Raw genomic sequence first — 144179 nt, 5'->3', positions numbered from 1 at the left:
CCGACCACCAACCGGAATCTGCCCCAGCCAGGCCAATAAATTCCAAGGCGCACATACACATTCCTGCTCCAGCGTCTACAGTAGTCAAGCCATGCAGCTCCAGCAGCCAAACTTGTCGGCTTGCTCCTGTTGCTCTCCTCCCTTGAGAACTTCTGGCCTGGCGCTCACATCCACCCGGCACCTAGCGTTTGTCCCGTTCTTGCAAGCGATCAATCGAGAATTCGTCGTCCTTGCAGTAGCGTACTGTGCTAGCTGATCCATGCATCCATCAGAGAGACCAGAGAAGAACTACAGTTACACAACTGGACAAAACGATAGGGTACAGGCACTGTCCGTATGTGTACATGGTATCACTACCACTGTTCCAGATCGGGGAGAGAGAGAGAGAGAGAGAGAGAGAGAGAGAAGAGAGAGAGAGAGAGAGAGAGAGAGAGGTTGCATTGGACGTCTGTTTGCATTTGCACTTCTTTTGTGGGGAGCGTATGCAAGCAAGGTCCCTGCTTGACGAGAGTGTTGTTCCGTGTCTGATGGTGCTGCTAGTGCACCGGCTGGATGGCAGAAACCGGTCTGCACATACGATAACTCTTGCATCCTAAAGGTAGGTACGTACGTCAGTATGTGTAGAGGGTATGGAAAATGTAAGGGACCAGCAGTACGTGTTGTTTCGAAACATGTTTGTCCAAAAGACAAATGGTAGACGTTTAACAAATAAACATATTCACATATATCCAAAGGTTTTTAATATGTGAATATATACTACTGCAGCGCTAATTATTACTGTAGTATCATGTAAGTATGCGCAATATGTATTTGGGAAAGCTAAATTATATTCCAAGTGTTTTCTTCTAGCGTCTTAAGGAGAGTTGATAACATGTGAGACAAGTACCTTACATTCTTAAGACTTCTAGTGAATACAGTAGCAAAGTTAACCTTAAGTTCCTACTTTTTGTCTACACAGATCCAACGACATTATCTTCTATTGTGCTACGTCTTTGTTTGCCTTCCGCCTACCATAATAATGAATATAATGTAGACATGATGTTCCATCTTGGTATGGATAGTCGGCCCTATTGTAGGACTCATCTCTCCCCAGAATACCCGCGAGTATTAGTCCCTAGATGAGTTGCCGATATGACATCCAAGTAAGACATCCAACGGCCTTTATCATTGCAGCAGAGTACTGTATAGCACAGCTGCCTAGCCTATAGGCAACTCAACATTAGGTTTGATCCATACTTCGCCTTCACCTTTGGGATGCCTCTTTTGAAGCTTCATCAGTTTTAACCAAGGCAATGTTGAGTACTTTTGGGTACTCAACACTCCAAAGCATTAATTTTGTAAATAAGAAATTAAAATGGTGTAACTCACCTTTACTAAATAAGATGTTTATCACTAAAGCGGAGTGCAGTGCAGTTGCCTAGCCTATAGGCAACTTGAGATTAGGTTCGACCCATACTTAGTCTTCACCTTTTGGATGCCTATTGAAGCTTCATCTGTTTAACCAAGGCAAGGCAAGGTACTCAGCAATCCCAACCCGTTATAGGGTCAGTTGGGGGTAGGTAGCAAGAATTGGGGTTTAAGGTCTTAATCTACGCCCAATACATCTCACCGAGTTTCCGGTAGTTAGAGTTAGATCCTAACTAACCATTTCATATGCCATCATTTTGTTTTTATTCTCATTACAATTAGAGTTGAAACTACTTAGCAACACTTTATGTATTATTATTTCACCATGCTACATAGTCCATTAATTAAAATTTTAAAATAGATACTTTTAAACAACAACCACATATATATTTAGTTGAAATTTTTTAATTGAAATTATCAGTCTGAAAATGATTTTTTGATAAAAATTAATTATAATGTATTATCTCCTACTGTTCTTAAGATATTAGTTCTAAAGCACAGAAAATAACAGGTTACCCTACCCCCACATTTTTTTTCTTTTTTACCATGGGAAATAGTGCAGCTATGTCCCCTGGTGTCTTATTATCATGTCTTACAGATTTGACTCATGACCTAGTGGGGATATATAAGCCTTTATCTTCCACAGCTGCAAATAACAAGGCTCATCCTAGACCATTATTTTTTTTAAGTTGAGCGGTTAAAGATGGTTCTATAGAATCAGTGAGAGACGGGACGTGCAATCTGAACGTTCCCTTTTTTGAAGTGGTCCTTACATGGGATGTTCCATTTCATTTTGAACTTAATTAATATTTAGCAGATTAGGAACCGTTGAGCACACACGTGGAAGCAATATGGGTTGCTACATAAACATTATTACCACTGTCATGGGTTGCGCGACCCCTCTATACCACTACTTCACACACTCACATGTTACTAGAAAGGGATGTTGTCCTTTTATATTAACTTTTTGAATCTTATATTTAATATTTGAATGTCAAAACGACTGCAAATAAAAAAAAATGTCAACTGCAAAGTTATAAATCTTATAGCTCCGATGTTGACCTCGTTTCTAGCTAAGATTGTTTGATATATGTATGAGAACTTATATTGAATATTTGTGTATCTAAACAATCTCAAATAAAAATTGTACTACAAAGTTTTAGATCTCGTCGAAGTCTATAATTTTTATATAAAATTTGTTTTTATCAGACTTCAAATGAAAAAAATTATAATATTTTTTGTGCGATGGATGGGTTTTCACCATCGGTGAAATTACTGCCAGGTCATGGATAGACCCTGCGGTGAAAACACATAATCATCACCTGGTCCTCGGTTATCACACCGTCGGTTGTGTTTGATCCGGCAGTGATGAGCGGTTTTAAAAGGTGTTTTCTGCAGTAGTGTAATATAGCTCGCTAGATACGTGTGCACGTGTGCGGTCACTCTTGCACTAGAAAAGCAGAGCTATTAACCCCCATTGTGATCCTAAGAAAAGGCCACGCATGCATGTTACTCTTCCCACCTTGCAATCACCCAAACTTATAGCCGCATTTCAGATTCATGCTATGGTGGAAAATCCACATTTAGTGTCAGTTGGATAGAGCCATAGATCCTAAAAATCCAACTGGGACTAACTATTCGAGATAAAAGGGATCCTTTAGTCCCAGGTCATTCACCCGGGACTAAAGACCCCCTTTAGTCCCGATTCGTATTACCAGCCGGCCGGTGCGCCCGCCTGCGCGCCGCCCGCTTGCCCGACTGGCCACTCCCCCGCGCGCCTCTGCTTTGCCCTCGCCTCGCTGCCACTCCTCACTGCTAGTGAGGGGCGAGAAGAGGGGAAGGGGAGGGGCAACAGAGGGGGAGGGGGGCGGTGGCGGCGGGAGGGGAGGGGGCGGCGGCGTAGAGAGGAGGAGAGGGAGGAGAGGAGGCACCGGTGGAGGTGAAAGCAGGGAGAGGAGTGCCTGCGAGAGGATAAGGGAGGAAGGGTGAGGAGAAAATAAGGTGGAGAGAAGGGGGGGCGTGGAAGGGGCGTTTTATCTCGATTGGAGTCACCAACCAGACCCCCCTTTAGTCCCGGTTGGATTTAGTCCCGGTTGCTTATTCCAACCGGGACAAAACGCCCCCTTATCTCACTAGCCGTTACAACCGAGACTAGGGAGCTTTAGTCCTGGTTGATCTTTACAACTGGGATTAAAGCTCCCCCGGTTGGTAGTCTTCGGTGGCTCATTTCTTACCCGGGACTAAAGACACTTTAGTTCCAGGTCCAAAGTCAATTGGGATAAAAGCTTTTGGATCGAAAATCATGCACCATGGTAGAATAATGAGAGCCCTATCTAGGAGTAGGAGGAAGCTGGATTCAAAGAAAATGGGCGGCCGGCGCGCTGGAGCTGATGGGGACTAGACGGTAGTGGGCGAGGCCAAGGAGACGCCGGCGGCGTGTCAACTCCGACAGCAGCTCATTTCTCGCGTTGCAGCCGTCCGCCTTCCGACATGCATATGCAACTATGCAAAAGAAGCATGCATCTTGTCGCATGCACAAACAAAACTTTTGGTACATGCATGATCGATCTGTGGATCCAACTTCCCTCCCATGGAAATTAAAGAGCCAAAGGCCGCCGTACCATTTGAGGAAGACGATCGCAGAGGACGGAGGATGATGGTGGTATATATAGGTAGGATACGAGACATACTGCACCATCATCCATCGATCGATTTTCCTTTTATTGGGCTCCTTCATGGGCCGATCTAGCAGGCCAGGCCCATCAATGGTCCTTACCCTTTTTCACTGGAAAACCTTCTTCCCCTTAGAAAAGTTTTCATGATGTACTCCCTCCATTCTAAATTGTAGATTGTTTTAGCTTTTTTAGTTCATAGATATTATTATGCATTTAGATATAGTATATGTCTAGGTGCATAATAATATCTATGAATCTAGAAAAGTCAAAACGACCTATAATTTGGAATCGAGAGAGCACGAATCATAATTTGGAATCGAGAGAGTACGAATCAAATGTATTGTATGCATGCCTTTTCAAAAAAAACAAAAAGGTCATTATGCATGTAGTAATTAATAGTACCATATAACTTTGAGTTGGGGCATATGTAGGCACAGTAAGCTTTGTTTGCGTCGTTGTCAGCATGTTTCACCCGGCGCATACATTTGGAATAACAATCTTTTGCCCTGAAAGGGATGTGGCGCGCATACGCAATCATCCATGCCACACGCCGCCACCACTAGTCCTTTCACACACACATGAAGAGGATTTGCATGCATCAAGCTGCACGACGCATGCATGCATTCATCATTCTGACCCCTTAAAATCCATCACACCGTTGCTTCCCACCGTACATTTCGCTGCGTGCCTGCCTGCCCTAACGACACACGTACTGCAAGCGGGCATGCACGTCGATCAGGTGTGTCAAACCCGGCCCATCATGTGTACATTCTGCAGCCAGGAGCCCAGGAATCATTGTCTCCAGCTGCATGCATGCCGCATCGACAGCATGCATGCATGCGTCACCCTGTCCGTCAGGCAAATTGATGTAGGTTTCGTGTACATGACAGCTTTTGAACGTTATGGTGTGAGAAAAAGTTACATCGAAAAGCAGCGAGTGAGACGACTACATCGAAAAACAAACGAGACTACTAGCTCTTCATTCTACGCTAGTTTGGTGCATTTTGCACTATTCAGAAAGTATAAAGTTGATTTAGAGAATGCACTCATGGTCACCTCTTCAATCTCGATCGATCGATCCGGCGCCGGCGCGTGCCGTGGAGCCTGCATCATTCTGGCCGCGAACCGTGCATGCGTGGTCGTTCATCAGCTAGCTGTTTCAGATCCAAGGGCAAGTTTCGTCCATGAAAGTGACATGCATGTGTGCCCAATGTTCATGTAACATGCACGCACAATAGAGAGAACAAGAACAAGGCTCATCTATATCATGGCACTCTCTCTATATAGTCTATATGCAACCTTTTATTACTGCCATCAGACAGACAGACATACATGGCGCATGCATCGTGTCCGGATGACCCCTTTTGCATGGTTTCCTACCTACCTTTCAATGGATCCGTGAATGCAAAAGAAAAAAAAAGAGGAAGGAAAACAAAAGATAAAGAGGAGAAAAAGTTAAAGGGTCTGGCCGGGGAAATTTACATCGATCTATCAGCAACCACTTCTTCTATGTATATGCATGTGTCGGTTGGAACGTATTGTAGCAGGTTCATTATGCAGCGGCAAAAAATTACGTCATCTCGTGGTTGTAGGCCCATGCAGATGCAGGTGTGTATGCAGATGGACTACTACGACTTGATGGCCTTGGCTGCTGCTCCGTTGTAGCAAAAGTGGCGATGGAACTCTCCGCCGATGCAGCATTTCAGCTTTAGGAAGCTCGGCTCCTTTGGGACGGTCAGGGGCCTCCTAGACCTGCATGTGTACGTCGTTACAGGAATTCAATTATTACATTATCAATGGGAATTAATTCAACTAAGTTAATGAACTTTTTTTTCAGAAATCACTGATGAATAATTCAATTATTACATGCATGCTCGGAATGAATAATTCAACTAAGTTAACTTGTTTTCAGAAATCACCACGGTAAATATTATGTTACTGCTGGTAAGTTTTTGTGGTTCCAATGTTTATCAAAACCAATCCTTTTATATATATTTGCAGAACCAATTTGCTTTGGTAACTTTGGGTAAATAAAACTGTCTCTTTAATTTGATTTTTGGAAGAAAATTAAACCAACCCTTGTTACCATCTCCACCTTTTGCACTATCATGCTACCTCCACGACAGTTCTAAAGTTCATGTTTGTCAGACAATGCAATTGAATCGACCACTCTCTTTAAGTTGTGCCCACATATATAGAAGGCAAATCCTTCGTTCGGTGCAATCAACATATTGAATAACTACCATCCAAAAGGGGAAGTTATGTGTCTCTTCCCTGTTCGCAACTTTATACCTTGTCCTCCATAAATTTAATTATTCGGCACTGTGCCCTTTAGTTTTTTATTAATCATCATAGTACTCGTGTTGTATTCTCTTCTTTTATTCATTAATTTTCGCACCTTCCTGTTTCAGTCCAACTACTGATTAGTGAGGATTTGGTGAACTAATTATGGATCTCTATCTTCTAACAAGCTCAATAATATGTGAGTTCATGATATGTGCTCATATAATAATTGCCTTTGTGGGTGGAATGGCTTGTCGAACGCTGGCATGAGCTGGGCCTTTGGAACCATCTCCTTCCTCATCAGCTTTATCTCGCGTTCCTCCATCAACTGCATTCAAACAGCAATTTCGTGTTCACAAAATGCTACAGATATAGAAAGTAACTTGGGTAGCAGTCAAACAGATTTATTCAGAAAAAATATTGCATGTCTGCAGCTAGGAATGTCTAACTTAACTTACCTGTTCTAACTTCTCTTCAAATCTCCGAATGATTTCCTGTGTGTTTATCTTGCTTGCAACCTGGAAACAACACATGTACATGCACAAAAATTCCTCCTCAAATGTTAGTTTCTTTATCTTAATTCGGTGAGGTACATATATAACCAACTTTTATCAGCATAACCTGATAATTGTAACCGGCTCGCCTTATTGCTCTCTCCTCAGTGTGAAGCCTACAGTAGCTAAGGGGCTGTTCGTGTCTTGGTGATCTCTGACATTACAATCAGAAAAATCTTTAAATTGTCGTACCTTTTTTTATGATAAACACCAGTTATGTATACAGTAAAAATAACAACTTTGTGGTGAACCTTGGGTGAGGTTTGTGAAGTTGGAGATCGGCGCTTTCCCTCATCATGGGACACCAGGTCTTGACCTACTTTCCGAATGTTTTGCTGTTCATTTTTCCGTCCTCGTGGCTATATATGTATATTAATGCAAGGTTGTGTGAATATTAGTGCACAACAAATTCGATTGGAGAGCAACTATATATATGTATTAATTGAGGTTATGGTTATTAATGAAATTGCATCATGCAACCAGCTGTATGCATCTAGAAGCAGATACCTCTCTCATATTTTACAATTAATTAGTTTTTTCATGAGAAAGAATCATATCATAACGATGTTGATATTCCATAAAAAAATAATTATCCCTATATTCTGTGGACCATTGCATTGAAAAGGACCATAACTAAACTAAAAGCATGATATCCCACCATCAATATTATATTGGAATCCATTCCTACCCAGTTTGACTATATCTGTGTACAAAAGTAGTTAGGATACACTTGAAAAGAACAACTCCATGATCATGTGTGTATAATTGACCCATGGCCTCTCGGTTAGTCATTTTCACAGAGCACCTAATATAGATTTCTTTTAGAGAAATATTTCAAAAATTGTGGCGAGTGTATATGACGAGCTTACATTTTAATAATATAACCATTATAGGATTCCGTAGTATGAACTCTTTTCCGGAGAATCGAAAAGGTTTTTAGAATCAGCTGCATATACAAATAATTGGTGTTGGAAACAAAAACTGCGAGTGTACAATTGTTTTATATATATGTTTCTTAATTAGGAAATTATTGTTGGAAATATTTGAAACAAGAAGAAGATTTTTTATTTTTAAAACTAAAACACACATTATTGTATTGTAGAAACATAAAACTGCGAATACTGAACACTCTGTATACATCTATGTGTTAATTATTTCATACCTCATACCCGCAAAAAAAAAATTATTTCATACCTCAGTAACATTCTTCTTATGGGGTGGAGATCCTCCACCGTTCCTAACTGGGCTCTTGGGACCAGTATTAATCGTTGAGCTCTGAGTAAACAAGAGTCAAGTAAATAAATCCAAGCTCAGATGTACAATCCAAATGACGATAAAATAGAGAGCTATCCATTAAACCCTTTCCTTTTTTGTTACTTCTATTTAATGATAGCAAAGAGATAGACGTAGGCAAAGAGCTCAGTGCTTGCCTTGCACTGAGCACTAGATGGACAATGAAATTAAAGTCTAAGAAAATGACAGTTAAAGTGAAATACTACCTTTTAATGCTTGTTTAGGAAGCCTTTTAACTAACTTGAAAGTAACTGACTTATATGTAAGCAACACGGCAGACATGTCACCCTTCAACTCAACTTGATCAAGGTTTCGTTAAAAAGAGAAAACAATGCACTGAGGAGCATGTAACCTGAAGACGTGACTTAAAAATTCGGATAATACTTCTCTGTTTACTAAGTTGGCTTTCATATATGTAGCACAAAGGAGCTTGGCGCAATCCTTTCTTCGCCATAAGATCGCCACAGCCCACAAACATGGTAATAAGGGCAAACCTGGCTGAAACTCTATAGGAACTTTTGAAATTGTCCAGAGGCCAGTAGTAGTAGTGGAATCATCTTGGCAGAGTGGTTTGGTCAGGTTTACCGTGGAAGACATCAGGAACATGAAACCCTAAAGATGAACACTGACAAGCTAGCATGGCATGCACATATGCAACTCTATCTCTGAAGCAAGCATCATACAACAAGATGCATGTTGCTTTAATTTTGTTCCCTAACCTTAGGGGAAGAAGTGGCCTTCCTTGCCTTCTCCATTTCTCTGGCCATCTCTCTCTGTCAATGCGCAATGCAAGGTTGCAACTGCGAAATGATCACTCTTGGTGTGGTGTTGTGACCAATAGTTGCACCAATTTATAGAGTTCTAGATGGCACAACGACAATGCATGCGTGCAAGCCGTACTATATAGCACCCCCTATAGTAGCTTGCTAGATAAGAGCCAAGTGATCTAATGCACACTGGGATTGGTAGCTTTCATCCGTGCTGCGCCACTTCACCAGTCATGCTTCCTTCCTTTCAGTATAGGCCCCTAGACACATCCAAATCATGCATGTTCACTTTTAGCTCTCCGAATCGAGATTATCACCACCACCACGGTGTCACTGCTACCAACCGTCTGATGAGACGCATCCATCAAGGCCAGGGGAACAAGGCTAACAAACTTTGATTCCGACGCGAATGAGTATAATGCCGTGGTCTTGGAATTAGGAAATCTCTCACGATGTGGCGACAGCGTAGCTAACGGGCCGGAGCACACGCAGTCTCTCCTATAGCTCTCGATCAATCACTCTCTCGAGTTTGGTTTTGAAAGCTAGGCTTCTCGTCGTCGGGTGTCGACGGCGCATGAGTGGGCGTGAGGCATGCTAGTAGCCTGAAGCTTCCTCTAGCAGGGCCATGGCCTGGGGGAGCAAGCTCCTTCAGCTTGAGACCTGTAACAACCTCAACATTGCTAGCGCAACAGACCAGCCGGCGGTCCTGTTCGCATGATTGTTACGGCCCATCTTTTTGGCTTACTCTCTCATTCTGTGTTTTTGTTTGGCATCTGGGCACAGCATGCATTACTGGTTGATCAGAGAGTGTTTCTGTTTTCAGTTTTGTTACCATAGAAGGAATGAGTCAAGTCTGTGCTGATGTGTCAGTAGCAGCTTGGCCTTTTTCTTAAACCAGCCTATTAGGGGAAGAAACATGGTTGAGATTTGTAAGAAGTACATGTCCCTGAACTTTGCAGTATGAAACTCGAAACATGATAAAGTCAAATCTAGTAGGAAATTTGGGTCCAATTAGAGCTTCAGGTTTCAGATCTAAATAGAGAAAACCCTTTTCAGACTCATTTGAAATTTGGGTTCTCGATCTAGAAGTCTCCTTGATCTTGTTACTCTTGCATGACAAGCATAATATTCTAGATTTCAAGTTGCTTCATGCTTGGCATATATTGCATGAATGGAAAGGCTAACAGAATGCTATTGCCCATCAAATCACACTCTACTACTTTCATGTCATACTCATTTCTGTTATTTTCCTTGTGTTACAAGGTTTGAAAAAATAAGTCGTATGGAATGTGACCGATGTCCGATGAACCCACTAGATACAAATTATTTTTTCCCAACTATTTTTTTGTAACTATGCATCAATATATCCCCAGCAAGGATTGCCCATTTTTAGATGATTTTTATTAATTAATCACAAGCCACGATATTTTCATCTATTACATCAAGATCTAATCAAACAAGGCAAGTATAATGGTCACGAACTACAGTGGCCTAAATTTAGAAAGATAAAACACTACAAATAGAAGTAGTAGTAATATAACCTCACAAATAAAAAAAATACGTATCACTCAGTGAAATCCAAATCTTTTTCGACGAATAGAATACACAAGTTGCAAAATATTTACCAAAAAAATGAAACTCGACTAGAGTAGCTAGCGTCACTTTTCACTTTGTAAAGTTCGTTATGGTTAGGATTCTAGATGACGGCATGGTGACGTGTGTGAGCATTAGGCATGAATAAACATGATTCATGAATGAAGCTTCCTAGCTGCAGTGGCCAAGCAATCTCCGTAAGCTACTTCAGCTTGACACTTGTTGTAACAACCTCAACATTGTCAGGCCAACAGACTCGTTCTCTTTGCATGATTGTTATGGCTCATCTTTTTTATGGCATATTCACATTCTACATGTGCTCTTTCCGGGTAGTATTTAGGCACCAGGTTACTGGTAGTTAAGTGCATATATATAGGCTGCCTTTGCCTTATCTTTCAAATTAAACAGATCCTTAAAGATTGTGTGAACCTATTTTGAACTATAAGTTGGCTAAGTTTATAGAGTTACAGTTTATTCTTTCAATTCACTTGGTTCCATTTAAACCCTTTCAGACGAAGTGCGTAACGTACCAAGTTCATGTGCAGTATGTAGACCAGGATTTGTGGCAACAGGAAAGTAATGAGGCTTACTTGATTATTTTTATGGCTTCTCTACGTCTGTTCCCTAAGAGTATGTATTATGAAACACATCGATCTTCTCTTAATTAGCCTTGCTACATCAAATTTACATGTGGAGGGGGAGAAAAGGAATAGATTTCACATTGCACAAAAGAAGATTCGATTTCAGATTGCTTGGATTAGACTTGGAATGAATGGAAATGCTAACGGAATGGTCTTGTTGCACGTCAAGTTGACAACCTACCTGTACACGTTGTGCTCATTTTCGTTATGTTCCTTACATTTCAAGGTTTGCAGTGTCTCCATGCGTGCCTTACTGAAAAGAATGTTTACAGAGACAAGTGACATATATAAGCGTCACATTTTTAGTACTGGAACTCGTTTTCACTGGTACATTTTGAAATTTCTAAAGTGCCCCTTTTAGGTGTTGGTTCAATTTGTTCGTTAACCTAATCTGCACGACATGCATGGTCGTGGGTTGTGACACGCACACCACATTTGTTTTTTTTAATTCAGCTTCAAGATAAAAAGATGTAATCTTATCAGCAATTGAACTTAAGACAGTGCTTGATGGACTGTCGGTGCAGGCATCACAAATTATATGTTCAAGCTAAAAAGCTACTGAATGATCAAATCCTGCAAAGTTAGTACAAGCAGCAAATTTATTACAGCAACTAGAAGTACTACAGATTGCTGATTTCATATGCATAATGCGAGCCTATAGCTTAAACTAAGTCGAGTTTGAGCAAGCTAAGTTAAATTCAGCTCTACTTTTTCCTAAAAAAAAATTCAGGTCTACTTCATGTTGAAAAAAATCGAGCAACTGAAAAATCGAGTTGAGTTGGAGAGGGTGGGCTAGAGACTGCATTTGCACTGGTCGATCTTGTGGCGATCTTTGAGACAGTCCAAAATCAAACTCTAGGGAATGAGTAGTATTGAATCAAAGTGGACAAATAAAGTATTTTTGACACCCATCTAAACAGTGGAACTCTTGGGAGCATCATCAAATGTGTCAGACAATAACTAAAAAATCTCCACACATACTCGATATATAAGTCGATATTCTAGTCATGAATTGTCAGCAATTTTCCAAAAAAAAAAGTTGCACAGGAATTCCTTTCGAAATTGTCCAGTCCAAACCTGTTTGTTTTACCAAGTGTTATTATTCTCTAAGTAATATGCCACTTTAGCCATTACCAAACATTATCCAAAAGAAACTAGACAAGAAATTATTGTTCTGGGATAAACATAAAATAATTCGAGGCCCCATTGGACGACAATCATTCTTGAGCAGAAAGTTAGCTATAATGATGTCACTTTTCTCATGTCGTACGTGTGCAATGAATGGTTTGGTCAATAGATTCCCTTATTTTCTCCCTTATTGGATCAGATAATTAGATGATCGTAAGTGATAACCAAGAGGGAAATATATTGAAAAGTATTGGATTTTTTTTCATTTTTTTCTTAGAGAAAACTCTTATTGCAAATTAGAGATCCAGTTGTTGTCACATGTAAATTACGTGTGTACCTTTTGAAAAGAGAATCAATTGGGAAGGGTTATAGGTGCACAAAACCCAAACGACTGAAAAGGAAAAAAAAAGAAGGAAAACCAAAAGATTTTTAACGAAAAAAAGAGAAGGGCCGTGAGAAATTACAAGTTGCAACATGCATGCTAACAGTAAACTAATTTAAGAAGATTATAGAAGTGTGAGGATCGTAAGTGTTTAGCACACTCATTTGCAGGAATATTGTCTAATACCGACTGAACTTAAAAGCACTTAGAATTTAGTACACTTCATGGCGTGTGCAGCTATTGCAGTATTGGAGCTAGCTTACGCAGTGAGCATATCATGGGAAATGGACGTCGTCACAGCATGCATCAAATTAGGTGAGAGCCAATTATTTAAGGCCATGCACGCAAATATGATGCTAGCTTCAAGAGCTACCAAAACACACATACCAACCAAGCAACAACTAACTAATCGAGACAAGTTGCCATACCAGAGCCATTGACATCTCTAACAGTACTTAGGCACGCCTTCAAAACGTGAATCTTGCAAAATCCTAACACTAGAATACAAATACACGTACGAGAGACCCAGAGAAGTCGGGCAACGACCAAATAAGAGGGTAGATGTGTAAACCTGATGCTTGCAATCCAAGCAAGTTCGTGCCTGAGATAAGACGAGAGCATCGCACAAATCATTATCATCTTTTTTTTCTTCTTTCAATTCCTACTTTGCTGCGTCAGTAGGACAAGAATAGCATGACAAATGAATGGGACTCGTGTACCGAACTTGATGTGGTTGTGTGGAGCTAAAGTGGAATCAGCACAACCCAACCACCCTTGCACTAATAATCCTGCTGATGATGGGCACCTCACCTGCACTGCATGAGCTAGCAATGACAGACAACAGCAAGGAGCTGCACTTTGAAGCCTCATCTCGTCGTCTTGCCAAGAAGATCTTCAAATGCAGTGCGTCAGTAACTCAGTATAAATGAGTTTGCAATGGGCACAACTAATTCAAGAATATATGTTTATAATTAATCATCAGGCTGACATTATCAAGACAATATGTTGAGTTCAAGGACTTTTACGGACACCTTGAAAATTTGAAATCTAAGTGTCGGCAGCGCGTAGTTTAATTTGCAATTTTCTCAACAAGGGAAGGAAAGAATATCCATGTGTCGATGTCTAGCTGAACTTTCCCCAGAGAAAGATAGCGAAAAAAATTCTTTGGCTTCGATTGCAAGTACTGAACAGTACGCGCTGTCCGGAATCAATCACCTAACACATCAAGTGCATGCATGTTAACATCAATCCGTTAAATAACAAATATTGGACCTCAAGATCTCTAAAGCATGAAAACCAATAGTGACATTTCATTTGCCATATATACCATGTTTAATTCTGAGAGAGATAAAATAAATATAAAAAAATAGAAACTGAGTTACATTTTATAGAGAAAAATAAGAAAACAAGCTATGTTTGTTTTAACTCTCCATTCCAAGAACCAACTCCAATCCAGAATCTTGTAGCTGGCTGGGGAACTAAAGCTGTAAGAACACTGACATTGGCTTGCTATTTTAAGAAAGATGGGATGTCATTTCCCTTGGAGTAACGACTCACCAAACAAGCTGATAATTGCACCGAGCTGGCTTTGACTGGTTTGTTGGTTTCAACAAATATTTGTATTTCTTAATTTCCACCTGTTTGCGTGCTAAAAACAAGTATTTTTTACCAATATTATTACCTAATAAAAAGGTAATTCACCTATGTCATTGTGTTAAGAAAAATTCACCCATGTAGCCTTGCATCTTAAGGCCATCTATAGTGATCGATGCATAGACTCGACATGGCATGGGTAAAGTGAATCTTCACCACTAGAGAAGTCGAATCATTGTGGGGGAGAGAGAAGAGACAGCTCTAATTTAGGAGTTGAATCCTGGCCAGTAGATTTTTTTTTTTGAAATAGAGCGAGTAGAAAAATAGAGTGGCAGAGGTTATTTGGTGCAGAAACCCGAGCATGAGGGTGGGGAACGGATCGGAAGAGAATCATGTAATTTTTTCATTTGCATCCGGAACCAACAATAGTGTTTGGCCAATGGATCGACTCATACTTTTCATTATGCGGTCAAGATTTTTTAGCACGAGTTTTTCTCGATAAAGGAAGCTTTATTTGATCTCAGAAAATTACATCAAGATCGATGATACAATTTAACTAAGACCACTCCCTGCCTCTGCATAGGTCGGATGCACACAGCCTAAAACTATTGTAAGCAAAAAGTAAAGAACCATATGACACCAACACCATACCGCGGTGAGCTACAACATGCCATATATCTTCAACCTCCTGGTCAACCATATCCACCAATGTTGATGCTTTAAGCTGTATTCAACATTTGTATCAACTTTTCAACGCAAACAATATGTAAACTCTAAGAATCATGGGTAAAATGTAAGCTTTTGATGCAAAATAATATGTTTTCTGAGGGAGTAGTAACATGTGTGTTAGTTCATATTGAGTACACAAAAGAAGGAAAGAAAAAAAGGAGAAAAAGTGCCCTCTGCAATGTTATGTGTTGAGTTGCATGGGCTCTTTTCTAATATTTCAAAATGTTAGGATATAAGTGCGAAAGATTTTGGTGGGATGATTTGGAAGAGGCGTTATTTTCATCCATTAGGATTTACTAAGATCCAAAGGGATCTTAGTTTCATTAATAGATAAATAAAGTACCTAGGGAAAACAGAGTACAAAATGGCTTTCCCTTCAAATGAACAGTACTTGATGTTCTAAACCACCTAACATCAAGTGCGTGTCGGCATCAATCCGTTAAATAACAATCTTGAAATGGGAGATCAAAAAATCTTGTAAACTAATATATAGCATGGTATTCACTAGAAGCAGAGGATGCTAACTACACATAAATGAAACTTTGGTTCAAAATAGTCGGTACGGTCCCATTCTCAGAAGGCCGTCCTTCAGCAATGCAACTATCAATGATTGTATTAGTGTCACTCAGGCAGACTTTGCTTGAAGAGGTGCTTAATGGGAAAACTATCTACCGGTTCTTATATTTGCCACATAGTAAGCGTACTCAAGGCGTTCATCACATATTTATTAAAGCCTGTGCTTTATTAGGAATATAATTGAAGCTTGATTGTATCTGATTTTAAGCTTAGCAAGTCCTCTAGCTAATGAAGCACCTAAACCAGAAGCGCCTGTGTCTGAAGCTTGAGCTCTCTCAAAAAGATGGGTCACTGAGACTTTAGCACTTGAGGCATGTTTTGCATGTACTGAACAGTACTGCTGGCTTCTGTCCTGAATGAATCACCTAACTCAAGCTGATTCAACTGCCAAATCCAGATTGGTTTCTATAACATTGTGGGGGAGAAGTCGAATCATTGTGGGGGAGAGAGAGGAGACAACTCTAATCTAGGAGTTGAATCCTGGCGAGTAGATTGTTTTTTTGAAATAGAGTGAGTACAAAAATAGAGTGGAAGATGTTATTTGGTGCAGAAGCCCGAGCGCGAGGGTAGGGAACAGATCGGAAGAGAATCATGTATTTTTTTATTTGCATCTGGGACCTACAACAGTGTTTGGCCCATGGATCGACTCATACTTTTGATTGCGTGGCCTAGCTTTTTAAGCACGAGTTTTTTTTCCATAAAGGAAGCTTTATTGATCTCAGAAAATTACATCAAGATCGATGATACAATTAAACTGTATCGATTAGTCCTTTCGTGTTGACAGCTTAAACTTCATACTCAGATCTATTTCATATACATCTGCAATACCAGATTGCGTATCTTCACTTTCTTGCTTGTGTTCTTCGATTCGCTTGTTGAGGAAAACCTTTATGGTGAGGTCAATAGAATTATGCTTTATTGATAACCAACGGAGCAGCGATGTAGCGGTTGTAGGGGTTCGAATCATATCAAATTAGAAGCTTGGATCGTCAACGTCGAGTTCTCCACGAATCGAATTATCCCTACCTATCGGAAGATCGGGTCAGTGCTACATCAAGTGGTATCAGGATTCCAGGTTACCAGTGAGGTATATTGTCATGTGCCCTTTAGATTCATCTCATGTTCATTACCTAGAGTCCAAAAAGCCCCCCAAAAAATACAATTTTCCATTATCCTATAATCTATTCGTGCCTTGCAACTTTTCTTTTCATTTTGTTTTTCTGAATTTTAGTCCCGCGTTGTGTTTACCATGTCTAGATCTTTTTCATGGTCTAGTTTGAATCAGCTTGTGTTATTGTGGTTTTTTGAGAATATAATTGATTCTAGCTGCAGCTGCTGTTGGTTACGGAAAACAAAATGAAGTAGCAGATAGATTGGCAAGAATCTGAATAATTTTATTTGAGTCCAGACAAGTCTTTTTTTAGTCAATATTCTTTCTGGACAAGCGTCTCATGGTGTACTTTCCTTGCTGTAGCTGAGAGAAAAAATAAGTTAAATCAAGTTCCTCGACATCTAAGTTGTGCTCCATAAATAGGCACCCTTGAGCAATTTTTTTAGCTTTCAATATGTCTTGGTGAGAGATACTATTTTTCATGTGCGCGGAAGAAGATTTGTTGTACATATATTTAATTTGAGCTGTGAGGAGCTTTAGCTGCTGGATGATTTTCGCCTAGAGGTTGTGCCAGCTGTGCTCTACGATTTTTCCTGGTTGTAATTTTACTGCAGCTCTTTCTGGTATAAAAAAACAGTAAAGGCAAAGAGGTGCTAAAAAAAGAAAAGAGGCGCACCGAGGAATAAGAATATAAAGAAAGAAAAAGAGACAAAAAAATTCCGAAGTGCTGGTCCTTTACTTGCTTAAACTAGGTCCGAGATAAGCTTAGACCGAGTTGTACTTTACTTGCTTAAACTAGGTCCGAGATAAGTTTAGACCGGTGATAGACTTGGGACTCATTTTTAATTTTGCAATTTCTGAATTGAATTATTGCTAATCCTTGCTACGAAATATAGCCTCCCAAGCTCCACACAGGCACATACTTCTGATCGGTATATTACACTCAAGCTTGACAACCGATTGTGCTATCTTTTTTGGTAAAAACAGGTAAGACGCTTGCGAGTGTGTGACTTTACTCCTTGACCATATCCTAGTAGATGATAGGGAAATACATACTTGTGTATTTTCTTGTTTGCTGCTAACAATAACAGGTTACAACACTCAACGATTTGAGCCAACAAAAATGCATGAGACACGCACTACTACTGCCGCTGCTACAACTCCTGCGGGTCGTTCTATCCTTTCTTCCCTGCCTACTTACGATGGTACAGGTGCTGAAGAGTACATTGAGCGGGAAATCAGAAAAGATAATATTTTTGCAAAATGTTCTATGTGTGAATGGAGAAAAATTATAAATGCAACTAGTGTTTTGAGACATTCTACGTCAACTTGGTAGGAGTCTTTAAGCTATTCAGATAAACCTAAAACTTGGAAAGATATGAAAATTCTTATGAGAAATTTTTTTGTTAGTCCACCTTCTATTTTGAATTCATATGATGAGGTGCATCATATTTAGAGGGCTAGGGTCCTTTAGGTTGGGCTTCCAAAACTGCTTTTGCTTCTAAAAAACCAAAAGCCAACCAAAGGATGTATCCCATACCAGCTGCTACATGTAAAAGCTGTTTTTCTCTAGTTCAATTCTCACATTAGGTTCCCCCTCGCTTTGAGCAGCTGTGGAGGATAGATTTCCTCAAAATTACCCACCTGCCACTGGCTATGAGCATGCCGCTTCGTTTCTTTTTCTTCCCATCATCAACTCCTCCCTCACCTTCTCGTTGCGGCGGCCTCCGCACCCCCACTTCCACTGGCGCCCCTCCCCACCAACGTCGGCACCCCTCCCCAACGCCACCAGCGACCCTCCCCACCAACACCGGCGCCCCTCCCCCACTCCTCCTTCTCCTTCCCAGCCCCGTAATCCTCCCTGCTTGGATCTGCAGCCCGGCCACCTCCTCCCTGATGCTGTGGATCGCCGGCACAGGATGGACCCCTGCGGCCCCACTCCTCCTTCCCCCGGGACCTCGACCTCAGCCGCAACACGCTCGAGGGCCCGTCTCCACGGTCCTCGCCACCGTGTCCCCCGGAATCCGCAACGCCAACCTCTCCTCCAACCTACTCGACGGTGCACTGCAGGACCTCGCTGTGCTCCCGACTCATCGATCTGCTTAGCAATCCGAGGGTGCCACGGCTGGGTGAGACAAGACGGCCACCGGTGTGGGTGGAGCTCTATCCACCCGCTCCTCTCCTCTCGGGCGTCTGCAGGAACAGGTGCCTCCGGCCTTGCTTCTCTCATCCCGGCGCAAGCTTGGTGGCCGGTGGCGGCGCGCCTGGTGGTCGGTGGTGGCGCACCTGGTGGCCGGTGGCTCTTCCTTGCCGACGCAGGATGGCCCCTTCCGGCCCCGCTTGTCCCTCCCTCCCGCACCACCAACCCGCCATCCACCCCTCAGCCGGCTAGTGTCGTGACTTGTCCCTGGGCTTGTTAGGCTTAACGTGCACGACGGAGCTGCGACCAGACAACTGCAGTTGGGTGGCAAGAGCGGTGGAGCAGCAACAGTGGTGGACGGGTAGCGGCGCGACAAAGCAGAAATAGTAGGAGTGGATGGGTTGCAATTGCAAGAGCGGCTAGGAGATAAGATAAGGAATGAAAGGGAAATGGATAAGGAAGAAAATAAATGGAGAAAGAAAATTAAAAAACTATTAATTAATGGTTAATCTATAATTATATTCATTAATCATTTTCATTTCATATATAAAATGGTGTTATAAATTGAAGAAAACATAAAATCAGTGAACAACAAAGTGTTTAATAATCAATTTGCATATCAACGGTATCTCAAGCCTTCAGGGGCATTACATACATTTCTTACCAAATCTACAATTCCACAGCTGTTTCAACCAAACGGCTTTTAGCTTTTTCAAAGATCACAACTCACAGCAGCTTTTCCACAGCTCACAACCCACAATAGCTTTTCTACAGCTCAGCCCAACCAAACACACCCTCAGTCTTTTGTTGTATATCTTGCAATGCCTAACCGTTTGCAGGACAATGAACAAAAGCAAGAGGACAAAAGAAAATGAGGAGCTCACAACCTCATGTGCAAATTCAGAACCATCACTTCACAATGCACCTATTGTTCTAGTTGAAAATGAGACCACAGGTACTGCCCATGGTGCTACACTAGCTGAAGGTGAGAATTCTCTTGATGTGCTAATTTTTTCCACTAATCATGCTACCATAGAACAAATGTTAGTGGAACCTTCTTTTGATTCATCTTCACCACATGATGATTTGTGTCCTGTGCCTTGTGATAAAGATGAATTTTGTGACAATGCTTATGCTGTACCAATGAATAAGTATGCTATATGTGTTTTGGGACCAAACACTTGCTGAAAGTAGACATGTTATTCTTATTGCTAGTGATAAAGATGAGCCGCAATTATTATCTTCTTTAAATATTTTGGGTTACATTGAATTTGATATAGTGTGTAATCTAAGTTGTTTGGAGGAGAGACTTTTTGGATATGATAATTTGCCACGGTTTTCTAGACACACATATCATGTCATTGGCAAATATAACAATAATGGACAATACATGATACATCGCATTTACATTAGTATCAATCTGGTTTCTCCTTTTGTTGTGCAAGATTGTAATCAACTAAATGGATCCAATATAGCTAATATTCTTATGTCATCTATTTTTATGCTGCCTCTTGTTAGTACTAACCTTTTGTAGGATAGAATTGACAAGGATGTTATTTTCAATGATCATGTGCATTCTAATCAAGGAGCCTATATGTTTGCTGACATCTCTGTAGGAGAAGATATTCCGGAAGACTGGAGACATGGTCATATTCCTGCTCATGATGTTGTCAGTTCCATTATTCTTGCAACCCCATTTTTCTTAGCGTTGTGCAGGATCAGCTTTGAGCACAATCGGCGCCGAGGACGGCTTTTCTCTCAAGAAGGAGAGGATGATGAGGACATGACACGTATGCATATGAACATGCTTGGCGAATGGTATGGAGACAGAGGAGAACAACAAGGCTATCCAAGTGGCGAAGGAGGTCCAAAGCTCATCTGGTTTAAGTCTCCAAGGTGGAGGCCCAAAGCAAATCAAAGTTTGAGTCCACCTCGAAGGAGTACAGGAGTAGCCTGCACCAAAAACGACACCCAGGTCACATACGGGCTCTGTTTTGGGCGTTCTACATATGCATGAAAAGCTAAGAAGATAAGTTTTGCAATGGAATGAGACCTAGGTCCAAATTCACTCAAAGTCAATGGGAATTGTCGAAACAACTGGAGATCCAAAATCTGTCAGGGTGTTGCACCGTCGTCTTTTGTGCCGTTGATCCGTGTATCGTATTGGTGCTCATAGGGGCGCGTACAGGGAGGTCATGCATGACCTAACCCTCATATATGTAGTAGTCTCCACCACATTCGAGTTTGGGTTTTGTTTAGTTCGAGTTTTCTATTGAGAAACTGAGATCGATTCATTATATAACTATGGTGACAAGTCCTTTTACTATGGTCGGTTTCAAGAATCACGGGTTGAGACTACCGGCTTAGTAAATTTGTTTTCTCTACGCGTTAGGCTCGGACGGTTGTACGGGAGGACACGAGGATTAGACTGGTTCGGGCAGGAATAGCCCTACGTCCAGTGTGGGTGGCTGCTCGTGTTACTCGTACCAAGTTTGCAGTAGGGGCTACAAACGGGCGAGAGAGGGAAGCTGGTTCCCAGGTCTCTGTGGGTGTTTGCCGATGCTCAAAATGTCTTGAGTGCTAAGGTTCTACGTGAGCTGTTGTGTGCGTTCAGTCTTGTTCTCTTGTTCCATCGTCCGGCCCTTCCCTCGGGCCCCCTGGTCCCCTTTTATAGTGTAAGGAGGACACAGGGGTTACAAAATGAGCCGGGAGTAAGAAAGGTAAAAAGGTAAAACAAGAAAGCGGGAGGAGCTATTGGAGATGTCGTCTTCCTTTCTTATCTCTGCGTCTTGTTGATACTGCTACTAGGAAAGGGTGGCTGCCGTTGGGTCCCATCGATGATTCGGCAGTCGGCCACTGTAGCCGAGCACGCGAGTCGCATATGGAGAATAACCACTATAGCCACACAAGTTGGTGGCGACGACCGGGCACTGTAGACGTGTAAGTGGCAGGAGGCGGCCGACCACTGTAGCCACGTACTCTGACAGGGCGGTGCGGTTGATGCACACTTCTTGCCAGGCTGCGCAGGAAACCAGGCGGTTTGCCCTCCTTCGCTAGATGGTGTGGGCGATGAGTACCCTATGACAGGTGTCACAGAGGGATAAGACGGTTCAGCTGTAGCCCTGTATTGCCGTCGTAGCATGTCGAGGAAAGCGGGCGCCTCTCCACATGTTAGAACCATATCCTGGAGTGTGCGCGTCCCATCGGTTATGTTTTGGTGAGCTCGGGGGGACCCACAAGGCTCGTGCTTCCATGTGGTGGTTTGCATATTCCTTCGGGCGAGGTGGAGCCCTGTTTCGAGGGGTCGGGCACGTCCGACCCCTTGCGCTCAGGGTCGGGCGAGGTGGAACTCTGCTTTGAGGGGTCAGGCGCGTCCGACCCCTTGCGCTCGGGGTGTACTTTAGTCGGTGGGGATTTAAGGGTGCCGAGGGTAGGCCCTGGCCCTTACGACCATTGATTAGGGATCGTAAGGAGGTCATTAATATTCCTCCCCGACAACTATGATCCAAAGTCACTATTCTTGTTCTTCTCAACTGTGTCGATTAGTCCTTTTATGCTGAGAGCTTGAACATCGTACTCAGATCTATTTTATATACATTTGCAATTTCAGATTGGGTTTCTTCACTTTGTTGCTTGTGTTCTTCGATTTGCTTGCAGGGAAAGCCTTCATCGCGAGGTCAATCGAGTTGTGCTTGGTTGATAATTAATGGAGCAATGGTGTAGCGGCTGCAGGGGTTCGAATCATATCAGATTAGAAGCCTGAATCATCAATGTTGAGTTCTCCACCAATCGAATTATCCATATCTATCGGAAGATCGGGCCAGTGCTACATCAGCGTGGGCGCTATGCTCTGCTAGGAGTTGGTGAGTGAGCTGGAAGCCTGAGTTAGCTAGTTGGCTTGTGGAGCCTGGAAACCTGAGTTTCCGTAGGGCACTAGGAAACCACCTCTTCCTTGAATGTAAATTTACAAGGTGCATTTGGGCTGAATTGGCTAATTGGCTTGTGGCACCGTTGCTGTATCTAATGACTAGGAACACACGACCTCAGTTCTTAATTGGTGGTTGATCTTAGCTAGACACATAGAGTACCGCACAAGGGGTTGAGATCCTTTATCATGCTAACTTGTTGGGAGCTGTGGATGGAATGCAATGCCTATATCATCGATTGTTCAGAGGAACCTTCATCCGTGGTCATTACAGAAAATCAAGGATGAGATATCAGCATGGATTTTGGCCGGAGCTAAGCACCTAGGTTGCCTAGTAGTAGAATGTGAATTGGTTTTGTTCCACATCTCGAGCTTGTAAATTGCTTAGACTTGTCCTTTTATGGCCGTTTGGGCCATTTCCTCCTTTTTCGTATAATCGGCAGCTTGTTGATGGCAGTTAGCGCGCCAATTTGTGAACCGCAAGAGCACGGATCATCGTAGCTTTTCTCTTAGAGTATTCGTCCAAGGTTTATCAATCCGTGGATCAGCAGCGAACTGACTTGGGTCTTCCATCTAATCTAACAGAGCAATCCTAACATGAAGTATTGGTTGCATATGAAAGCAAACTTATTGTAAATATTGGTATCATGAATAAGGGTAGATCACATCCACAAATATATATGATATAACACCACTAAAGATAGCAAGATCCTATCATATTCTAGTTGTAGTTCTAGTCAACAAACAAGCACATCATGCATCTCATCCAAAGCAATCTTTAAACTACTACCTCCGGTCAACCTCCCAAAAACCCTCCGCATTACACGGAAGCAGACCCCGTCATGATCCCCCTATCGGCGCACGCAATTTAAGGGCACGAACACAGGTGAACATGTCTAGCTATCATGAAGGATCGACATACTAGATCTAATCACCTTGATCACATAAAGCATGCTATGTAGTCTAAACTTAGCATTAGACTAAGGAACAAACATGTTCATGATAGATAGAAAGCATAAAAGGAGGCATTGAGTCGCTAAAGGATTGTAAGACATGAAGAACATTGCTCACATAATAGATGTATTAGATCATCATCTCCGAGTACATACCATCGACAATCTACTATTGGCTCTCCTGAACTCCACCATGGCACAACTACACAGGGAGGCCATGGCGGCTAGGGCTTGGCCTAAGCCATCTCCTAGACAACTCCAAAGACTTGCGGTAGCTGTCAGCTCCCTCTGGTGAATGCCCTAGGTTTCGTTGAGTTCTGGTGGATGGATTGCGCGTGTCGGTGGAAAAAGGGGATATTTATAGTCCAGAGGTGCCGTGGGGCGAAGGACACCCTGAACCGACCTAGAAAAGGGCCAGACCAATTGGCATGGGCCTCTCTGGGCCGATCGGCTCAGCCCTTACATGCCTCTAATACCCGAGCATTTCATATGAAAGTTTTAGATCTTTTCAAGGCATGTAGTTTTCCCTGTAAATTTGCCCCAATCGGAGTTCGAATGAGGAAAATATGGCCCGTGCAAATTCAGCTCCTCCTGCGGACCCGTAGTTCAATGTTCATATTTGGGCCTTTGAATGTCCAAAGTCCGGACCCAAATCCAACTTATAGAAAAACCCTTCATTTATATCATATTTCCTATGGTTTTTCAATATGGTCCAAAACACAACACGTATGCGAATATAGGGGTTATTTTAGGTGCCAAGTGGTGGGTTAGTATAAGAATATGCATGAAAACACTATCCAAATGGCACTAAAAGTATGTTAATAACGAGCATCAACAATCCCCCCATGCTTAAACCTTGCTCGTCCTCGAGTAAGTCTAGCATAGTTGCTTAATCTGGAAATCAGCATTGCCCTTCGATGTCATCCCTGCACGCAGTTATACATAACAAGACACATTGCTCTCTCAAGTATTTAGCATTTAAAGTTTATGTTGTGACCGGCTATTTTTCATCATGGAATATAGACTAGCAATAAAGAACATGCCACAATAAAATAAAAATAATACTCTTGAACTTAAGTGAACTTCATACCTTTACCTTGTTCCATCGTGAAGAATTTTTCAAAAAGATGCAAATCTAACATAAGTGAGATTCTCTTGCAACAGTTCATGGAAACACTTATCTCATCAAGTCACTCAAGCCTATACTAGATTATTTTCAACCTATTCTACTCATATATGAAAGTGGAAGGCTTATGTGGAGCTTGGTAGGTAAAAACGATCCTAGCAAAACATCATATCTGAAATATTGTCAAACCAAGAGAGAGATCTATTGGGATTATTGAGACTTGTCAAAAAGGCTATGGAAAATAAATATTAGAGAGGGAGAGGAATGAAACACACACATTTAGATAGTGGACATGTGCAAGGGAAAAGGGTGATCGCAAGATACAAATGAAGTTCTCGTAATCAGATTGCACATGGTTGGAAAATGAGTATGGATCAATCCTTAATTTTAAGAGCACTGGGAACTTTATTGAGCCTCAAAGAACTGAGGAGCATTTTATTCTTTTTCTCCTTTATTTTTTCTTTTCATTCCTTTTTCTCTTCTTTCTTCTTTCTTTCTTTTTCCTTATTTTTTTCTTTTTGCTCATCAGAACTTGTTGCAACATAATACTTTACTCAGCAGTAGTCAGAGATAATGCGATGACTCTGTTGATGGCAGTTAGCATGCCAAATTGTGAACCGCAAGCACATGGATCAGTTGTAGCTTTTCCCTTAGAGATTCCCCCAAGGTTTATCAATCCAAGGAACAAGGGATTTGCATGCTTAACTAAGCACTAATCAATGTAACTGAAACCTCTTTGTATAGGATATGATTATGCTCATAAAAGAACTAAGCAGTTGATATCTAGCCGATAGAGAATAGAGGGTGCAAACAAGATAGATTAAACCACTACAAGAAATCTATTAATCTGTGATGAATTTTCTATGACGATTTCAGAGAACGTCACAAATTTACAAATGATCCATTCGGGCTCCAATTTGGGCCTAGTTTCTGTGACGATTTGTGAATTTTCATCACAGATATGCAAATGGCCCATTTAGGCTCAAATTCGGGCCCGGTTTCTGTGACGAACATCGGTAACCATCATAGATTGAAAATGAAAATCGTCACAGATTTGAAGCTATAATTTTGACAAAACAAATGTGTCACTTTAAAGAAAATAAGATGCCTTGATTTTTTACTTATAAAACGTGGGTCTTGTGCTAGGTAGGGAAAAAGGAAAAAATTGTAAATCGGTTTTAAAGTTTTTGAAACTTCTGAAAGACAATTTATTCAACTTGAATTTTAGTTTCCTTGAAATTTCTTTAATTTTTATTGCACATGCCTGCTTTGTTGATGCTTGCTGGCCTGCTTCGCGGCCCACTCGGCCTGCTGTTGGCGCGTGTGGCCCGGCCTGCTCCACCTGCCCCTGATAGCCCGCTAGCTCCCTGCTGCTCCACCTGGGCCGTGCGCAGGCTTGCTGGGCCGGCCTTTCGCAGCAGCGCCCCACCTGGGCCGCCTGCCGGCCTGTAGCTGGCTCCGCGTGTTGGGCAAAATAAAGGTGTTGGCCAAGGGAATCAAACTCGGGACCTCAGATAGAAGCCAAACGCACCATATCATTTGTGACTTGATTTGGCATACGTTGTTCTTAGCATATCGGAATTAAATATTTTTTTCACCTTGCTGGAACACAATAAGAATCTAGGGAGATGTGTTCAAGATAACAATGTGAATTTAAGTTTGTCTTGAAATGGCATCTAATTAGTTGTGATCTATTTTGCCATGCGAGAACTATATGGCAGGTGACTGCAATTAGTTACTCCCACAGTTCCAACAAATCTACATGACTATTTGACATGAATCAACGCAACAGATAAATCACAACAGTGGCAAGAAAAATGTAAGGCAATGCCATCAATAGTGGTACGGTGTTGCAATTAGTTACTCCCACAGTTCCAACAAATCAATACATGACTATTTGACATGAATCAATGCAATAGATAAATCACAACAGTGGCAAGAAAAATGTAAGGCGATGCCATCAATAGTGGTACGGTGTTGTGTATGCTATTCAAGAATAGCGTATGAACAGTTTGCATTTCTTTTTTTAATCCCAAATTAAAACATGTAAATGGTATTTCTCCCTCATAAGAACTCCAAATTTGATTATTTTTTTCTAAAGTTTTCTAAAACCAATATATGGCATTTGTTTGTATTTGGGTATGTAAGATAATTATTGATGTATTAGTTAGTTATTAAAAAAATAGAAAAATAAATTTTTCGCACAACAAGTGGTAATGTAAATCAAAAATGTTAAGATGAGGGTAAAGGTGAGGTTTTGTCCAAGTTTGAGGTGTGTATGAGCAATTCAAGACTTGAGTTGTATGAAGCTTCAAAGTTTGACTTAAGTTGTATGAAACAATGTGAGAGATCTATCCATTTTGTGAACAATGTGCACTCCAATTTTTGTAAAATCTTATGAAACATTTATTTCAATCTTATACGTTAATAAATTGATTCTAGGGCAATTTTCAGAATTTTTGGAGAAGTTTTAGTTATTATTACCATTATTTTATAATAAGGTTGCAAGTAGAAGTTTGAATTATCCCCAACAAAAATTTGAACAAATTATCTATTTTCAATATATGGGCTAGAATTGAATATGCAAGCCTAAATATAATTTTTGTGCATTTTTTAATCTTATTGAAGGTACACATAGTTCAACTTGGAATTAAAGTCGATAAGCATGTAGAAATTCATTTAAATGATAGAAAATACTAAATCTATTAAAAAATTCTTGAAACTCCTACATGACAAATTAGATGTTGTCTATTACACGTAAAAATATAATTAGGGGTATATAAATTAATCATTTTGCAAGTTACTTTACAAGGGTGTATTAATTAGTTAGTTAAAAAATAGAAAAATAATTTTTTTGCACAACAAGTGGCAATGTAAATCCACAAATGTCAACAACAAGGTAAAGGTAAGGTTGTATCCATTTTTGAGGTGCATACGAATTCGAACATGTAAAATGCTACTTAAATCTCAAAGTTTGACTTGAGTAAATTGAAACTATGTGAGAGATGTGTCTATTTGTAAAGAATATATAGTACATCTTGAATAAAATCTTGTAAAACTTTTATGACAAGCTTATAGACCGGAAAAATGTTTTATGTCAATTTGTAGAATTTTCTGACCAAATTTAGATATTATTGTAATTATTATGTGGTAATTTGGAGATAGAAGTTTGAATTATCCCTAGAAGGCAATTGAATTTTTCATCTATCTCCAAGACATGGGCTATAATGAAACATATGAGCCTAAATATATTTTTTTTGCAATTTTTCAAATCTTACTGGAGATACGCATAGTTCAACTTTGAGTTACTTTCAATGAGCACGTAGAAAATCATTTAAATGATAAAAAATATTTTCTATTCAAAAATTAATAAAACTCCTACATGACAACTTAGATGTTGTTTATTATATTTTAAAAATATATTGGTGTATTTAAGATAATTATTTTTGTGTGTTACTTCACAATGGTGCAATAAAATGAAAAAAGAAAAGAAAAACAATAAGCAGAAAAGGAATGAAAGATGGCTTGTTTCGACCCAAATGGCCCAACTATTTCTGACCATTCATCACAGATTCAACGGCTCTGATCACGTTCCCATCATATATAATGTGATCCTCAGACCAAACCCTAACTCACTCCTCCCTCTCCCTCCCCCGGTCGCGCCTGCCTCCCCCGACGCCTCCCTCTCCCTCCCTCAGATCCGCCGCCACTCCCATCTCTCCAATAGCTCCTCTCCCGCAGATCCACCCACCCTCCTGCTGCTTTCCTCCCGCGGCCAGCCTCCTCGCCACCCCCGCCCTCCTCCCGCGGCTGGCCTCGTCCTCCACCTCTGGCCACGCCTCCCCCATCCTCCTCCTCCCGCGGCTGGCCTCGTCCTCGACCTCCTCCCGCGGCTCGCCCGCCCTCCTCCTCCCATGGCTGGCCTCGTCCTCCACCTCCGACCACACCTCCCCCGCCCTCCTCCTCCCGCGGCCGGCCTTGTCCTCCACCTCCGGCCTCCCTCCCTCTTCCTCCCTCAGCTCTGGGCGCCTCCCTCCTTGTCCTTGTCCAAGTCGCCACCGCGCGCTCCGGAGTCCCCTTCGCTTCCTTCTCTACGTCAGCTGCTGCCCTCGGCTCCAGCCCACGGCGGCGGCGGCAAGCGTCGCGCGTGCGCGAGGTGCGGCAAGGGGGGACGCATCGCGGTGGCGATGGGGATCCTAGGGGATCAGCGCCATGGGCTCCATGTCGGAGGGCCGCAAGTGCGTCGCCTGCATCGGCGCGCCCGTGGCCAACCCACGTGGCTTGGCAAGGGGTCCTGGCTGCTCGTGCGGGTGTTGGCACCGACGGAGCTAAGACAGGTCATGCCTATCCTATTCTCCACAAATAGCAGCAGCAGCTGTCTCTTCACTCTCTCAGTTTCCTGCATCAGCGTATGCAGTTCTATTCTCTGTTCTTTGTTTTCCGTGTGCAGGTTTCAGACTGACAGTGGGAATAGGCGAGCAGCTCATCTTGGTGTTCGACAGAAAACCATCAGTAGGCTTGACCTCTATAAGGGTAATCATGGTGAGCTTGCAATATTAGAGTGATTCGTGTTTCGGTCAACTACTGGCAAGCAAGTTCATTGCGCTGCGCCGATCTTGTGCATTTTCATTGCGCTGTGCCGATCTTGTGCATGTGTTGACTGCCAGGAGCTCTCTAGCTTTATCTAGTCTTTGATGTGCAAGTCAAGTATTTACTTGTACTTATGTGCTTTTAGCAGTTCTAAACTCTAATTACTGGGTGTAAATGTGTAATGTGTAAATAGCCAATCAAGTCCAATTCACTAAAGAATCTTTTATTGCACTGGACTCACAGTAACTGAAAGTGTCTAAATGGTATACTGAACCTGAACATGGTATGGTATGTTGGGTCTGCATATTAACTCACTTGTTTTCTGTTCATTTTGTTATCCCCTTGCTCCACTCAGTTCTCAAAGTACACTGATGTATGCATTCTCATGTATGTGTTTGTCTCGACCATGAATCCATGATCACAACATCATCTATCTTCCATCATAGTCCGATATATTGTGATTCATTTCTACTTCTTCCGGCAACATTGAGAAGGACATCCTGAAAGGTAGTTAAATGTACCTATTTATATCAATAACATGCATGTACTATTGCTGCTGCTTTTGGGGGTCATTACATAACCAGTCCCTTATTTATTTGCTTTTTGCGGATTTCTATGATGATTGCTCCCTTATTTATTCAAGATCCACTCCTTGTGATATGATCATGTAGTTTTCTTTTGTAGAGATCTAGATTAGTGCAGTAGCTCATGCTGGTATATGTTGATTGGTGAGTTAGGATAGAATAGTTAGTGGACATATTTTCTGTAACATCTAACAAATGCAATCAGTTTTTGAGGTACAATCAACTGTTTCTGACTTGTGCAGATTAGATGAATATAATCGTGTGAAGAATACTTTCCTAAATTCATTTAGCTGCTTATATACATTTCAAATTTTATTTATGCTGAGTGTAGCATGGACCTTATGTATATAGCTTCCTTTTGTATGTGACCCATGAATTCAGTATATAGCTTACAGAGTTTAAGAGCCAGTGGTCCTGAACATGTGACCTAGATAACGCAATTATAAGAAAGCAACAATTATGGTTTCATTCTTTGATGTCTTGTTGGTTTTAGGCCTTGAATACTGTTGGGAGCACGAAGTGGAGGGTTAACAAAAGAGTTCTTAGTATCATTGACAGAATATGGTCAAGTGGTGGCTGGCTTGCTGACCTGGTTGATCGCACTAATGTGAGTTGCCATTTAATTTGTCATGAGATTGTGTTATGACTATTTGATAGCGGTGAATAGTTTTGAATCCAAGCTGACATGTTTCGTATACTCAGGTTCCATTACCTGAGAAGCTTGACACTGAAGATGAAACTATGTTAAAGAACTGGAGGTGGCACACGAGGTCAGTTAAGAAGGCAAACAATGAAAGGCATTCTTAGAGATGTGATGTTGAATTGAAACATGCTGTAAGAGACTATAAGGGGGTATTGCTATTGTTATTGGTACAGTTAATACCTGAGATTCTATTTGCTGTTGTATCTGATTTGAATGTAAACCTGAGGTTGTATCTATGATTTTGGTTGATGGATTGATATAATTTGGTTTGTATTCCACGCTGTAATGATCATTGTGATATCCGGGCTGAGAAATTAGATTGCATTTGGTGGGCTCAAGGCCTGTTTAGTGGGTTTTGATCTGATATAGTGGGCTGAAAAAATGGTCCAACTGAGTGGCCCAGTTCTAAAATGGGCTGTGAATGCCACGTCAGCGTCCACGTCACCGGCCATGTCACCAGCCATGTCATCAACCATATCCACATCACCAGCCACATTGGCCACCACGTGGCAACCATCTGTGAAGTTTATTTTCATCACAAAATATTAGGCCTGGGCTGGGTTGCACGGGCCTGAGGGTGGTTTGTGATAGTTTAAAAACATCATAGATTGTGCTGATCTGTGACGATAATGAAGGAAACGTCACCTGAGTTAATCTGTGACGCTCAATACATGATATTATCTGAAATCATCACAGACGCTGCTTTATGACAATTTTTCAGTGATCTATGATAGATTTGGCTCGTCACAGATTAACAGATTTCTTGTAGTGAACGCTTGTCCTAGAGATCTAGGATCACTTGTAGATGCAACCGCCATCCATGAAAGTACTAGATCTAGGTGTTATCGTGAGTGGATATGAACCATGCCCAACACTTTTCCTCCCGCAATACTGTCACTACACAGGGGTACTCAACTATCGGAACATAAGAACACGGCATGATGATCATTCTAGGTAAGCAATAAAGCAATCCAAAGTAGCGTTGTTCAGCCTTTACATGAAAGAGCACCATCAAGATATGAATGATAACAAAATAGATCTTAACCAAAGGTTCGGCAATTACAAATCAAGATCTCAGATCATATAAGACGAACCATCACAACATCACGTACATACTATTCCCTTTGCCTCACGATATTTGGTCTAGCTCCAAGCCGACCACTCTTTCTCGATGCTGTGTTTCAGAATCCCTTTTTGGGTTAACTCTTAACCTCACGTAGCATGGCCATGCATTTCCGCATGGCCATGCATTTCCGGATCCGATCACTCGATGGGCCCAGAGATATCTCTCTCAAATAGAGAGGGGCAAATTCCATCTTGACTGACCATGCCTCACAGCATGCTTTTTGACAAACCTGAAAGCTACCTTTATAACTACCCAGTTACTATGTAGCGTTTGATAGCCCCTAAGTAAGTCGATCCACATCTTGAGTACATGCGACAATCTCAGGTCTAAGGACAAAGCGTACACGTTGTGTAAAGAGAGAACTATGTAACTCACGTTGGGTCAGTCCTAGTACATGTCTCTACACGTGCCCACATTATTAGTTTGACATCTCCATGTCCATGACTTGTGAAACATAGTCATCAACTAATACATGTGCTAGTCTAATATTCATGTGTGTCCTCACATGAACTCTGACTAGGGACAACTTTTAGAATAACCATACAAGTAAAGAGTTTCACACACAATTCACATAATTGCAAATCAATTCAAGTAGCCTTTAATAGATACTCAAGGAACACAATATAAAACATGAATACAATGGAATATCATCGTCTCTATGATTGCCTCTAGGGCATACCTCCAACACTCACGAGTGTCCTTCCTAACGAAACAACAATAATGCAATTCCTCCCACTACTCAGAGTCAAGGAAAAAAACCCTATCATGAGAAATCCTAGAGACACTATTGTTGGCGCTAGAAATCGGCTGATCGGATTCCCAGCGTCGGACACACGACCCGGGAGAATCTGCTTAGCTCCTGTTTGGGTGATCGCCCTGGTGCGGTTCGCGCGGCGTGCCAGCCAATCTGACTTGTTGATTGGCAAGGAAATAGACGTGTCAGTTCACAGAGGTTGCGATCGGCTAAGGTTCCGATCTCGAGAAAGCTTATCAGTGATTCGGCCGATTTGCAGCAATAAAGAAATCGGCTATGATGCAACCGATTACCAGGCAACGTTTGTAAAGAAAACTACTAGAGTAATCTAAACAACGCTACAGTAACAACACTAGGAACAGATCTGATCGGCTAAAATAAATAGATTAAACAATGAAGTACAAGAAAAGCCGAATTCACCGATTCCTAGCTGGATAACTGGTGATAAAACTAGAACAACAGGTAAAACCTAGAATTCTAGTGAATATCGATAACTGGTGAATAAATCTAAACGAAACGACAGCGATGCGCCCAAAGTTAAAGCTTAGAATTTACTCAATAAACGGAACTTACAAGATCAGCCGGAGGTCAAGTTGATGCAGCCCCGCTAATCCGTACAAACTCGTGAAAAAGAAGAAAAAGTGTTGGCGAAGTCGCCTGCTTGAAAGTAAGTACGAGGAAGTAATAGTTTGTTGTATTGAGTTGATTATCATTACAGATCTACAAGGGTGGCTATTTATAGCCCCGTACAAACGACTTCTTATCCGACTAGAACTCTATCCCTAAATTTAAATAGAAAACGAATATTTACAAGTACGATTCATACTATTATTACGCGCTTCATGGGTTGACCTCCTCTTCATCTTCATAATCCTTTTTAAGCCCACATCGGTCCAACTATTCCAACCTCCTAATCGGCCGATCACTTATTTGGCAAAGGGGTAACCGATCAGGACCCACATGTCGAGGGCTTAGACCCATTCTGACCCTGGGAACTAAGGTCGGACGAGGCGGAGATCCTCCCCTGGAGGGTCGGGCGCGTCCGATCCCAAACCTCAGGGGTCGGGCGAGGCGGAGATCCTCCCTTGGAGGGTCGGGCGTGTCCGATCCTAAACCTCAGGGGTCGGGCGAGGCGGAGATCCTCCCTTGGAGGGTCGGGCGTGTCCGATCCCAAACCTCAGGGGTCGGGCGAGGCGAAACTCCAAGGATCAATCGGCCGATCCTCGACTGTAGCATCAATTGGCCGATCCTTGACTGTAGCACCAATCGGCCGATTTCCCAATCGTCGCCCTTGTATCTCGCCGCATCTCCTAATTTATTCCACCTCTAACGTTGATTTTACTCGTGTCAAAATCTGGCGTCAACAACTACTCAATGATTACTACTGGATAGCTCGAGTGCCCAAGTACTCAGCAAATCGCTTCCGAAGAGGCTCATAATAATAGCCTTGTGCGCAGACACTCAACTTGGTCAAACGAGCAGAATCAGGACCAAAGTTTGAGATGCACTAAATGATGCAGATAACTAAGTCGAAGAGCTCAACAAATCGCTCAAAGACTGAAAGTTATATACACAGGTATTCCATTACAGGACTTATGTTTTTCATGCCCAATAAAAAAGGGGAAAAGGATAAGTCTAGTAGAGATCCAAGAACTTGGCTACTTCTTCAGCGATGGGGTCCATCTCCTCTAGATAGCGCTGGAAAACCTCGTCAGTACAATCCCCAACGATCCCCTCTGAAACAGGAGATAAATCGGCCTTAGGGTAAAATGACTTGACAAAGCTTAACACCTGCTTGGACATAGACTTCACCATGCCTTGAACATAGCCGGTGATCTTTGATGGCGCATCCCGGATCCTATCTAGTAGTGGGCGAGGCTCCACACCTTCAACAGGGGGCTCCACCACATCCGCTACAGGCCGTGCCACCTCTGACCACCACTGGAGTTCATCTTGCTTCGCCTGGATAGTAGTCATAGCCTCAACAAGGCCAACTTCACCATCCCAACACATCTTGCGTTCCTTCTCCAGATCATTCTCCATCTTTTCCACTTGACGCGTAAGCTTGTCAAGTTGCTCTATCAACCGATAGAAGGTGTTCTTCCAATCGGTGATAGAGCTCTTCAACATAGTCTCCTGGCTCTTATACTCTGAGAAAAGGAAACAAGAAGTCAAAAGGAGAAGAGTACAGACAGATGGTGACTACAAATACAAGTACTCACCTTCAAGCTTATGATACAAGGACTTATTCCGAGCGACAAGGCGTCCTTTTTCATTCTGAAAATCTTGCCTCTTTGCCCGGAATGATGCCGTTGTACTATCAAACTTCATGATAAGCTAGGAAGATTGGTGTCGCTCTTCAGCCAGTTGTCTCTCTAACACTCGAATTCGGCGCACGGCTTCACCGTGTCCCCATAGGAATTGGGTATTCCGGCGGGATTGATTGATCAACTCCTGGTTACCAGAAATCAGTACCCCGAGAGACTAAAAAGATAATCTTAGATAGCAAGCAGAAGGATAAATCAAGAATTTACCTTTGTGTACAACGCTACACGCTGGTTCATATCCCGAATGTGAGACACCATCTGCGAATCCAGTAGCAGCTTTCAAAGTTTGGGATTTCCTCGAGTTGCATCATACTTCGGTGACCGACTCGCCCCTCAAGCCGAGCACCAAGACTAGTTCCCATCCAGAGGTCTCTGCTTCAAACGTTGTCCCAGCAGCAGCAGCCACGACTTCTAAAGTACAAGCAGCTTCAAGCTCCAGGACCCCGGGGTCAGCAGCGCGGAGAGGGGTCACATCGACGACTTCTGTGGAAGATGGATTCTCTAAAGGACTAGCCTCGGGAAGTACTCATGGCAAAACAGGCTCGGGGGCAGGCACTGTCATGTCCTTCAGAGAGCTTATCACATCTCGCATCAGCGCCACAACAAAGGACGTCGCGCCCGCCTCTTGCATCAAAGCTGGATCCTCCACTGCCAGGACCATGGTTAGATCGGGGGCCAGATCTACACCTGAGTGGCTTGCGCCATCAGTTGTTGATTCCGGATCTGAACTCCCAAGGTCCATATCCGAACACATTCTGCACAGAAAGGAGCATCAAAGAAATGAACAAAATCAGTACTCGCGAACAACAGAGTACTTACGTGGCAGATCCTCGCAGCTTCAGCAACAGATCTCCCACTAAACGCATCAATTGGGGAGTGGGAGCAGTCACCCTTGGCGTGGCACGCGGCGGCACATCCTAACCTAGGCCAGCCAGGGTAGTCTGCCCTCTACCTCCCATGGGTACATCAGTACTCGCGGGCATCACGGCAGCAGTAGGAGGCTCGCGATCATCCCCTGCGGTAGGTACTTTAGAAGGAGCGACATCAGTAGTCGTCTCCGTCACGTTATCAACAGCCTGCAGTACATAAGAAGACAAGATCAATAATCATGGTATATATACGCAATCGCGTCCACGCCTTATGGTTTTGTCCTTCTTCGGAGACCATTGCCGGTGGGGGTGCGTTCTTCATAGCAGAAAGACTACGCGAAGCACACCTCTTGCTCACCGTCCGTTTGTTCCTCGGCGGCGGAGCCAAGTTAGCATCGGGTTCATCTTCAGCCGGGCATTTTGACACACTCGAAGACGTTCCGGTCTGCTCAGTGGTGAAGGGTTGCAAAACAAAATCCTCAGTAGTGTCAGTATCAAAGCTGCTGAGGGACTCGGTCTCTTCGTCCTCCTCCTCCTCCTCTTCCTCCCAGGTGGCTCCAAGCATAATTCCCCCTAGTCTCAGGACTTGCCACGCGTTCTTACAATCATCGGCGCCGGGGGGAGGAGCAGGCAAAAAGAACACAAGTGTATCTTCTTGTGCAAAAGGAGAATAAGTTGGTGAAACATATCAATAAAGCATAGATACTTGGAAGCTATGGCTACGAGTACTTACTTCTCTCGGCTTGTTGAAGGCATCAAATTCTTTGACTACCTGGGGGATGGCCTCAACGTTCTTGAACATCCAGTTCAATTTCACCATCACCTCGTCGACGGAAATGTCCTCGTGTGACATCCTCCATGGGTCATTCAAGCTCGAGTACTCATAACCCCAAGTGTGATGAAGCTGCAGCGGTTGTATCCATCTCTTCAGGAAACTAGCAGCCACTACAACGCCTGTCAGTCCTTTTCTTTTCAGCTTGATGATCCTGGCCAAAAGTTCAGGCACCTGCATACTCTCCCCAGTTGTTGGCTGATCGATCCATTTGCTGTTCCACTCTGGGTGGTGGCCAGTAACTTTGGGAATTTGTGGCTCATCATTCTCAACATAAAACCATTTCTCCTTCCACCCGGAATGCGAATCAATGGTTTCGTAGTTCAGATACTAACTACTCTCCCGGATCTGGATACCGGCGCCCCCGACTACCTTGGTATGATCCTTGCTGGGCTATGGCTTGACACGAAAAATTTTCCAGAACAAGTTGAAGTGGGGCTGGATCCCCAAGAAAGCTTCGCATAGATGCACGAAGATGCAAATGTGAAGGATGCTATTGGGATTCAAATGGACATGTTGTAGATGGTAGTACTCCAGCAGACCTCGAAAAAAATCAGAAGTGGGGATAGCAAAACCACGCTCAACGAAAAGCCCGAAAATTACCGTCTCATTGGGATGAGATTCAAAAGGCCACGCATCACCATAGGCACTCCTCCAGCCCATGGTCACCTGATCTTTCAACAACTTCGCTGCCACCAGCTCGAGATCTCTGCCTCCTTCATGGTGTACCTCTTGCATGCCATGGCTTCGTTTGGGTCTGGTCGGTCTTTCCGTACTTCGGCGATGGAAGTTGGGGATCCTTCCATTTCCAAGATCCCTTCTTGGAACCCTCAGCACCCTTGGAACCAGCGGGTTTCTTCCCCATGATGATCCTCGTGAGTCTACTAACGCAAGTGCGCTCGGGGGCTTGGTTGAAGGGAAGGGCGGTGCTAGCACTCTAAGATTGGATTGTGGCAGCGCTTAGGTACTAGGGTTTTCTCGGAGGAAAATAGCAGATGCAAAATAACAGTGTGAATGGAAGGGTAATATTCCCTGTTCTTTTATAACAGCGGTAGAGTTAACGAGGGTAAGGGACCGGTGTTTTTGCATAACGACAATAATTTCGGACCTAACCATCTGTCACAAGATATTTTTAAACAAACAATATGGAAGCTGAAAGGTCATGGTGGCTGTTGAATGACCCGTATACCGCCTGAAACAAGTCATGTAACGGCTTGGGGGCTGCGTACACCGTGCCCGTTGGCTAAAAATTTCTTTTTCTTCAAGATCAAGATAAAGATAGAGCAAATGTTGATTGACCCTCATCTTGATTCTTTGATTCAACCTAAGGCTTGGGGGATACTCCATATGGAGTGCGATTTTCATCGCACTTCCATATAAAGATTTTAAGATAGATATTCCAAATACAAAGTCAGATGAGGCTTGAGCACATTCCAGCCGCATGGTAGTACCCGAGTACTTGAAGACTCAGTCGTGTCAGAAGTACTTAGAAGGGCACCAGAAACTAGTCGGACTAAGTCTGTGAAGGTACTCGAGATAGTTGCATTTGACTAAAATGTACTCGGGGGCTTGTCGTACATACATCTATGAGCCCACCCAGAAGGTTTGGACAGATCCACATATGGGGATGTACACCGAGACGTATCAAACATGAAGGCTACGGTGCAGGATGGCGTAGTCTACATGGAGTCCAACGGACTAGTCGAGGACAAGGAAATTACTCTTCCTAGTTGGAATAGAATTGTCTGGTCAAATCCGACTATTACTCTTGTAAAACAACCATCCTGTAACCCTGCTCCCCCGATATATAAGGGCGGGCAGGGACCACCTCAAAACAAGTTCAATCCAATACGAGCAAGCTACACATAGGACGTAGGGTATTACACGATCTAGCAGTCCGAACCTGTCTAAATCACGTGCCTACATACACCATCGAGTTTCTGATTTTGGCGACACCCACCAACCAAAACTCTACTTCGGGTACTCTCTTGATAGGTTACCGGGTTTAAACACCAACACCGAGTCCTAACAGTGATGCAGATTTGATCCATTACTATGGAACTCCCCCGCTGGATTTACTACCTTGTCCAGAAGAAATCCACTGAGTTGTTCTTGAATTGCCCTGATTTTTTCCGTCACGAGTAGTGCTTCCATCATGTCTCTCATTTGTGTCATTGGCAAAGGTTATTATATAGTAGATCAATGGGTCTGCACAATTAGAACTAATTTATTGTTAAGAAATTTGTATACGTACTCTGAATTTGTGGTCGGTTATACACTTGGGACCTACAAAGCCATGGATAAACTCACATACGTAGTATCATCATAAATTATTTCCCAAATTCTATTTCAAACCTTTATATATATGGCAAAAGAAGTTAGGAAATAAATGTTGTATTCAAGGAAGTGTCACGAGATGTGTAAATTCAACACATACCAGTAATTTAGGCTTGAAATCAAGTTCCTTGAATTCACCTGCATGATGTCGACAGAAGCGAGCCCATGCTTTGTTAAGAATGTCTATGAGGTTTTTGTATTGATCTCTTGATTTCCTGAAAGAGTCCATGATATAGACCACGCTTTGATCAACTGTGATAACAAGGAGTATCCAGTGGAAGTTGTACATATATGTATAGCCAAAGCTAGTTAGTCTTATGTTTAACTGCTAGTTCAAAAAAGAAAAGAGATAGGAAACACGCTCACTTGAAGTTGTAGGTAGAAGTATGTACTCCTTGTAATGTTGGTTGTCTAGGACTTATATATGTTCTTCAAGGTCCAATTTGATCTATCTCTTAGAGTTCACTCGTTTATAATACCCGGGTCTATGAAGCCGATGTCATAGTATCCTTTCCTCCGGCAAGTTTGAATCTCCATCCTACATGATACAAAATCGAATGGGAGTTAAGACATCGCACAATGACTAGAGCAAGAATTTTGAAGTTAGAGCAAATTAAAGACTTACAGAACCCAGGAACTGATGAGTAACTTGTCAAGTGCGTCTTGATTGTAAAGAAAATAGAGTTCCTCTAGTGGTATTTTTAAAATGTCTTCCCCACAGAAATAATGTTGATCTCCAATCCGAACTTCAAGCATGAGTAAACTGTTGGCTGAAGCCTCCATGTACCATTGGTGCAATTTATACATCTTCGTTGGAAGACGGTCCACCAACTGCGGCCACACAAGCGATTTTCCAAACTCAAATTTTGATTTAGCAACCCCAGGGTGCTTTGAGACGTGATCCTCCCCTCGAAGTTGAGCTGGGGTAAGATTTGTATCTTTGGCGAATAGAAGCAGGTTCTTATCAAACTCTGAAAGTACCTAGAGCGAGGCAATCAATTGGTTGGATTGGGTTCCGAGCTGTGGAATACTTGACCCACTTTTCTTTTTCTTCTGAAAAGCCTTTGTTATTGAGCTATCGTAGTCAGATAGCGGCGGTTTCTCTCGTTTTCTCCATGCTTCTAATGAAACACCATAATTTAACCTTATCAAGTGGTGGATCTTTATTCATGGGAGGCTTTGTTGTGAGGTGAGCTTTAACCTCAGCATCCACTACTGTGTGGAGTTCCACATTGGTCATATCATAAGGTTTCTTGGGCTCTGGTTGCTTCTCCTTCAGCTTATTCTGCTTCTTCTTCGTAGCCGCAGTAGGCAGAACTGAAGACGTCTTTCACCGTGTAGCCTTACTCATAATAGGGGGAGGTGGACTCATGCTAGCATCCCTATCAGCTAGTGGAGAGCGTGGACTCATGCTAGGATCCCTTTCAACTGGTGGACTTATGCTAGGATCCCTGTCTGGTAGTGGAGAGGGTGCCCAGGCAGATGGCATAGGTGATCTTGCCCTTGAGCCTTGAGGAGATGATCCCAAGGTTGGGGGACTCAGTTGCGTAATCCTTATGTAGCGCTTAGGCCATAGAATCCAACCATGGATGGATTCTTCTAGATTCTTTTCCCCGTCACCTCTAGGGATCTCCAGTTTCAGGTCATCCCAACCATCGACAACTCGGTCCACCCCAACCTTGGCGTAACCGAGAGCTGGAATCTCTACGCCATGAATTGTTTGGCCTTGTGTCGGTTGTTCAGCCACACCATAAGCCACCATGATGAGCTTGTTTTTCACGGGATTAACAAGCTCAAGCAGCTCTACCAGTGATGTTGTCCACAGGGTGGCGTTGGTTGTCCTCAAATATGTCAGAAGATCCTCCAGCTGGGGCTTCCGTGGAAGCGACGCTGCTTCGATGCTAAGAGGGGCTTATGTCGACATTATCCCCTAATAATGCAGCTAGTTGTTCAATGGCTTGTTTGCTAAGAGCTAGAGCCACACGCCGGTCGATTGCTTCCTTCATTCTTGCCTCTATCAAAGCAACGTGTTCTTGCAACTCTCGCAGCTGTCATGTGTGTTCGGCCTTACTTCTTTGGCAACTTCTGTAGGAATCAATGTGCTCACGAAAGGCAAACTTCCATGGAATTACTCCTTTGCCTCGGCAACATCCAGGGTGTTCTAGATTACCTAGTGCCATAGTCAGCTCGTCCTGTCGGGCATGCACCCCTGGCCCACAAGTAGACCTTGAACGGCCTACTAAGGGGTGTACTCGGATATGGTTAGGACAAGGGATAGGCGTATCCCACTCGGACTAGTCAAGTATGTATATGGAAAACTACTCGTGCCATACCGAGTAGGACTCTGTAATTGTACTCGACTAGGACTCAGACTTGTAACCCTGCCCTCCCGTGTATATAGGGCAGGCAGGGACCCCCCTCAAACAAGAACAACTCCAGTTCATCCAAGATCAATACAAGCCAACACACAGGACGTAGGGTATTACGCAATCTAGCGGCCCGAACCTGTCTAAATCGTGTTCCTTGCGTCATCATTGATTCCTTGATTCTCGATGATCCTTACCGCACAAAAGACCACCTAGGGTACCCCCTAGGCGGGTTGCCGGTCTAAAACACCGACACGTCCTTCTCTCGATCAGGCATGAAAGATCCATTGGTTGTTGCCTTTATTAACTCAACAAGCCTCGTAGCCGCTTCTCTTAATTCTTTGGCGAACACAAATGATCCATCTTTGGAATTGAGTGTGCCACCATGAGCATAATACCAATGCTTTACTCGCTTCAGCCATTCGAGAATTTGCGGTACTATTCCCCTAGCAATTATGTCATCTTCCTTCCTCTACTATTTCATGATCCCCTTCTTGTAACCTCCTTGCCCAAGACGATGAAAGTATTTCTTCTTCTGAGCATTGTTGGTGTTGATTTTAGTTGCCTTACCACTCTTTTGCGACTGCTTGAACTGCACAAATGAATCCTAGTGATCTCTTAACTTCAGGTGCTTCATGAAATCTGGTGTAAGCCCCTTCTTTATGTAGTCTTTGTTCAGGTTCTTCTTGTACGTCTGAAAAGCAATTGCACCCTTCTGGAAGCTCCAATCTTTCACTTTTGCTTCATCTACACCTTCGAACGTGAAGTTTTCTTTTATCTGTTCCCATATCATTTCCTTCTCTCGCTTAGGGACCATGCTTATAGGGACCATGCTTGTGGAAGCGATGCTCTCATCGATTTCAGGGCTTTTCAATTTTTGAAAGCTTATTGGGATGTTATCTTTAACAAGAAACCCAATTTGATTCACCAATTTGGTCTTAGCATTGTGTGGAGCAATCGGTTCACCATCTTCATCAATTTCCATGATGATGATACGGCCCTCTAACTTCTTCTTCTTGCCTCGTTTCCATTTAGGCCTACTGCTTGATCCAGATGGCTGAAAAACGAAAGAACTATTAATTCCCAATAATCTTGATAAGTAGAGAATTCAAATCATGTTTACATATAATAATTGCTATACCTCATCTTGTTGCCCATTATTGCCTTCATCAGCAATTGGTTCCTCCTTATTTCCATCACCAGACATGTTGAGTTAGATGTCAGTCTAGCTGTGATCGACCTCTTTGTTTGGTTGATCGTTCGTGCCACCTTGAGCAATCAAGTCCATTAGGTATTCCTCGTCCAATCGAGCCTACTCGTCCTCTAATCGTGCCATTGTAACTATACATGGCCAAACGGGTGGCCCGGCCCGTCCTGGCCCAGCCCGTATCGGCTCGGCCCATCCTGGACCAGCCCGTATCGGCTCGACTACAATATCGTGTTGGGCCAAGCCGTTCGCCATGCCATCTTACAGGCCCAGGCCCGACCTCTTTAAAACTTATGCGAGTCGGGCCGGCACGATAGCCCAACAGGCCAGGTAGGTCGGGCCGCCCATTGGCCCGCCAAACAATAAACCCTCCAACAGATGCCCAACTTAATAATGAATGCTAAGATCACAATGAAATATGGAATGCACAGCACATATACATACATATTATCAATATACATGGCACATATCATAACTCATAGAGACATAGACTCATAGAGATCAAGATCAAATTTTATTTGAGCTGTTTGGTGTGGCTGCCTCATTAAAAACCTTTCTAGGTAAAACTCACTTCTCGTGTGAAACCCTAGAAAGGAAAAAAGAGTACAGCCCAGCTCTAGAGAGTTCTTAATGTCTTAAGATTACATGTCCAAGTCCAAATGATCATTACACAAATAGTGCGATACTAAGTAGAAAAGGTACATGTCCATCAGGCATCAGCATCATCATCATCATCAAGGTACATGTTCTCGAAAGCCAACTCCAGATCTTCGGTCTCCTTCTCGACGTTGTGCTGCAATTGAGCATCAACCAGCTCCTAGTCCTTCAAGCAAGACAGCACCTCCACCATGTCACATGTCAGCCGTCGTTGCCGCTCCTCAAGCACCCTGCCAGCAAGACTAAAAGTGGATTCTGATGATATTGTGGAAGCAGGCACTGTTAGCACATCTTTATCAAGTATAGAAAGAATGGGATAAGTTTGCTTATGCTCATGCCACCGATTGAGAATGTTGAAGTCTTCATCGTATTGGGCGACACAGTCCCTGTCTAGATATGATGACAGCTCTGAAAGAGATGTAGTAGCTGGAAATAGTGCACCAATACTTGTCCTCCTTCCCAATTGAGAAGGAGAACAAACAGAACCAGAAGGTCCAGAACCACAAGTGCTACTCATGTCAGATTAAGAACCACCAAAATTTTACCCCAAGCCATTTTCTTCTTACCAATACTAGTACTTGCTGAATGTTGGGGTCGATGCAAGCGAATTTCACCAAACTTGGTTTCATACCTTGAAAAGATCTTAGTTAACTTACCACGCACATCAGTTGGGTATCTGGAGTAATCTGTACCAGTAAGGTTAGATAATAATCGAAGAACATTATGAAAGCCTTTCATCTTAGCTCTAGGATCCAATATAAAAGCAAAGGCATATAGCATAGGTATTTTCCTCCAGTATTTTAGAAACTTATCTCTCATAGGAACAACAACATGTCTAAGCAATTCATCATTCTCATATGCATTGAAATGTCCAGGAATATCAAGAATATGATGTAGCATTAGAGAAGATGTAGGATAATAAACACCGGATAGAGCAATTGTTAAATCATAGAAGAGTTCAAGGAATTCCAATACCTTTTCAGCCACATACCAGTGGTTATTAGTGAGTAGTGGCAAGCCATCACCACACAAAGGATACTGAGTTTTGATAAAGACAGAAAAAGTACTCCGATATGGCACAAGATACTTGAGCATGAGGTACATGGAGTTCCATCTAACATCCATGTCCAAATCAAACTTTCGTGGACGTACACCCATGCTCAGGCAATAGCTTTTGTATGTTGTCATGCGTTGGTTAGATGAATTCAAGAATGATATAGCAGTTCTGAAATCCTCAATGTAAGGCTTCAAACGTTTCATACCAAATTTAACAATAAGATTGATAATATGGCAAGCACCGTGTTGATGCATGAAAACAGAACACTCCTCTTCTATCTCCTCATCAGTTGCATTATCAGAATTAAGAGCAGACCGTATATAACTAGAAAAAATAGGAGTTAACTTATCCATGGCTGTCGAGTTAGAAGAAGCATTATCAAGAGTAACAGCAAAGATGTTATCAGTTAAACCATACTCATCAGCCACCATGGCTATACACTCTGCAATGTTAGCACCAGTATGTGACTCATTAATGAGTCTTAGACCTAGCAATCTTTTTTCTAATTCCCAATCAGCATTAACAAAGTGAGCAACCATACTAAGATAATCCTCCTTAGCATTTTCAAACCATATATCAGAAGTAAGAGCAACAGAGGAAACAGACAACACTAACATTTCCTTAAGTTTACCACGGCGTTCACTGAAGTGTTTAACCATATCTCTGGTGGTGGTTTGCCAAGAGCATTTAGAACATCTAGGGTTATGAGCACGGTTTATGTACTCTTCAAAGGCATTAGACTCTCCAAACCCTAAAGACAGATCCTCCCTAGCTATCAAGCGGCAAAGTTCAGTACGAGCAACAGCATCAGAGCACTCCCAGTGATGGATAGAACCATCAGGGTTGAACTTTAGCAAAATTTGAGCCATGTGATCATTTTTTTTTCTCTTCCTACAAGCAAGAATGTGCTGGCACAAATGTCCAGTACCACTAGAAGATTTGCCAGAGTACTCATGACTGCAATGAAGGCACCTAGCGCCATACCTGACCTTCTTGCCGTTCCTCATAGTGAAGAGTTCCTCAAAGTCATTCCACACCTTAGAGGTGGAGTTCCTGACCCTCTTCACGCCGGAGATCATTGGCAACGCCAGCACCTCGGGCGCGCCAGTAGGCCCGGCACCATCAAGGTCGATAGCAGCTACAGCGCTGCCACCGGCCAAGCCAACCCGGAGGACATCCTCTTTTGACGACCAAGGTGTATCGGAGGTCAATGTATCAGTCTCCATCTCTGAGACTTCGATGACCTCCCTCCTCCTCGCCTCCTCGGCGCCTCAGAGGCTCAGGCTCCTCAACAGTGCGCACCGCACCCGCGCGAGCACGATGGCATCGTGCTCAGCCAACGACATACAAGAAGTTAAGAACAAGAACAAGATCAAGATGTGAGAAGGGGAAGAAGGTCAGAAGAACAAGATCTAGATCGAGTAGGGGAAGAACTTACCTGCACTGCCGGAGCACACGAGCACGCCGAGATCTAGATCAAGAAGAGGAAGGAGGCACCGAGGCAGACAGGCCGAGGCGGCGGCGCGGTGCCGGTGACCGGTGGCGAACTGGCGAGATCTAGATCGAGAAAGGGAAGGAGGTGGATAGGTGGAGGACCGGAGGCAGGGCAGTGCGGCGGCGCCGATGACCGGTGGTGAGGGAGGGAGCCAGGAAGAGGGAGGGGAAGGACCGAAGGAGCCAGACAGGCGGAGCGAAGCTGAGTGGCATCGGCGAACTAGCGATTGCAGCGGACTGGCAAAGAGGGAGGGGGAGGGGATTAGGGTTCATGTGGTGTGTGGGGTGAGGTCGTGGGGAGGGTATATGCCGTTACACGGGCTGTTGTCGTGATGCCCGTTACATGGGCCGTGCCACGGGCCGTTCGACGTGCCTCATCTTAGGCCCAGCTCCGACTTGCTACGTTGGGCCGTGCCGACATGGGCTCGTGTAACGGCGGGCTAGCCCGTGCTGGTGCCGGGCCAATACAGGCCGGGCCTTGAGCCGCCCGTTTAGCCCAACCCATTTGGCCAACTATAATTGTAACTAATATAAAATAAAAAGAATTATTCTAAGAAATAGTAGGCATCAACAATAAAAAATGACTAAAAAAAGAAATAAACACTTTGTAACTAAAATTTTTGTAACTAATATAATATAAAAAGAATGACTACAAAAATGAATGACTAGTAGTTCTACATTTTGTAACAATAAATGACTAAACAAAGCATGAAATAATTATACAATATGTTACAATAAATGACTAAAAAATAATGAAACAATTATACAATTTGTTACAATAAATGGCTGAAAAATATTTACAGCGAATTGCTAGTCAATCACAACCATCATAAAATTTCTTGTAACTAATATAATATTAAAAGAATTATTCTAAAAATTAGTAGGCTTCAACAAGTTTCTAATATTTCATGCACATTTCTAGCACTACTTATAAATTGTGTAACAACAAATGAGTAAGGCAATTTGTAGCAATAAAAAACAAATGACAAAGGCAATTTGTAACAACAAATGACTAATGCTATTGTAACTAATATAATATAAAAGAATTATTCTAAGAAGTAACTAATATAATATATATATATATATATATATATATATATTCTAGCACTATTCCACTAATTTCTTGCGTTAATAAAACAATGCATGGCAATAATGTACATTTCCTAGCACTATTTATAAATTTTCTAATTTTTACAACGAATTGCTAGTCATTGACAACCATCATCAAATATCTAAGAAATAATATAAAAAGAATTATTCAGAAAATTTATAGTAGGCATCAACAAATTTCTAATATTCTAACATCTTTCATATTAGTTCTAGCTATTTTAAACTTTTTTTATAATTTCTATCTATTTTAACATATTCTAGAAATAAAAAAAGAAAATGCTGATGTCATCTGACCGCGGGCTTACGTCAGCACCGACGAGGCCCGCGACCGGCGTGGTGGGGGACGGGCAACGGCGCTGGGGTCAGGAGGGGGCGGTGTCGGTCTCGGGGAGCGCGACAGCGGCGATGAGGTGGAGGTTGGCGGCGGAGTGGGAGAGGCGCCGATGTCGGGTCGGGGGCGGTGGCTGTCGATGAGGGGCGACGGCGGTCGATGAGGGGCGATGGCGGCGATGAGGGCGACGAGGGGCGACGGGGGTGATGACGCGCGACGGCGGCGACAAGGGCGACGGGAAGCGCACGTCGTGGAGGAGGGGCGGCGGTGGAGGAGGGGGTGAGAAGGACGAAGATCATGGCTAAGTGTTGGGGAGGAAGGGGATGGGGTTTTTAAACTTCCCGAAGTACCGGGCCTCACCACCACCGAGTACTAATGCCCTTTAGTACCGGGTGGTGGTTACTACCTGGTGCTAAAGGAGTTGCAGTCCAATGTTTCTCTTCCAACCATTCTTTTAAAATTAGTATTATATTTATTTATTGCGTAGTAAATCAAATAACGTCATAAAATTGCAAAAAGAAGTTTGTTATCTTGATGTTGATTAGATCTACACAATAAAAGTATTAGATGCACTTAAATATCAAACATAGTAAAATTAGTAATATTAAGTGAGTAATATGTTATAAATTGTCATAATACTTATGTTAACTTCAAAATTAGAAAAAATAAATATTTTGACCATGCAAAAATCTAGAAAAATAGTGCTTATAGTGTTATTAACATGTTTACCATGACTTAGTCACGTACTTGTTTAATTGTATCTAAATTTATTATTTAATATTTAATTGTGCTAAAAGGATCAAAATAATTAATATTTTAACGATGCAAAAATTAGTTATTGTTTAATAACACCATAGAACATTATTACATTACTTTGTCTCTTGACCACAAACTTTGTCACTTGACCACAATGCATTACAAATCATTACAATACGTGATTACATTAATTTGTCACTTGACCACAAAACACAACATAATGGTTCTAATACATTACACAACATCATCTAATGGGATGTTAATAACCTTTCTCTTGACGAACATCCCTTGGTTGTGATCGCAGCATAAGTATGAAGCGTCCTCTTTGGCTAACAGGATGCTTGGGTCAACCTCGACTGAAAATGGAGGAATATCATAGAAGTGATCATAATCTTCGGAAATGTCAGTTTTATCCTCAACTCCAACAATTTTTTCTTTTCCCTAGAAGAACTATGTGACATTTTGGCTGGTCATCTGACTTATTACCACCCTTCTGTTTTGGTTTGCTTGACATGTCCTTCACATAGAAAACTTGAGTCACATCATTGGCTAGGACAAATGGTTGGTCTCAATATCCAATCTTGTTAAGGTCTGCTATTATCATCCCATAGTTGTTTGTCGTTATGCCTCCTCCAGTAAGTTTCACCCATTGGCATCGAAACAGAGAGATTTTCAAAGGTTCATAGTCGAGTTCTCATATCCCCTCAATGACACCTGACCTAGATCGTCGATAGGACCTTCTGCCTCACCCATCTCTTTTTCAACCTCGTCCATTGGAGCATTTGCAAAGGCACCTCCTTGAATCCAGTCAGGAATGTTGTCATCTTCTTCTTCATCATCATCTTCCATCATAACTCCTCTTTCCCCATTCTTGGTCCAAACAAAATAGTTAGGCATGAATACAGAACTATATAAGTGGGCGTGAATACTCTTTCCGGATGAGTAATCCTTCTCATTTTTGTAATTTCTGCATGGACAACAAATGAAACCGAACGATGGTTTGTTGGATTCTATCAGATCGAGAAAATCACGCAAGCCATTAATGTACTCCATGGAGCATTTGTCTGCGTTGTACATCCATTGCCGATTCATCCATAAAGTATTATCGAACCAAAGATATTCTGATCATCCATAAAATTATACATGAAACATAACAAACATGATACAAATACCATTAAACTCAAATGTTGCTAAAAGTTTAGATAGAAATACACGAATTTAAATTCCTGACCCAAACAACATGATACACTACAACAAACTCAAATCTTACTGAAAGTTTAGATAGAAATACACAAATTTAAATTTCAGACCCAAACAACATGATACACTACGACAAACCATCCACTGAGTACTATCTAGGAGTACTTTAAGCATCCTTGGACAGCGACGACGAAGGTTTCGCCAACCCAACCTCATCCTGTGATTTATTTGTGCCTCCTACAACAGTAGTACTAAGTGGACCTGAAACACCCGCAATTGGCGGTGGAGCATAACGACCACCAAAAGGAGATTCCTGACCCACCGCAACAGCATCTTCATGATATCTTTGCAAATAACAAAGCATTGTTGTCTCCTATGTGCTCATTTTCTTCGGCTTATCATGACGACCAACTATGGTTTTCTCCTTGCCGCGAGAGGAACGACGATCGCCCCCACCATCGCCACTACCTCCAGCAGCAGCAGCCATCTCTATGTACCACAATTTATTTATTAGCCCGTATTTGCAAATGACTAAACTATGAGCAAATTATATTTTTCCCATAATTTATTTAGCTCAAACATAACATATGAATAAAAAGTTTCTCCACTGTAGCTTATTCTAAAAATGACTAATTATGAACCTCTATTTCATCTTATTATCTCTATGTACCATAATTTATCTCGCTCATATTTACAAATGACTAAAATATGAACAAATTATATTTTTCCCCACAATTTATTTAGCTCATATTTGTAAAGGACTAAACTATGAAATTATTCCACTAACCTTATATCAATTTCTTTGACTAATACGAAACATAGCATCCAAAAATTTATAGCTTATTCTAAAAATCACAAATATGAGCTCTAAATAACACATGCATATAAATGAAATTTTTCTCCATTGTACCTTATTCTAAAAATCACAAATTACTCTAGCTCTAAAGCATAAAACTTAGTATACTAACCATATATTAAGGGAGGATGAAGTTTCTAACCTTTAGAATACTTGAATGAGTGAAATCTCCACGAAATGGTGTTCAATCTGGCAGCACCTCCCCTATGGCGCCATGGATTGGATGAAGCCCGAGCTGTAGTGAATGGCTCAACCAGAAGGAAGAAGACGGCGAATTTATAGGAAGGAAGTTAGTACCGGTTGGGGGCTCCAACTGGTACTAAAGGTTGCACATTAGTACACACCCGGTACTAATGTGCAACCTTTAGTACTGGTTGGAGCACCAAACCGGTGCTAAAAGGGGTCACGGGGGGCTCCTGGAGAGGTGCGTTTACCAGTTCCGTTGCGACGGTAACCAATCAATTCTGAGGTACAACTTTCTTGAAAATTACCAGCAACCATCTCTTTTACTAGTTTGTATATTATGCGCGTGCTAACTGTAATATTCCAAAATTTTGAAATATTCATTGGTGTGAAATTTTCAAAAATCTCAAACTTTGTTTAAATTGTGTGCTTATTTGAAAAATAGAAATGCTATTAATTAAATCCCAATTTTAAATTCAACTTGTGTGGATTGAGTTTGGATCTTGGATTTTATTTGGATCTCAAATTTGAGTGTATTTTGAATTTTGAATCAAATTCAAAATTCAAACTTAATACAAATAAAAATAGAAAAGCAAACAAACTAAGCTAACCACCAAGCTGGCCGCAGCCCACCGGCCTGACCCGCTAACGCCTTCCCCTCACCCGCCTGTGGCCCAGCAACCTGACCGGCCCAACCGCCTAGCCGGCCCGCTAGCCCACCACCGCTCCCTCACTTTTTCTCTTCTCTCTCTGCCAGCCGACCCCACACGTTAGCCAGCACTGTGCTGCTTTCTTCCTCCCCTGCGGCACGCACTCGGTGTGTGAGCGCTCACCAGCCACGCTGGAGCGCACTACCGTGCCCGCGCACGCTTCTAGAGGCTTCCGCCGTGGGGAAAGGACCATGCTGCCCTCAGTGCTGCGCCCCAAAACCCTAGCGTTGAGCTGTCCGATAGCCGCCACACCATGCCGGGCACGCCCGCTGAGAATCGACGGCGCATGGCAACAGCGCGTGCTGCACGAAACCCTAACCCCACCGCGGGCTATAAATAGACCCGCCCGGCGCCCTCGTCCGCTCATCCCAAGTTAGGGCTTCTCCCCATCACCGCCGCTAGAGAGGGAAGGAAGGAGAGCAAAGCGGAAGAGAAGGGGGAAGAAGAGAAGGGGGAAGATAAGAAGAGAAGGAGGAGAGGAGAGGAAGAGCAAGCCGTCACCGAGCAGCCGGAGTAGTCCGCGCCGGAGGAGCCGCCGCCGCCGCCGTCACCGAGGAGCTGAAGCGGAGGAGTCTGCCGCCGCACCGGAAGTTTACCGCACGCCGGCGACCATCTTCTCCTCCGCCCCTCAGTGAGCCATGCAAGCCTTGTCTAGTTGTGCCAGTCCTGCCTTCGTGCCACTTGACCTTGCCTGCTCGACCGTCAAGCCGCAGCCGTTGCTGCTGCCACCGCCTCTATCTGGTGTTGTCGTGCCGCGCCGTGGCTCTAGAATGCCAGAATGCAGCGTGCGTAGCCGTCCGTGCCACGACCGGGGTTAACCCTATGACCGCGCACGCAAGCGCCTGCGCTTGCCGCCTCGCCTGCTGCCTCGCGCTGCAGCCTCGCAGCTCGCCACTGTGCCGCGCCACCCGTTTCCCCGCAGCGCGCCAGACTGCGATGTGTCGTAACATCGCACCGTGTCGCAGCGTGGTGCACGGGATCCGACCCGAGCGGCCACGTGGCAGTGCCACGTAGGACAGAGCTGCCACGTGGCCCTGATGTGGCATGGGATGGGCCAACTCGTGGGGCCCACTAACTAACAATGGGGCCTACTAACCCATGGGGGCCACCGGCTATTGGATGGGACCCAGTTGACCGTTGATAGGTCAACGTTGATCGGGCCAACGCTGATGTCAGCAGACATGTGGCGCACTCCCGTGCTGCCACATGGCACAACCAGGGGCTGACATGTGTCAACTTAATAAAATATTTTTTGAAATTAAATAAATAATTAAATAAGTCCTTTAATCTTTAAAAATTCATAACTAATTCATTTTAATTCCAAAAAATATGAAACTAGTTGCATTAAATCCGTAAAATCGAGCCTGTGCTATTTGTACCTAGTTTAGTGTTATTTGGATCTATGCCTAGATATATTGTTGGTTAATTTACTTTACGCCGTATCTCGTTCTGTTCAGACCCGAGTTGCGACCCGGAAGATCCTCAAGACCCCGACTACACCGAGGAAGTTCCAAACGACTACGGACAAGGTGTCATGTCACTCCCAATCATATAGATCCTATGCATGCGTAGTTGTTAGTGCTTTATTTATGACGCTTGATGATGATGGATTGCATAGCCAATGTTTTTAGCCATGCCTTGATAATTGTTTATCCTGTTTTTCTTGTTACCTATTTTTGTGGACTAGCTATAGACCCCTAGCTAGTCCACCGCACTTATATTCATATACATGCTTTTGAGATATGGATGGGCATATGCCATGGTTTTGGTCATGGGATTCCTTGAACACTCTCGCGTGTGTTTTGGGTGAGTGACTCCTTGATGTGTTTTGGCGGGAGCGAGCCGTGGTTGGTACTGAGGAGTGCCTTACCAGGAGAGAGCATTCTGGACTCTCTCTATACCTGCACTTGTGGTGGCTACCTTGTTTGTTATTGAGGAGCAGGTGGCGCGTTGCAGGTGCTTCGGCACATACTTGTGGAGTAGAGTGCTTACTCTCAACCGCTTAAGAACCGAGTCAGTTTACCACCAGTCACAACATCTATTTATGTACATACCGCTCGCTTACATTATGGGCGGGGTTCGGTCCGAGACTAGTGGTGGATAGTAATTAGCCTATAGGCGGATTGGAGGATCAGTGTAAGAAGTTCGAGGCGTTGGCCTGCTATGACCAGACTGCACCCTAGCATGGGTAGGTTTCACAGCTTTGAGGTCCTCACTGGTGACTGCGTGCCCTGCAGCTGAGGACGGTTCCAGACTCGAGGAAATAGGAGAGAGCTATCCACCTACTAGGGCTCCGGCTGTTAGGTGGGGTTTGTACGGATCGCTACCGTTAAGGCTCCATCTGTGTGGGTACAATTGTACAACCTCTACAGAGTGTATAAAACTATAGCTATAGTCTGTGTCCACTGGTTATGGACAATGTTGTTGACTACCGCTACTTTTGACTAGATTTTGCTTATTCTTCTACCTCCTATTTTTGAGATAGGTCGGTGTTTGCCATTGAGATGTGAGGAGAGGGAGCTCTCACATCGCCTAGTGTGTTTGGGTGCTGGACCCTTGGGTGAAGGATCCGGTGATTTGTGCCGACTTCCTTGTTTGAGGTGTTGACCTCGAAAATGGTATTGCTTTGCTGCTTCCTTGATTGCTACTGCTGCATAAACCTCTACAACCATATATATGTTTACTCATACATATAGTATAATTCCCCATGTCCTTGGCTTGCTGCTTTTGGGAGTTGATATGGCCTACCCGCTTCTTGGGTAGATGGTGGCTTTTTAGGATTGGAGCCCGACTACAACTTCGACAACGACGGATGGGAAGACTAGGGATGGTCCTTCGCTCGAGTCGCCTCTGGAGATGGAGTTTGCCATAGCTTACGTTTCCACTGCGTAGATGTTTTACCTTTCTTGATTCAGTCCTGATGGGCTTCTACCGACATGTGCCAAAGAGATGTACTCGATACTTATGATATTTATACTTTGTTGCTACTCTATATTTCTGTGTTGGTATGTATTTGTACTATCTGAGATAGGTATTCGCATGTGATAGCTTTCCTGGAATTATCACCGAGGTGCGTAAGCTTGAATTCTAGTGTGGATTTTGTGCCCACCTGCACTGCCAGGCGTCAATTATTTGCTACCGATCGAGGTCCCCACCGGCACCAAGCTCACTGCTTCTTCGAGCATTATATTATATTGATTCTCATCAGCATATATATAACAAGGTTCTGGTACTCGGGTGGCCTAAGTGCAGTATGAGGAGGTTGAGGAGGACCATGGATCGTTTTTCATGGGACGTCGGCTGGTGCACTAATCAGTTCAAACACAAAAGAGTTCGCCAATACAAATATAATACAGGTTGCTTCCTCTCTTATTCTGAATTCAATCTTGTAAAGTATATGTAATTTATGGATGAGTGGCTCTGTTGGTTCCATATATTCCATCGTGTGCAGTTTGACACCTCACCTTCCTCCTTTTTCCTCTCTGTGAGGGATGGAAAACTACCAACCCAGCCAAGTTCCGTGCTCTTTAAGACGTGTTCAAACATTGAGCCATATGACTTCCACACACACGAAAGCATTATTGGATAAGCATGGCTTCCTAAATACACCTTCTTTGGACATTGCACAAATTTGCATGAAGCAAATAAAGAGATTGGTCATGTTCCCCATTTTTGGAGGCTTTTGCACCATATGACACATCAAGGACTATGCAGTAAACCTCGCACGTGGCAGCAACAGCTTGTTGGAGGCTCGGATGATGCATCAATAGACAGTTGCTGAAGTATCAATCGCAGCACTCACGTACTGGTGAAAGGGGCGTGCATTAGAGACAAGTAGTCATTTGTGTTTACTTTGTAAACATTATTATTCTCCTAGCCTTAAACATCTCACGTTATTAAAATATGATGTAATAACTCCTAACATCTCAATTAGGAATCTAATGTTGACTTAGTTTCCTCAATTATATCTTGATCCTTACGTATCAACTTTAGCGTAGCCTTCATGTCACACGGTAGGGATTTAGCATATTCAATCGTAGCAAACCTCAAAAGTGGATGGTAATGACACACGATGTCCCCAGGCCACCTCGATCAGTGGGTGCAACCATCCAGACACGGATGAAATTGCTCCTCTCAGCCAACAAACAGCCCACACATACATTCAAACAACACCCAAACGACCAAGCCGTGCTCACTAGCCCAACAAAAAACACGGCATTAAAGTACTCTCACAACTCCTCTACCTGATACGTGGCGTGGCCTGCATCCACCTAAGCCACGTCAACCAACTCAACAAAAACACGACGTACCTCTACGTGAGACGGGGCGGAGTGGACGGTCTCCTCTATTTGCATCGCGCACCTTACCAATCACGCGGTACGAGAAGGAAAAAAAAAACTTCCTTCACTGCAACGGGAAAACCGCAGTGCAGCAGTCCTCCTTTCCCCTCTGCGATTTTGCCTAATCCCTCTCCGCCCCTCCAGTCCTGTGGCCACCGCTCTAGGCCGCCGTCGCCGATCCCGCCCACACTCCCGCGCCTCGCCGCCCGCTCCTGCCCCCGCCCCTGCTCGCGCTGCTGATGACGTGATCCGTCCGTAGGGTGGGTTCCTGCGTGCGGACAGAGTTCGTCGGGGGTCCCGGTCCGCAAGACCCTAGGGGTTCGTCGGCGGCGAGGATGCCCGGCCTGCCTCTACCTCAACCTCCAGCACAGTAAGTGGATGATGCCTCGGGAGAGATTATGCGTGCATCGCCGGAAGTAGTAGTGCACTGGGTGCGTCTTTGGTTCGGGAAAAAATTAGTTAATGTCCGTCCGTTGGAAATATTTGTAGTACCTAGATTTGTTTGGTTCAGGAATCCTTCGAAGTTTGTTTTGCATACTACTGGAATCAGTCCCTGCAATTTTCTTTTGTTAAAAATACTATCTTATCCTGGTAGACATTGAGCAATTGTTGCTAAGCTTGGATTTGCAATTTCAAAGCAGAAATAGATAGTCAAGCTGCGTTGTTGATGCGAAATAGATAGTCGAGCTGCATTGTTGATGTGAACTTACGGTTATGTTGTGGTTCTTGTTCTTCAAGTGAGATGGAATGTGTTCTGTCTTCTAGCAAGTTGTGCTTGTTTGCAGGACTACTGAATGCGAATATGCTCATCCTGGGCCTGCGGGCCACATCTTCCGTCAGCGATCAAGAGCTGGATTGTCTCCAGATGAGAAACTTGCTGCTGAAAAAGATCTGGCGCTGTACTGCAAACCAGTTGAGCTCTACAATATTATTCAGCGGCGAGCCATTAAAAATGTAAAGTCCATGCTGCAATTGCGATCCCTTCTTTTAACATTGTTGACATGTCCGTGCTTATTCTCCAGTAACCATTATGTGTAATTAATTTGAGATACCAATAATGGTTCTCTGAATTTTGCAGCCCCCTTTTATGCAAAGATGCCTTCTTTACAATATACTAGCGAAGAGGAAAAAGAGGTTTGATCCTTGAACAAACATATTTAAATATTTTCACCTAGGCATATACTGTTCATTTTCAGCTGAGCACCTTCACAAATAATCTGTTATATCCTCTCTATTTAGATCCTGTTTGTTTCAGATTATAATCCATATAGATTATATATCTAGATTATGGGTCATGAGTACTATGGTAAAAGAACACTTGAGGACCACCATAGGACCACAAATAATCTCAAATAAGCTTCCCTAACCTAAAATAAGCTGCCCAAGAGTAGCTTATTTGAGATTATTTGTGGTCCCCAAGTTGTCCCAAGATAGTTATTTACCCTATTACCCTTGGACTATAATCCAGCTTACATAATCTAGGGGGCAAACAAACAGGGCCTTAGTGTGATGGTGCGGCTGGTCAGCCCAGCCATGCATGCACAACAGACAAATTTAAGGATTAGGGTGATTAATTTCTTTTGCTATTTCTTTCTTGCTATGACTAAAATCTCCCTTGTCTGTTTCTTTCTAAGTGTCGTATCACCAAATTTTTATGCATTAGTGGTTGCTCTGTTCTATAGTCTCTCTTGTAGCTAGGGGTGGCTGACGAGCCAGCTCGGCTTGTTATGGCTCGTTTGATAACAAGCTAGCTCGGCTCATTAAGGTTAACGAGCTAAAAATTGAGTTTGGCTCGGTTTGTTAGCAAAGCTCGAGTCAGCTCGTTTGGCTCACAAGCTGAGTATTGTTTAACATTAATGTTAAGATCAAATGATATGTTAACTAATATATAATAATTTAATCATGTTTATAATATAGAAAAGTGTTGATCACAAAAATAAGCAACACAAGTCAACAAATTAGAATGATATAGATGTTTAGAGACTAAAAATAGACTTAATTACCACTGTATTTGACTTAAAAGTTGAATAACAAGTTTACTTTAGCCAAATAATAATAATAATAATAATAATAATAATAATAATAATAATAATAATACCATTGTATTAATAAATAAAATTTTGGTATTATAATAATTATCGAGCCTAATGAGTCAATCGAACACCTCACGAGTGGCTTATTAAGAAAACGAGCTAAAATCAAGGTTTGGCTCAGTTCGTTTAGGAGGTTGAGCTGAGCCGAGCCGAGCCAAGCTAAACCTATCAACGAGCTGAATCGGCTCACGAGCCTCGAGCTTTTCTGCCAGCCTTACTTGTAGCCCCTTGAGCCATTCTGCTTAATGCCATGCAATTCACTTTCTTTGTTCCGCATTCAATTTATCCCCAATGAATTAGTTCATGACATTCAATGTATTGTTTCTATCCAAACAATTCATTTGGAACAGTATCCCTATATCCCCACTCCCCAGGTGGGGAGCAGTGTCCCTATCCAAACTTGCTCCCTCTTTATCTTCTACTCCAGTGACTTACCTAAACAGGCCCTCCAATATTTCAATCACCAAAATTTTACAATATCATGTAACTAACAAATGTTTTCTATCCGTCATGAGAACGACTAATAGGCATTTGGAACACAGGAATTTTAAGAGTAAATCACATGGTTTATTGATAAATATATTCAATGTATAATAAAAATTAATTTTAGAGTCCATGACTATATTGGCCCACATAACAAATTACCCCACCATTCAGTGGATGCAATGGTATTACTTGGTCTCATCCACATCCTTTTTCCTATCCTATCCTCACCTATCTCATCTTCTTTGCACTCCACTTTTTTTTTCCTTTTTTTTGTTCTCAAATGCGCTGGGGAGCTGTGTATCAATGCATAAGAAGAGATAAATGAGTGCCTTTGCACTTCACCAAGAACAGTGATAGTAGCTGCTGTGCTCCCACTTGAGCATAGATCGAGAAAGAAGAGGCGATGAGCAGTACTCTTGCTCCCCCGCACACAGTGGTAGGAAGGAAATGTTCCCTCACTCTCCCCGCCCTGCTGGTCACCTCCAGAGCCGTGCATCTGCTAGCATCGCTTGTGCGCTCCCCTTCCTGTCACCTCTCTCCTTCCCTTCCCTTCTTACCCTCCCAAAAACGGCGAAGATGGGGTGGCAGATGTGGCAGGAAGGAGACGTCCATGGGTACAGGTTCATGCCTTGATGGATGGCGAGGTAGGGAGCTTGCTTGATGTGGCAAGCAAGGGGGAGGGGATGGTGAATGGGACGAGGTAGCGAGCAGGATAGGGAAGTCACTGGTGAGATGTTTTTGAGAATTTGCTACAATTGGACTGTAGGAAGGAGGATAAGGAAGACAATGGAAATGCTCTAAGGCAGGCAAATTGCCCTAAGTTATGCAGTTTTTTCTATTCAAGAATAAAGCTGGTAACAACTGTCAATCAGGTTTTGGGCAGTAATCCAAACACAGACATGCTTTCTTCTTATGTTGCTGACCAATTTTCAACTTTAGGTTTTCTTTTACAGAATACTTTCAAGTTTTAGTTAGGGTCTAGCAGTATATGCCTGCTGCTTTTCTTTGTGTAAAGTATTATACAGACCAGAATAGCAGGTTGGCCAAACAAGACACAAAATACTACATATGTCAGGTGGAACTTTTGTGATAAATCATCTGCACTGCACAGTTGAATCTAGAAACTTTTTGTTGCAAATACTTTTTTTTGTTTGACTGTATGTTTGGATTGATGCAGGATTCAGATAACCATATCACTTTCTGGAAGTGCAAATACCGAATTGCAAGCACAGAATATCTTTCCTCTTTATGTTCTGTTAGCTAGACCTACTAGTAATGTTTTGCTTGAAGGGGTAAGTCATTGCCTTTTCAGTTTGTGAAAATGAGTGATGAGCTTTTATGTTTGTCTTACCATATGATTTCAATTCTTATTTATGATCCAATTTTGCAGCATTCTCCAATTTATCGGTTCAGCCGAGTTTGTTTGCTTACTTCTTTTAGTGAATTTGGAAATAAAGACAACACTGAAGCCACATTCATCATTCCTGATGTGAAGAATCTGTCAACCTCCCGTTCTTGCAACCTTGACATTATCCTTATTAGCTGTGGTACAGTGCACATCCTAAATGATTATTTGTCCTTTACATCTCTGTGCTATCATTAAATTATTTTATTCCAAAAGGGCAAGTTGGACAAAGTACTGGTGAAGATTACTGCTCTGGGAACCATGTGGAGAGCTCATCTCTCCAAAGTAAGTTTATACCGACATTTTGGGCAGATATTATGTGATTACTTTTCCAACAGGATTAGCATGTTAATAAGCGCATTTGTTTTGAGTAGTTCAATTTATCTTTATTCATGGCAAAAGGATCCCTGATGGCATAGACTACTTTAGGAACATAGTTTAAACATTTACATCTAGTCAATTTATTAGGCATATGCTGATACTTAAACTGAAAAACCAAACTGATATTTGTCTTCCTATTGGACTAATGACCATCCATGTCGTGCATTTTTAACAGAGCTTGAAGGGAAATGTTCCTGGGGTAAAATACCAACTAATTTACTTGCTTCATCTTTGGAGAGTTGTGTGACTTTAAGCTTGGGAACAATTGTGGAGTTGGCTTCTAAAGTTACAATGAGACCAAGCTTCTTAGAGGTATGCCAAATTGATTTTCCCCCAGGTTACTTAATATTTAAGACTCGGCATTCATAAAGTACGTTCTATAATGTCACATTGCATTTCAATTTCCTGGTTAGGTTGTAGTTACTAATTATAATCTTTACTGTTACGTTCCATGTAAAGCTGTTTGTGCTTTTGTGTTTGATGTAAACTTTGGTTGTAGTTTATATACAGCACAGATTAACACTGTAATTTCTCTTTGCTTAGAAAAGTGTAGAGATAGTTTTATATAGACATACTGTTCCAAGCATATTGGTGGTAAATTGCCAGAACTGAGAGTATGCATGAGAAATTGCTGCTTCGTAGTAACTTAGAACTACATTGATAGGCTATCGAAATCAACAGCCAATCTTCAACACAGGAAAAGTTATAGTGATTGTGCTGTAATTTCTCCTTTGTTGCCATATTTCTCAGATTCTGCTGTCCCCTTTGTAGTGTAGACATTTATCACCTGTATATTTACCTACTTGTCTTTTTTTTTTGCATGCAGGCAAAATTTCTGGAGCAAGACAGTTGCTTGACATTTTGCTCCCATAAGGTTGATGCTACGGTAAGGTCTTCTATGTTTGTTCCTTTCATGTTTAATCTAATTATTTTGTCCAGGGGTCTCTGTGTTGCCCATATTACTAATGTTAGACATTGAAGTCCAAGATTAGTGTGGCCAACAGGCAAATGCCTTTCTTGTAACTGCCAGTCCATTGGATGAAATATTTACACTCAAAACATGTTTTACTTCTGCCAGCCACTTTGATACAATCACATCTTCACACCTTCAGACATACACTACCACTGAAAGTGTACTGGAAAAAAGACCTTAACTTTATACTCAAATTACCCAAACTTTTTATCAAAATAATTGGTTCAACTGTTAAAGAGGGGCAATAAACTTGAAGGGGGGGGGGGGGGGGGGGGGGGGGCTCATTAAGCTTTTAATGGTTGCAATAGAAGGGCATCGGATCGGATCTATTGCATCCAATTTCAGGTACCTGTGTGGAGCTACAGTCGTTTTTTGGGGGTGGGGGTGGGAGGCTGGGATGAATTTCGGTAGATAGGTGTAGGATAGCAATGACTTTAATTGCTGAGACTGTTAAAGCCTTATTTTGCAGGGTTCATATCAGTTACAACTATGCATGTCTGCACAAGAGGCTGGTGCAAAAGACATGTCTTTGTCTCCTTACAATAGTTACTCATATAATGATCTTCCACCGTCGTCATTTTCAGATATCATAAGGTAACCAATATCCCATTTTCTATAATTTAACTACTTTTTTCCTATCTTGTTCTTTTTTTCATCATTGTAAAAATTGCCAACCAGGCTGGTTTGATCCCCTAATCACTTGCGATTTTTGAGCCAATTGTTTGATTGTATAGTAACATGAAGGGCAATTCCTTGCATAGGATATATAAACTTTAGAACTCTAGCATTCTTTATTGTTTAACGTTTACCCATCTTTATATGATTTTATGACTTAGCTTAGTAATACCTTTGCTTCATCGCTCAATCAAGGCATTTGCTATCCAATGAACCCACTAGTGAACTAAATAGTAGGCAAGCTTCCTTTCTAGTATGTTTTGAGTTGAAAGTTGCAAATTTCGAGTTGTGAGTTATAAATTTGAGCAAAATTCAATATTTTGAGTTGAAAGCTTTAGTGTTTCACTAGTTAAGAAGTGTTTTGAGTTGAAACTTTCTCCAGTAAGTGGCCACCATTGTTAACTAGTGAATATTTGATTTAGTGATTTGATCCGACATTCTCAACGTTTCAACTTACCCACTTGGACAATGACTAGAGCGTTCTTCTTAGCAAACACCCATGTGTCCAGTGCCGGCACAAACGCCATGCTGTGTGACTACACTGCCCACACACGCAATGCACCATATGTCCGCCCTCCTAACCTGTGTAATCGCAAGGGTCAGCTAACGGCTCAGACCCACTTACACATTGGGTGGACCACACAATCCCACCAACCCACTATGCTCTAGTCTGCCCATGCTTTGCATGATAGGATTAACCTGGGGCTGATGGTATGGAATCTAGTGGCCTTAAGTTGGGTCCAACCTTCCTCAACTAGCAAGGTGGTACTAAACTTTTGCGCCTTTGCACTCATGGGCTCTATCCGAATTGGGCCGGGTGTTTCAACATTAGCAGCCATGTTCCCGTTCCCATTCCTGGAATGTTCCCGTCCCGGAACGATGTTCCCGGAACGAGGAACGTGGCCACGTTCCACGTTCCCGGCTGCTAAGGTTACAACCTTCATAATAGCTGTCCTGCATTTGGTATCCATGTCTAGGTCGGTTTGTTAGTATATTGCAATGGTTTTGCAACCCCACCTAGTGAAGTTACCTTAGAATTTGTTCCTCCTTTAACCTTTTGCCTTATATCCATTGCTATTTTTATGTAACCGAAGTTAACATAAATTAAGTTTGTTTTCCACAGGTTAAGAGCTGGCAATGTAATTTTTAATTACAAGTACTACTATGATACGATGCATGAGACTGAAGGTTCTCCCTCCCTCCCTCCCCTGACACTGCCAATGTATAATTGTCGCCTAGTTGCCTCAATTGGTGGCTTTTGTTTCTAGGTTCTGCACACTTTTTAATAACTTTTTTGCGGAACCACTTTTTATTAACTTGATAATGTTACGATTTATATCTTTTTTTGAAACCGAAGCAGTAAAGATCAATAAGGTATTTTTCTGTGTTATCATTTACTCGCTAGAACAAAAGATATCAACTTTTGGTTGATGGTGGTTGTTTTATTGTTTCGTCAACTCGTCAAATCGCTTATATTGTGGCTACGTGCTAAAACCTACAGAGAGCGCTAGCTTATTTTAGCATTGGCATGTATTAATGCAGAAGATTAAAATTTTGGGGAGTACAACGCAGATCTCTTGCATTTTCAACTTTCTGTCGAATGTTGGTCATGGCCAAGATTCCGAAGTAGATACCTACAGTCACCTATTGTTTTTCAGTTAGGATGCCTAATGATATTTGTTGGTTGAGATAATTTCCTATAGCTTGTCGCTTATTACTCTTATTTTTAACCACTCCTTATATGATTCATTGATCTCTTCTTGCCAGTCACTGAAGATTTTTCTTGTCCATTTTGTTACGTACGATGTGGAAGTTTCAAGGTAAAATTGAAAGCTGAGTTCTTTTTTCCTTTTTTCTATGTTTGTGCATACATCATTGCTTGCTGCAATGTGCTCTCCATTGGGATTATGCACATTCTTGGCCTGCTATGTTTATGATAAAAGGACATATTCTTTTTTTACTTCACACTCCACAACTGATTTATCCTATTTTCATGGTGAGCCCATTGTATTTTGATTTCTTTTTTCCCCATACATTAACTTAATCTTTTTCTCAAGTCATAATTAATATAATTACTTTGGTGGTACTAGGGTCTGGGATGTCATTTAAACTCGTCGCATGACCAATTCTGCTATGAATTTTGGGTTGGTAAACCTCTGGAATCTCTATTGCAGAATCTTCTTCGATCCTCATACTTTGATAAGTATTAATATTTTTTACGTTACACACAGATATCTGAAGAGTATCAGGTTGTTAATGTTCGTCTGAAAGCCGATGCCTCAAGAACTGAGGTAAGTTGACGACAGAGATTAGTTTTAACTTTTGGGGGGGGGGGGGGGGGTTACTATATGTGTGTTTCTTCTTTTTAATGCCGTGATGCGCAGCTCTTCTGCGTATTCGGGGAAAACCATGGGGGTTCCTAACTTAATTGGGCACCTGAATTCTTGAGTGCAGGAGCCAAGGATGAAATAGCATTTGCCACACTGAAAATCAAACATCTCCCATGAATTTTTTTTAAAGCATGTAGTATACCACGATAACTTTTCTGTGTATAAGGTTTACATGCTTAGCAATGCACGGTGAATTTTGCTTTAAATTGAACCGCCCTTTCTCAACTATGTTAACATATTGATCCCAACTTGCAGTTTTTGGCCGAGGGAGTTGATCCAAGGCATCAAACATTTTCTTACCGGTATGCTCATTCTCCATTGTTTTCCTAACAGCACCACTTTATTTGTTTGGCTTGCCTAATTATGTTCCATCAGCTCAAGATTTAAGAAGCGTAGACGATTGAAGACCACAACTGAGAAAATCAGGCATGTACATTCACATATCATGGAATCAGGGTCACCTGAAGATGCACAGGCAGGATCTGAAGAAGAATATGTGCAAGGGAAAAATGGTATGTTGGCACCATCTGCCCATCTATTCCCTTTATTGCCTACTTTTCCTTGACCCAGATGGTAAATTTTCCAGGGACTTCTGTAGCAAATGCTTCAATTGATCCTGCTCAATCATTACATGGTAGCAATCTTTCGCCGCCAACAGTACTGCAGTTCGGGAAGACAAGGAAGCTATCTGAGCGAGCTGACCCTAGAAAGTAGTATTTCCTGTTTACATTCTTGATACTCATCATAATATTTTTTCTTAAGATACTACTATTGGAATGTGTTTAATTTATTATTTATTATCTGTTTGTATTTTCTGGCAGTCAGCAACTCCTGCAAAAACGCCAGTTCTTCCATTCACACAGGGCACAGGTTAATCCATCTTTTATGCATGTTTGCGCACATATGTAGCAGAACCAGGACTTTTTGCGTGTTCAGTTCGGTTGATTGAATTACACTATTTTTACCTACTTAACTAACTTCATTTAGCTAAGAAAATTGATAATACATCTTTATGTATGTGGTAGTTACATTATTCCTTAACATACAATTCCTGTGCATACATAGGATTATGAAAAGCCTTATATACTAATTTTCTGGTTCCTGTACTGCATCAGTGCATCTGTTGATTTTTTTTTTGAGCGAAATCTGTTGATAATTTTTGTACAGAGAACAAATAATAGCTGAATCATTTTTTTATAAAAGAAATGATTTTGAGCTGGTTTATGAAGGACTCCCTTCACTGCTAAATCCTCTTGAGTTCAAATCAATGGTCTGGAATGATGTTTGCAGACCAAAATGAGGAGTCTTTTCCTTACACGCCACTAGAAAAGTTTGCAATACCATATCCACCATTAGAAATGTTGTGGAGCCTTCCTTGCCTCTGGCTAACTTTTTTCGTGCCCTCAGTGCCACTGTGGTCTAATTTGTCCGTAACAGCAGGTAACTGTTGGAGCAAATGTCCACATTGCCCTTGTCCAGGTCACATAGGAATTTTTCGCCATTGCCATGGTTGCCACCGCATGTGTGCATCAAACATACACACATATATTTGTGTACAGATCACAATATAGCTAGAATACTCTACGATATATATCACAAGCTGATTCCATACACACCCAAGTATCAAGTACCATACTCACAGTCTTAGTAAGTAGCAAGTTATCGCAGGTTTAAGCCATACATAACCAGTTCTAAATGGCTCAAAATATAAGTTCATTATCAACCTTAGTTCATTATGGAATAACAGCTTTGAAAAGAAAATGAGACTGACAACTTGAGGGTGAACAGCTCTAACCACTGTCCAACATTTCCACCACCGATTATTGGAATCGTATTATCTATGCAGCATGATTTTTGGCGTGACAGCTTGAAGGTGGGAACCAGTCTGGTACCACAATTATATTAACTAAAAGACTAAAAATATGGATTTTTTGTCTTCCACAACTTCAAATTGCATGGAAATATAGTGACAGTGATGTAGCTAGGAGGCATGTGGTAGTCGGCAGTGGGCAGTGGGGTTGCCCTCCATTTCTGCCAACACTACCTACTTTGCACAATGTCATATCATTGGCATGTTAGAATTTTTCCATTTTCCAAAAATGCAATGCTAGTCAAATCATACAAATATCATAGTAATACATAGTTCAAATGAGTGATCTTTTTGGTCATGTGATATCCATTTTGATCTCTGTGCTATTATATTATGATGGTTAACAAAAGGGGGAACATATTACAAAAACCCAGTAGTAGATTTTTCCAAAAAAGAGGTTACCCAACATTTCTTTACTTAGATTATTTGCACCGTTCCTACTAAAATTTTATTTTGTATTAGATTTTTAGCACTAGCTGTTTCTATAATAACTTGGACTCTACACATATGTTATGCCTTCCTTTGAAGCCTTGCCTGATTGTATTATATTTATTGTAGCCAATGGCATTGGAACAAGTGTTCTCAGATCGTGATAGTGAAGACGAAGTTGATGATGATATTGCCGACTTTGAGGATAGAAGAGTAAGCTATGACAATCCTGTTGCTGAAACATAGAATATATGCTTACATCCACTTGAGATGTCTAATTATTGCTAATTTGAACTTTGCTGACTACGTGCAGATGCTTGATGATTTTGTTGATGTTACAAAAGATGAGAAGCTTATTATGCATATGTGGAATTCATTTGTTCGAAAACAAAGGTCAGGCCTATCCATAGTATTTCCATAATTCTGACTATCCTGGTAGGCAGGAGTGATCTGATTCTTCTGTTACTATTTATTGTTCATCATTGTGATAAGCAGCTCGGTGAACAGACAGACTATAATTTTTTTCTCCTATGTTCAAGTTTAGCCATATACGTATGGAGCAGCAGTTACCTTGTTTAACTGAAATGTTTTTTTAAAAAAACGTTCTTTTCTTTTTGTGTAGGGCCTTCCGACTGTTAAGTGTTAAGTACAGTGTGCTCCCCTTTGATTTTGTTAAATGAGAAAACTTTGAAAAGCACTGGTCAACATTTTGTAGTTAGAAATTGAAATACTACAAAAAGTCCCCAAAGTTGTCCTTTGTTCCTCTCATGTCAATCCAAGCCTTAGCTGAGTAGTGTTTAGGGTGTGTTTGGGCGGAGTTGGTGTGGGGGTGTGTTCAGTACTTTGATTAGGGGCTTTCCCTTTCTTTTGTACTTTCAATTCTCTTCTTAATGAAATGACACGCAGCTCTCCTGCATAGTTCAAGAAAAAAAAATCCAAGCCAAAAAACATAGCCACCATTTCCATCCCCCCACCACCCCACATTTATACCTCTGCTGGTCATTTATGCATGGTCTTGGGATATCCTTATGCAAGTTGCTGGTCTCATTCTGCCACTGATATAGAGCAAACAATCTTGTGGGGGATGATGAAAATCTGCTTCATGAAAAGGACAGAGTGTGTAACTTGTTATTCTTACCCTAAATCGTATTCATATCCTGTGAAACCCAATTGACCTGTTAGTGGTGTTCCCACCTAAGATTGCACACAGACTGCCACAGCTTGCAGATTGAATGACATCTGTAGCAGTAGACATTTTATTGGTGTGCTGCTAATATATTTCAAGGCAGAAGTCGCTATTTGTGTGGTAACTAGGATTTGGAGCATATCTCAAGATTTTACTGAAGAAAAATGAAAAGAGATGCTCAAATTTTTAATCCCTCAAATTCGTAAGTGTTTGTTATTTCCGTATTCCAATTTTCCTGTGATTTTAGTTTGGTATCAAATCTTGAGCGCCAAAAAATCAAGGATTTGTATCTTTAGTTCATAGTTTCATAGGAATATTTGTAAACATACTCCCTCCATCCCAAAAAGAATGACTTTGTGGGATTTTTCAGACAGATTAGGGGTGAATTAAAAAGATGCATGCACCCTTAGTTCAGTTTGCTTATAGAAAATGGAGAAAATATGTTTCCATTCAATCATGCATGCACGAGATCAACCTGCCAAATTATGCATGCATAAGATTTAAATCTTAGAACGTTATTCTTTTTGGGACAAATTTTGAATCCCAAAACATCATTCTTTTTGGGACGGAGGGAGTATGTTTTAGCTTGAGACGTTTTAGAGGTAGGCTTTACTTGCATCATCCTTAAGGGGTTTCTCTAGGTCATGTCCTTAGTGCTGTTTCCATTGGAAGAGTCTGGTTTTGAAACCCAACATCCCCTGCTCTGGCCCAAGGTGGGGTGATGTTGCTTTGTAATTTGGGCCATTTTTCCTCTCTTAATGCAAAGATACGCAGCTCTCCTGCGTGTTTGATAAAAAAAAAAGAGTTTAGTTCCGCATTGAGCATTCTTTTTGTCATCTGCTTTGTTGTTTCCATTCCTGACTGGACAAAACTGAAGATCCGGTGACCCATCTAACAAAAGTGATTGCATTTAAGCTAATTCTTTCCGAAAATTGAAATTGCAGGGTGCTAGCTGATGGCCATATACCTTGGGCCTGCGAGGCATTCTCCCAGTCCCATGGACAGCAACTTGTACAGAACCCTGCTCTTCTATGGTAAGTGGCTTGTTTTGGAGTATATTACTCAATATCATCTGTACCGTTCAAGGTTGGTTATGTATCTGATTTAAAACTTTCTCGGTTCACCAACAGGGGCTGGCGTTTCTTCATGATTAAACTCTGGAACCACAGCCTTCTAGACGCTCGCACCATGGACACGTGCAACACAATCCTCCAAGGTTTCCAAGACAAGAAGTAATTTCAATGCTTCGGGGGGAACAACTGTTCGTAAAGCTGTTCCTGGGGGAAGAGAGGAGGGTCATTGTTTCATTCATGATTGATGTCAATTGTATTAATTGTTGCTGAAAAGAGATGACGTAACAGGGGCACCTCCCAAACTGTAACAATATACTGTATCCTGGGTGATACTTGGATTTGATGAATATTAGTGATGTTTCCTTACTTAAGAGTTCTGACATAGGTAGGCCTCTCGTGACAAGTTTTTCAATCTTGACTAGATATAGAAAAATCCTCAAATTCACAAATTTTTATAACCACGGTTCTGATACCAATGCGTAAATAAAAGGTTCGAGGGACGGAATTCAAGCGACTTCGAAAAAAAAAATCGGATTTCAAATTTTGAGTTACTATTCATCGTACTATTCAAATTCAACGGACACTATTCAAATTCGATACCAGTGCGATACCAGTGCGTAGGACGAAGGAACGAAATGAGGGAAAATCAAGCGACTTCGAAAAAAAATTCGGATTTCAAATTTTGAGCTATTATTCACTGCACTATTTAAATTTAACGAACACTATTTAAATTCGCGGCACTATTGAAAATCAGCTCACTATTCAAAATGGGAATATGAATAGTACCCGAGCACTCACCAGGGAGTGGGTGGAGCACCTCAGGGTGGATGGAAATGTGGCGGAACTATTTGCTTCCTATTGAGCACTATTGAGCTACTATTCGGGGTCCCTTTTAGCAACTATTCAGCAAATATGGTACGCGCGGGTGCGTGAATAGGTATATTCTCTGATTATATCAATTCTCAGGATCTTTGCGGGTTGGCGAGACCGAAAAATTCAACCGGACGTGCTGCTATGCGTGTGTCAATCCTACTCGGTACTCACCGCGTGCCTCGCTGGCTCGCTTCAGAACCAGGCCAGCCCGGTCTTCACCCTCATCGTCCCCAGCCACGCTCATACAGGACTCAGGCTCTACCGTCTCCCCAGGCAGTTCCACCCGAAGGGAACACTTCTCTGCGCACACAGGGTTCTCCTCAAACGTCGCTACCAGGGCTAACACGAGAACGACACACGTAGAGGTTTCTCCTCTAGGGTCCCTAGCGTAGAGACATCGCCCCATACGAACGAGCTTAAAGGATGGCAGGGATGCTATCAGGACAGCTTAATCCATTTCCACGGGACAAGCTTACACGTGGCTTTCCCTTTCGGGAAACCCCAAGCACTTAGCACAAACTTTGATTACCTTACAAACCGAGGGACGAGCTCCGACGGCCTCCCTTTATTCTAGTAGTAGTACAGAGGTGGTGGAGTAATACAACAGTAGTGGGGTGATTCTAAATATGGTGACTAATTTTTCCTCAGAGCACTTCCGAGGTGGTGGATGTCTTCATGGAGTATGAGTGGAGTGTGGGTGGAGGTCTTCGATGATCTTGCTTCTTCGGTGATCGCTTCCGTGATTTGGTGCTTCGGTGCTCGATGTCCCGAATGCTTCACCCGGCAGCTCCTTTTATAGCCGCGGCAGAGGCTTTTGGAGTTGCATCGTGCTTAAGTCTTCTGGTGCCTTCAACTATTCTCCTCTTCTGTTGCCTGGACACCTAGACAGCGCTCCGCTCCTCAATAATTGTCCTGGCTACAGTAGAAATCACTGTTTATTCCTTTTGCCTTGTCCTCTATCGCACACTGTCTTCTCGTGATATTCTGGATGCTGCTTGGTATGGTCTTCCACGTCCGAATGATTGACGTCGCAGACTTCAATCACAACATCATGGCATGCAGTATTATTCTTCTATTCTTCCCCCGGCCGAATTGTTGTTAACACTTTAACAATAGAGGGAATTCATCTTCTTGTGATACAAGATATATTTTTGATGAGAGTTATATTTTTATTCTTCTTCTTCAATATCAGGTTCCTCTGGTTGCCACAGTTCATACCATGACAATAATTCACGATATTCCTTTCTTAACTGGCATTCCATTCCATAATTCGGCTTAAGTAGCCTTCCTACTTCTTTTGATATTATACTATTCTTTCCATAATATTCTCGTAGGAATATCTTTGTTATTTTGTTTTGATACATCATATGGTATTCAGGATCAAATTTAGTATTTCCTTCTATTTCTTTTGCTTCACTGAAGATTCTCCAATTATCATGATTATTTTTGGCACGTATTTCTTCATAATTTTGCCATGTTTCTGACGACCATATCGTAGGGAATTTATATGAACCTTTTATAATATATATATATATCATGACTTGCTGGTCTCAATGGTAGTGTAAATTTTGGTGGATTAGAAAAGTATTTTATTTTATATTTTTCTTGAACACACGCCAATCTTTTACATGCTTCTTTAATAACTTTTCCTAAATCAGATTGAAGTATTTCTTCCAATGTTCCATATATATCTCGGGCTAACCCATGGTCAATAATAGTTTGTAATGAGATATCTTCTCCTTTATGTCTTTGTATATTTCTAAAATATTTTAGATTTATATCAGCCTTAAGTATTATAAATTTGTGATGAGGCTTAACAATTAATTTATCATCAAGATGAAGTAAAGGAAAGGTATTTGTATTAACAATTATTCCCAAATTCTTTTCTACTCCTTGATATAGCCTCGTGAAGTAATTTTGTATATCATGAAATGTTTTGTACTGCCTTTCAGCATATTTCTTCCATATTAGATCTATAATATCTTGTGTAAAATATGACAATACTTGTTCAGTCTTAAAACTTATCCTAGGGATAAGAAACTCTTGTGGAGTATTGAATAAATATTTATTCTCTCTTTTATCATTTGAAGAGTCCTCCTTTGGACTGATCTTATTTTCCTCATATTTTGTATTGACTACTTTCTTGTCATCTTGCTGTTCTAAGCATGACATACATGCCTATTTTATACATAAACTAAAAGTAGCCCTTTTTCCTGGATCTTGATAATATATACAAAATACACATTTTATATTAAAGTCATCTCTTTTATGATCCCGAATTATTTGATCCATCATTTCTATCTTTAACCCTGCTAATTCCTCAATCAAATTTAATTCTTCATCACTCGATTCTTCTTCTTCATTATATTCAATTTCATCTATTTCTATTATTGAATATATTGATTCATCATCCATTATATCATCATCACATACCAAAATATTTTCATTAACACTATCTATTATCAACACCTTTTCTTGCTCTTCTTGCTTGTTAGAATATCTCTTCTTATCTTTATTAGGACAAATTTTACTTAAATGATCTGGAGAATTGCAAATAAAACACCTACATGTACTATCATAATTTTTTCTAGGATTATATCTTCTTACATTTCTCTTGTGAAGGAAAGGAGCTCTATTATCTGATCTTCTTAGAAAATATCTTTTCTTTGTCTTTACATTTCCCTTTTTATAATTTTTAGGGTATTTCTTATTTCTATATTTCTCTTCTCCATATGTCAATGGTATTTGAACTATTTTATTACAAAAATTGTAGTCTGATTGCTTCATTGACCTTTGAGCTTGTATGCTTGTGCATATCTTTCTTAGTTGCTTAAAAACAAATGTTATAGCCTAAGAAATATTATATTCCTTTCCATTAGACTCCTTTTTATATTCTTCAAATATCATAGATCCTAAAGGATCTGGCAATTTATTAAAATATCTTTCAACTATACTCTTATTATAGCCTTGCTTAGCAGTTGTGGCATTATACAAATAATGCTGAGAAAACTCTTTTATTCCTTTCCAATTTGTTAAAGTCAACTTCTCTATTTCCTTCAATCTTTCATTTTGTAAAGTAGTATAACCTAGTTCTGGATCTTCATCTATGACAATACTTGATATGATATTTGCAAAATTATAAGGGTTGCTACCAGCTCTTTTTAATTCTTCATAATAATGAGGATAAGTTTCTACCCATTGTTCCCATAGAACTTTAACTGATTCTCCTAAGAATGTTTCTAAATATGTAATCATATCTTCTACTCTACTTCCAATATTATGCTGATTTTGTATATATTTTTGGACTATTAAGCTTTTCCATATGCTTATAATATTTGGCCAATCAATAGGATCATGTGCTGCTAAATTTAATATTGCACCATAACTTCTATAATTCTGAAATTGCACAGTCCTTTCAAATTCTCTCCTTTTTGAACCCATATGCTTATATTGTCCAGGTATATAGTTATATGTAGGTTCTTCCTTTTCTGGTGGCCAATTTTCTGGTTTTCTAGATGGTCTATCCCTTTCTCCTTCAATTTTTATATCTCTCTCTTGCTCTCGTCTTCTTTTAGATGGACTTGGATCTATATCCATGGCTTCTATAGCAGTATCTTTATTGCATAATTCTTCATTTCCTAAGAAAAGAATATGAGATTCTATGTATTTCAATTATATCTTCATCCTCTTCTTCATAACTTCCTAATAAAATTTTATTATTGATCTCCCATTGATCCTCTTCACTCATAACAACCTCTTCTTCTTCCTTTACCTTTTCTTTATTATTCTCTAAATCTTTCTGAATTCTACTATTCTTATTACTTATATGTTTCAAGGTAGTTTCATGTTTTACTATTGGCATGTTAACCCTTTTACTACTTAATTCTCTCTCTTTCTTAATTTTGCTAAGTCTATATAATTCTCGTCAGAAATATAGCTCTTTCTCTCTAATAGCAGACCATTCACATATCATAAAGGTATTATATTCATCTTGAACTTTACTTAATTTTTCTCATAGTGTTTTATTTCATTATCAATATCTAATTTTTCCATAAATTCGCATACGCTATGTCTTCTAGTTTCTTCTATATTTGAATCAGAACTTGATACTTCTAGGTCATCTAAACTTCTTTCTTTATAATTAACAAACCTGATACTAGTTTTACCTTTACTATTTTCATAGCTTACATAATCTTTAGGTTGTTTTAAAATCTTTGATTCTATTAAAGCACTTATATTCCATTCTTCACCTGCTCTTTCTTCAGAACTAATTTTTAGAGGACTCATGAATTTTATTCCCTCAGACTGCATACTTTCTATTACATTGTTTACATTTACCTTGTATTTAGTTGCACTTCTATTAGTTAACCTTCCTACAAATTCTATACTTACTAATAAATTTGTACCTTTAAAGTCTTCATAGCCTTTGGTCCGAAAACCAATTGCCATTTTATCTATAAATTCTTTTATTGGCATTATTAAATCTGGAGCTATGTATGTTATTAACATATTTTCATTCATATCTCCTTCTAGGAAACCCAATGCTGCTTTATTCACTGAATCCCATCTTTTATCTAACAGGGTTATTAGAATTTTGGTTCCTAATTTCTTCCTAGTCATTCCTTTAATTCCTGTGATATACATTCCCTGATGAATATATTTGTAGCCTGAATATTTTAGCCCATTCTCAAATTGTTTACTAACAATTCTTAGTTGAACTGGTTCTGTTAGAACACTTAATTCTACTTCTCTAGATATTCTATATAGTCCATTTTTATTTTCAAACCAACCCATTTGATATATTTGCTGAGGTCTTATCTTTCTTAAGGTATCTCTCTGGTATCTTTCAAGATCCCTTTCTACATCTATCATTTCTTCTAAGTTTTCAATATCATCACATCCTCTTTCAATCTATCCATAAAGCTTAAAAGCTTTATGTCTCTATTTATTAGTTGGAGTGACTTGTCTCTTCTAGAGAGACTTTCAGATATTTCCATTTTTCAGAATTTAAAGATCTATTAAACTCAACTATTTCTGTTGATGATAGAACAATTTCTTTATTATACTCAGTATTATCAAATTTTTTATATAAGTGGGTTATATCCTTTTTAATATGATCACTATTTTAGATGATTCTTCCTAGTGAATTTTAACTTTCTTCAGCTGCTTGCAAGATTAATTCTAGCTTATTATTCAAGGCTAAAATATTCTCTTCTAAGTGCTTATGTTCTTTTTGTAGTTTTTTAAATTTCAATTCTAAATCATCTTGCCTTTTACCCCAAGATATACAAAAGTTATGTATTAAATAAACTATTAAGTTTATCTGATCGTGTGAGGTATGCCAAGTATGATCTTTAGAACTATTTATTCTGCACCTAATATTTATATTTTCTTTAGTATTTACTATCTTTCCAGTTTTAACTTCTAGATTTAAATAGTGAAGTTTTTCAATCTTGACTAGATATAGAAAAATCTTCAAATTCACAAATTTTTATAACCACGGCTCTGATACCAGTGCGGGGGAACAGGGACAGAGAACCGAGGGAATTTCAAGCGACTTCGAAAAATTCGGATTTCAAATTTCGAGTTACTATTCACTGTACTATTCAAATTCAACGAACACTATTCAAATTCGCGGCACTATTGAAAATCAGCTCACTATTCAAAATGGGAATATGAATAGTACCCGAGCACTCACCAGAGAGTGGGTGGAGCACCTCAGGGTGGATGGAAATGTGGCGGAACTATTTGCTTCCAATTGAGCACTATTGAGCTACTATTCAGGATCGCTTTCAGCAACTATTCAGCAAATATGGTACGCGCGGGTACGTGAATAGGTATATTCTCTGATTATATCAATTCTCAGGATCTTTGCGGGTTGGCGAGACTGAAAAATTCAGCCGGACGTGCTGCTATGCGTGTGACAGTCCTACTCGGTACTCACCGCCTGCGTCGCTGGCTCGCTTCAGAACCAGGCCAGCCCGGTCTTCACCCTCACCGTCCCCAGCCACGCTCACACAGGACTCAGGCTCTACCGTCTCCTCAGGCAGTTCCACCCGAAGGGAACACTTCTCTGCGCACACAGGGTTCTCCTCAAACGCCGCTACCAGGGCTAACACGATAACGACACACGCAGAGGTTTCTCCTCTAGGGTCCCTAGCGTAGAGACATCGCCCCTTACGAACGAGCTTAAAGGAAGGCAGGGATGCTACCAGGATAGCTTAATCCATTTCCACGGGACAAGCTTACACGTGGCTTTCCCTTTCGGGAAACCCCAAGCACTTAGCACAAACCTTGATTACCTTACAAACTGAGCACCGAAGCACCAAATCACCAAAGCAACCACCGAAGAAGCAAGATCACCGAAGACCTCCACCCACACTCCACTCATACTCCATGAAGACATCCACCACCTCGGAAGTGCTCTGAGGAATAATTAGCCACCATATTTAGAATCACCCCACTACCGTTGTATTACTCCACCACCTCTGTACGCTCACACAGGACTCAGACTCTACCGTCTCCCCAGGCAGTTCCACCCGAAGGGAACACTTCTCTGCGCACACAGGGTTCTCCTCAAACGCCGCTACCAGGGCTAACACGAGAACGACACACGCAGAGGTTTCTCCTCTAGGGTCCCTAGCGTAGAGACATCGCCCCATACGAACGAGCTTAAAGGATGGCAGGGATGCTACCAGGACAGCTTAATTCATTTCCACGGGACAAGCTTACACGCGGCTTTCCCTTTCGGGAAACCCCAAGCACTTAGTACAAACCTTGATTACCTTACAAACCGAGGGACGAGCTCCGACGGCCTCCCTTTATTCTAGTAGTAGTACAAAGGTGGTGGAGTAATACAATGGTAGTGGGGTGATTCTAAATATGGTGGCTAATTTTTCCTCAGAGCACTTCCGAGGTGGTGGATGTCTTCATGGAGTATGAGTGGAGTGTGGGTGGAGGTCTTCGGTGATCTTGCTTCTTCGGTGATCACTTCCGTGATTTGGTGCTTTGGTGCTTGATGTCCTGAATGCTTCACCCGGCAGCTCCTTTTATAGCTGCGGCAGAGGCTTCTGGAGTTGCTTCGTGCTTAAGTCTTTTGGTGCTTTCAACTATTCTCCTCTTCTGTTGCCTTGACACCTGGACGGCGCTCCGCTCCTCAATAATTGTCCTGGCTACAGTAGAAGTCACTGTTTATTCCTTTTGCCTTGTCCTCTATCGCGCACTATCTTCTCGTGATATTCTGTATGCTGCTTGGTATGGTAAAAAATTCGAAGCACGGCTCTGATACCAGTGCACCTGGGTGAATTCCCTATCGAGAATGCACGGAACTTATTGCAACTAGATGCGAACCAGATGTAACTCGGACCAAGCCTGTTGCAACTCGGTTCGAACCAGTTGCAACTGGACGTGTACCAGTTGCAATTCGGATCGAGTAGTTGCAACAATGAGACTAAACCAGTTGCAAACACAGGATGGGTGCATTCTGTATACAAAATGGACCTATGTGCATTATAATAAAATAGTGTGTATCTATATATATATATATATATATATATATATATATATATATATATATATATATATATATCTTAAAAATTTGGGTACGTAATTTAACGTTGCATGATTTTCAACCTGGCTGCTGAACAGCCCAGTTTGTTGCTTCTCTTCTCTCCTGCTTTTTTTTTCGCAAAACGGCAAGTTTTTTTTGGTAAACTGCGAGACCTGGGAAATAGATAATCCACGATTAGGAATCTGCACACCTGTAGCTTTTTACTCTGCATGAGTAAATATCGTGAAACCAATCTTTGCAATGAAATGGTCTGTTTCTGCATAGACTGGCTTCTACCAATGAAATCGGATGCACGTGTTCATCAAAGTTAATATGATATGAAAAACGCAGGTACTAAGGGTCTATTTGGATCCAAGGGATCCTATTTGGATCCAAGGGTTAAATTTTAGTTCTGCACTTTTAGTTCAAAATTTAGCTCTTGGGATCTAAACAGGTGGGCAAAAAGGGGCAAAGAGCTAAAGTTTGAGCTAAAAATTTTAGCTCCCAAAGAGGCCCTAAACTGGGCTAAAAGTGATCCCCCAGACCAAGTTCTACCCCTACTCCCGTTTTCTCTTTCTTCTCCGCGTGGTCCCCCTGCCCCTCCCGCACCCCCTCTCTCCTTCGCCTTCAACGCCCGTCGCCTCCGCCCGACCCCGCCGCCTCCAGCCAGCCCCACCGCCTCTGCCCGGCCCCGCCGCCTCCGCCCACCCCCACAACCTCCGCCGACCTCGCAAGCCTCCGCCCGCACCCGCACCCTATCCTTCCACTCATGCGCGGCGGGGGAGAGGAACACCGCCGACGCCGGGTCGAGCAGGCTCAACGGCACGCTGGGCGCGAGCGGCGACGTGGAGTCCAGCCCCTCCTCGCGCACCCGCACGGCCGCACCAAAGCCGGCGACGGAAACGCCATCAGCGGCGGCAGCTCGGGCTGCTGCTGCTTCTTCTTCGGCTTGGGGAATCGTGTGTTGTGGGGGAGGGGGGGTGGCGGCCGAAGCAGAGCAGATCTGTGGCGAGCTAAGGCGGGTGTGGTCTGGTTGTTGTGGTGGTGGTGCCGCTGCTGCCTGCGAGCTGGTGGAGAGGAGGGGTAGGGCAAGAGGGTAAAAGTGTCTTCGTTGAATAGCATTTATGGACTTTAATCCATTTTAGTCTATGGATCCAAACAGCCCAGCAGAACTAAATTTTAGGAGCTAAAGTTTAGTAGCTAAAATTTAATCCATGAAGTACTGATCCAAACACCACCTAACTACACTTCTCCATTTAGGTTAGCCCAGTACAATAAGTTGTCGTTTACGCTTTTATCCACCGCGAAACACTGCACAAGTAACTATTCTCTAAAGGTGTCAATTAAAGGTGACAACAGGAAATATCTCAACCTTCAGGGGCACGGTAAATTCTCTTGCTATGCTGACAAGAGGTGGGTGTTTCAAGGTAGGAAGCCTCCCCCGGGCATGCTGCCCGGACCCTGGGGCGCCATCTTCCCTTGCATCATCTGCACCGCCCGATTGTGCCCTTGTATGAACTGCTGCCCCATTCCAGTGCCCACCATCTGGGGCTGCTGCTGCTGCTGCTGGGGCTGCATTTGCTGCATCTGTTGTTGCTGATGCTGCTGCTGTTGCATCTGCTGCATCTGTTGCTGCTGATGCTGTTGCATCTGCTGCTGCTGTTGCTGGAGTGGCATCTGCTGCTGCTGCTGTTGCTGCTGGTGTTGCATCGGTTGCATCTGTTGCTGCTGGTGCTGCATGGGTTGCATCTGTTGCTGCTGGTGTTGCATCTGTTGCTGCTGGTGTTGCATCGGCTGCATCTGCTGCGGCTGCTGCTGCTGCTGGTGTTGCATCGTTTGCATCTGCGGCTGCTGCTGGTGCTGCATCGTTTGCATCTGCGGCTGCTGCTGCTGCTGCATCGGTTGCATCTGCGACGGCTGCTGCTGAAGCGGGAGGCCTTGTGGCTGCATATGCATGTGTTGTTGTTGCAGTTGCTGCTGTTGTAACTGTTGTTGCTGTTGAAGTTGCTGCTGCTGCATCGGTGGCTGCTGAGTTGGGACCTGTGGTTTGAACACCACCATGTCCTGGGGGTAAAGGGGCAATGTTTCAGCAAATACAGATAATTATGTATATATTCATTTAGATATAATCAAGGTTACCCCAGGGAAGAGCATGCCAATCAGACGGCCTGCTTTATCAGACATTGACAGCAGTAGAGTTTGCGAAGGTAGCTGTATCACAGCACACTGAAACAGGACCAATTGGGCATTAGAAATGTATGGAATGACTGCCAGGAAAGCTAAGTTTAAAAGATGATAGTAGATGAACCGCAGCAATAACAAAGGTTCTAAAAGATGAGAACCATGCACTGACCAGCTTCTTCTCTTGTAGTTGTCCAAGAAACCCATGCTGATTTAAAGTCCGAAATACTAGAAGGTCTGCCTTGCCAACATATTGTCTGCAAAATGACCACGAAAGATATCATCTACAGCACGTTATAAGAAAATATGATAATGCAAGCATGCAACAGGTTGGCATGAAAAAGAATGGGTTTAGAGACAAACTTGTTGTTCATATGCTCCTGAGCTATGAGGCGAACAATCTGCATAGTTTCTGGCCAGTCTGCTGCAAGTCTGCATATAGAAAGTAGGGCTTTCAAGCACAGTTCAAAAGTAGCAGAAAAGGGTTCCATCAGTAAAAAAATATTGTTCTTTAGTATAGCTGTAGAATGAGTTATGCAAATTGTGCATGACACAGCATATTACGTAAGCATCAGCAGGGTACATATTAAAAAATGAAGACTTCGAATTTCTTTTAAGACCATGACAACAATAACATCAGTTAATGACAAAAATCACCGATCTCAATCATTGCAACCAACAAAAAATGCTAATGTAATATAGACATTCAAAAGTGACATCATTTATCACAATATTTTAAACACTTACGTTTCAGACGCTGTTCCGCTCCTATAACCCTGTCAGACATAAGCTAAGGTTAGAAATATCAAAAAGAAGAAACAGAGCTGCACAAATAAGTGTGTAATATAAATAATAGTAAAAAAAACATAACACAACAAGCATTGGATTCCAGTTTTGAGTATGAACAAAACCCAAGGCTGAAAATGAGCACTGGCAGCAATTGATGTAATCCATTTCTCAGGGGGTTTGATTTTTTATTCAAGTTTAAGCAATCGTAACTATAGATTCAGGAGCTTATTCCAAGGTAGTTTATCTTCCTTATGGTCTTAGCAAGAAAATGGGTCAAAGAGAACACAAGATTTAATTGAACGAGCTCTTCAAGGGAAAAGATACAGAGCTACAAAGAGCATAAAGTGTCAACATATCTCAGGAATCATTCAACCAGGTAGTAATGCTGCAGGTCCAATAAACTACTGTAAGCTTTTATAAATTTTACAAAATACAGCATAATGCATAGGAGTTCAACGATGCATACTCCCTCTTATCTGTCGTTTTGGGACAGGTGTAGTCAAGACATTTTAGTTTTGACCATCAATGTACTTTTGAACATTTCAAATTAACTTTTGAAAATGTTATGGCTAGATTCAAAATATCAAATATTTGCTATAATGGATGTCTTTAAAACTATTAATTCATGGTCAAAACAGTGTCTTAATGACTGTATCTATGTCTGAAACAACAATTACTTGAAGATTGTAGGGAGTAAGGACTTACTTCAAGTTTACAAATAAATACAGGCTGTCCTTGCCTCTGCCCGGATAAAGTTCCCTGAAATATAGATAGACGGTAAGCATCAGTTGTTGAAATTTAAAAACCTCTTGGGCCAACATACGAGATCATATGTACATCACCAATTTGATGTGTCCTTCAGATAAATAAGAGGGCAACCCTACAGTAACATGGCCAGCTGAGCCTAAGAAGGCTCCTAATAGTCAAGTGCTCTGCACTGACCATTTAGTATAAATTCAGAACGTCTAGCAGCGCATTTCTATTTTACCGGGGAGTAGGGACACTGTCTATGTATATATCAACCCCAAAGAAAAGGTGAAATCTTTACCTCCCAAATTCTGACATACTTTGGTGGCAGTTGTTGGGCATTGGGATGCTGCCCAATAGGCATATTCATGGCAGAATTGTTTGTCACACCTAGGGAATTGACTCCTGTCGGCTGGGCCATCCCAGGTGTTGGCATCATTGCTGGCGCTGAAGAGATAGCTGTAGGCCCAAGGACACTCACATTTTGGTTTGCACCAATTCCACCTTGTCCTAATTGTGAACCAGCCATCAAGCCTCCTTGTGCTACAGGTTGCGCTGATTGACCCATGCCCATGCTACTTTGGATGCTAGGCAAAGAGGATGATACAGCAATATTTGAATTGCCTGAAACAGTAGAAGTGTTTGAGCCAAAGGAACCAATAGCTGTGCTCTGCACCATTTGTTGAGTACTAATAGGTTGTCCAGGTGCAGACATAGAGGAGATGACAGAGGGCGTTGATGTCATGCCACTCGATATCATGTTTGACATGTGGACTTGAATTGGTGTTGCTCCAATGTTAGGAAGTCCCATCGAGGTAGCTCCTCCTCCTAAAGAAGTTGAGTTCATCAGCCGAACCTGTGACAGATTGTTGAGGAGGCTACCATGACCACCAGGCCGAACTGGCTGTTGAACAGGGTGTATTATAGGTTTGTGTTCTTGCACATTATCATTTGCAAAATTTGCTTCTTGTGAAATAAGAGATGGTGATGAGGTTTGCAGTGCTGATATTCCTTGCGAAGACACATTTGAAATAGGTGTTACATGCGAGAAAGCAGGTGCAGAGACCATTGGTGGTACGGTTGCTGGTTCCTAAAAATTTAAAATTGTAGAGGTATTATTAGACAGAAGAAAACAGAGGATTTCCAAGAATAAAATGTCCTTTCTAGCTTACCACTTTAACAGTTGCAGTAGAAATGCCTCCAACACCAACTGGTTGACGGCCCATCATTGGTCCATTCACTGGAAATATTAGAAAGGGAATTAGTCATCATGGCAAGATAGAGAAACATGAATAAACAGGCAGAAACAAATTGCAACATTAGTTGAATCAACTCATCATAACTGCAATATTAAATGAAGATTATCATAGCTGCATTATTTAATGAAGATTACAAGCAGACCCATTAATTGAAGAAACTGGCAACCATGATGAACAAGTGTTCTGTGGTACATAGTAACTAAAACAACAAAAAATTTCTCCATGGAACAAATGATGCAACCCCTCAATATGCACGGGAGTATCCACCTACGTATCTGTATGAATACATTTAAGTTTAACATGTTTAAGCCTCACAATATATCAATCTCACTGCTCATTGTCGCAAACTCCTGAAAACAATATTATCCATATGCAATTCAGACATGGCCAAGTTCAACTAACGACTGGCCAACATCTCCAAACTCTGGATAACACAAACAATTAGCAGTGGACTATCTTGCCAGTTAACATCTTTAGGGCACTTTGGCCGCCTATTTCCTACTTCAAATTGGCATTTGAGCAAAACATTCATCCACACTGACAGAGAAACATAGTGGCATCCAGTGATACAACCAGCCATTTTTAGTACATTCACTTTTGCAATAAAGTCTAAAAAAGCAAACTGAAGGTATAATAATTCAGTGTACAAGAAATCACACATCAGAGCCACATGTAATTCAAATATCTTTTGTGTTCTCGCTAGTATAAAGTATCACAAGCACAATGCTTTCACCCAACGAAGGTATACTTTAAGCGAAATTGGATCATGTAATGGCATATCCAGAATAGTGTCTGCTACGAAGCAGTCAGTCATACCAAAATTTATAGCGACTACGTTTTCTGTCTGGCATGCCGGCCAAAGGAACATATCCCGGATTTTTTTTCCCTTAGTCAAATTGAACTAGCATTTGTTAAACCAATTATCACTAACCTAGGTGTAAACACCTAAACCTCTTTTACAAAGATTCGCAACATCCCTCCCACATAGAGACATCACATCAACAATATTTCCTTTCTACAAAGGGCAGAACCAAGAACAGATCTTACAGAAAAACTAAGCCTAACATTAACATTTTTTCAACCTGAGGGGTTGGCATTTGAAGTCGGTCCTGCCATAGTAACTGAAGGTGTGGTGTCCATCTTCGTTACAGTTTGATTTGGGGCCAAGTTCCCATGCAAAGGACGACTTAGAGCAGTCCGTGCCTCCATGAAATTCTCAGATAGCAAAACAAGAAAGTGTGGGTTTTTTGCATGATCAACTGATGGATCAGCGGCTCGAGGATTTCTCTTGCCCTGCAGCAGAATATGGAATCAGTATTATGTGCATGTTCATCACAACTGCCGAAGGCCTTATAAGGTCAAATTGTATTACATTAGTTAAAAAATGATAGTCAATGCACAACTAGGGAAATCAAAGATGGGGCAAGGTCATCACTTACAATTTTAGCTAGTGTACTAATGAATTTAACGCCTCCTCCACTCTAATATACATGTCACAAAACAAGGGACTACAAGAATTCGTGCTTGAGAAATTGGTAGAGTAAAAATTTTGCCAAAACAACAAAGATTTGAATTACTCCTTGTTCCATGCCTATGAAGCTAAAGTGAGAAGTAACTCAGATTGAAAGAACAGTAGAGTGAGTCATGCCATACTACAATTTGTTTTATTATTTAATGTACTTTTTTTACATCCAAGAATCCATGCGTGCAGTCAAAAGTTCCTATAGCTTGAGACCATCTACAGAACAATGAAATAGCTAAAAGAAGCAGAGAGAAGGAAATAGGAGAAAGCTTGCAGGTGGCAACATTACCGCATTGTATATCGCTTTCAGTGTTGGAAGCTGTTTTGGAGATATCACTGACAATGAGACAGAGCACTGCATCCAAAAAATTAACTAGAATCAACCAAATGCTACTGATCTTCCATTGGACACATGAAATAAACAACAATAACAAGCTATGGCAGAACTTATGCAGCACCTGAGCAAATGATTTCGCAACGGTCTCAGCATCAGCAATTGAAGGCTCTTTTGATGACTCAGTGTTCTCTTTGTGATCAGTACTTTGAGTAGGAAGACAGTAGACAGGTGTAGGCAAAGGATATGGATTACTTGCAGCGACAAGTACGCAATGCTTTTGTGCTTCATGGTTTTGATGACTCTGGGTTGTATTAGGAGTTCCTTGAAGTATCTAGTTGCACATAAGAAAATGATCATCATGATGACAATATAAAATGTGGATAACAGCTTACATCAAGCACAACTAGAAATGAAATAACCACTATTTTACTATTCCAAGAAAGGAAAGATCAATGCAGTGTCACCAATGGTTTTTCAGCTCATTTTCAACATGCAAGTTTTACTACCACGAGTGGAATCGATTGATGCCCCAAAAACAACGCAGCAGACTAGCATGCAAACATTTCTGATCATACTTATTTCACTCCGTTCTTATCCTTGGGTTATGTACAGATTTATCAGTAATAAGTGATGATTAATGACCTCATAGTCTATTGATTAAGACAAAGAAAGCATGAGCTTTTGATCAAGGCATTTTTTATTCAACTGGAATGGATTCAAAGCGATGTGAAGACAATGTTCAGGCTTTTCTCAGTTAAATTATACCTTGTGCAAATAGCTTAGCAAAAGGATATTGTGGCCTATATTCAAAATAATTATCATATAAGTGTAGAACTATTTCCAACCATGAAGAATAATTAAACAGTAATACAGGAAAAATGTGTTGATCATCTTCAGCTGCAAGGAGAGCTAGAAATACATGTTGGCCATCAAGTGGAACTATAAAACATCTAAAGAAAGTCAATGGAATTGTAGGCGAAATGGCAAACAAAGCATGATGTACCACTGCAGACAAGAACATAACTCAAATCACAAGATCAACAATATTGAGATCTTGGAAGGTGAAACAAAATCTCCTAAGTGCAAACTTTTGGCCACAAGGAACTTGTCAGTTTGCGAATAAAATTCCAACAAGGTTAACATGTCAATACCATTAGTGCTTCGGCGAGACCTTCACAAGTAGAAGCTTCGCTAAATCCTCCTCCACTGAATGGTATTCCAGATAACCATGATAGGAAAGAATCGATATCTTTTGTCCATCCACTTCGCTGAACACCAAAAGCTACATTGCAAAATGTCCATAAACCACCTATTTGATAGAATGCATACAAAATGATATGGTCCTGGACATGGATGACATAAAGGCATACCGCTGTAAGGTCCATGGGTATGGAAAACAACTAATGCAAGCTCAGGTGGTGCCCCTGCAAGCTTCTGCACAAATGCAAAACAAGTTACACATTGGCACAGTTCGCGGAACAGCATGCACAAGTTCATAACTCGGATAATAAGCTATTTTTCATCAGGACAAAATTACCTGCCCTGGCACTTCGTTTGCACAAAAGCTCCTGCACAAATTTGAATTTTATCACGATTCAGCCATACTTTAAAATGCGAAGGTTGCATAATGCGATCATGTGGAAAATGAATTATGTTGGCCGCATTGGACATGGAGTTCAAACCTTGAATCAAGATGTCTACCATGCTAATCGGATGATTATTTGAGAAAACTAAATAAGAATGAGAAGATACGTTTGTACTGTGGTAAGTCAGAGAAGATTGAGGCCATGACGCAGATAAATGAGATAGATGAGAAGACCTCTACAAAAATGAACTAAGTAAAAATAAAATAAAATCAACATCCTACTGACCACCTCGGCACCTCCATTAGCACAGAGCCAAGAATGGCTTGCTAACCCAACAAGCTGCTACTAACTCCTAATTGTCGTTTGGCCTGCCAGATCGCCAATTAGGAACTAGGCGCTTCATCATCAAATAAAACACCAACACCAAAGAGGTCCTTCACTCCGTCCCGGTAAATAAAGAAAGATCAACAAACCCAATCAGGAATCATCAAATAATCCAGTCCCCCGCCCCGAAAGCTTGAATCGTCCTCGCAAGCCTCCACGATATGCCAACAGCCAATCTCTTCCCCCTAAACCCTAGCGAAGAATCAAGAAGAAATCTACCCACAAGCACTCCTCCCCACATCCTAAATCCCCCTTCTCTCGCGGGCACTAGAACCCGATGAAGCGAGAGCTAACAAAAAACAGCAGTGCGGCAACGGAAGAGAAGAGGAGAGGGGCCAGCAGGGGCGCGCGGGCGTACCGCACGATCTTCTCGACGTAGTCCCCCACAATGGTGGACCAGTAGGGCCCCAGCGCCGCCGTCCCCTCGACAGCAACCACCAGCTGCCTCTCCGCCGCCGCAGCCGCCATCCGCCGCCCCCCGCCGCGAACCGACTCCGAGGACTCTCGCTAATCCAACCCCCAGCTTTGGCCTCCCGCAAAATCAGTTTCTTCTCTCTCTGCTTTTAACTTTTTTTTTCCTTCTTCAATTTGCTTTTCTGGGGGAGAGACGACGACGATGAGCCGATGACGAGGAAGAAGACGGGTCGGATTTATAAAGGGCCCAAAGGCCCATCGGTCAAGTCTCGAACAGGCCCATTCAGCTCTATGACGAGTGGGCCTGTTTTGGCGTAACGGGAACGGCCGTGTGCGCTGACCGTTGAACCCAGTGGCCACTGCCGCGTCACAATATTTTCCAGTATCCAGTCCCGGTGAAATTCATAAATGAATGAAGAAATCGTGAGTGTGATATTGTTTATAATCATTTATTTATGGCATGTGATGGAGATTCTGGTGTAGTATTTTCTATTAAATGTTTTCTATCAATCTTTTATTTTTGCCGATGGATGAATTTATTTGGTTGCTCATTTTAGATTCGACGTGTAAATATCCATCTTCTTTCTAGTTTCTTATATTATTGCTCAGTGAATGCACAAATCTTGGCTGATGCCGTATATTCTTTCTAGTTTCTTATATTAACTCCTTTTTTATATCAAGATATGATCCAACAGGCTCGTACGTATAAAAAAAAGATGTGCCACCAGCTTATCCATGCTGTCCATATTTTCTTTGATGTAGTATTAATAGCTTTCTTGCATTTGATGTTAGACGTCCCATCTATCTATCTTATGAATATATATATATATATATATACACATATATCTATCTTCTATATCTATTTAGCTATACACACTAGTAGAGAACTCGCCTTCAATCCCAGTTGGTAGGGAGCAAATCTCCCGAAAAACTATCCGGGATCAAACAATCGAGACAAAAGGGAGGATCTTTTGTCCCTGGTCACTAAACCAGGCCTAAAGACCCCTTTTATCCCGGCTGGGAACCAACCAGGATAAAAGAGTTTTCCAAAAAAAAATGCATCGGCGCCCGCCTCACCTCCTGCGCCGCCGCCGAGCCACCGCATCCCGCCGCCACCCGCACCCCGCGCCGGCGCGCCTGCTCCAGCCTCGCTCGCCCACGCCGGTGCGCCTGCTCCGGGCCCGCCGCCTCCTCCTCCGCCGCATCCACCCGCCGCTCCTCTCCTGCCGCCACCGCCTACAAAAACTCACCACAACAACATTAACACTACACCGAGCTCGCCACCGCCGCATCTCTTACTGCTGCTCCTCGCGCGCTGCCGCCGCCTACAACAAAAACCTGCAAGAACTCACCACCACAACTACACTGACTTGGCCACCGAGCTCACCGCCAACCGGCCACCTCTTACTGCGCTGCCCTGCACCTCGCCCTGCTGCTGCTCCTCAATGGCAGTGAGGGGCGAGCAGAGGGGGAAGGGGAGGGTTGCAGAGGGGGCGATGACGCCGGCCGGTAGGGAGGGGCGGTGACGCCGGCCGGTAGGGAGGGGAGGGACGATGACGCCGGCCGGTAGGGAGGGGAGGGGCGGCGGCGGCGCTAGGAGGGAGGGGAAGGGGGGCGGTGGTGCCGGGAGGAAGGGAGGGGGTGGTGCTGTCGGCCGGTAGGGAGGCCAGGGAGGGGGTGGCGGCGCCGGCCGGTAGGGAGGCTAGGGAGGGGCGGCGGCGCCATGGAGGCCTGCCGGCCAGTACACGCGCCTGAAAGAGAGAGAGGAAGAAAGAGATAAGGAATGAAGAGATAAGAAGCCTGGAGGGGAATAGGAAGGTCACGCGCTAAGGAAGGAAGAGAGAGGGGAATTGGAGGGGGCGCATGGAAAACGAGGGTAGGGACTTTTTATCCCGGTTGGAAATACCGATCCCGGTTGATGTTTCCAACCGGGATAAAAGGTCCCTCCAGACCATTGGTCTTTACAACCGGGATTAAAGGGGTTCTTTAGTCCCGGTTGGTGAGCCCCTCACCAGTGGGGGATGGTTTAGTCCCGGTTGGTGAATCTTTTAGTAATGGTTAGAATTACTTGTTAATATGGAAGATAAACATATAGGAAACTATTACAAATTATAGGAAATTGGTAGAAATCATTGAGAGTACTGGAAAATGGCATGGAAACTTACTTACATGATGCCTATAATTATTTCTTTTGTTGAATTTAGTTTTATTCTATTTACAATTACTTTCTTAATTATTTTTTTAGTAATGGTTAGAATCACTTGTTAATATGGAAGATAACAATATAGTTTTTTCTTAATTATTTCTTTTAGTAATTATTTTTTAATCATTGAGAAATCATTTATTTAGAATTACTTTCTAAATTCCTTGTTTTTTCTTATACTTTCTAAATTCCTTGTTTTTTCTTATACTAGTTTAAATTGGAGACAGGGATGAAGAGGAGTTCATTCAAAATATTATTAATGAAGGCAGTAACTACAATGCAAAAGTTGATGATGCTTCAGGCGAAGAGGATGATGGAAGCCGGTACTTAAATATGACTAGTGATGGAAGTGATGATGCTCCATTTGAAGAGGAGGAAATTGCTGAGGTATATGAATCAATATATACATGTACATGATTTTAATTCTCTACCTATCAACAATGGTTATAATTAATGCATCTTTTTTGTAGCCATCTGCATCCTCGTCGAGGCCAAAATGGAAACAAGGCGGGAAGAAAAAGTTGGAGGGGCGTACCATCATCACAGAAATGGATGAGGAAGGCACACCAATTGCTCCCCCAGTGTGTTAACAACCTTTTTCAATCAATGTGGGTATGTTGGTCAGGAAAACATCCCTATAAGCATTAAAAAAATGGAGAGCAACTGCACTTATTGATTTACCTGAAGACGTCATCCCTGAGCAAGCGAAGGAATTGTGTTGGCAACAGTTGATACTGCACTTCACATATCCAGAAGCGAAAGTAAAAGAGCTGAAGGAATTTGCCTTTAGGAAGATGGCAATTGCTTTCCAAATGTACAAGAAAAACTTGCACAAAGCCTTTATCAAGAAAGGCATCGAACTAGATTTGGAGAACAAGTTCCAGAAGCTAGCACCAAAAACTTGCACAAAGACTTTATCAAGAAAGGCATCGAACTAGATTTGGAGAACAAGTTCCAGAAGCTAGCAGCTTATTGGGAAGCATTCAAGCAATACAAGTTGTTGGAAGATGCCAAAAAGCGAGATGTACAAGCTAAAGATAATGTGAGTAAATAGAAACATTATCATCATCTTGGCCAAGAAGGTTATAAGACGGTGATGCCGAAATGGCAGAGGATGGAAGATGACCTAATGGCAAGAGGAATCGTGCCGGCAACTCTCGATTGGCCATTGCGAACAAAGAACTTTTTCTATGCTCATGGTAGCACAGTAAATAGGGAATATGGATCGTTTATTACTACCGATTCATTAATAGAAGAATTCACTAGGTTGGAAGATGCACTAAAGGCTAAAGGGCAAGGAAATTTCAAACTTGATAGAGAGAAAGACGAGCTGACTTATGCACTTAGGAATCCAGAACACACTGAACGTGTCCGAGGCATAGGTGTAGTTCCATGGAAGAAAGGTTTTAGTGAAGATATTGAGTCTTACAGAAGTCGAAAAAGAAGCAAGGTTGCAGTAGAAGAGAAGCTGCGTATCCTAGAAGGACAAGTAGCTTCGACTAATGAAAGAATGGATCGGTTTCAAGAGGCGTTAGCACTTAGCCAAGCAGGAGCTGCATCAGGTGCTAATGTGGACATAATAAGCCTCGCTTCCTAGCGACGTAGCAGCGTTGCTTCCACGGAGTTCCAATCAGTAGAAGAATCGTTTAATATGGTTGCAGGAAACAACAAACACTACCCCAAAGACGACATCATTGTGAGGACCCCATGTGAGCTTCTTACTCCGGTGAGGAAAATGGTCAAAGTAGTGGCTCACAGTATTGCTGAAGTACCGGTACCGGGCGGGACAATTCATGGCGTGCAGATTTCTGAAGGATTTGTTAGAGTCTAGATTGACTGAGTGGAAACAGGATGGGAAGACTTGGACCTTGAGATCCCTGGAGGAGATGGTGAAATGGTACTGGGACACGCCATCCACACCTGAATTTGTTGGGCCAAGCGCTACATAAGGTTTCCGCAAGCAGCCACAGATCCTGCATCATCCCCTCAGAGCTCAAGGCACAAATTACCAACCCTACCATCCAGGGATGCTCTTGCTCCAAGAGATCAAAGCATGAGTCCATCATCCCCACCAACTACAAGGGACCAAACCATGAGTCCACCATTACCTCAGCCTCCACTTCGTAAGAAGAAAAACTCGAAGGCTTCGGTCCTGCCACCTCCGAAGCAGAAGAAGAACCCACCTACTAAGAAAGCAAAGCCTCCACCTCCAAAGCTTCCATATGAACAAACTATGGAGGAAAATCATGCGATATCTATGGCTGAGGTTGCTACTCACTTCGGGCCAAAGAAGAAGCCCGAAGAACCACCAATTGATGAAGCAATGAAGAAATACTTTAAATCCCTAGTGGTTAAAAAAGTGGTGAAAGAATCCATCTCGGATTATGATCGCTCAATCACAAAGGTATTTCAGAAGAAAAAAAAGATCACGGTCCACCATTCCCTAGATCGGAGAACAATCTCAATAATTGATCGATCTGCTCAAAGTGCTTTCAAAAGAAGATGAGATTCTAGCTCAATGGATTGCTGAGACCAATCTCACAAAAGAGCAACTCCTAGAAGGGATGAAATTGAAACTTACCCAGGTGCTAGTAAATGGGAGTTTAAGTTGGAAAACCTCTTGTGCCGCCCTAGTTGGTGCCTCACTTGCCAACGAAAATGTATGCATTTCATAAATGGTACATGGAGGCAGCTGCAGATGGACGGATCATGTTCGCTCTCGGGTTCAAGATTGTGATTACTTTTGAGGGCCAGATGACATATGGATTGAGTTTGAAAGTTTATGGTACTTGTACCATCAAGACGCCCTTGACAACGAAAATGTATGCATTTCATAAATGGTACATGGAGGCAGCTGCAGATGGACGGATCATGTTCGCCCTAGTTGGTGCCTCACTTGCCAACGAAAATGTATGCATTTCATAAATGGTACATGGAGGCAGCTGCAGATGGACGGATCATGTTCGCTCTCGGGTTCAAGATTGTGATTACTTTTGAGGGCCAGATGACATATGGATTGAGTTTGAAAGTTTATGGTACTTGTACCATCAAGACGCCCTTGACAAGTCCCTTATTAGTGCATGGGTTTTGTAAATGTTTGCTCTGATATCTACATCCTAACTCCCCTACATTAATTGTGCATCGTCTCATCTCCTCTTTTATTTTGTATCATGCAGAATGGAGATTCAACATTGCCGGAGAAAACAATACTATCATGTCGGCTTCATAGACCCACATGTTATAAACGAGGAATGCTTATTGCAATGGCCAAATCGGACCATGAAGACTATTTTCAACTTTCTAGATAAACAACATCACATGCAATACATACTTTTGCCGCACAACTTTCAGTGAGTCATTCATCCCTTTTTTTCATCATTCGTTCAAGTTAATAATAAGTATATCTAACATTGCGTGTGTATATGTGTATGAACAGGTTCCACTAGATAGTGCTTGTTATCGAGATTGATCGAAGTCACGTCACAGCGCTGGACCCGAAGAGGAAACCAAAAGCAGAGTTCCAAAGCCTTGCAAACGCGCTTAATAGGGTATGGGCTCGCTTCATAAAAAAACAACCAGGACCGTTCAAGGAAGAACTTCATATCAGGGATAACTTTCCGGTATCATTTCAATTTAGACGTCATTTCTTTAAAAACAACGACTGATTGAATATTTTATAATTCCTTTTCCATATTTAATGTTTGAGGCAGGAGGATGGAAATAACTTATGTGGATACTACTGTTGTGAGTTCATCCACGACATTGTAGGTCCCAAGAAAGGCAGGGACCGTCAAAACCAAGTACGTAAACACAATTCATATCAATTTCAATACTTTTGAATCTGCACATATGTTGGTTTAAAATGATGATGTTAATTTGCACGTGACATATTGCTGAAATAAGAGAAGATCTCATCGCTCCAGAACGATTCAGGACAATTCAAGAACAACTATGTGGATTCCTTTTGGAGGAGGTCGTAAATCCAAAGGGAGAATTCTATTACGATAGAACAAGTGTGGGTCAACTTTATCCAATCAAGGACTCGGATGACGACGCATAGTGCAAATTCCGAAAACTTGTAATATTTGAAGTGTATATAAATTGTATAAATATAATATAAGTAAACTTTACTATATGCTAGATCAATATATATATATATATTAGCGTAATATTATTACTATACGCAAATGGATATTCTACACTTATACTAATACTAACCAACCCACAAATTAAAACGAAAAGGAAAAAAATAACCATTTAGTACCAACCAATCGGTACTAAACTGCCGTCCGTAACATCGCGACATGTCTCGCAGTTTAGTACCAGTTGGTACTACTTACCGGTACTAAATGGACTAAATGATCCATTTAGTACCAAGCATTTTAGCCGGTACTAAATGGCATAGCATTTAATTTTGATCAAGCAGTACCGGTCAGGTGTTCACTAATAAATAGGGTTAATAACCGGTACGAAAGGACGGTTCTCCGCAGTGGCGTGACAAGAGCAGTCAGCAGGGGAGGTGACACATAAGCATGCAGTTCCTTTCGGAAAGGCAACAATCGCCGCGCTCCTCGTTACTGTAGCGCACACATCGTGTAGTGCACTGCACAGCGCTCCTAACCAGGAACGAAGAATCTACACGGATAGGTTTGTTTGTAATTGTAATAAACATAACAAATTTTGTAACTAAAGGGGAGATTATTATTAGTTCCTGCCTGTGTCATCGTCATATTTTTGCCCAGCAACTGGTTAGTCAGTGTCCAACTGTGCATCGTCATTTGTCAAGCAACCGTTGTCACGCTGTGGAAAAGGAGGAGGCCAGAATGGAGTGCGCGTGGAAAAAGGGGAGATCGACGGAGAGGCCAGGCCAGCAGGTCGAATTTGGCGGCAACAAGGGAAGGAATACAAGGATTGGGTGAGTGGGAGTGGGGAGGTGTGAGGCTGCCAGCTCCTCTGCTTTTTGACCAATTCGCTCACCGGCCGGGACAGTGCATGGTAATGGTAATCCGTGAGCCGGACAAAGCCCCCGCCCGATCGATCAGAATCAGATATATCGTCTCGTTGCAAGCCAACCAATAAACGCTTTTCAGTACTATACTAATGGTATTTAGGGTCTGTTTGGGAGCACTCCACTCTAGAAAAACCAGCTCCACACTTTACTAGCTCCACTCCACGAACTTCAAATAAATATGGAGCTCCTGCACGTGTTTGGCTAATGGCAGTGCTCCAGCTCCAAAAACGTGAACACTTGTTGTGAATGGTCTATTTTACCCTTTGTTAACGGACCCACATGTCATACTATTCTATTTTCTCCTCTCTTCTTCCTCTCTCTCCTCTCCTCTTCTCTCCTACGTACTGCAGCACCTGCCAGAAGACGAACATGGGCCAGCCTACGCGCCGGCCGGCCTACGCCCCAGCCGCGCCGCCGCGGGGGAGCTCGCCCCGGGCGGCACGGCGGGCGGCGCGTCGAGCGGGTGGCGCATCGGGCGTCGAGCGGGTGGCGTGGCGAGCGGCGGGCGGCGCGTCGGGTGGCGCGTCGGGCGGCGTGGCGGGTGGCGCGTCGGGCGGCGTGGCGGGCGGCGGGTGGCGTGGCGGGCGTCGGGCGGGCGGCGCGTCGGGCGGTGGGCGGCGCGGCGGGTGGCGCGGCAGGCGGTGCGTCGGGCGGCGGCCGGCGCGCGGGTGGGACGGGGCGGCGGCCGGTGCGCGGGTGGAACGGGCGACGGGATTTTTATGTTTCACGAACCGGTACTGTGTAACGAGTGGTAATGGTGGGTAAATACCCACCAACTCCACGAGGAGGTTTGTACAGGGGGTTTTTGGAGCACCTCTTGAGGTACTCCAAAAAAAGGTGGATCTACCCCCCTGCTCCACCTTTTTCCTGGAGCCGGAGTTGCTGGAGCTAGACGCGTTTGGCTGCGAAATTTTCGAAGTTGGTGGAGTGGAGTAATTTTTTATGGAGTGGAGTGCTCCCAAACACCCCCTTACCAGAGGACGGGCACTGAACATGTGTGTAGGGGAAAAAAAAGGACATTTGTCCATAGGACACCATGAAAACGTTGTTTTGTGCGACAACGCACATCGCAAAAGCGTGGCTTAGTCTGCAAAACACCGATAATCTAATAATTTTTTGGTTGAGATGAGAGGTAAAACGAGCATTTTATCCTTGGACCCTACCTGTCATCATCTTTTTTTTTTAACTTAAAACGGCACCTGTCATCATCTTCTTCCTATCCTTATACTTCCATCCTCTCTTCCTTCCCTGTGCCGACCTCTCTCTCTTCTCTCTCTGGTTTCTCTTTTCCTCCACCGACCGCCTGTGCTGGTGCTCCACTTCTACCGGCACGAGCCAGTGCCATCGGGAGTATACTCAGTAGTATACATGTGTTATCAAAAAAAAAAGAAAAGAAAAAGGATCTAGTAAAAAGGAGAAAAAAAGGAGCTAGTATACGCTACGACATAAACAATTTGCAGGGTGAAATGCTGTTTTCAACCACCCCTACTTTTCACAACTAAAAATCACGATTAGCAGGTGCCCCTACAAATGAAATAAAAAAGGTCGCGGTGCTCCGCCGGGGCATGTCGCTGCCGCCACCCCGCCAGGCCGCGTTGGCTGATGTGCTCTGACTCGCCATGCCTTCGCATCTCCACCCTGCCATGCCACTGCTGCTGCCTCGATGGGTTGGCCCCCCGCTACTTCTGCCAGCCCACTATACCTGCGCGCTCTGGCCGCCGCTCGGCTGTCGCGCTGCCGGGCCGACGCGCTTGGTCTGCCATGCCACCACACTTCTGCCGTTAATCCTATCTGGCTTCCGGATGCCAATATCTTATATGGCTTAGTTGGTTCAAGATTCGTGCGTGACTTCCAGGCTGTCCGATTGCCTTCCTCTTCCTCTCCTCTCCTTCTTTCTTGCGCCGCCGCTGACCTCCCCACACCACAAGCCCAGTGGAGCGAGCGGGAGGTGGGGCCAGCGGTAGGGGTGGTGGTGGAGGCGGTGGTGGGTTAGGGTTAGGATTCGGAGTTGTTTGGGGTGGAAATTCCAATGGTTGCCGGCTATAGAAGAGGATGGGGTGGGGGTGGCGCGGAGGCCCGACAGTGGTGGAGGGTTGCCTGGCGGCAGAGGCGAGGCGGCGCGGGGTTGGACGGTCGGTGAGCTGGTGCCCGGCGGCGGGGGTAAGAAAGGCCACTAGATTAGGAAGGGCGAGGTAGCCGGGCAACTGCGGTTGGCGCGACGGTGCGGCAGCCGTTGGCCGAGGCAACGGCGGAGGGGGTGAGGGTGGAGGACGCCGGGTGCAAGGTAGAAGGTGTTTGTGGGCCTTGACGGCCCTAATCCATCCTTCCTATCTGGCACACGGAAGCCATTGCCCACGCCGCGCCTATCGTTGCCTCAACGGGCCGCAATCCGTGGCCGAGCGAGCCAGGGGCCGCGCCCTCAACTCCACGCCTACATGTAGAGGGACCGCTGCCTACACGTTGCTGTCGTTGGGCAGCCGCGCTAGGGAGCCACTACCTCGGAGCCATGCCCGCGCAGTTGGCTGGCCGCGCTAGGGTGTCGTGGCCTCTGTGATGCCTGCATGGTGGCCGCCCGTGCTAGGGTGCCGCGGCCTGGGCTGAGGTACCACGCACGCACACTGGGGGACCACTGCCTCTGTGCTGTCCGTCCGTGGCCAGCCACGTAGCCCGCCGTCGTTGCGCTAGGTGGTCATGAGGATGAGGGGAGAGGTAAGAGAGGGGAAGGGAGAGGATAAGGGAGAGAGAGAGGATGTGGTTGAAGGTATTTTTTGTTCCCAAAAATTTTTAGCAATATCCCAAAACTAATTTTTAGCGTTATATTTTTTAGTATTCTTATAGATGCTCTAAGGGTTTGCTTGCTTCTCACCCTGAGAAAGTTGCCTGTCCAGGCTGAGCATCCATGCACTTGATTTCATGAGTCTAGGTCTGGATTGCTGCCTAGCTTAGGATTGCATCCAAACAAGCTCTAATCGCTCGCATACTTCTGTTTTTTCATTGTGGTTGCCCGAATCTCTACTCTATCCCTGATGACCCGCACACCAAGGTGTCGAACTCCACTGCCGCAAGATCAAACGGCTGCACCCCACTTTCACCGTAAGCAACTTGCATCGGCGATATGCAGCCTTTCCGGATTCTAGAGATTAGTTCAGATGGTTGGGATTAATGAAAGCACACAAAAATATATGCATTCTCTATCTTATAAAGCGAACTTATGTGGTTTATGTTCTTTCCAAGGCAAAATCGAACATATTCACAAGCAAAATGCACGGAGCTTCTTTGCTCACGCAATTGATCAAGGGCTACAACCAAACATGCCCAATAGTATCGAATTGCACCTAAAATGGATATGCCATGTGGTCTAGAGACCTATTTGACACAAATAAGAAATTTTGAGAGCTTGGAGCACTATTTGATGTTTGGAAAAAATCAGAATAAGATTTAAACCACTTCAAAATAAAAAAATACAAAGCCGTATAAATATCTAAATGATGGTCCCACCTGTCATCCTCGCAGTGGGCCCTACTCCGCTAGCATTATCCACTCCACAGGCCACACAGTTCAGCTCACACGACCAACCCCACGCTGCGCGCTCCCTTCCGGAACACCAATGGCCTGCCACCTCGGCCTCGCCGGCGCCACCGCCGCCGCCGCCGCCGCCGCCCGCGCCCCTCGCCTCGCCGTGCTCGCCTCCGCCTCCGCGTCCGCCGCTGGAGAGCCTGCGCGCCGCATCATCCGCCGCCGTGCGCCGCCGGGTCAGCAGGGTTCGGCCCCCGCGCCCCCCGCCCAGCCGTCCGTCGCGGAGGTGCGGCGCGCCATCGGGGTCGAAGACGCCGCCGCGTCTGCCGCCTCCTCCAGGGAGGAGAAGAACTCCGCGTTCATGGAGCTAATCGCCTCCACCCCCATCGGGCAGCCTGAGAGCGAGCCCGAGCGCCGCCTCCGCGAGGCCGCCGAGTGGGTCGTCGACACCACCGAGACGCGCGCTTGCCAAGGTGATGACGTGCCCCAGTATTTCATCCATGCCAAGCTACATGGCCATGGAATTTGTGTTAATAGTTACTGCAATTGCAAATACACATTGTAAGCTGTACGCCTGTATCTATATATGATTCAGACTGAGATTGCTTCGTCTTGTGCTCATCTTTTTCAGGACAGAAGTCTTTCTTAGTGCTATGCATGATGACATTTCCTGCGTGGTTCTTGCTCATGTTTATTGCCCTTGGAGTTATAAAGTTACCATTTGATGTTCCGGGTCTGGATAATCTCCTAATGTAAGGTGTTACTTATTATTGTTTCCCTTTTTCTTTTCCAATTATACGACATGTAGACACTGAAATTGAAAGAAAAGGTATATATTGCATACTCTTTAAGTTACTTATGTTGTAATTTATAACTAAGTTGTAGTTGCGTAATTGCGTTGCTTGCTCATCTCTCTACAATTGGAATTAGATGTTCATAATTTTATTTATTGCTTCCAATGGAAGAAAGAAAAGGTGATTTTTTTTCGCTGGAGTTGATTGGACATAATAACTTCCCATCTATATGATATAGTTTGGCAGTATTACATCTTAAGTAATTGAATCAGGCTGCCTTTGCCTTCTAACTTGTTTGGTTGTGCCTTTTTCACATCATCCATGGCTCTAAACCTAACTTCATCAGCTGACGCCTTTGATGAGTTATAATGGTTTGGCGAATAACTCCTGCTTCCCCATCAAGTAACTTAACTAATCATCCAAATGGCACTAATTCTCTGTTAGCTCAATCTCCATTTCATCAACCTGAATCATTTGATTATGTGCTGATCACTGAGATCGAATGTAGTGGCCTCCCACCTTCTGCTTCTACCTCCTCCATGCTTTGTTCTACATTCTGACAACTCCATTTCTCTTCCATTGATTTCTGTGGCCCCACCTACTTAACTCCACCACTGTTTTCCCTGGCTGTCCCTGCAATTCTGGCAGCTGCCACAATATGCATCCCCTGAAACTTAGATCCAATTTGGGGAGACCTCTGCCCTCTCCCTCTCTGATCTATCTGAAAGTGTTGACTCCCATATCTATTCCGACAGACGGAGCTTGGTCACCAACTCAACCTTCCTCAATAGCCATACTCAGCTACTCGCTAGCCGTTAATTCTCACTCATTATTTCTCTTAGCAGGTTAGCTCTTTATTGCTATATATTTTAAAAACTTGTTTGCAAATAGTGCCAAGAGAACAATCTACCTTCTTGGTATGATGCAATTCTTATTGCCTTTTGAATTCAAGTTAAAGTATGAATCTACCCTACTGTATAAACTTGACTCCTGAATCAGGTAAGGAAATGAATGTGGCGTACATATGACCCGTATGCATTTGAATCAGAAATATAAGCATTTTCAAATGCATACTGTGTACTTTATGAAGAAAACAGTACATTTTATTCACCTGGAAAGTCATTAAGGATGTTTATGATGGTTGAAATGAATTGGATTTATTTTTCTGTGAGATGCCATGAGCCCATGAAATATGGTCTTTAGCACTTGATATGCAGTGCACAGTGGCGGACCCAGGGCCCGGCAACCCAGGGCACCTGCCCGGGCTCCAACAAGCAGAAGTGCACTGCATCATATCTTGTCAAAGGCACGAAGCAATAGCGCACAGCACACCACGTCTGCAGATTGTAGTGTTTGCCCAGGCTCAACAAAGGTTCTGAGTTGGCCACTGGCAGTGCAGATGTTGGCTCTGCTCTAATATGAATACATCAGTGATCTAGCATGACTTATTTGCTGCTATCAAATGTTATTAGATGATTAGTATATGAAGTGTCTCAGGTTATATTGTGTAGGGTCGGTGTTATCTTGTTGAATTCCCTCAATATTCTGTGTAGCAGCAAGCAACTAGCAGTCCTGAAAGTAGTTCTCAAGTTTTACTTTCTATGACACCTATTTCTTCTGTGTTATACAAGCACAAGCATATGGTAATTGTAATTGTTGACTGCCTGTTCATATATGAGATAGTTTTATGTGTAAACTGCTTTGTTGAATCTCCAATATATTGCTACCTTGTCACTAGGTAAAACTACAGTACCTGGCATTTTATTATGCCCTTTGTCTATTTGACTGGCATTTTTTTTGTGATATTTAGATTACATTATATTTTTTTGTGATCTTTAGATTATATTAGGGTGCTTTGAATGGAAAAGTCACCTCGTTATAAATTTAACTTTTCAGTCTAATAATGCAATTTTAAATATATCGATTGCAAGTGAAACCCAATTGGTTAAGTTCCTTCAGGCAACTTTGTTGTATTCAAATGATTCAAGTTCTGGGACTCTATTGGGTGAATGTTTTCGTAAGGGGTTGTTTTGTGTACTTTTTTTTTGAAAAAAACATATTGGATCAAAGTTGAAACTGGAAACCAGGAACTAACCTAACAGTACCATGAGTCCATGAGCACTCGTAGTCACGTTCTCTTTTCGACTAATAATGCCCTTACTGACAACTGACTTGCTTCTTATTGCTAGGAAGCTACCTTTAACCATAATTTTTCTGAAGGGTATGACGATACTTCTGCCTATCTTGTTCCAACCGGACTAGACTAGCAACCTGTTGCTTTACTCTTTTACGCTTCTGACCTGAACGTTCTGTTGGGAAATGAAGATTGCAGTTTAATTTTCATGCAGTTTTCGTCAGGTATTCATGTAAGTATGTAACGCGGACACTCGCTTACTTTGTGACATCTGTCTTACAATGGGTAATTGTATTATATTTTTGTATTGTTATCTGTTTCTGGATCAATTATGAGCTTTTCAGCTGTGTCTGTTCATATTATATATGAAAACGAGAACAGTAGCTTATGGTATTGTGAAATATTTTCTTTGGAGCTTTGAAGGACATAGGAAAGAACATGATGCTCAAGTGGAGCGCTAAGGAAACTTTATTTGATTAACTTTGTGGATCATCAGGAATGGATCTCTGTTAGTAGACTTTGGATGTATGTACAATCAGTGAAATCAAACACAAAATGTCACTTCAATAGCAGAAAACAGGTAAGAGTCGCAACATCTTCCCAGAAGCAAGCTGTAGAAGAGGTTGGTTTCACAGTTCGTGAGTATCACACTTCAGCTTAATGCTTTAGCTCTTGTTTGTAACACCTGGGGGCGCTCATGGAGTTTCTGCATTGACTGAAGTTGGGTTGGCACATTTTTTTGTTGACCGCCGGATGGGTTGGCATAATGTAACATTATTTTCTCGCTCAAATGTGATTCATTTGCAGTAGGAACTTGAGAAACAACCATCTATAGAAAGCTGATGTCATGCAGTTGTCTGGAGGCTAGCTTAGGCTAGGCTCTAGCAGGCGTGATATTCCCCTGCGAGAAAGATCCACGTTGAAGTTCTGGAGTTCTAGAGCTAGAAGTTACAAGCCGTAGGTATAGCCTCGGTTGAGATCTTGTGATGAACATATTATCATAGTAATATAATTCATGTTGTTTTGATTCAATAGCAATCCATATATGCTTCCTTTTGATTTCGACCATTATCAATTTGCTTATTCGAATCAATAGTCCGTAGATTGCTTAGAGTGTTCTTGTAGTCGCGATGACTAGAATTGTGTGTCTGGTATACCGTAACAGCTAGACGGGTGCCTCATGTTCATTCTCATGGAACATCATCTCGCGCAGAACGGTGGGACTGTGACATGATTTATTACTTGGTAGGACTACCTAGTGGGAAGGTTGGTATTCGAGAGTTCAGATTTAAAGATTCGAATGAGAACCATATTTTGCTTCATATGCATAGTCTATGTTCGTTCATATCTGTTGATCTCTGTTCATAATGATCTTGAAGCTCGAATCATGTTTACTGATGATTAATTAGTCCTTAGTCCTTGTAATCTTGTTTTCATGAATCGATAAATATTGAGGTAATAATAATGAGGGAAACTGCCTTTGCGGTTGACGATAGGTGTCCATCGGCGGCATCAACGGTAATAGGGCGTCAAGGTGGAGGGTTGAGCGATAGGGTTCGAGCTGGGACGGCGAGGCTATGATGGATTTCGTCGGCGGCTCTAGCTCAGAGGAATGGTGTCGATGGTGGATGGAAGAAGAATCCGGCGCCGGGGTACGGTATTTATTTGAAAATTTACCGCCTCCCCGTTGGCCACCTCCTGCTGGCCGTGCAGCTCGCCGGCGCGCACGAATTTTACCGTGCCGCTCAAGCGGCGAGGCAGGGGCAGCGCTGCTGCTCTGCTCTTCCTTTCCCTCAGTAAATTAGACAATCTCAGGAGTAAGTTCCGAACTAGATAAAAAGATTTATTGTAACAAAAACAAAACATAGCGTGCAAATCTCTAACATACTAGGCAACATCAAGCATACCAGCATAATCTCAGAAACCATGATGAAATAGCAGATCAGATTACGGTGTACGTACTTGGCTGTGATGATAAGCGGTGGTGACGGAACGACGACGGTGTTGCGGACGGAGCGCAGTAGGTGCGTCGAAGACGATGGCACGCTGCAACGCCGGATTTGGATGGAAGATGAGCCGTGGCGAAGATCCTGAGCAGTTGTGCGGAGCGCTTCCCAAAAACCTTATTTGCCCTCTCCCGGTGCCAGATCACAAGAGCGAGAGGTTCCGCAGACCTGCTCTCCCGTTCGCCGGTGCACACCGGCGCTTGAGATGGAGTAGACTACAGTGGTGGCGCAGCAGCGAGAAGAGGTAAAAACCCTAGCTCGATTAGATGTCTTTTCGGTAGAGGCTGATAGGTCGTATATATAGGAGAACCCACATTCTCACGTTGTGATCGTGATCTAAACTGATTAGGCTTCCATATCTCACTAACTTGAAGGCTAAGTAAAAAAAATAAAATAGCAAAAGAAAACTGCGCCATCGCAAGGCTGGAGGTCGGATTTCGGTGGACCATTCACGCAGGTGTCGCGCGCCCTTCGCCTGAGGCGAGGCGTGGCGAGCGAGCGCGCGCGTGTGGAGCTTTGTTTCTCTCCCCACACACATAGCTTGGAGGAGTGGAGACAACCTTCATATTTATGTTGACCATCCTTCTCCACCACTAGCAATGTGGGACTAAAGGTTTGCACCACTCCAACCATTTGCTGATGCTCACATGGGCCTTCGAGATTTATTTGGAATTTCTGAAATTGCAATGGGCCAAGCCTATTATTTTATCAATCCCCTACCTGATCTCAAATGTCCATCAGAGATTTTGTCTGTTTCTCACTGTTGTTTATATACCAGTGTTTTAGCAAGGACTGTCAAGTTGAACTCTCATCTAAAGCTTTAAGCTACATTCATCCAGAACTTGACAATGGAGTAAGCCTTGAATTGCAAGTTTTGTTCGGACAAGTTTCACTCAAAGTCGGAACTAGTGCCTGGCTGCTAGTAGCCTACCCCGCGGGCGGAGCATATTCGTCATACTCCTTGGTCTCTTCATGAGATTACTAGAGATCATACAAGTCTCATAGACTGCGACGTTCTATAGTCGGGCTCATATATGTGTGTTCTTTCAAGAATGCTCTGTACGACAACATCTTCGCTTAATCAAGCCAATAGAAGCACATTAAAGCATATTGCTAACCTTCCTTACAACATTTGAGAATATTGCATCTTTATATAGAGGGGGTTTAATAATTACTCTCCTCAGTCAACTGACAGCTTGTTTTTTCCCAAATCATAATTCATGGGATCTCCGATTACATAGGTTGGGTTACCACTACAGCAACTCAAACAGGTCTCATACCTATCTTCCTCGATGCATGTTCTATCACATTCCGTGATAGCTTTTTTTAAAGGGATCTGCCAGGTTTTTATCTGTTTGAATATAAGTCACACTTATTACTCCGGAGTTTCTTAACTTTCTGACAGACTTCAGTCGTCTCTTGACATGTCTTGATAATTTTGCGTTATCCTTAACACTGTTCACTTTGACTATCACCGTTTGATTGTCACAGTTCATAAGGATTGCCGGCACTGGTTTATCAACCACAAGCAAATTCATTAAGAGATCACGTAGCCACACTACCTCAACAGTGGCTGTTTCCAAAGCAGTAAGTTCTACTTCCATGGTTGACCTCGTTAGAATGGTCTGTTTGCAAGATCTCCATGATATTGCACCACCTCCAAGGGTAAACACATACCCACTCGTGGCATATAGGCATCAGCGTCCGAAATCCAGTTCGAATCACTATATCCCTCAAGCACAGCAGGGTGCCCGGAATAGTGAATTCCATAACTCACAGTACCCACCAAGTAGCGCATAACCTTTTCAAGTGCATGCCAATGATAAGAATCCAGGTTTGACATGAACCTACTCAATTTGTTCACAGCAAAAGCTATACCGGGTCTCATTGCGCTAGCTAAGTACATGAGTGAACCGATAATCTAAGAGTATCTCAGTTGGTCTTTAGCAATTTTCTTGTTCTTTCTGAGTATCATGCTGGGATCATAAGGTATTGGAGAAGGCTTGCTGTCCATATAACCAAAACGGTTCAAGACCTTCTCCACATAATGGGATTGTGAAAGAGTAATCCCATTCTCATCATTAATCAGCTTGATGTTCAAAATAACATTAGCTTCTCCCAGATCTTTCATATCAAAGTTCTGTGATAGAAAAGACTTGACCTCATTGATCACATCAATGTTTGTGCCAAAGATCAGTATGCCATCCACATACAAGCATAATATAACTCCTTCACCCCCACTGTGGTGATAATACACACATCTATCAGGCTTGCTAATGACAAAGCCTGCATAAGTTAAAGTTCTATCAAACTTATCATGCCATTGCTTAGGTAATTATTTTAGGCCATACAAAGACTTCAACAACTTACACACCTTGCTTTCTTGACCCTTCACCACAAACCTGTTAGGATGATCCATATAGATGTCATCATCCAACTCTCCATTTAGGAAAGCTATCTTTACATCCATGTGGTGGACGATAAGACTATACGAGGCAACTAGAGAAAGTAGTGCTCGAATAGAGATCAGTCTAGCGACAGGTGAATAGGTATCAAAGAAGTCTTCACCTTCTTTTTGTGTGTAGCCTTTGGCCATAAGCCTAGCCTTGTACTTTTCAATAGTACCATCAGGCTAAGCTTCTTCTTGAACACCCATTTACAACCCACTGGTTTGCAATCATAGGGTCGTTCAGTGAGCTCCCATGTCTTATTAGAAAGAATCGAATCCATCTCACTTTGGACAGCTTCTTTCCAATCGTCTGCATCTGGAGATGCATATGCCTTAGTGATGGTCGTGGGAGTATAGTCCACAAGGTACATAGTGAAATCATCACCAAAGGATTTTGCAACCCTCTGCCTCTTGCTTCTTCTAGGAGCTTCACTGTCATCCTTCTCTAGGATGTCCTCATGCTCATGCTCATCGGGTTGTTCAGAAGACTCAACAGGTGTAGTAGGTTCAGAAGAAAATCTAGAGTTGTTCAGCAGAAAATCTAGAGTTGCTATGCATATCTTTAAGAGGAAATATATTCTCAAAAAATATTACATCATGAGATTCCATAATAGTATCAACATGCATATCAGAGATCTCAGATTTAACCACTAAAAACCTATAAGCAATGCTCCTCTGAGTATATCCTAGAAAGACACAATCCACTGTCTTAGGTACTAGCGCTTCTTCGAAATGGGTACATTGACTTTCGCCAAGCACCCCAAGTACGCAAATAAGAAAGTGATGGTTTTCTCCCGATCCACATCTCATATAGAGTTTGATCTTTATTCTTGTTTGGACTCTATTCAGGACATGACATTAAGTCAATAGAGCCTCCCCCCACCATGCCTTAGATAAACCGGCAGTATCTAACATGGAATTAACCAAGTCAGTCAGTGTGCAGTTTTTCCTCTCAGTAATTCCATTGGACTTGGGCGAATAAGGAGGCGTCCTCTCATGAATAATACCATGTTCCTCACAGAACTCATCAAAAAATTTTGGAAAGTACTCGCCACCATGATCAGACCTTAGACGCTTGATCTTTCTCTCAAGTTGATTCTCAACCTCAGCTTGATAAATTTTAAAGTAGTCTAGTGCTTCATCCTTAGTTCGCAACAAGTAAACATAGCAAAATCTAGTCACATCATCAATCAAAGTCATGAAGTATCTCTTTCCACCTTTTGTCAACACACTATTCATCTTGCACAGATCAGAATGTATGAGTTCTAGAGGTGCTAAGTGTCTCTCCTCAGCTGCCTTGTGAGGCTTCTGAGGTTGCTTTGATTGAACACAACTATGGCACTTAGAACCTTTGGCAATAGTGAGGTTCAAAATTAAACATATGCTAGAAAGCCGAGACATTAAACCAAAATTAATATGACACAAATGTGAATGCCAAGTACTCGCATCATCACTAACGTTGCCACAAATATGGTTCATGGACTTATTAAGAAAATCTGCAAGAGAAAAGCGGAACAAGCCTCCGCACTCATAGCCTTTACCAACGAATTGTCCATGTTTTGACATGACTAATTTATTGGACTCTAACACTACCTTAAACCCGTCCTTGCACAGGACCGACCCGCTCACAAGATTCTTGTTGATGATAAGGACATGATGCACATTCCTCAGCTGCACGATCTTTCCCGAAGTAAACTTCAGATCTACTATACCAACTTCATGAACAGCAACATGTGACCCATTCCCCATTAGAATGAAGGAATCCTAGATGACCTGGCAAGAATAAAACATGGAGATGTCAGCACACATATGAACATTAGCACCCGTATCAAGCCACCAACTAGTGGAATGAAAAACTGAAAGAACAGTAGGTAGATTACCGTACCCATTTCCAGTGTTGTCTATGGTCACCATGTTGACATCCTTGGACCCATGGGCCCTTCTGCCCTTGCGGTCTGCACAATCTGGACAATCCTTAGAGAAGTGTCCAAGCTCACCACAAGTGTAACAGTTCATCTCAGCCTTATTCTTCTTCTTCTTGAAGATAGTAGTCTTGACGACTTTGTTCTTCCCTTTGTTCTTGCCACGTGGGAATTTTTAGACCATGTTGATGCTGGACTGACCTTGGTCTCCTTTCTCAGCAGTATCCTTCTTCCAAGCTTTCTCCTCAACATCAAGAGACGCTACCAGATTTTCAACTGATATCTCTTGTCTCCTATGTTTCAGAGTAGTGGCGAAGTTCCTCCATGAGGAAGGCAACTTTGCAATTATGCAACCAACCACAAACTTGTCGAGTAATTGACACTTAAGAAGCTCAAGATCCTTCACAATACACTTCACCTCATGGGCCTGCTCTACCACAGAACGGTTGTTCACCATCCTGTAGTCATGAAAACTCTCCATGAGTTATAGTTCATTGCCTACATCTGCTGCATCATACCTTGCAACCAGAGTATCCCACAGCACCTTCGCATCTGTCATGTCTATGTAGACATCGACCAGATGGTCAGACATAATGCTAATGATACATCCCACGAAAAGGTTATTGGCATCATCGAACTTTTTCTGCGCTTCAGCAGTAAGTTCGCCTTCAGGATTGCCAATCCTCGTGTCCTAGATGTTCATAGTATTAAACCAGATACGAACCTTTGGTTTTCACCTCTTAAAGTTCACACTGGTAAATTTTTCCAACCTCAGTGACTCAGCAAAATCAGCTATACCAAAATCAACATATTGCCTAAAATAAGACTTTTGGATTGTTGGGAAATTAGACAATCGCAAGAGTAAATTCCGAACTAGATTTATCATGACAAGAACAAAACCTAGCATGCAAATCTCTAACATACTAGGCAACATCAAGCACACCAACATAATCTCAGAAAGCATGCTGAAATAGCAGATCAGATTACGGTGTACGTACTCGGCTGTGATGACAAGCGGTGCTGACGGAACGATGACGGTGTTGCGGACGGAGCGTAGTAGGCGACATTGAAGACGATAGCACGCCGCAACGCCGGACTTTGACAGAAGACGAGCCGTGGTGAAGATCCTAAGTAGTCGTGCGGAGCGCTTCCCAAAAACCTTATTTGCCCTCTCCCGGTGCCGGATCACAAGAGCGAGAGGTTTCAGAGACCTGCTCTCCCGTTCGTCGGTGCACGCCGGCGCTCAAGATGGAGTAGACTACGGTGGCGGCGCAGCAGCGAGAAGAGGCAAAAACTCTAGCTCGATTAGATGTCTTTTTGGTAGAGGTCGATAGGTCATATATATATAGGAGAATCCACGATCTCACACGTCGCAATCGTGATCTAAACCGATTAGGCTTCCATATATCTCGCTGACTTGAAGGCCAAGTGACAAAAAAAATGACAAAAGGAAACCGCGCCACCGCAAGGCTGCAGGTCGGATTTCGGTGGACCATTCACGCAGGTGTTGCACGCCCGCGCCGCACCCTTCGCCGGGGCGAGGCGAGACGAGCGAGCATGCGCGTGTGGAGCTTTGCTTCTCTCCCCACACACATAGCTTGGAGGAGTGAAGACAACCTCCATATTTTTGTTGACCATCCTTCTCCTCCACTAGCAATGTGGGCTCATGCCCACATGGATCTTTGAGATTTATTTGGAATTTTTGAAATTGCAATGGGCCAAACCCATTATTTCATCATCAAACTCGTCACCTTTCCTTCAATCTTCCTCCAAATTTTGAATCTAAGGACTACAACTTTTACTTTGGGCCATGTACTGAAAGATCAAAGGTTTGAGAGAATTCGAGCTCTGAACATCGAGTAAAACACTGCCACCTTTCAGTGTTCTTGAGTTTGTTTAATAAGGTTCAAGGCAGTTTGATTCTTCAAATTTTGAATCCAAATTCAAATATTCAAACCTTCATTGCTTTGAGCAAAAGTTACTCCAACTTTCTCACGGAACATCCAAGTTTATTTATTGACATTCATTACACAAAGTTTATAGATGGAATTCTTAAAATTTTTGGCTCAAAGTTGGCCATTTACCACTGTATTCAGAATTGGTAAACTTTTCTAAATCTGGGTTTAGAATCAGCATAACTTGGCAACTATTGGTACGATATTTAACCCTTTAAACCTTCAAAGCACACTTAATACTTTAACTATTGTTTTGGCCAAAATAACACTATTTTAGGCAAAAATCAAAGCTTGAGGCCTCCAAACATGGCCACGTTCTATTGTTACCTCTTCTGTTTTTCCTCTTGACTTCTTTTGCTGGAAATGGTGATCTTAAAACAATCTGGGCAATCGAGGGAGTACCTGACAGCACGTTAATACTTTGTATCATATATGCCAAAAGCCTGCACTTGCCAGCTAAACGTTTTTTTACCGTCTATAATACGTCTCGTTAATACTTTGTAAGTTTGCATCATATATTCCCTTGGATCCACGTGCCGAGGGGGGGTTGGGTAGCTGCCCCTACGTTGCACAAAGTGTTTATCGTTTAGGTCAACCCAGTAGAATAATGTTACATTTATATTCTTATCCATCATGTAACACTGTAAGTGCTGTTGGTGCTGTCAAGGGCGACACCACCCCTCAGAGTCGATGTAAACTCGTTCAACTCTGTTGGTGCTGTTTTTGGTGTAGCGGCTGCTGAAGCAGGATGGCTTGCGGCTGCTGTATCTGCGGCTGATTTGATGGTCTGTATTCCACCACGTCCTGAGAAAAAAGGGCAACATTTCAGCAAATGCAGATACTTATGTTGACCTCTAACCAGGAGTAGAAATATAAGTTCATTTAGGTACGATCAAAATTACCCGAGGGAAGAGGATGCCAATCAGGCGGCCCTCTATGCCAGACACCGACAGCAAAAGAGTTTGTGAAGGTAATTGTATCACAGCACACTGAAACAGAAGACCAATTTGGGCATTGGAACTGTGTACTGAATGACTGCCAAGAAACTAGACCACGTTTGTTTGTTTCTTTACGAGCTCCTAAAATTCCTGTCACATCGAATGTTTAGATACTAATTAGAAGTATTAAATATAGACTAATTACAAAACCAATTGTACAGATGGAGACTAATTTGCAAGACGAATCTATTAAGCCTAATTAGTCATGATTTGATAATGTGGTGCTACAGTAAACATGTGCTAATGATGGATTAATTAGGCTTAATAGATTCATCTCGAGAATTAGCCTCCATCTGTGTAATTAGTTTTATAATTAGCTCATGATTAGCCTCCGAATATTCGATGTGATATGAATTTTAGTCCGAACTAAAGATCCAAATACCCCCTAAATGCATGAGACAACCGCAGCAGAATAACACGTGCTAAAAAGAATATAACCAATCACTGACCAGCTTCTTGTTCTTTAGTTGTCTGAGGAAACCATGCCGATTTAAACTCCGGTATACTAGAAACTCTGCCTTGCCAGCATATTTTCTGCAGAATGATTAGAAAAGATATCATTCACAGCACATTACAAGAAAATGTGATAATGTAAAAAATCCACTTGGAAAATAATGGGCTAGGAGTCAAACTTATCGTTCATATCCTCCTGGTTTATGAGGCTAACAATCTGCATAGTGTCTGGCCAGTCCGCTGCGAGTCTGCATACATAAAGTAGGGCTTTTAGTTTCCTACTCGTCTTGAAGCACAATTCGAAAATAGCAGAAACTAAAGATCTGGTTAGCTTGTGCATATCCGCGTGCATGCTCATGTGCGGATAGATTTCAATCAGCGGGGAAGTCTTTCCCCGCTGACTTAGCCTTAAGGGGTCCACTGAAGCATGGCCGGGGCAGAAACCTCACCAGCGTGTGCTTCTTTGGCAGCCTGGGAATCAACTGCAACTGTTGCACAGGGAGGTGGGCACGAATAATGCAGCACCCAGGATACGAGCCTGGATACTGTACCACTGAGCTACGCGCTCATCTGCCATGGTTTTGTCTCAACATTCCTTTTTTGTGTGAACTGTAAAATCTATCTCATCTATGCTTAATTACCACATATAGCATTTTAGTTGATTGATTTGCATTACCAAATGTTGCTGTAGCATGGGTATTATGCTAGTGAAATGTAGAGATCCAAGGAAATGAAAGGATTATCGCAATAATTCAAACACTTACTTTTCAGATGCCGCTCCACTCCTATAACCCTGCCAGACATATGTTTAGGTGAGAAATATAAAAAAACAAAAAATCACACAAATAAATATGGTTATACTATTAATAGTAAAAAAACATAGCAAGATTGCAGAACACAAAATACAGACAGATCAAGCATTTGGGGCATGTTTGGTTTTGAGCCTGACGTGCCAAGCCAAACTTTGGCCTTGCCCTGAAATTTTGGCCTCCATTTGGTTGATAGCCAAACTTTGGTCATGCCAAATAAAATTTGGCCAGCCCAGCTACAGTCAACAGCATCGCTGGGCAAGATTCCGGCCAGCAAAACGGCCGCCCAAAATTGGCTTGGCCGCTGCATGCATCCGTTAGCTGATGTGTTGCATGGTGATTGGTTGCAATGAACGATTTGCATTTTGGATTTACAACCTATAATCAACAATATTTACTAAAGTATGAATCTGATTTGTGATCTGTTTGAACCAAAGTAATCCTTGTTATTTAATTTAATGAACAAAACAAAACCCATTTGACTATCTTTTGAAACAAAAAAATAATGATACGTGGGTCCCACACGCCATGCTCACAATCCTAAATTTGGTTGGGTCATGAACTAAACATCACTTTTACAGCCCCATTTTGTCACTGCCCAAGATTGGCCATGGCCAAAATTTCTCTTGGCTCACTCTGGTCAAGAACCAAACATGCCCTAGATTCCAGTTTTAAAGGCGGAAACAAACCTTGGCAGAAAATGAGCATTGGCAGCAATTGCAGTCCAAGTTTTAAGGGGCTTAATTTTTTTGATTTCAAGTTCAAGCAATCACGATTGAAGATTTTATAAACAGTAGTTTACTCCAAGCTAATTTATCTTCATTAATAGTCTTAGCAAGAAAATGGGTCAAAGATTACACACGATTTATTCATACAAGCTTTTCAAGGAAAAAAGATATTTTCCTTTCGACTTCATACAGAGCTACAAAGAGCATAAAGTGTCACCATATCTATGGAATCATTCATTGAGCCAGAATTGCAGATTCAAAATAATCTTTTACCATTTTTATTAAATAGTGCATAATGGTTGTGAGTTCAATAATGCAAATAGAGACTTACTTCGAGTTTACAAATAAATACAGACTGTCCCTGCCTTAACGCGGTCAAAGTTCCCTGATAGAAGGCAAACATCAGTTGTTGAAAACCAGTATGGCCAACATACAAGATAATATATGCATTATAAATCCAAATTCACATAATGAGCCAATAATCTAAAAAATGCACAGTGAAATTTGGAGTACAGGGAGGGGGTTTATCTGGTTTTTAGAATTATGCCAAATGATGTTGACTGATAAGCAACTGATACAACACACAACATTGAAATTGCCAATATAAACTACAATTGATTAAAAAAACTAACACAATTAATTGTCATTGAATGTATGGTTTCAATGCACTCATGGTATTAACATATAGGCTGCTTTACAGCACCAGTTTTATGTATCCTTCCAATAAACTAGAAGATGACTAATTTTTTACTTTCTAAACTAAGAAGGCTCCAATTCGTCAAGTTCTCTGCACTGTGCTTACCATTTAGTACAGAGTTTAAACGTTTAGCAGGGGTGTTGACTATGCCTATGTAAATGCTTAAATAAAAGAGGAAATCCTTACCTCCCAAATTTTGACAAACTTTGATGGTGGTTGTTGGGCATTGGGATGCTGCCCAATAGGCATATTTATGTCAAAATTGTTAGTCACACCTAGGAAATTGGCACCTGCCTGTTGGGCAATCCCAGGTGTTGGCGTCATAGCAGGCACTGAACTGATTGCTGTAGGCCCAAGGCCACTTGCACCAACTCCACCTTGTCCTAATTGTGAACTAGATATCATAGCAGGTATTGTTGCTGGTTCCTAAAATAAAAAAAGCAAATGTATTGTTAGAATGAGAAAACAAATGGAGAAATTCCAAGAATAGTATGTCCTTTGTAACTCACCACGTTAACAGTTGCAGTAGAAATGCCTACTACACCAACTGGTTTACAGCCAATCATTGGTCCACTCACTGGAAATATTTGGAATTATTCATCATGACAATAGCATGGATACACATGAAAAATAAATTGCAATATTGGACGAATCAGCTTATCATAAATAGATTGTTTAAAGAAGATTAGATGAACTCTTGAAAGCAGTCGGGCTACATACACCCTTTTATTGAAGAAACCGGCAAAATCTGAGTAACAAGTGATATGCACATCACAACTTAGAATACTAAGACTTTAATCGATGGAACAAATGATGCAATCCTTTAACAAGAATGCATATGCATGGGAGTACACACTTATGTATCTGTACGAATACATTTAAGTTAATGTGTATAAGCCTCGCAATATATCAATCTCACTGTTAATTATGACAGAGTCCTGCAAAAAACTACTTATGTAGTAATTCAGACATAGCTGATTTGAACTAATGGCTGACCAACATGTCTGAACTTAATGACACAAACAATTTGCTGTGGACATCTTGCCAGTTAACTCATTTATGTACTTGGTTATGTCATATTTCAATGGTATTTGAGCAAAATGTTCATCCACACTGACAAAGAAACATACTGGTATTTAGTGATACAAGCTTCCTGAAATATGGCGGTCAACTTCTATGTCTAGTAATTAGTATATTCATTTTTTTAATCTCAAGCTAAAAAATATTTCAATTCTGCAAACTTTTTTTAGAACACAATTCTGCAAACTTAATGTATGAATATTTCACTGTATAACAAGCAATCACACCACAGAATAGCCACATGTAATTCGAATATCTTATGTGTTCTCACAAGTATAAAACATCACCAGCACAAAACTTTCGCCCAACAAAGGTACACTTTATGCAAAACTGGATCATGTAATGGCATATTCAGAACCCTGCCTGCTATGGAATAGTCAGCCATCCCAAAATATAACCATTACTTTTTCTGCCATAATTTAGGCAAGCCAGCCAAGGGACATATCAAGATTAAATTCACTTGTCATTTTTAGTCAAATTGAAACTAGCATTTGTTAAAACAATTTTCACTAAACTAGGTATAAACACCATTTTTGCAAAGATTTCCCAACATCCCTCCCACACAGAGACATCATATCAACAACATTTCCTTTCTACAAAGGGCAGAACCAAAAATAGATCTTATAGAAATACAAGCCTAACATTAACATTTATTTTTAACCTGAGGGGTTGGCAAATGCACTGTCCATCTTCAATTTGGTTTGATTTGGGGCCAAGTTCCCACGTAAAGGAAGAGATAGAGCAGTCCTCGCCTCCATGAAATTCTCAGATAGCAAAACAAGGAACTGTGGGTTTTTTGCATGATCAACTGGTGGATCAGCAGCTTGAGGATTTCGTTTGCCCTGCAGCAGAATATGGAATCAATATTATGTGCCTATAAGGTCAAATTGTGTCACATAAGTTAAAAAGGATAGTCAGAATGCACAACTGGGGAAATTGGAGATGGCCCAAGGCCATCACTTGCAATTTTAGCTAGTGCACTAATGAATTTAATGCCCTCTCCACTCTAATATGAATGTTACAAAAGCATAGTTTTGACTTGCCAATCTGTCACGGGCAGGGGATTCGCTGAGATTGGAGAGTGGAATGCAACGACGATTATATTTGAATGAAGTAACCGGATGTGGCCCTGGACCTCGGTGGCGCGGATGAGCTGTGATGATCGGCACCGCACCAGAGAGGCAGGTCTGAGGTACAAGATGAACTTCAAGCAAATACCTACCCTGAACTATGCCGGGTCCCCAGTTTATATATCACTAGAGCCTGGCAAACAAAGAATCTCAACGAACGACTAAAGTAACGTGCAAGTAAACTACAACCTAACTAATCAAACTTGATCTCTAAGACGATGACGGTGCCAAGGCTCCTCCTGACACCGAACTCTTCTTGTGGTGTCTGTTATACTTGAGTCCCCACATGACACAATCAATGTCATTTTCGGTTTTAAAGACTAATTTTCACCAAAGATCTTATCAAGGAACATAAGTACTTGCTCTAGAGTTATTGGCATCGAACAAAATTTTTGCCAAAAACAAAAGTATCAACCACTTGTTACATGTCAATGAAGCTAGATTGACAAGTAACTCGGATTGAAGTACATTAGAGTAATGTCGTACTCCACAAACAAGGTTGTTTCTATTATGGGAACATACACCTTGGTTCTTTTGTTTTGACATACAAGAACCCATGCAGTCAAATGTTCCTATAGTTTTACCATCAATTGAATAAAAACAACTAAAGAAGCAGAGAAAAGGAATAGAAGAAGTTTCCTGTACAAAACAAGTGACAACATTACCGCATTGTATATTGCCTTCAGTGTCGGAAGCTGTTTTGGAGATATCACCGACAATGAGACAGAGCACTACATCCAACAAAATCAAATAGAATCAACAAAATGATAGCGGCATCCCATTGAGACAAAAGGAAATAAACAACAATAACAAGCTATAGCAATATGCTCTACCTGAGGAAATAATTTTGCAAAAGTTTCAGCATCAGCAATAGAAGGCTCTTTTGACGACTCAATGTTCTTTCTGTGATCAGTAGATCGAATAGGAAGACAGTAGACAGGTGTAGGCAAAGGATATGGATTACTTGCAGCGACAAGTATGCAATGCTTATGTGCTTCCTGGTTTTGATTATTCTGGGTTGTATTGCGACTGCCATGGAGTATCTAGATGCACATAAGAAAAAAGATCATCAGCTTGCATCAGCACAACAACTAGAAATGAAATAATCACTATTTTAATAACTTAAGAAAAGAAAGATCATTGCTGTGTCACCAAAGTTTTTTAATCTCTTTTTGAACATGTAAGTTTCAGCACTGCGAGCAAAAATGGACTGGTGCCCCAAACAATGCAGCAGACTGCCATGCAAACATTTGTGACCATACTTATTTCACTCCATTCTCATCTCTTGGTAATGTACACAGGTTATCAATAAGTCATTATTACTAATCTTGTACTCTGTTGATTAAGACAAAGAAAGGCTGAGCTTTTGATCAGGGCATGCTTTATGAAACTAGCCAGGATTCAGAATGATGTGAAGACAATGTTAAGATTTTTTTAGTAAAATCATAGCTTGGGCAAGTAGATTAGTAAAAGGATGTCTAGCCTATATTTAGAAATAACTATCATGCACGTGCAGAATTATTTCCAGCTATGAAAAATAATTAAACAACAACATCAGAACAACGTGTGTTGATATCTTGACCTGTGAGGAGATCCAGAAACAGATGTTTGTCATCAAGTGGAACAATAAAACATCTTATTCAAACAGGACTGATAAATAACAAAACAAAATGGCGAAACAGAACATGCACTACTCCACACATCATGCCCTCATAGCAACATAACTCAAAGATCCACAATACATCTTAAAAGGTAAAACAGAATCTCCTAAGTGCTAAATGTTGGCCGCATGGAACTAGAAATTTGAAACAATGTTAACATGTCAATACCATCAATGCTTCAGTAAGACCTTCACAAGTAGCAGCTTCGCTTACTCCTCCACCAGTGAATGATATTCCAGATAACCATGATAGGAAAGCATCGATATCTTTTGTCCATCCACTTCTCTGCACACAAAAAGCTGAGTTGCAAAATGTTAAGTTACCTACTTGATAGAATGTACAATAAATGATATGGTCAAAAACGTGGAGGATATAAAGATGTACCGCTGTAAGGTCCACGGGTATGAAACACAACTAATGCAAGCTCAGGAGGTGCCCCTGCCAGCTTCTGCACAAATGAAGAATAAGTTACATATTAACACAATCCCTGGAATAGCACGCACAAATTGGGAACTCAGATGATAAAATGATTCATCAGAAGAGATTACCTTCCCTGGCAGTTCACTTGCACACAAGCTCCTGCACACAATTGAATTTTCTCAACAAATCAGTTGTAATAAAATGCAAAGTTTGCATAGCACAATGGTGTAAAAATGAATAATGATGGTGGTATACTGGCATTGAACTTGGTTTTCAAACAATTGACCAAGATTTGTTGTACGCTAATCAGATGGGGTTTTCTATTAACAGAAAGAAGAACCGTATGAAGATAATTGTGTGCGAAGGTTGAAGCCATGGTGAAGCATGAGAGATACAAGAAGACATCTAGACAAATGAGCCAAGTAAAAAATCAACATTCTACTGACTACCTCCATAAGCGCAGTTTCAGAAAATGGATTCCTAACCCAACAAGGTGCTAGGTCACCCTTCCACCAAGCTCAAATGTCTCTTAGACAGCCTGATCACCCGTTAGATACTAGGCGCTTCATCATCAAATAAAACAACAATGGTTGGGGAGGTAATAGGTGGAAAGGAATTGGACTTTAGATGTGATAGGTTAAAAATATCTTGAGTTTTAATGGGATGTAGAATGGGAGCTTAGAGGGCCAACTCCCACCAATCACTTCCCGGGGGAGGGGTGGGATTTCTTTTAAGTCAATGATGCATCTACTCAGTTAATCATGACTTATGATATAATTTCCCACCTCTAAACTCAAGCGCCAAAGTAATGATACGAAGCCTCTTTTAAACTTTCACGTGTACTAGAGATTCTCAAGGCGTAATGGTTAGAGCATTGAACTCCGTGGGTCAATGAAACCCTTTGTTGCCGGGCCTGGGTTCGAATATTGATACCACCTAGTTTAAGGGCTTTAATAAAATCAGAGGGACGTCTGTTCCTCTAGTCAAGTTTTTAAACTCTCACGCGTAATTTTCTTCAAAAACCAAACAAGCGAAAATGACTAAAAACCAAACTCCAATTCCTTCCACCAACTCCCACGGCTAATTCCCATGCCCGTCTTCATCAGCTGCCAAACGCATCGCAAAATCACGGAGACCCTCCATTCAACGAGCCCAATCATGAGTCATAAAAAAAATTAATCTCCACGATACGCCAGCAACCATTTATCCCCATCCAATTCCATGGTCGCCCCTCCTCTCGAGCGCGAATGTCAAGCGAGTGAACATCCGCGAAGCAACAGCGGCCGGGGCCAGAACAGAATAGGGGCCAGGGGCGCGCGGGCGTACGCGTACCGCACGATCTTCTCGACGTAGTCCCCCAAAATGGCGGGCCAGTAGGGCCCCAGCGCCGCCGTCCCCTCGACGGCGATCACCAGCCGCCTCTCCTCCGCTGCGGACCGACTCCTAGAACTATCCGCGAATTCCCGGATTGGCTGCCGCCGCCTCTCCTCTCTCTTCTTGTCCTCTGTTACTTTCCGGGAGAAGAATACGATGACGGCGGCGGCGCGACGAGGAAGCCCGAAGCCGGTTGGACTTTCCAGGGGGCCCAAAGTCCTGCCAGGGGTTCCATCTATGGCAGGTGGGCCCGTGGTGCTTTCAGCGGAACAGCAGCGTGTGTGCCTGTTCAAGCTTCTGATTGTCAAAGTGTTGTCAACAAGGTTAACTCCCACTTGATGGATCTCATGTTGGAGTTATCATTCAGGATGTTAAAAATTTAAGTAGTGCAAATCTTCATCCATGTCAGTAGATGATGTAATGAGGCAGCTCATGTTGTAGCTAAGCATGCTGATCAGTTCGATGGTTTAGTTTTAATGAGCCTCCGGACATGATCCGGGCCATAATTTGTAATGAACAGATAGTTTAATATAATGCTGCCTTATTCACTTTAAAAAAAAAATGGATGCCCCATTTTGTGTCAACTGGTGACCGTGGTCATGAATTCTGACTATTTTAGGCAGTTCTTCATTTTATTTCCATCTATCTAGTGCATAATTTCCTCGCGAAAAAAAAATAGTCCATGATTCTTCATTACTAGGGACATACCCGTGTCACATGCACCGGTTTAGAAAAAATAAATTTGATTGGAACATGTTATTATTTATGATTTATGATATCAAATACACACATAATAAACACATAAAGCTATTATTATTTATACATCAAAGATGTCCCTAAAAATAACATTTAAATTGTCAATCGTCGGGGAATGTTAGTTTATTATAATAGACGGAAGAAAAGGAATGCTAGAAAAAAACCAATTATGTTATTAGTGAACTGAAAATGACTAATCTAGCGTTACACAAATATAATTCTCTTATTTTCATATGGACGAAGTAAACTGTGACAGGTCGAACCAACCTCAGATTCATTAGTTTGTGCCGTAGCAAGCTTAAGAGATACAAAAGCAGCATGTATCAACAAATGAACCCAGATGTCTGTACTCTTTCAAGTAGTGGGCTATGGAACGAGTCACTAAGAATCTTACGTATACGAGATAGAGACTAGAAAAGAAAGTATCCATACTTCAATCAATCAATTTGGTGATAGGGTTATTGGACTCATAATTAGAAGAGTTTTACTATAATTGAAAGGGACTCGACATGATTGGTGATCTGATTGTTTTGGATTGACCGTGATCGATTATCAATCAATCAATTTGATTTGTGGAACAATGGGCTCCTAATCGGAAGTGTTTCGATGTAATTGGAAGGACTTAGCGTGATTAGTGATTTAATTATTTTGAATTGACTGTGATTGATCTTTTGGTTTGAATTGGAAGGTCCTTACCCGAATGGATTGATCGTAATTTACCATGCCGATGCAGTAGGTGGGGCTGGCGTGTAAAAAACAAGCAATGATAAAAATTCATAAATATTAGACGCGGTAGAGTGGCAATGTGCAATAGATGCTGGGAATATTTGGTCTTCCTTGTCCATTTTACCTCATTTTGCCCCGATAATTGGGTTATTTGCGAGGGGTAATTAAGTAGGTATAACTACGGCTATAATTCTTGGTAGGAATTTTGTTGATTTCCATTATTAGAATCATATATGTTCTCCAGCGGTGGAATATTTGCTGGCTGCAAACCCTTGAACCTCGTTATGAAGGGAGGTAAGAAGGAATATGAGAACTTCTCTGGATCAACTTCATAGAACTTCAGGAAAGTGTGGAAACTCAGAATGATCAGAGTGATCCCACTCAGACTAACATTTCATGAGACGCAACTTAAAATAATGAATCTTAGTTACTAGACTCAGATATATGTACAATCAGTTAAATCCAAATACTAGTAGAAAAACAACCTTCCATCCACAACAAAAATCTCGGTTATTTTTGACCCGGGATAAAAGAGGCTTTAGTCCTGGTCTAAATTTCGTAGTCCGTGAAGACACCTTTAGTCCCAGTTGGTAACACCACCAACCGAGACTAAAGGTGAGTCCCGGTTGGTGTTACAAACTCGGACTAAAGTCTCCGAGGGCTTTACTCCCGATTGGTAAAGGGTGACCTTTAGTCCCGGTTGGTACCTAACCAACCGGGACTAAAGGGTCCCCCATGAGTTACTACAAAAGCATTGCATTCCCTACTCAGTCAGATGTGCTGTGTAGGTGAGATGGTAAGAAAGCTACACGCGAGGCTTGAGGTCGTGTGTTCGAATCTCACGCACCGCGCACGCGCATATTTCACGTGAAAAATCACATGACTTATGACTTGTGGCATGCGCGTGTGTGGGCCTCCCAGGTAAAAGACCTAGAACTAAAGGTTCTGACCTTTAGTCCCGGTTGGAAAAATCGAGGTATGTGAGGTACTGCTCATTTTTTACCAGTGTCCCGGTTGGAAAAATCGAGGTATGTGAGGTACTGCTCATTTTTTACCAGTGAAAACACAAAATGCCCAGTTAAATAAAAAGAAAAAACTCAACATTTTCTCTGTAGAAGAGCTTTTGTTAAACGAAAGCTGGAGAAGAGCATGGTTTTATGGTTAACTAGTTTCTCCATGCAGCTGGATGCTTTAGCTCTTTGTAGTAACACCTGGGGCGCTGCGGGACACTGGAGATTGGAGACGAAGCTTGGCTTTAGATGTTGCAGACTGCACACTCTTCAGTCACGCCAACAGAGGAGCCTGACCAAACACCAGCCGACCAGCGGGTGATGTAAAGCCGCGACCGATACTCTTTCAGGGCTCTAGTGAACCTTCCCCTTGTCACCTTCCTTTTCTTCTCTGCTCTTATGTCTAAAGGTTCAGCTACAATTTCATTGGAAGATTAGAAGCAGAGCATGGTACAAGGATATGGTGATAGAGTTTGTGTAGGTTTGGTTAGCATGCTGAGAGATGTTTGACTTTTATAGAGATAAAATGCTACTCTCACCCCTCACATGCAAATGTTCAACCAAGTTGAATAGTTGAACGCAATTTTGGAGACAAAGCTTGCATTATTTACATGGATTATTTACTCTCCTGGATTCTGAGAGTTTGGTATTTGCAGTGGAATCTGAAACTTGTGTCATGGCTGGGTGCAGGGGCTTTAAGCCGTACCGTGCATGCATCATGGCATGTGAGCGTTCATGATCTCACAAAGGCAGCTTTCACTTCTGATTTGGATTGGACTAGATGGATCTTTTTAAATCCCCCCTTTATGAAATTTATATAATATCTTTTTTTAAATGAACTAAGCAGGAAAGCTACCGATTATATTAATAAAGAAAAGATCAAGACTGGGCAAACAATGACCCCGTAGGGATGACAACAGAAGAAATGTAAAACTTACAACAACTAAACTACGACTAAATATGAAAACTCCACCAACAAACAACTTCGCTCAGTCATGACATAAGCCACGGCAACACAACATCCTTAGCGAAGGCAACACCTAACACAGAGACAAAGAAAGCTCCGCCAGTAGCTCTAAGAAGGCATGACCTTTCAATTACATAAGTGGCTTGAGGTCATCCGATGGCAACAATTCCTTTAGGCGGTCTGCATAGTCTTGAATTACATCCTCGTTGAGCTTCCCATCATTCCCAAGAATAACCAAATCTTTTAACACGTTATGCTAGGCAATGCGGGCACTTCGACGAAGCGATGATCTATTGTAGGACTTGCATCGGCATCTTGCTATCGTGGACGGTGGTGAAGGGGTGTGCGTAGGAGGACATCCAAGCTCCTCACTATTCCTAACTTTGGTGGATAGAGAAGACACGACCTCTATCGGTGGATCCTCTATTATCATCTGAGCTTCTTCTGCCTTGACCTCAACCATAGAATAGGAAGGGCTGTCTTCGATGGTGATGAGAAAGATAGGGTCATCAATTGTCCCATGTGCATCTAAGATAGCTTCCTCATCATCAGATACGTCCTCCACTAGAACAACATCCTCAACTAAGGTCATGGTTTGTAGCAACACTTGTTTTTTGTGCGAGTCTTGGTGCATCTCTGTAGTGTAAGTCCCAAAAGGCACCTAGATGACATGCTCTGCAGATGTCTTTTGGTGAAACTCTTTGTCAGACGTCCTCATGGCCACCTCATTTGTGATAGGGTCCATCTCTCTGTGAGTCTCTATGGTAGAGATTCTTGTTGATATCTCATCAATGGCGGAGTTCACGATGTCCACACATGTATCTTCGCACACCAAGGAGTCAACAGAAGTGCAAACGGCTGCAAGAGAAGTGAGAATCGATGGTGTCGGAGAGCGATGAATTGGAGAATAGGGGCCGAAGAGCTCATCCATGTCAGATGGCACAACACACTCCAAATGGTTGGCCACACGTGCTAGCCACAGTTTGATGGTAGAAGCCTCCTCCCTCAGTGGGCGCACCACTTCCTCCAAACGAACTGCAATCATGTGTTGGAGCTCTGATCACAACAACTCCACCAGAGGTGCAACCATGGACTATAGGTTCAATGATGTCGAAGTAGAAGAGTCACAACAACTATGGCAGATAGGATCAACATCCTTTTCACATGAACCGGTGGGTTGAGAAGCCGATGATAGGTTGAAATATCCTTGCTACTTGGACCCAGCCGTAATGTCTGCACACAAAGTAGAGCGACATGCACTTGGTGAAGGCATGGCCACTATAGTAGCCCAACTCCATTTTTGAAGAGGTTGCACATTGGAGTCGACTCGATGAGTTGGAAAGGGAGACCGAAGGTGACAATGTCGCTCCCGATGTCCTGAGCGGCCACAATGAATGCAATGGAAGGAGTCCCTACATGAGCTGACTTGGTGGTCAAGTGTGAGGCAGCGGTAACATCTGCCTCGAGACCATCTCTTGAAGGTGATGCTCTGCTCTGACTGTAAAGAACGTGGTGGTGGTGATGGTTGATGGTCGAGGTGACCCTTTGTATCTGTAGACACTCACGACGGTTCCATGGATGAAGCAGCAAAACCCACCTTGCTTCCCTCAGGCATGATGTCTGGCTGCTTAGGCGGCATGGCCTCATCTCAGAAGCCAACAAACATGGTAGTGGAGGGGACTGAGGCCGAATGGCTTGAAGATGGCACGGCAGCCAAACTTGTTGATGAATGCTGCTGCAACAAATAAAGGTTGACGCAACGCAAACAGGGTAGAGGTGGACGGGTGAGACTATCACTTGCAGTGTAGTCAACGTTGTGACCCGGCAACCTACCGAGGGGGGTGCCCGAGGTAGTGTTTTGGTTAGTGGGGCTCATCGAGATCACGAACTCGAAGGTGAACACAGACACACGATTTAGACAAGTTTGGACCCCTGAATAGCGTAATACCCTACGTCCTGTGTGTTGGATGGATTAAATTGCTTTGGAGGGGGTCCCTACCTCACTTTATATTGCCAGGGGGCAGGGTTATAGGTCGGTTGTTTACAGGAATACTAGTCGGATTTGACTAGACGAGTTCTACTCTTATTGCTACGAGTACTTTTCCTAATCCTCGACTAGTTTCTATCTCGCCACGTAGACAACGCGTCCTGCACCATAGTCTCCATGTCAGATATGTCTTAGGGTCCAGTCCTGTATTTAAGACTGTCTAAACCTTCTGGTAGGCCCATATATGTATGTACAACAAGCCTCTAAGTACTTTTTAGTCAAATGCAGTAGTTCCGAATACTTTTGTAGACTTCACCGACTAGTTTTGGTGCTCTTCAAGTACTTCATCAGGTTGAGTCTTCAAAGGTACCCGAGCACTATCATGCGGCTAGAATGTGCTCAAGCCTTATTTAACTTAGCCTTGTATCTTTCAACCTTGAATTTTATATGGAAGTGCGACAAAAGTCGCACTCCATATGGAGTAGCTCCCGAGTCTTAGATTGAATCAAAGAATCAGGCTAAGGGTCAATCTGTAATTTACATCACTTTCCCCTTAAAAACCTAGAGAAAAAACCTTTTTGTCGATGGGCACGTGGCACATAGCTCCTGAGCCATTATCCGACTAGTTTGGTGGGTATAAGGGTCAACCTTTTGTCAACTGAACTATCTCTGAACGGAAACCTTATCTCTTCTTAAAAGAGAGGTAACTGCCAATAAGGTGCCACAAAATCTTTGAATCCGTGAAACCTGAATATTCGTTTATTCGCGCTACTGTTAGTGCACCGCGGTTATAAATAATGGAGGTAATCATCCCTTCTGTTTAACCTTTGCCATCTGTTGTTTCAACTTCCATACTGTAGCCCTAGCAGTGCCGCTGCCCGATCTCCAAGCGCTAGCACCGCCATCCCCCACCACTCAGCCCCCGAGTGCATGCGAAAGAAGAAACTCGTGACGTCAAGGATGGAAGAAAAGCTACTACTATCAAGCCTACCATGGAGGACAAGAAGAAGAAGTCTGACAAAAATAAGGAGCAACAGTTGTGGGCGCCCAAGTACGGGAAGACAAACCAGACTGCACCGCCAACTCTCGCCTGCACCTGGAAGCGGTCAGCTTTGAAAGAAGAGGAGATCAAGGTGTCCGTGGCCATCAATCTACTCCAAGACTAAGATATCATAAATTGCAGATTTGCCTACGGCAACCCATGGCCATTGGAGGAGTACCCGAATAAAACGGTAATCTTCGCTCACTTCATCGAGTGTGGTCTTGCTTTGCCGGCATCTGATTTTTTTTGAGGTCCGTTGGAATATTACAAATTGGAGCTAGTTCATTTAAACCTCAACGGCATTCTACACACCACTATTTTTGTGCATCTCTGCGAAGCTTTGTTGGGGATCAGGCCCTACTTCCAACTTTTTCAAAAGTTTTTCCGAGTGAAGCCTCAACCAAAGAGGGAGCATACCCAAGTAGTCGGAGGTGCCGAAATTCAAATGAGGGAGAAGTTCAACAGCCTCTACCTAGATTATGAGCTGATAGATTCAAATGACAGGTGGAAGGAGAAGTGGTGCTACATCAACAACCACGATCCCAAACTACCCAAGCTAATAGGGCATCGCCCCACCTGGAATAACCAATGGTTGGATGAGCCAACTCATGGAGATTGCCTTCAGCTACCCGAGCTCCTAGATAGAATATCCAAACTGAAGCAAGAAGGACTGACTGGAGTTGGAGTAGCTTTCAGCTTCATGAAGCATCGAATTTAGCCCATGCACAGCGATGCCATTGGGGCTACGAGTACTCTACCATCAATGACCCATCGAGGCTATCTCCTGAGGAACTCAGTATAGAGGAAATCATGGCGAGGTTGAGGTGGATGTTCAAGAATGTGGGCGATGTCTCCACTATTTGCGAGAATTCTGCGCTACCAACCCGCCAAAACCTATAAGTATCCATGGCCGTAGCCCCCGAGTACTTATTTTATAGTGTTTGGGTGTACTAACTTGTCTTTCTGTGCAGGAAGACGTCAATGTGTATTGCTCTGCGCCTCCTCATCTCGGATTGGAAAATATTTGCGAAGCCGCTCCATGCATGTATATGGCAGAGAGTGCTGAGAGCGATGATGAGGAGGAAGAGGTACTTGAGGCCTCGAGCAGCTCTAGTTCTGATGCCGCGGAAGACTTCGAAGTCAAGGCCCAGCCATATGATAAGGCTGGGTCGTCCTCTGATCGATGAAGCGTGCAGCTGATGATGATCTGGAAGCTGCAATTTCTCTGCCATCGAGGAAGAAGCGGTCCATCACTATGAAGCGGGCCGTAAAGAAGTCTATCACTATAGAAGATGTGCCTCCAGCGGTAATTACTTATGAAGAAGGACAAGATCCTGAGGATTGAGTACTCTTAGCTTGTGATTACATAACCACCATGTCTACTAAAAATGACTTTTGTACTTTGCAGGTACTCGAGCTGGTGATGGATGCTAAGAAAGTGGCTTCTCTGGCCACACAAGATAAGTTACCGGTCATCGAGGAGGTGATCAAAATTGAAGATGATCCAGGACCTCCTGTCATTGAGGTGGACCCTACCGGCGCAAGGGCTACTCGAAGAATAGAGGCGGTGTCGAAGGCTGGTGATGATCGTGATGCGACCATTCAAGTGACGCTAAAGAAACCGTCTCTGACCATCAAGCCACTGCGCCTAACAAGGGAACCTTCTTTGAAGTTGAAGAGATCTACAAGGTATGTCTTGCTACTCCTTTGGTTACTAATTGTAGCTCATGATCGACTTGTGTATGTCTCTGAAAACTTTGCCTTATGTAGGAAATCCTCCGATGTGGACTTTGGAGGGCCTAGCTTGAAGTCCATGACTGATGGCAATAGCCACTTAGTGCAGGATGTCTCCCCGGTCCAAGCAAGTCTGCAGCCAGAGGAACACCCTACGATGACAAGCAACCCAGGTGTTGTGTCTCTTGTAGCAGTGTTGATGCAGGATGTTCTCGTTGACTGACATTGTAGTGCCAGCTCCCGAGCAACAAGTGTTCGAAGATGTGGTGGTGACTACCTCTGGCACCATGGTTACTCTCATATCTCCCGAGCAAAAGGTAGAAATTGATGCAGCGGAAGTGCTGGAAGTCATGGCTGCTGCCGCATCTTCCAAGCCAGGTCCATCGACAAGACTCGTTGTGATTCCACTCAGTACAGCGGATTCTGAAGCTCACGCGAATCCACTGGCAGCTGAAGAAATTAGTCTTGAAGATATCTAGTTGATTGACGACCCCTTTCTAAACATAGACATGGTAGCCGGAATGATGGAGATGCACCGTCATATTGGTGCTTATGCAGAGGTATGCTTTCCAGCTTTTTTTGTAACTTGTAATTAGTACCTATGCCCTGACACGAGTACTTATTCTATGGCATAGGATGTCATCAAGCGCTCCCGTCGGACATCGTAGATGCTCCAAGGCTACGGGGATTCAGTACTCCGTGCTGAGGTTCTAGCAAAGGAACTTGTCAAGGAGAGGGAGTACTCCTCCCGACTGCTGATGAAGTATGACGGACAAGCCGCTGAGTACCAGAACCGCATCCAGCAGCTGGAGGAGGAAAAGGACCGTCTCAAGGGGTGCAACAAGTCATTGAACCAGCAGACCAAAGGTAATTGCCCTTTCTCATTGGATTTTGAGTACTGATTTTGTTTGTAATACTGATCCTCTTGTGTATTATTTGTGCAGCGCTCAAAAAGTTAAAAGATGATCTTCAAGGACAAGTCACCGACTGGAAAAACTCTTACTATCGGGTGACAGATCAACATGATAAGCTAGTATCAAGGTATGAGAACCTGGAGCATCACCTGAAGAAAGAGAAAAAGATGCGTGAAGATGGTGAAGTTGACTTGATCAATGCCATGAAAACCATCCAGCACCGTGAGTCTAAGCTGGAGACTGCAAGAATTGCTCTGAAAGAGATATTTGAAGCAGCCTAGCCAATAGTGGATATGGTGGAGCCCCCAGTTGAGGTTGTAGAGCCCCATCCATTGTTCGAAATACTCAAGGATGTGCCAGTGAAATTCACTGGCTACATTCAGAAGATGGCGAAGTCTGTCTCCAAGCAGCTGATGAGCTTTGTCAAGTCCTTCTACCCGCAAGCTGATCTAGCTCCTGTTGCGGAGGGAATAGCGGAGGACTGCTCGGACGAACTCTTTCAATAGTACTTGCAAGAAATGGACCCCATCGCCGAAGAAGTAGCAAATCATCGAGACCTTGAGTAGTTTTGTACCGAAAGCAAACATTAGTTCTTTATACTGTAAAGATAAATGCTTTGAAATGTAAATAATTCTAAGTCTTGTTGCAATCTTCGTTGCTTTCAACTTGTTATTTTAGTGCATCTTACGATCTTCCATATTAATTGCTCGTACGGTAGATGTAAGTGTCTGTGCACAAGGCTTCTTTTGATAAGCCTCTTTAGATACATCATGTAGAGTACTTAGGATGTGACTCCTTTTTATGGAGTACAAATACTCAAGGTATCTGGGTGGTTAGACCTCTTAGGAGAGTAATCTCTTCAGGTTTGCTTCGACTAGAGCCTATTCTTACAATCTCTATGGGTTGTATTGATGTTGCGCTCTAGAAAACTTGGAACTGCAAACTTGTAATTACAAGCCACGACTAGACAGACTTGTCTAGTAAATAGTTTCTTAGGTAGTTTAGTTAACCCCGGAAGTACTGATGGCTTCTTTTCTACCAGCCGCTGAGGAACTAATTTGTCCCATGAGTTGACAAACTCATAAAGTTTACTGCAGACTTGCTTTGCAATTGGATGATTTTGTCCAGCGAGTTGAATAACTCTTTAAGATTTTACAGCCTTTGTGATTACATGCTACATCTAGGAAATTTTTCCTGAGGAGCTAGATAGCTTGTTGTAGTTGTGCAGATTTGTCATTAACTGCTACGATTTGGGCAATTTTGCCCATGGAGCTAAATAGTTCTGCAAACTTGCTTCTACAAGCCTTGACTAGTTAGGAAATAAGTAGTCGAATTATGATGAAAAAATATAAGTGCTTTATTGAATCGTAGTTCTACGACTAGGGCCGATGGCCAATGTATATGAATATGTAAATAAAAAATTAAGGATAAAACTGACAGAGTTGCTCGATGTTCCACGAGTTATCGATGGCTTCACCAGAGAGATGTTGGAGCCTATACGACCCAGGTCTAGTGACCCTGGAGACGATGAACAGTCCCTCCCATAGTGAGCTTAGCTTGTGCAACCCCTTGGTGTCTTGGATATGCTAGAGGACCATATCACCTATATTGAACAAATGTTCTTTGACGTTGCGATCATGATAGCGGCAGATTCCTTCATGGTACCTTGCAGACTGGATGAGTACTGCACAGCAAGCTTCTTCGAGGCTGTATAAGTCTAGACGCCTTGTTTCTTCTGCTGCCCCCTCCTTGTACTGCTCGACTATTGGAGTTTTCCATATGACGTTAGCAGGAAGGACAGCTTTAGATCTGTAGACTAGGAAGTAGGGCAATTTCCCTTTAGGTTTGCATGGCTGGGTGCAGAGCCCCCAGAGGACATTGGGTAGTTCTTTGAGCCACTTGTCTCCTTTCGTGTTTCCAATATCGTGCAGACTTTTCTTGAGAGCTTCTAGTATCATCCCATTGGCGCGCTCAACCTAGCCATTGACCCGTGGATGAGCGACAGAGACATACCGGATATCGATCCTACTGTTCTCGCAGTATTCCCAGAACTCATGATTGTTGAAGTTGGAGCCAAGGTCTGTGATGATGCGATTAGGGAAGCCTTAGCGATGGACAATTTCATCAAGGAAGTCGAGTATTCTGTCTGCCTTGGGGCAGGTTGCTTCACTTTGATCCACTTGGTAAACTTGTCAATTGCCACCAGTACTCGGTTGAATCCTCCAGGTGCCATGGGTAGTCGGCCAATCATGTTGAGCCCCCAGCATGCGAAGGGCTAAGAGGGTGGTATGGTGATTAGTTAGTAGGCAGGGACATGCTGTTGTTTGACGAAGAATTGGCATCCATGGCATTGGCGGACTAGTTCCTTGGAGTCAGCGAGAGATGTAGGCCAATAGAACCCTGCTCTAAAGGTTTTGCCCATGATCGTTCGTGAGGATGCGTGGTTGCCACAAATACCTTTGTGGATTTCCTCTAGTATGTCCTTGCCGTCTAGCCGTGAGACACATTTCATGAGTACTTCTGATGATGCGCCTCTTCTGTAAAGCTTGTTTCCAACTAGAACATAGTTCTTGCTGCGTCATAAGACTTTCTCTACTTCTGTTGTTGTCTGGAGGTGACTTGTGTTCTTTGATATAGTCGATGAAGGGTGCTCTCCAATCTACGTCAATCATCATAACCTCCCGATCTGGTACGGTAGGACCTCGATCAGTGGTTGTTGATGGTGACGGCTCCGTTATGGATGGCTTCTGTAGCTCATGGATGAAAATCCCTACTGGAACTTGAGCATGAGTAGATTCAATCTTGGACAAGAAGTCTGTGGCTATGTTGTTGTCGCGAGCTACATGGTGGAAATCCAGACTAGAGAATTTGTTCTCTAGCTTGCGTACTTCTAAGCAATACACATCCATGTTGTCCTTGTGGCGATCCCACTCGTCATTGACTTGATTGATTATCACCAGTGAGTCATCATAGACTAGCAATCGCTTGATTCCTAGTGAGACTGCTAGGCGGAGCCCGTGCAGCAGTGCTTCGTATTCAGTTTCATTGTTGGATACTTCCCAGAAGATTTGCAAGACGTATTTGAGTTGTTCGCCTTTGGGAGATATTAAGAGTACTCCTGCGCCGGCGCCCTCAAGCTTGAGTGATCCGTCAAAATACATGACCTAATGCTCTGGACGCTCTGCTGGCATTGGTAGTTGATTTTCCCGCCACTCTACCATGAAATCGACTAGGGCCTAGGATTTGATTGCAGCCCTTGACTTGAATTCCAGGGCAATGCTCCGAGTTCTACTGCCCATTTAGATATTCTTCTCGTTGCATCTCAATTGTGGAGAATTTCTCCCTAGGGGAAGTCTGTGATGATGAAGATGTTGTGCTCCTGGAAGTAGTGTTGTAGCTCCCGTGAGGTGAGCAGTATTGCGTATAGCAATTTCTGGACTGGCAATCTAGCCTTGGAATCTAACAACATCTCGCTGATGAAGTAAACGGGCCTGTGTACTTTGTATACATGGCCTAGTTCTGGTCCGTCAACCACGATCGCCGTGCTGACGACGTTGTAGTCGCCGCAATATAAAATAGCAAGTATTCGTTGGGGTTTGACGCCGAGTGGACCAGTGGCTTTTATTGATCTGCCTCCTCAGTCCACTAAAATTTGTCTTACCGCTTGAGTAGTTTGAAGAAGGGTAGGCCCCATTCTCTAAGCCTTGAGATGAATCTGTTGAGGGCCGCCATGCATCCAGATAGCTCCTGAACGTCCTTGATACATGTTGGGGCATGCATGTCGGTGATGGCAGAGATCTTCTCGGGGTTAGCTTCAATTCTTTGGTGACTAATGATGAACCCGAGTAGTTTCCTAGAGGGTACGCCGAAGGCACATTTTGTCAGGTTGAGCTTCCACCGGAATTCTCGCAGACTTGCAAAAGTTTCTTCTAAATCCGCAATCATGTTGTCGGGATTTCTGGTCTTTATGACCACGTCATCCACATACGCCTCTACGTTGCGATGTAGCTGCTTCTTGAAGCACTTCTGGATTGCCCGTTGATAGGTAGCGCCTGCGTTCTTCAACCCGAAAGACATTGTTATGTAGCAGAAAGCTCCATATGGGGTGATTAACGTAGTCTTAATCTGATCTTCTTCCTTGAGAGCTATTTGGTGATACCTCAAGTAGCAATCAAGGAAACAGAGTAGGGCGTATCCAACTGTGGAGTCGATAACTTGATCAATCCTAGGAAACCCGAAGGGATCCTTTGGCAGTGTTTATTGAGGTCTGTGTAGTTGAAGCACGTCCTCCACTCATTGTTATTTTTCTTTCGCACTAGGACGGGATTAGCCAGCCACTCTGGATGATAGACTTCTTTTATGAAGCCCGCCACGAGTAGTTTGGCCAGCTCTTTCTTGACGGCTTCCCTTCTGTCTTGGGTGAATCATTGAAGACATTGCCTTTTAGGTGTAGCTTTTGGATTCACATTGAGTGAGTGCTCGATCAACTCTCTGGGCACCCTCGGCATGTCCGCTGGTTTCCACACGAAGATGTCTCGGTTGGCCTGGAGGAAGCTGACGAGCGCGCTTTTCTATTTAGGATCTAGCCCTGTGCTAATCAGGGCTGTCTTGGAGCTATCACCAGTCTCAAGGTCAATGGCTTTGACATATACTTCACTTGCCGGCTTGACCTTGGTTTCCCCCAATATCTTTTCTAGGATTTCGAGTTTTGATAGGGACAACTTCTTGGATGCAGCGAAAACTTGCATCATAGAATTTGGTACTTGTGGAGTTGTTGCTAGCTCCACGGCTTCTATATCGCAGTCATACGATCTCTTCAAGTCTCCGCGTAGGGAGAGTACTCCCTTGGATCCTAGCATCTTGACTACTAAGTACACGTAGTGCAGGATGTCCATAAATTTGGCCAATGCTGGTCTTCTGAGGATGGCATGGTACAATATTTCCAGGTCTGCTACCTCGAACCGGATGTATTTCTGTCTGGTAGTGTTCTGTCCCAAAGGTAACTGGCAAGACCACTTGTCCGAAGGGTACAACCGTATTGCTCAGGACAATCCTGTAGAACGAAGAGTTCGTTGGGGTGAGCATATCGGTAATGTCGAGGCCCATTTTCTTCGGTGTGTTGGTGAACAATACGTTGAGACCGCTACTGCCATCGATGAGTACTTTAGTGAGTCTAGAGCCAGCGACAACTAGGTCCAGGACGAGATGATACCGTCCTGGGTCTGAAAAACTAGTCCATTGGTCCTTCCTTGAGAAGGTAATTGGCCCCTCGGACCATTTGAGGAACGTTGGTGTCACAGGTTCAACGGACATTATCTCTCGAATTACGAGCTTCTGGGACCACTTGTAGCAGTATCCGGTGTTTCGCCAAAAATGATGTTAATGGTGTTGGATGAGTTTTGGAACTTGCCATTGTCATCATCGTCTTTGTCTTCCTTAGCCTTGCCCTTATCTTTGGTGCTAGATGGTTCTGGCAGGTCCTTTATGACTCCGAGTAGACTGAAACAATCTATCGCAGAGTGTTTGTGGTATGGGTGCCATGGGCACTATTTCTTCAAGAGCTCATTAAACGAGCATCTGTCTTGATTTTTGCCGCCACCTTTCTTGGACGACTATGACATTGCTGCGACAGTATTGTCTGGCTTTCGCTTGCGGTTGTGACCTCCCGAGTAGTTATTTCGGTTGTCATTGTTAGGGAAATCGTTGCGGTTCTTATCATTGCATTGAATGTTGTTTTGATTATTATTGTTTTGGCCTTTGTTGCGATTGGACTCTAACCTCTATATCTCCCTGTCTTCTCCATCTACCCATGCTTGTACCATGATCTTGAGAGATTTGATATTAGCATGGTGTCTTCTGCCAAAGTCCTGGAACATCCGGCAGTCGTGGAGGCCATTCTGGAAGCAATCTATAATGTCGTGCTTTGTGATGTCCACGATTGTTGCCTTCTTGTCGAAGAAACGACGTAACTAGCTCCACAGGGTCTCGCCTTCTTGTTGTTTAACTTGAGACAAGTCGATCCTATTGCCAAGTCGCTGCATTGCCCCTGCGTAGTTGATGGTGAATGCTACCTTGAGGTCCTTCAATGAGTCGATGGAGTTCTTATCCAATGATTCAAGCCATGTAAGTGGTGCTGCTTCGATGCAGATGGGGAAGTAGATGACTTTGGTGTTGTCGTTCCCCCAGCTACTTGTACTGACAGCTAGTAGCACCGCAGCCATTGGACTAGGTCCTGCTTGCTATTGTACTTGGTGATACCCGGAGGTTTAATTTTTTTGGGTAGAATTGTCCTCCTCACACGTCTTGAGAAGGTGGGGAACCCGTTAGAATCATCTCATGGGTGTTCAACTTCTTGCTCGTGCCTGTGGCGCTGCCCGTTGATGATGGTACGAGCGTCGTGGCTAGCATTGATCTTATTGTGAAAGTCTTCTGTTGGACGCTCCGGTTCTAGGTTATCCCCACGGTGGCTACGACCTCCCGAGGGTCCTTCCTGACTACCCTCTACTCTAGCTTGGCTTGGTCTGGCGCCTCCAAGTTGGCTTGGTCTGGACGGAGGGCATCTATGGTTGCTTCCATGTTGACTACGCTGGGATGGGGAATGTTGAACTAACTGTATTGGATTCTGCTAATCAAGTTGTTCGTAAGCGAATTCCGCCAGCTGAGCCAATTGTCTTGTATACTCATTCTGAGGCATCGCGCGGGTGATGAAATCGATAGATGCGATGGTAGCCAGAGGAGTACGATGATGACACTTTTGAACTGCTTCAAAAGCGTTATCCAGGTTCTGGATTGGTAAGTCTGCTGCAAGGTGGCCGCGACGCTCTGCTCTTGCGACGTTTCTTGCTCGTCGTCGAGTTATTTGAGCTTCAGTCTCTTCTCCGACAATGTTGGTAGTGAGCTCATCTTATGAGGTATCATCTAGGTGACGCTCATGTCGTGGGTTTCTATCGCGTTGCTCTTCTTCTTTGTTCTCTTGTTTAGTAATGAGAGCGAAGGGTTCTCATTTTTGGAGAGTAGCTTCCTGAACTTGAGGTGATGACCTCCGTGGTGCCGCCTTCTTCTTAGATGAGTGACAGAGGAGTTCCGTCCTGGTACGGGAGGGTGTCAAGGTAGGTGATGAGGTGTGAATCGTCGTCCTTGGCGAGAGCAGGTGGCTTCATGTTGAGCTAGTAGACGAATCTGCCTTGGGGAGTTGATGTGATCACCAAGCCATCTAGTGGGAAAAGTCGAGTTGTACTCGGACTCGTCCCCTAGCCTGTGACTAAGTCAGAAATTGAAAATTCATCAAAATTCTTAACGAGATCCTCCAGAGCTTGATGCTGGAACTTTAAGGTTTGCTGATTCTTCTCCGGGGTTGACGCAACATGGCGGCGGAAATTTCCAGTGCCGTTTGTGATGCAAACCCAGGAGCTAAAGATGAACGTCGCGCTTGCTTCAAACGCGACGATTGACTTGATGATAACTTGTACCATCAAGTTCGCCAGTGGATTATCAGCGAGAGCTCCTACCTGGCGCCAGCTATCGATGTTTAAATCCAGAAACCTACCGGGGGTGCCTGAGGTAGTGTTTTGGTTAGTGGGGCTCGTCGAGATCAGAAACTCAAAGGTGAACACATACAGATGATTTAGACAGGTTCGGGCCGCTGAATAGCGTAATACCCTACGTCCTGTGTGTTGGATGGATTGAATTGCTTTGGAGAGGGTCCCTGCCTCACCTTATATTGCCGGGGGTAGGGTTACAGGCCGGTTGTTTTGCAAGAATACTAGTCGGATTCGACCAGACGAGTTCTACTCCTATTGTCAGATACGTTTTGGTGTCCAGCCCTATATTTAAGACTGTCCAAACCTTTGGTGAGCCCATAGATGTATCTACGAAAGAAGCTCTGGAGGCGGGTGCTGCTGGTGATCCAGACTCACTCCTGGGCCGAGGCTTGAATTATGGTGGATGACCGGTGGTGCAACTGCGGCAGAGGATGAGACGAGTGGTGACGACGTGATGGTTGCAACCGGCGATACAAAATTGGAGACGACGGGTAGGTGAATGGGCGACGGCTGACCGGAACTATGGGCAGCTCAACTTCTGCAGGGTTGATGATGGCAGCGGCGCTCCGTGACCCTCATCGTCTCTTTCTGCTGCCCTGCGGGATCATCGACGAGGGGCCATGCTGGAGAGAGGCTGCGGCCAGGAAGATGGCAGCACCAACCTCGTCGGCAACTTCCTGTTGGCTCCCATGGCAAGCCTCCCAGCGAGCCTCTTAGGAGGCAACGACGACGACTGCACCACTTTTGCTCACATCGCGAATGGCTTTTGGGCCGGGATTTAAGGGGGAGCAGCGAGGAGAGCTGAATCTGGCGCTGGATCAGCCGACGGTGGCAAATGCGAGATGCTCCCTGATCTCCCTTCTCACGTAACCTGTGGGGCTGCTGATGGGATGAGTAGAGAGCCCGTGTGGAGGAGAGCTCCGATCTATAGCCAGTTGAGGCGGAGGAGCTCGGAGCAGGGAGATCAGAGTAGCAGCGGTGGCGCTATGGCGGCAGTGGTGGAGAGGAGCTCCTTTTCGCGAAGCCCCTCCCAGACCAGTTTCTTCAGCTCTTCCCTAGCTTTTTTGGGATTCTTAAATTTATATAATATCATGCAAGTTTTTAATGTACATAATTGTTTATTAGTTCCCAAAGCAAGAATCCAGAAGAGTTCATATGTACCAGACAAGGCTGTTCTGGGATACATAACTAATATGTGCATAATGCTTGCTTTGCCTCTTTGAGCAACTTTTGAGATCTCTGTAGGGGTGTGGCGCTCCACTTTGGAATCTGTTTGAACTCTGAAGGGTTGGTAGGATCTTATGCATCTTCTGTCGGTTTTGAGCAGCTTTAATGATTTCATGTTACTTTTCTCAGATTCTTTATTTTTTAATGAATATTTTAGTTCATCTCGTAACTGTTTGAGCTTTACGTGTCCTTTCAAATGGTGCAATTACAGACAACTCTCATGTTTTCTATGTATAGATCAGCTGGATATAATGCTATTTTTTTTTTCAAAACTGAATTCCTCAAAACCTTCGGAGGATCGGAGTTATAGTTTCCTTGACCTGATTTTTGCACCTTTGGGCAATCTTACGCAAGTGGCGGCAATTAGGATTATGCCTATTTTTTGTGTCTCTTACCTGTCAAGTTTTCATCCATTTCTGTATGCATTGGTTTCGTTCCTCCTCATTACCTCAGCCAGTTAGTGTTACTAACTAAGGGGGTGTTTGATAGTAGGTGCTAAATTTTAGCACCTGTCACATCGGATGTTTGGACACTAATTAGGAGTATTAAACATAGTCTAATTATAAAACTAATTACACAACCCCTAGGCTAAATCGTGGGACGAATCTATTAAGCCTAATTAATCCATCATTAGCGAATGGTTACTGTAGCACCATATTGTCAAATCATGGACTAATTAGGCTTAATAGATTCGTCTCGTGATTTAGCCTAGGGGTTGTGCAATTAGTTTTGTAATTAGGCTATGTTTAATACTCCTAATTAGTGTCCAAACATCCGATGTGACAGGTGCTAAAATTTAGCACATGCCTCCCAAACACCCCTTAAGATTACCAGCCTTCCTGGACCATTGCTCAGAGTAAGTCCCATGTTAGTAGAATCTGAGAGTGCAAGTGGCAACACTATACACAAAACTAAAGCAACATATAATGCACTGTGAGGTCTTGCACATATTCGTTAATCACTGGATCAGATGGTATAATGTTACATGGTTTTGCCGCTCAAAAAGTGTGCAGTTTGGTACTTGGGCTTTTTCTGTAGCGAACTTTGACAGTCTTGGTCTTCACTCATTTCTGATTCTCATGCATGCATCCTGGCAACAACCAACAAAGGTAAGTTGCAACTTTGAACAGATTGAGAAGTTAGTTTACCAAGACATATGCTGGTCGAGGGTGTTAGAACAAGGTCCACATGAATTTCAGGGCAGCAATGATGCAAATTGCCTGGTCCTGTCTCTGGGCTGTTCCTGGCGCCCTGTGATTTGTATTTCCCGACAATATAAATTGTTAATTATCACCTTGAAGTGTGTATTAGTGAAAGCCTCTTTTTTATGAGCTGTACTATCAGACCCCTACTAATAGCAAGGACACAGCACTTCTAAATGTGATGATTATGGAGAGCAAATGCTGGTGCTATTGGAGCACCAAAAGTACCTTTATATATAGTTAATTGTAGTGAGCAATCTCCATATTTTGTCCTTCAGTGTCTGTAATTTTTCATCTCAAGATTGTTCACAACAATTGGGCTTATCTTTACACATTTTGGTCCTCACGAGGTCCTGGAAATGTGAAGGGATGTGTGCATATCTGTACGTAACTGGTGTTTGGAAAGGAGACTTGAAAAAAGAAAATTGCCTTGTATGTTTGAACTAAATACTGTCGCATACTGAGTTCATGAAATGCTTGTTGTGATTGTTAGATTGATCTCTTTCCCAATAGGCCCAAAGGCCCATCGGGACCCTGATCCGCGCCCTGATCGGGGGCGCTCACCCTAGCAATGGGTGGTGGGCCCCTGTCGCGCTGCGCTATATAAACAGGGTGGGGGACCCGGCTCGGCTTACGAGGATTGCCGCAGCCAGCCGCCCCACCGACACACCTACCGATCTAGGTTTGCGCAGTAGCGGCGGGAAGCACCACCGCCACCTCACCGGCCACCGGACTCGGCACTGCGCGTCGCTGCCTTGCGCAGACTCCACCAACCGAACCAGCGATGGCCAGCAGCTCTGCTGCTCCCACCTCTAGGGGTGAAGGTAACCCCATTTCTCTCTCACTCTCACTCGGCACCCACCAGGAACACCATGACCCTTATGTCATTCACGATCCCGACTAGATGTGCATCTAGAGATCCTAGGCACGGCTCTAACAATGGTATCAGACACCTCCTAGAAGCTCTTCTAGATCGGGAAAAAGAAGTAGATCGAGAAAAAGAAGAAGATAGAAAAGAAACAGAAACGTGAAACCCTAACCCTAACCCTAACCCTAGATCTAAAGAAAAGAGGGACGCGGGGAGACTTACCTGCTGTCGCCCTCACCGCCGCACGTCCACCGACGGCGAGTGGCAAAGGCCGGCCGAGCCTCGGGCTCGCCGGGGAACAAGTCCACCCGAACCGCCGGCGCATCCGCTTTGCTTTGTAGGCTATGTTGAAAGGTTAATTATAAAATTAGATGTACCTATGAAGAACATAAGTCAGAAAATGCCCCCCATCCTTTCTCCTTTTGGTACAAGAAAGATTGGAGCCCCCAGATCCTGTTAACCCAGCAGAAGACATGCATTGTAGTAGAAAAGAAGCCTGAAGACCTAGTTTGGCTCAGCTAATCGCAGGATCTTGGAGTTTATATATTAAGCTTAACTATTTTATGAACGTATAAAAAAGTTTTGTTTTCACTAAGCGCGTTGAATTTATTATTGAAAGGGGCAACTGCTCATTGATTAAAAAGAATGGCTATCATCTTGCACCATTCTTCAGAATAAAAAGTTTCTTGCAATTGCTGGCGTTGATCCTCAATCTGCCTATCTTCTTTTTCTTTAGAGAAAAGGTAAATCGTCCTATAATCTTCCTCTGTTTTGTTCTAGTGTTATGACTTCTGTAGCAGACTAGCAGTCTAGCCGAGAGAGGTTCAATGCATATGGAGATTTGCTCTGATTTGATTCCCTAGTACTGTAGTACATGATTAGCATTCGACCTACAATAACTATGGCTTCTGTCTTGCAACATTTTAGACTTGATAATGTCTTGTAGTGACTTCACTGATGATGTTTGATTAGTTGAGTGACATATATGAGGTACTTCTGATGGTAAAATAGAAAGAATTATTTGCTCTTAGACAAGTTCCTGTCTACTTAGCATCACTTCATACTCCACGTATCCATGTTTGAAAATATTTAGAAATGAATTTTAATCAGTAATTTAGGCAATGAGACCTAGTTTTATGTGCCATTAGGAACAGATCGAAGAAATGAAGACAATGTGTAGGTAGTGGTGGTGGACTGATGGGTCATCAGACTAGAAGTCCAGAATGAAACTGGCTATATTGCAAAGTGCAATATGTTTAATCCAAATGTATGGTCTAATAGAGAAACCCTACATCTCGGAAATTATTGGATAATGGCAATAAAATATAATTTTTAGGCCAACCATAGAAGTATCAAGTATTTTGCTTGTTCAAATTTATTTTGATACACAGTTGCAGACTGCAGAGCAAGAGGTCTTCCTGGGTTCTCCATTCAAACATCTTTAGAGAATGAGGATTATGATGTCTTCCTGCCTCTAGTCAAGGCTGCCAACTTTATCACCAGCTATGTGCCTAGCATTGTTCTAAGGAAAGAGATAAAACTGCTGCAATGAATGGAAAGTGAAACCAGACAAGTGTCATGAAGTATGAAGCCGTACCCAAATGGTTTGCGCGTTATACGGTATTTCTTATTGCATTATTACAATGCCTTATGTTTGTTAATCGTGTAACTCTATTAGCTGTAACTTCATGCCAATGCATGGAAGGTGAATTCAGACCAGTCTCATCGATAACTAAAGTTCTATCCCTTTGCTGTTTGGACGGCATTTCATAGTAGCAGTGTTACAAGGTCTTCTTCTGTCATGGATGAGCTTAATCACACTTACTCTGTGTATTAAGATGACCTTCCTGGAAGCTTCCCTCTAACCCCTGCCAGGATATTTTTTGCAGTCCCTTTCTTGGAGTCACTAAACAACCTGCATCCACCTTTGTTGCACGGATGGATGGACGGCCACTTTATCTTGTCTGTTTTTACCATTGTAGTTCACCAGTATGGTCATGGGCATGCATAGTTTAAGCTTTTGCTAGCTCCTAAGCTCTATGCACATAGACTAATGAGTAGGATAAGTGTAGGGTCAGCAGTATGCCTCCTAGCGCATTAACAAACTGCCTGCATGTGGGGGTATGATGTTCTTTTGATATGGCATATCCCTTGCGCACCTCTATATAAAGCCATTGCCTGCTGCAGTCCCTCTCATCATACCACTACACTAAACCACAGTTGCCCATCTCTGCATCCCTTCTTTCTCTCATTTGCCTTGCACCGAGCTTCTTCTTCGTCAGACCATGAAGCTTGGAGGACAAGGGAGGCAGATGGGGAGGCTCAACAAAGCCTTCAAGGAGAAGAGGGCTAGGTTTTACATTTTCCGCCGCTGCATTGTCATGTTGATCCGCTGGAGCGATTAAATGTCGATCTCCATGGGAGATGCTATTTTCCCCTCCATTCTGGATGTTTTTTGGGCACTGCCATTTTGGTAGGGTTTAGAGTTTAGGCATAGATGCTCTGTATAGGCTGGCCATAGTGCAGTGGTTCTAGTGGCAATCCGCCCTCTTTTTTTTTCTGTCTTGCTTGCCTGTTGTTTCAGGCAAGGGTGAGAGATCCAGCTCTGTAGCATGAGATTGCCATATTTTGCACAACCGGAAGAAGATGGATATGACAATTTTCCTATTGACGGATAATTAACAATCTCTTAAAAAGTTGTATGACTTGAGAATGAATGATGAAACTTTAGTGATGAAACTATACTTCTTAACAGTTTGAATTATCCGTGTCAGATGCTTTGTGCTTTGAGCATTTTTATGTAAAGTTGAGATCAGTTTCCTTTCCTCCATGTCGTTCTTGATTCATATTTTGAATAATATTCGTATGCAATAGTGATCTAAGTGAAGAGAGTTAAGACCTTGTGCCTATGGAAAGGAGAAATAATCCCCCTGTTTTTCATTTATTTCCTTTTATTTTCTCTTATTATGTGCAAATGGTGTTGACAGGGCACTAATTGAAGAATGAAAACTGTGTAACTTTGGATTGCTTTGATCTAGCATATATGTATATATGGAATCCACTGAAAAACGCATTGCAATCTTTTTTAGTGGAAGCTGATTAAAAACACTTTGCCTTTTTGAGTGGGAGCTGACTAAAAGTCTAAAAGACAACACAGTACGTCTTTGTTGAGTGGGAGCCTAATCAGAGCAGAGATATTGGCTGAATCATGTCAAATGCCCATTCAACATCTTACTGTCTTGACTAGACGAATTATTGCAAATTAGTAAATGAATTACGCAAACTCTTTCTTTCTGCACTGATCACTGCAAGTGTGTTTAATTTGCTGCCAATTCTTCGCCACATGAAACTGCCAGACTTGAGTGTGGCATGGGGAGTAAAGGGACTCATGGCCTTCACGTGCCCCGGCTCCTTGCCTCCTTGGTACGTGCGTGCGTGCGCGTGCGCGTGCGTTTGTCCTCTTGCTCGCTCGTTTGCTTCTGCTTGGTCACATCCGCTGCAGCTCTGCACATATCCTGCATTGTTTTCTTCTGTTTCAGGCTAGCTTCTTAAGAAATGCAGGAGGAGCTGCCCTTCCCAGAAGACAAGGGCCCTGTATTCCTGATGAGTAATACTTTGCTCTCCATCTCAGACTGCAGCAAGCTGATTGCAAACTTTGTCCTATCTGTGGCTGCAATATCTTACTGTTTTGTAGCTGCTTAGGTATTTGCTAGAGCCGTGATGCCTACATGCACTGGTACATAAGGACAATCAGGGACTGCTATATATTAGGCTTTGGTAGGCTCCAGCCTTTCTGCAAGACATATATAGCCATTGCAGATTCCGTTTAGCAAGTACTAGTAGTATGCTTAGGCATTGACTAATAGTAATTGCTTTTGGGGAAATTAATCTCTCTGAAAGCCAAGTGATGGATTATTTTTCCTTATAAATATTAATATACTGACAGGCAGCTCTTTGCCGTTTGAGGGGGGAAAAGTAACTAATCAGTCCCTTTTGTGGACTTCCTGTTCATTCTTTGACATTGTGCAGCCTAGAGCCCACTGCTTTATTATGGTTCAATCAATGTTAAGTAATTTTAGTTTTCCATTTTCTTGTCTACTGGGCTAATGTTTATGACCTTGTAGCTGTTTGTAAGAAAATAGTGATTGCACCAACATGGTGGAAGAGCTACCATATTAGCTTATTAGGGCTAGCGTTTCTAGGTGGCTGTTACATAGTTATCATATTCATAGCCGCAAAGACAGAACATGTAACCCTTGAATATTAGGGGGAAAAATGCAAGACTTCTAGTGCACTCAAGAACAGTTTGATCAACTTTGCTTGAATTCATGGAAACACTTCTAAGTAGAGACCACTAGCTACAATACATACCATGTACAAAAAATGGTGAACCCACCATCATATCCCGCTGCTATCTTGATAACAGAAGGTAAAAAGGTGTGGTAAACGAGAAAAAAAAATACAACTAACGAAACGAATGATAGAATGTCTCAGCCTGCCTAGCTTGCTTAGGTGCAACCTGGCATGGCCATGAGAATGCCCTCCTAGCTCTACTCCTGACTAACAGTTGCCTAGCTGTAAGTGTAACCTCTCCATGGATCCTTGACAGATTCCATGGAAGAAAACGCTGGCCGGAGGCCTGGAGCTCAGTCGTGCCAGCAGAGGAGCATGACGATGCACCGGCGGATGATGTATACCCTGGCCCTGTGCTCTTTCAGGGCCCTGGTAACCTTTCCCTTCTGCTTGCTCTGGCTCACAGTCCTCATGGCTACAAGTTAACTTGATGAACTGGTGAGCTGTGATCAGAGCAGGCTGACACTTTGCTCTCCGATTGTTGTGGCTAGAGGTTGCTGTGGTGCAGAACTGGGAAGGAGGCTTGGGTTTTATAGAGAGGAGGCAAGCATGTAGCTCCCCTCCTCCCATGCATGCAACCTTGCTAATATTTCTTTTTCCCCCTTTATCTAATCTCAGGGGACAAATCTCTGAACCTGAATGTAGCTTATTGTTCTTGCCGGCGACAAAAACCTTGATCTCATTGACGGATAGGATTGTTTCAGATAACAGACAGCTCATCGTGCCTCTGCTCCCAGCATACGTGTCCAAATCTGCAGATTCTGCGGTGCAGCATGGTTGCAATGAAGGTTCAAGGTATCTGGTAGTGCTTCATGCGGCTGGTATCTTAATTTATCCCCTTGTTGTCTTGCTTTGCTCCTCCATGTTACACTTGGAAGGCTCACTCCACTGTAAACTGTCTGCTTGATCACCTTGTGAGAGTAGCCGTGATCTTCTTGCATTCCCCAGATCTTCTTGGAGTTGGCAGTAGTAACTAGTAACAATGCATACTACTGCACTTTATCCTGTTGTCGGTAGATTGTGCCGGCAAGGAGTTGGGAAACGTTCTTAGAGATGTAATATTCGAGTATCTTGGAGATTTCCTCATGTCGTCTCGATTCGTTCGGAAGCTGCTAGGAAGGATGGAATGAGTATCCGGATCATCCGTCCCGCCGGCGTATCTTTTGACTGGAAAGTACTTGTTTTGGATGATTAATTAAGCCATAATCTTTTGTGTGTCTTGGTTTGGGGGTGCTTGTCTTGTGGAGTTGCGGGCATTCTAGCCGTTTGATGCTTTTATTGTTTACTAGTACATTTTTATGCCTTTTGTCTATTTGCCAGTCAAAAGCAAGACATGGTACTTTGTTATATATATTGGGCTTTTATGCCGCTTGCTACTTGATAAGTTCTCCATGTGTTAATTTTTGTGATTATCTTTGTTAATGCCCTCATGATTGACAATATCCTGCAGTATCTATTGTGAGTTTTTTTTCTTTTCTTCTGAATAAGGATGTATTAAGTGGCTTGGGCTTTAGTACTGAACTTGGTTCTATGGGTTATGATTGGTGATAAACTGATAATAGGTGCATGCAACACTGGCTGACTTTCTGTTGAATCTTTTGGATGAATGCTAATCAAGCATGTGACATACCATGTCTCAGTGCTGGTCATGTAGCACACAAGCACTGTCTCATGTTAACCAGCATTTAGGTCCTGGTCAACGGGTTGAATCTTAACCTTGTGAGCATCTTTGGTTCCTTTAATTTCCTTATTCATTTCCCCATCATTTGGCCTTGAGATTAAGTTAATACTGCAGATTCAACACATGCTGAGGAAGTTTTTATGTCTCATGACGACCTTATTTTCAAAAGAGAAGGAAAAGCATATCACGTGTACTTATCTGATTTCTGTAACCTGTACTTCCAGGTATGCAAAATTGTACTCCCTCCGTCCCAAATTAGTATTCGTTTTGGCTTTTCTAGATGCATAGCTTAGATATACGATCTGTCTTGATACGTAGCAAATGCTATGCACCTACAAAAGTCAAAACAAACAATAATTTGGGACGGAGGGAGTATTACTGCTTGTTTTACCTGTATCAGTTAAGAACCTGTACTAATTGATTCTTCCATTCTGTTCACCGTGTTGGTTTGTGCCAGAGTGTTGAAGATCTACAAATGATGTACTGGACCACAGTTACCGTTGGTGTTGGCCTGGTAGTTCAGCGCTTTTGATTGGTAGTTCAGCGCTTTCTGTAACCTGTACTAATTGCATAGGTTTAACATGTTCACTTCGTTAGTTTTGCTCTGTCCATAGTGTCCCAATTCAAGTTGTTGCAAGTCCAGTTTAGGGGCCTTGATTATGCCGTTTCAGCTGGTTGAAAGGTTACCCTGTGCAGATTAATTCATGATTGATGAAGTCACTTAAGCTCTCTGCAATCAGTTCATCAATGTCGCCTGTTGCCAACCTAAATATGATTAGGGTAGATATTTTGATTGTGGAACTTTTCATGCCCATACTTAACATTTTCTGGTACCTGCTTGACAGATGCATGAACAAGTATTCCTTGAATTTTTTGTTGACCTCGATGATGCATCTCTGAATTCCTAACTAATTGGTATCTCCTCACAATTCCCCAACCTATTGTTTTCTACAAAGGAAATGGA

General features: G+C 42.8%; 6 protein-coding genes across 7 annotated transcripts in view; 3 read left to right on the top strand and 3 right to left on the bottom strand.

Moving 5' to 3' along the window:
* Positions 1 to 5366: 5366 nt before the first annotated feature.
* LOC117842149 (microtubule-destabilizing protein 60) lies at positions 5367 to 9092 on the bottom strand. The gene is made up of 7 exons (XM_034722513.2): positions 8932 to 9092; positions 8114 to 8194; positions 7171 to 7278; positions 6987 to 7073; positions 6824 to 6883; positions 6599 to 6693; positions 5367 to 5834 (listed from the first exon to the last, which is right to left on the bottom strand). Exons 1-7 carry the CDS (start codon positions 8977 to 8979, stop codon positions 5711 to 5713), a joined length of 603 nt encoding a protein of 200 aa, XP_034578404.1. The 5' UTR covers positions 8980 to 9092; the 3' UTR covers positions 5367 to 5710.
* Positions 9093 to 55303: 46211 nt separating this feature from the next.
* Positions 55304 to 68592, top strand: LOC117843638 (polycomb group protein EMF2B). Of its 2 annotated transcripts, none has more exons than XM_034724289.2 (21): positions 55304 to 55635; positions 56051 to 56219; positions 56344 to 56399; positions 59022 to 59136; positions 59235 to 59391; positions 59466 to 59534; positions 59806 to 59942; positions 60457 to 60516; positions 61073 to 61197; positions 62402 to 62466; positions 63046 to 63098; positions 63369 to 63422; positions 63510 to 63569; positions 63924 to 63970; positions 64050 to 64180; positions 64255 to 64378; positions 64490 to 64538; positions 66097 to 66180; positions 66281 to 66360; positions 68098 to 68187; positions 68284 to 68592. In XM_034724289.2, the coding sequence occupies exons 1-21, from the start codon at positions 55601 to 55603 to the stop codon at positions 68387 to 68389; spliced, it is 1866 nt and encodes a 621-aa protein (XP_034580180.1). In that variant the 5' UTR covers positions 55304 to 55600; the 3' UTR covers positions 68390 to 68592. The 2 variants fall into 2 exon arrangements, with proteins under 2 accessions (XP_034580180.1, XP_034580179.1); XM_034724288.2 differs by having other exon boundaries at positions 55305 to 55635; positions 64044 to 64180.
* Positions 68593 to 77871: 9279 nt separating this feature from the next.
* Positions 77872 to 86072, bottom strand: LOC117844785 (mediator of RNA polymerase II transcription subunit 25). Its single transcript, XM_034725576.2, has 15 exons — positions 85812 to 86072; positions 85021 to 85051; positions 84854 to 84917; positions 84635 to 84765; positions 83605 to 83814; positions 83436 to 83501; positions 82707 to 82917; positions 81538 to 81605; positions 80667 to 81455; positions 80324 to 80377; positions 79577 to 79605; positions 79193 to 79261; positions 79002 to 79086; positions 78788 to 78874; positions 77872 to 78712 (listed from the first exon to the last, which is right to left on the bottom strand). Exons 1-15 carry the CDS (start codon positions 85919 to 85921, stop codon positions 78071 to 78073), a joined length of 2646 nt encoding a protein of 881 aa, XP_034581467.1. The 5' UTR covers positions 85922 to 86072; the 3' UTR covers positions 77872 to 78070.
* Positions 86073 to 96647: 10575 nt separating this feature from the next.
* Positions 96648 to 97452, top strand: LOC117846084 (probable NAD(P)H dehydrogenase subunit CRR3, chloroplastic). Its single transcript, XM_034727188.2, has 2 exons — positions 96648 to 97070; positions 97229 to 97452. Exons 1-2 carry the CDS (start codon positions 96689 to 96691, stop codon positions 97351 to 97353), a joined length of 507 nt encoding a protein of 168 aa, XP_034583079.1. The 5' UTR covers positions 96648 to 96688; the 3' UTR covers positions 97354 to 97452.
* Positions 97453 to 108253: 10801 nt separating this feature from the next.
* Positions 108254 to 121258, bottom strand: LOC117844185 (mediator of RNA polymerase II transcription subunit 25). Its single transcript, XM_034724943.1, has 17 exons — positions 121024 to 121258; positions 120801 to 120906; positions 117166 to 117504; positions 115962 to 115992; positions 115798 to 115861; positions 115582 to 115712; positions 114586 to 114795; positions 114418 to 114483; positions 113284 to 113464; positions 112052 to 112119; positions 111729 to 111968; positions 111177 to 111230; positions 110073 to 110101; positions 109488 to 109556; positions 109305 to 109389; positions 108760 to 108846; positions 108254 to 108661 (listed from the first exon to the last, which is right to left on the bottom strand). Exons 1-17 carry the CDS (start codon positions 121256 to 121258, stop codon positions 108560 to 108562), a joined length of 2097 nt encoding a protein of 698 aa, XP_034580834.1. The 3' UTR covers positions 108254 to 108559.
* A 19858-nt stretch (positions 121259 to 141116) lies between these two features.
* Positions 141117 to 144179, top strand: part of LOC117842845 (small polypeptide DEVIL 5-like) — a 4239-nt gene continuing 1176 nt past the window's right edge. Inside the window, exons 1-2 of the mRNA XM_072292185.1 lie at positions 141117 to 143439; positions 143673 to 144179. The exon at positions 143673 to 144179 is cut by the window's right edge and continues 1176 nt beyond it. The gene's annotated coding sequence lies outside the window, so the exon portion shown is untranslated. The remainder of the gene's footprint in view (positions 143440 to 143672) is intronic.

Source organism: Setaria viridis, chromosome 2, assembly GCF_005286985.2.
Source record: "Setaria viridis chromosome 2, Setaria_viridis_v4.0, whole genome shotgun sequence".
Lineage (NCBI taxonomy): Eukaryota > Viridiplantae > Streptophyta > Magnoliopsida > Poales > Poaceae > Setaria > Setaria viridis.
The sequence above is the reverse complement of the archived record's forward strand: the minus strand, read 5'-3'. Positions and strand labels throughout refer to the sequence as shown.

Excerpts from the sequence above, each read along its gene's own strand:
- LOC117844785 (XM_034725576.2), bottom strand. The coding sequence starts at position 85,921 with ATGGCGGCTGCGGCGGCGGAGAGGCAGCTGGTGGTTGCTGTCGAGGGG. Across the intron at positions 80,378-80,666 it reads AGTATGTCAGAATTTGGGAG|GGAACTTTATCCGGGCAGAG; the intron begins GTAAAGATTTCA and ends TCTATATTTCAG. Across the intron at positions 79,606-80,323 it reads TATTTATTTGTAAACTTGAA|GGTTATAGGAGCGGAACAGC; the intron begins GTAAGTCCTTAC and ends TATGTCTGACAG.
- LOC117843638 (XM_034724288.2), top strand. The coding sequence starts at position 55,601 with ATGCCCGGCCTGCCTCTACCTCAACCTCCAGCACA. Across the intron at positions 64,379-64,489 it reads GAGCGAGCTGACCCTAGAAA|TCAGCAACTCCTGCAAAAAC; the intron begins GTAGTATTTCCT and ends ATTTTCTGGCAG. Across the intron at positions 64,539-66,096 it reads TCCATTCACACAGGGCACAG|CCAATGGCATTGGAACAAGT; the intron begins GTTAATCCATCT and ends TATTTATTGTAG.
- LOC117844185 (XM_034724943.1), bottom strand. The coding sequence starts at position 121,258 with ATGACCTTAGTTGAGGATGTTGTTCTAGTGGAGGACGTATCTGATGAT. Across the intron at positions 114,796-115,581 it reads GTCTTACTGAAGCATTGATG|ATACTCCATGGCAGTCGCAA; the intron begins GTATTGACATGT and ends ATGTGCATCTAG. Across the intron at positions 108,662-108,759 it reads TTGGCATCCTCTTCCCTCGG|GACGTGGTGGAATACAGACC; the intron begins GTAATTTTGATC and ends CTTTTTTCTCAG.
- LOC117842149 (XM_034722513.2), bottom strand. The coding sequence starts at position 8,979 with ATGGCCAGAGAAATGGAGAAGGCAAGGAAGGCCACTTCTTCCCCTAAG. Across the intron at positions 8,195-8,931 it reads AGGCCACTTCTTCCCCTAAG|AGCTCAACGATTAATACTGG; the intron begins GTTAGGGAACAA and ends TTGTTTACTCAG. Across the intron at positions 5,835-6,598 it reads AAGCCATTCCACCCACAAAG|GTCTAGGAGGCCCCTGACCG; the intron begins GCAATTATTATA and ends GTACACATGCAG.
- LOC117846084 (XM_034727188.2), top strand. The coding sequence starts at position 96,689 with ATGGCCTGCCACCTCGGCCTCGCCGGCGCCACCGCCGCCGCCGCCGCC. Across the intron at positions 97,071-97,228 it reads CGAGACGCGCGCTTGCCAAG|GACAGAAGTCTTTCTTAGTG; the intron begins GTGATGACGTGC and ends CATCTTTTTCAG.